The 122154-nt window shown below is 46.1% G+C and overlaps 2 protein-coding genes across 4 annotated transcripts; both read right to left on the bottom strand.

The window, feature by feature from the left end:
* Positions 1-2257: 2257 nt before the first annotated feature.
* On the bottom strand, positions 2258-20443 carry GRK2 (G protein-coupled receptor kinase 2). 2 transcript variants are annotated; one of them, XM_053662917.1, is made up of 21 exons: positions 20057-20443; positions 10745-10821; positions 8907-8980; positions 8671-8772; positions 8496-8570; positions 8302-8363; positions 7480-7531; positions 7181-7272; positions 6650-6749; positions 6478-6556; positions 6266-6396; positions 5961-6055; positions 5780-5887; positions 5519-5585; positions 5174-5274; positions 4655-4721; positions 4471-4566; positions 4098-4260; positions 3812-3951; positions 3604-3717; positions 2258-3504 (listed from the first exon to the last, which is right to left on the bottom strand). In XM_053662917.1, the coding sequence occupies exons 1-21, from the start codon at positions 20167-20169 to the stop codon at positions 3340-3342; spliced, it is 2073 nt and encodes a 690-aa protein (XP_053518892.1). In that variant the 5' UTR covers positions 20170-20443; the 3' UTR covers positions 2258-3339. The 2 variants fall into 2 exon arrangements, with proteins under 2 accessions (XP_053518892.1, XP_036991198.1); XM_037135303.2 differs by having other exon boundaries at positions 3812-3948; positions 20057-20441.
* An 8120-nt stretch (positions 20444-28563) lies between these two features.
* On the bottom strand, positions 28564-111158 carry KDM2A (lysine demethylase 2A). 2 transcript variants are annotated; one of them, XR_005081122.2, is made up of 22 exons: positions 110313-111158; positions 108978-109081; positions 68463-68601; positions 67759-67837; positions 67367-67413; positions 61127-61305; positions 59482-59588; positions 59014-59107; positions 57504-57657; positions 56548-56663; positions 54592-54718; positions 50874-51268; positions 41579-41662; positions 39984-40253; positions 39332-39463; positions 37855-37944; positions 35614-36326; positions 33533-33696; positions 32918-33076; positions 31755-31970; positions 29019-31333; positions 28564-28751 (listed from the first exon to the last, which is right to left on the bottom strand). XR_005081122.2 is itself a non-coding variant. In XM_037135304.2 (21 exons), exons 2-21 carry the CDS (start codon positions 109017-109019, stop codon positions 31152-31154), a joined length of 3489 nt encoding a protein of 1162 aa, XP_036991199.1. In that variant the 5' UTR covers positions 109020-109081; positions 110313-111158; the 3' UTR covers positions 28564-31151. The 2 variants fall into 2 exon arrangements, 1 of the variants encoding a protein (XP_036991199.1); XM_037135304.2 differs by having other exon boundaries at positions 28564-31333.
* Positions 111159-122154: the final 10996 nt, after the last annotated feature.

Genomic DNA, 122154 nt, shown 5'->3' with positions numbered 1-122154 from the left:
GGCCGAGTGCTGGCCCTGTTACCCACGCTTCAGCCAGGGGTCTGGTCCTGGTCTTGTTGGGTGATGAGGCAGGACCAGGGCTGACCAAGGCTGTCCCTCTGGTCTCAGTGTCCCTGTTGGTAAAATGATTGGACAGTTTGATCTAGGAAGTTTGAGCTCCTCTCTGGGCTGGGAGGCTGGTGGCCATTGTCACCCTGCCCTCTCACATGGCCAGGTGGCACCTGTGGGATTGGGGTCACTTTACCACCCCATCCTGTGGTGTTACAAGGTCACTTGGGTGACTAGGTAATGTCCTTGGGTCTAACAGCAGTGCAGAGGCCTCCGAATGCCCGGACCTGTAAGTCAGGCCCTGCTGGCTGTCGCTGCTGCGGCCCTCCTTGACCTCCACCCTTCTTAAAAGGGGCTGCCCTTTCCCCAAGCCCTCTCCACCCTCCCCACCTTATCAGGACTTTCTCAGGCCCAGCGCCTCTGACCTCTGCCATGGTGAACGCACCTCCCACTGACCCTTGGCTCCCAATTCCATTGTTCTCTCAACCCTTTTCCAGGGCCTCTCCTCTCCCTCCACCCCCAACCTCATCAAGCGTCTTCCTGGCTGAAGGCTTGTCTGTTCCCACCAGCACCCAGATGCCACCTTCACAACCGCATTTCAGCTCCCTCTGGGACACCTTGGTACCTGGTGTCCCATGCTATCACATCAGCAGGTCTGAAACCAGATCAGGCCACATTTGCCCTCTTTCCCTCAGATCAGTGGTGCCCCCCTCCTCCCGCTCTTATGACTCTAAAAGGTGCCATGGACCTCCCCAGGTGGCATCTTGGACTCCTCCCCCTCTCACCCCTAAGTCCCGCCCATTCCTGGTAGGCCCCCGCTCTTCCCATCAGGCCTCTTTGCACCTCTCTGGGTCCAGCAGCACCCACTGCCACAGTGACCTCTCTTCCCTGGACGGAAGCTGCCTCCCTCCGTGCATCCCGCACATGGTGACCGATGACTTGTTCTACATCCAGCTCCCATCACCCCAGCCCCTGTCCAGGGCCTGCAAGGACCTCCCTGAGCCTATCCAAGTTCAGACTCCACGTCCACTCCCTTCTTCGTTCAGTAGTCACAAATTGCTTGCTGGGCTCTGGGCCAGGTTGAGCCTAGCATTCAAGGCCTCCCAGGCCTGGCTCCTTCCTGCTGTGCTCCTGCCAGCCGGAAGCACTCCCAACTGCCTGGCCCTTCCCTGAATCCGAAACGTTCCCCCACCTCCCCACCCCAACGCTGGAAGCCCAGTTCAAAGGCCTTTACACCCTAACTGGTGTGGCTCAGTTGGTTGGGTGTGGTACCTTGAAGCAAAAAGGTCACTGGTTCGATTCCCAGTCAGGGCACATGCCTGGGTTGTGGGCCAGGTCCCTCGTTGGGGGCGTGTGAGAGGCAACTGATCAATGTCTCCCTCACACATTGATGTTTCTATCTCCCTCCCTTCTCCTCTAAAATAAAATTAAAAAAATCAAAAGAGCCTTTTCCCAGACTCCTTAGCCTCCACCCCTAGCAGCCACCTTCCTTCACCACCCACCACACTGTGCTATGGAGGTGGTTCCCTGGGCCCTGCCCAGCAGAGCCCTACATGGGGTGGGCAGCGACAGACCTCGCCCATGGGGGGCTGCAGGGCAGGGCTCAGAGAAAAGGAAGCTGCCCGGCGGCCTTGGCCGGTAGCCCAGTTGGTTAGAGTGCCATCCAGATTCTTCATGTTTGCAGGGGTTAATCCCATCGGGCACATCCAAGAATCAACCAATGGATGCATCAGTAAGAGGAACGGCAAACTGGTCTCTCTCAAACCAGTAACTTTAAAAAGAACAAGGAAGTTGACCAGAGTCCCTTGTAGATGAGAGGCCAGAGGGGAGGCCGCAGCCTAGGAAGGCTGGGGGCCCAGCGGCTCGCTGCAGCCCGAGGGCAGAGGCGCCCGTGTGTCCACGAGTGTCCTCAGCACCGTGCCTGGTGAGCTGGGGTGCTCGCTCAGACCAAACGCAGGGACGCCAAGCACCAGACTCAGGGACCTCCTTCTGCTTCACTGGGCAGTGGGCAGAAGGCCCCGTCTGCTTTTGCAGGGTGGGAGGAGGAGGGGGAGTGGGAGCCTCCGCCTCCACCCTGGAGAGGGCTGGCCCTGGGTGCCTGCTGTGACAGTGGGGGACCTGGCAGCAGCAAGACCCTCTCCCCTCAGGCCCCGCCCAGTGATGGCTGGAACGGCCACTGGGCACAAAAGAGTCTGACGCAGCCGAGGAATCAGGCACCATTTTTTTATAAAAACGCATAGTCTCATTTTTCCACTTTAAAATCACATTCAAAAATCGGCAAAGAAACGCCCCAGGGAGTGAGCGGATGTGGGGGGTGAGCCAACCCAGCCCCTGGGGGAGGAGGCGCGACACCACGGAGGGCAGGACGACTGGCACGAGGGGGCATGCGGCGGGCAAGGCGGGCCCTGTGGGCAGTGGCACCGACGGGACGTGGGGACCGGGGCTGGACAGCCCAGGGGACACACCGGCTGGCCTGCGGTGGCAAGGGCCGGCCCAACTGGCCCCTCTCGCTGTGCTGCCAGGCCACCGAGGCTGACCTCTGTGGTCCCGGTGGACAGGGCCTTGCCCAGTCTGGGGACAGAGGGGCCTCAGAGCCAGGCTAGGCCAGTGTGGCACAACCCGTAGTTGCCTTTCTACGGTTCCTGAGCCCGCGCGCTTGGGGCGAAGAGCGGGGCTGTGGTGACGGCAGGTGCTGCTGCCAACAGCACCCTCCTGGAGGAGCCCCAGCGTCCAGGGAAGGTGGGGACAAAGGCCGTCAGTGTCTCGGGGACTCTTCCCCAGTGAGGGTGCAGGGGTCCGAGTCACTGTGGCGGCCCCGGGGACAGGGAGACAATGGCTCCTCCTCCAACTGGCCAGAGGCAGGACTGTGCAGGGCTGTGTCCCTGTCACAGGAGGGGACAGGTGGGGAAAGTCAGGTAGTATTCCTGTGCTGCACCTCCCCGGGGGCGGGGACACCGAGCCGCCCAACTGTGCCACGGGTGCAGAGCACAGCCTGCAGGGCCTGCCGTGGCACTGTCCCCAGGAAGGGGCAGGGACTGCCCGGGGCTGCTGCCCTTCCCCCACAGGAAGACGCTGGGAGCGGGTACCCCCGAGGCATCAGGGCTGAGGGTGGCTGGAGAATGGCTGGGCTGGCAGCAGCAGGAGCCAGGGCAAGCGGGCCCCTCCCTGGGGGCTGGGGCCACAGGAAATCACAATAATTACAAAATAAAACCTTTTCCGCTTTGCGGGAAAACAAATAATAAAAATTCGACAAAATAAATTAGAGGTTTATAAAAGGCGGGCGGGTGGGGGTCAGAGGCCGTTGGCGCTGCCGCGCTGGACCAGCGGCACCTTGCTCAGCTCCACCACGGGCGAGCGGGCCTTGTTCTTCATCTTGGGCACGCGCTGCACCAGCTGCTGAGCCTCGCGGTAGGCGTCGCGCAGCTCCTTCTTCCACTGGACCAGCTCCGGGTCACTCTGCACGTGCCCAGGGGTCCGTCAGGCGGGGCTTGGGTGCCCCGAGGCCACCCTGTCCCCACGCCGCCCTGCCCACCAGCCCCCCACGCCCCCACTCACGTCGCACTGCAGGACGAACTGTTTGCCGCTGCGGATCTTGAGAAGGAGGCACTTCCGCTCCTTGATCTGCGTCTCCTCCACCGACTGGATCTCCTCCATGGTCAGCAGGCTCTGCTGCAGGGCGGGGAGGGGTGGGCAGGGGGCGTGAGGGTGCAGGACTAGCCCAGCCGGCCCCAGCCAGCCTGGGCCCCCTGGCCCGGATCCTTACCGGGGCCTCGCCCTCGCCCCGCCACTCCAGCCGGTTGGGGAACAGGTAGAAGTACCGCCGCTGCCACTGGGTCAGGAAGGGGTTGCCCATCTTTGACATGTAGCCGTGCATGATGCAGTCCTTGCCCAGGGCGTAGTCTGCTGAGAGAGGGAGAGTGAGAGAGGCCCCGCCCGGGTTGGAATCCCAGGTTGGCTGCTCCCTGGCTGTGACCTCAGCCAGGCTCCCGAAACCTGAGCCTGTTCCTCTAACATGGGCAGTGGGCACCCTGACAGCCACAAACCCTCACCTTCCTCGTGGCCCAGCTGCTTGTTTTTGGTTTTCTTGCGGGCCTCCAGCCGGTCTGTCTCAGCGTTGATGGTGTCGAAGACAGTCTCTGCCACCTCCTGCTGCCACCGCTCGGAGATGGTGAGGGGGAAGTTGCGGTACAGCTCCTGGTCACTGTCCAGTAACTGCATCGTGGGGATGGGGCAGGGACACTTATCACCACGGGCCCCAGGCAGGTCAATCTGGCCCACACCCAGGGATATTTGGGGACAAGGAGCCTGAGGCCCAGCAGCTGACAGGGCCGAAGGGTCTCACGAGGGCAGAGGAGGAAGGAGGACGCGCCGAGGCTGGGCTCAGGGCTCAGGGCTGAGGGGCAAGGGAGGCGAGGCCAGTACCTTGATCCCTTTTGTGTCCTCTTCATCGAAGGAGCCGATGTCGAAGGCGTCGGCAGCGTTTACCTCCCCACGCGGGGGGATCAGCGGGGGCGGGTACTGCAACAGCACAGGGCTGGGTGTCAGCATGGGCCGGACCGGGGCTCAGTGCCGCCCCCCCCCCTGCAGCCCTGGCCCCCACTGCTACCTTCTGCAAGAAGACCATCTGCCAGTCCAGGGAGCGGAAGAAGGGGCTCTCCTTCACCTCCTGGGCCCTGTGGGGAGACCCAGGTCATCCAGGCGGGGGCTGTGTCCGGGCGTGGGGCAGGTGGCCCCAGCTAACTCCTGGCTCAGCCACTTTCTGGCTGTGCGACCTTGGGCAAGTTCCTTAAACCTATGTCTGTTTCCTCATCTCTGGACGGGGGAGGATAGGAGTTCCTGCGCTGTGGGGCTGTTGCGAGTTTTAGTATCGTACATCTTGCAACATCGTGCCTGGCACTTAGTAAATGTTTAATAAACACGAAAAGCTGCTGTCATCACCATCATCGTCCCATCTTTGTTACAAGGGCCTCTCCGGAAACCAGTCTCCAGCTGGCTCCAGCAGTTGCACCCGAGGACACTGGACGTGGAGCTGGCTGTGCCCCGACCTGCGAGTTCCTCAAAGGCGCAGGCCCAGCAGCCCCTGCAGGGGCCTGGCTGGGCGGTGGCCCCAGTGCCCGGCACTCACCCTCGGCCCTGGCAGCCCAGTCTCCGGTGGACATCCCTCTGCAGGAGCCCCTCCAGCAAGGAGCGGAGTTCGGGGGAGAAGGAGTCCGGCAGCTCCACGGCCTGCGGGAAGGGGAGTGAGCCGCTAGCGGTAGGGGCCGAGGAAGAGCAGAGGGGAGGCAGGCCCAGTTTCCCAACTGCCGTCTGAGGCCATGTTCGCTTTGACACACAGGGAGGGGGAGCCTCCAGGGCAGGAGGCTGGAGTGAGAACGGGCAGCCTGAGGTCGCTGTTGGTGAGAACCAAGAGTCCACGACTCACACCCACAGGGACTCCACCCAGCTCGCCCGGCAGCTGCCCCACACTCACCATTGTCAACGTCATGCGGTCGATCTCATGCTTGTCTTTGGTCTTGTGCTGCCGGAACGGACTGTGCCTGGGCAAGAGAGGCCAAGGCTGAGGTCACAGGACAGGAATGGGGAAACTGAGGCAGATAGCATCAATGATCCTTGTCCAAAGCCGGGGATGGTGCCATTCCTAACGCCCAGGCAGCTGTGGGCTCCTCCCCCACAGCTGGGGGAGGAACTGCTCTGTCCGGTCCCACCCGCCCACTTGGGATGGCCTGCTCACCCCCGAAGCAGCTTGAAGAGCATGCAGCCCAGGGAGAACCAGTCGGCGCTGCTGTCGTAGGCCACACCCTTCTGCAGCACCTCAGGGGCCATGTACCCGTGGGTGCCTCTGTGGAGGCAAAGAGGCCGTGAGCAGGTGCGGCAGAGGGTGTGGGAGGGGCAGGCAGGGGCGGGGCACTCACACGCTGGCGTGGGGCTTCTTCTTGGAGAAGTCGCAGGCCAGGCCCAAGTCCGAGATGCGCACGTGGCCGTGCTCGTCCAGCAGGATGTTGGCGGGCTGTGGAGACACGCCAGTGAGCGGCCCCTGGCGGCCCGGGACCGTGCCCAGCAGGAAAGATGCTGGTGGGGTTGCTGCCTTCACTTTAGAGGGTGATGGCCCCAGGCCCCGGCCAGGTCTCTACCTCCTTCCCTCAATCACAGTTTGAATCTGGAAAACGGCTTGGTGGGTGGGAGGGCGCCCGGAGAGGAGGGCCGGGCCGAGGCTCACCTTCAGGTCCCTGTAGACCACAAAGCGGTTGTGCATGTGCTCCAGGCCCAGGATGATCTCCGCTGCGTAGAAGCGCATGTCGGCCTCGGAGAAGACCCCGTGCTGGGACAGGTGGTAGTGCAGGTCCCCACCTGCGGGAGGCAGCACTCAGCGCCCGCCCAGGGCCCTGCGGTGGGGCCCCCAGTGCGTCCGGGGCCGGAACGTACACTCACCGTTCATGAGATCTAGGATGAAGCTGAGCTTGTCCGGTGTGTGGAAGGCATAGGACATGCAGACGATGAACGGGCAGTCCTGGCAGGGGACAGGACCAGGGGACGTCAGCCCAGGCGCAGCCCCGGGTCCCAGAGCCAAAGGCTGCCCAGGTGGCCGGCCCGCCCAGCTCACCCCGGTGCTGACAAGGGACAGCATGATGCGCTCGTTCAGGGCCAGGGTCTCCCCCTGCTTCATCTTGATACGCTTCTTGTCCAGACACTTCATGGCGTACCTGGGGGACGGGGGTCAGGGGGTCAGGGAGTCAGTCCAGAGGTGCCCACAGTGCAGAGCCCAAGGCTGCTCTGGGGCCCAGGGCTGGGGGTGGAGCGAGTCCTCGGGGCTCCTTTGGGAAAGAGTGGACACCACGACAAGCTTATGACACACGGAGACAGAGAGAGGGCAGGAGAAAGTGCTGGCGGGCCGGGCGCTCCAGGCCCAGGGGTGAAGCAGCACAAGCGCACACGGGGGTGGGGGCGGTGGCACGGACGAACAGCGGGCACACATCCCCCTGCAGAGACCTGCCCACTCAGGACCCTGCCACCTGCGACCCGGGGCCCTGACGCCCCCAGAGCTCTCCCACGGGCACCAATGGCTTTGGGACACCCATAGGGGACCTCTCTTCCCTCTGGCATCCCACCCAATGGCGGCTAAATGGGTGCTCACATCTTGCCCGTGTCGGCCTTCCGGCACCCGTAGACCTCGCCGAAGCCCCCTCGGCCAATGATGCGGTGCACGCTGAAGTCGTTCATGGTCAGCTGCAGGGGCGGCAACGGCCGGGGTCACTGCAGGCTGCCTGGGCCCCTTACCCAGGGCCGCCCTCACCACATGCTTACCTGCCTTGAGCCACCCCCGTGGGGAACCTGGCCCTGACCCTACAGCCACCACCCCAGGGGGTTGAAGGGCAGATGCCCCAACCTGCCCAGCCCTAGGGCCTGGCTCCCACACCCACCCAGCCTACTCACATGGATGTTAAGTTCTACGTTCTTCCATTGGCAAAATCGTGTAAATTTATCACTGTAAGAGAAGAACCTGGCCTGAGACGAGTTTCAGAAAGTGGAATAATGCCAGGTGCGACCCGCCCCACTCTGATGCCATTCCCTGGGGTCCTGGGCCTCAGTGTCCTCTCTGGGACTGCCCAGGAACAGGGCCACCCTGAGCTGGGCCCCCATCCCAAGCGCTGGCCAAGCGGGGCTGCCCGCTCTGTGGCGGTTCCTGCTGTAATCAGGTAACCCGGAGAGAGGTCTTCCGACCCAACTCAGACTTCCTGCCAGGACGACACTGACGGTGCTCATCACACCCCTGCTTGCACACCTCCAGTGACGCAGCGCTCACTCCCTGTGAAGCCCCCACACCATGGCTGGGGAGCTGAGACCCTAAGAAAACTGTTCCTTACTGCAGGCTGAAATCTGCCTACAATCCCCACCCTGGACATAAGGGTGGGGGGCAGGGGGACAGCGTGTCCTTTGGTGTCTGCCCCTACCACCACCCGATGCTTCTTGGCCCAGAGAGGCCCAGCAGGGTGCCAGACAGTCCGTGGAAGGGAAGGGCTCTTGGATGGTCCCTTGGTCCCTGGAGAATCCCCTGGGACAGGCCTGGTGCCGAGACAGGAGGGGCAGGAGTGTAGAGCAGGTGACGACCTGGCCTAACCTCTCAGGAGTCCCTACACGGGGGTGCAGATGAGCCCAGGGCCCAGAGTGGGGTGGCTTCTCCCTCCACAGCACCCACAGCCCTTCTCACGGTGACCTCTTCCTCCCCCTGCTCTCTCCAGTGCACCCCACTCTCACCTCTCGATGAACTTCTGGAACACGTCCCCTCGGAGGTTCTGACAAATCTCTTCGATGTACGGCTGAGGGAGGGAGGGAGGGGGGAGGCAGAAGTTGGTGACTGGGCCCGAGGGGCAGCTCATCAGCTCCGTGGCCAGGGCCGATGGCCACCCAGGTTGGGCTGGGAGGCAGTGGGGAATGAGCTCAGCACACACCTGGAAGAGGTCCGGAGGCACCTGCCTCTTCACCAAGTGGCCCTGGACGTGCTCAATGGCACTTTTCGAGAAGGGCTGGAGAAGACAGAGGTGGCTGTGAACTCTCTACAGGGTCCTTTCATCCCTTCCCATCGCCCCGGTCACTCTGGGCCGGCACGCAGGCCCGGGCACTCACGTGCGAGCAGGCCAGCAGCTCCTTCATGATGTACGTGTCGAAGATCTCCCGGCTGCAGGCCAGGCGCTCCTCCTCCGTCTCTAGCTTCTCGTATCTCTTGATCTAGAGGATGAGTTCCCCGAGGGTGACCTTTGGCCCAGCGGAGCCTAGGGGCACCAACGCCAAGCACCCCATGGGTTCAACGAAAGCAGCCCCACCTCGTCCCCCCTCCGCGGGCAGAGCAGGGTCGGCCTCACCTCCTCATAGAACTCCACCAAGGGCTTGGCCTCCTCCAGGTGTTTCAGGCAGAAGTCTCGGAAGAGCAGGTACCCTGAAAACAAGCTCCGGGTCACACTGGCCACTCCGCCGCACAGGCTTCCCGTCCCCGGGGGCGGTGTGGGCTTGGTGCTCCCTGGGCAGGGCTGCACAAGGAGGGGGTGGAGGCGGTCTCTGGCCCAGGCCGGGGCTGGGTGAGACGGCGTGGAAGGCAGCCACCCACTAAAGATTCTTGGGTGTGGGGTCGGGGTGCCTGCACTTGTACTCCTCTCAGAATCTGCCTCCTCAGGCGGTGGCCGGAAAGTGGCAGGCACCGTGGTGAGGCCGAGGCTGGGGGTGGGCTCTGGCACCTGGAGCCCCTGCCCTCTCACTGCAGTCCAGGGCCTGCACCTCCTCCCAGAGGGTGATGCCCACACCGGGTAGGCCGTGCGGGAGCAGTGAGGCTCACCCAGGCCAGGCCGGAGCGGCGGCACAGGGGGACGAAGGCAGCTTCCGAGGGGCTGCCCCCTCTCCCTACACCTCACAGCCCCTTCCATCATCTGGCTGCTTTACACAGCAGCCCTGAGAAACAGGCGGATGGGGGGGGGGCTCCGACCCAGTTGGGGAAACTGAGGCTCAGGGAGGTGTGGCAGGCAGGCGTTACGTGGCAGCCATGAGAGCTTGGGGCTCATCGACCCTGGGCCAGGTCCTCGGAAGGGCAGGTTGGGGGGTGGGGCCTTGAAGGGCATGGGCCACGGGGGAGGGAAGAGGTGACACAGGCTGTGGCAGGGGCTCACAGAAGACCCCAGCTAGGCCAGGTCTCACCCGGCCCAGGAGCAGGGGCCTGAGGCCTGGCCTCAAGGCAGCGATGGAAGGCAAAGGAGAAGCAGGGCTGGTCCCACAGCCTCCAGCCCAACCTGAGTGACCAGCTAGCACGGGGCAGTTTTCTATGCCTCTTTGGGGGCACTGACCCCACAGCCTGGGCACCTCTGTCAGAGTGTGTGGCCGTCACTTCTGGTAGGGAGGCCTGGTGCTTCAGTATTATGTCTCTGAGTGACGGGGACAAGGGGCCTTCACTGGCACCATCTCTCCCAGCCTTCCCCTAGGCCCGGCGAGCAGGGCTCCTGAGTAGCAGGTCCCAGGTGAGGGCACCAGCAGGCTCAGAGAGGTTAAGCAATGTGCCCGAGCTCACACAACACAAGCAGGGGACCCATGAGGTGTGCTTCCTTACACACCGGCTCCCCAAGCCTGACCTCCAGGCCAGGCTGTGCCAGGCCAGGCTGCTCCCCTCCCAGAGCCGAGATCTGTTCTCCGGAAATCAGGTCAGAGAGCCAGAGCTATGTGTGCCTGCAGCCGGCTTCTCTGAGAGCTGCCCCGGCCGTGCCCTAGGCCAGGTCCCCACGCTAAGACGACAGGCCCTGGAGGACCAGAACCGAGACCCGGCCAGCCCGAGTAGGCTGCTCACACAGAGGGCCCACGGGCCGGGCGGCCGACCGCAGCGAGGCAGGAGCCACAGGAAGAGCCCCGCCCCTTCCTGTCAGCTCTACCAGCAGCCGGAGCAACCGTGCCTGCGCCAAGGGGAAGCTGCAACTCTCAAAAACAAAAACCCCAAAGGAGGAACTTCCCCCGTGGCCCTGGAAGACTGCTGGGCCCCCACCCCTTCACAGGGCTCCCTGGGCTGACAGCCAGGGGCTGAGTGGCACGGGGGGGGGGGGGACGGACACACACAGCCCTGCTGTCACCCAAGGGCTCACTGGTGGTCCTGCCCCAGGGGATGGGATGGGAGGGGGCAAACCCACACCCCCATCCTTGGGGCTGGCGAGGCCCTCACTGGACTCACCCAGCTTCTGGGAGAAGATCTTCTCAAAGGTCACCTCACCCCGGTCCTCCAAGTACTTCTGCATGACACTGCGGATGCTGAAAGACAGAGGGGCCGTGGTGATCTGCCGCCCCCCTGATGTCTGTCGGGCCTCCAGGCCCTACTTCCCTGGAAGGCTGTTGTCTTCTCTCCCTGAGTCCAGAGTGGAGGGCCCTGCTGGCGGGTGTCCCTGCTCCCTCCAGGAAAGCCACACCAGAGGGACCTGAGGAAGCCTCCGCTTGCCCCCTAAGGCTCTGTGCCTGAAAGCTAGGGTGGCCAGCGGGTGGCTGCTCAGAAGTGTGGTCCCAGCGCTGCCTCATGCTGGCTTTGGGGACTCGGCCAAACCTCAAAAGCCAGGCCTCCCCCACCAGCAGGTGATGGGTAACCAAAGCGCGGCCCATCCTGGCCATGCAAGGCATCCTGCTAGGCCACAAAACGGAGCCGCAATGAGAGGTGTATGCGTTACAATCTGGGCAGACCCTGAAAGCATTCTGCTGAGCAAGAAAGAGGCACCACGGGCCGAGTGGCATGTGATTTCATTTGTACGACGTGTCCAGAACAGGCACATGCAGAGAGCCTGGGGGCAGACTGGCAGGGGCCGGGGGCGGCAGAGGGGCTGCTAACAGGTGCGAGTCTTTCTGGGGAGACGGAAGTACCCTGGGATCACGAGGTGTGGTGAGCGCTACACAACACAGGGCGTGTACTAAAACCTACTTGACTTTAAATGGCAAATGTTATGGTACGCTGAACTATACCTCAACTTTTAAAAATAATTAAAGAAACAAAGCCAAGTCTCAGTTCCGAGGTCCCTCCACCTGCCCCGGGGCTCCAGTGGGGCGGCAGGGGCCCAGACCCACACTCCCGCCCACCTGTCTCACGGCCACCACTGAGCTGGGAAAGAGGCACAGGACCCTCTAGTTCATGACTCACACACGCCTTTCTGTCCCCTCCCCCTTCTCCTGGACCACTTGTGGTCCAGCCCTGCAGGCCTGCCTGTCCTGGTAGCCAGTGGCAGTCACATCCGGCCTTCACTAGTCCAGGACCCTGAGAAAGACTCCCAACTGCCTGCACTGAGGGCCACGCTGGGCAGTCACATCTGACACCACGCGAGGCTCACATGACCCTTAGGACACGTGGAGAACGAACGGTCCAGGCTCTGGGCCCTCCCCTCTCCACATCCCTCTCAGGGCTCAGCACAGGGCCCTGGCCACCGGGGCCTGCTGTCCAGCACCCACCAGAAGGCGAGGTGCCATGTACCCCGTCCCCCAGGCAGGTCCTCCCAGGGTACCAGTCCTGCTTGTGTGACATCGGCCAGACTGTGCCAAAGCCTGAGTGGGACCCAGTCAGTTGGAGGAGACATGGGAAGGGAAGAACGTTCCAGGCCGTCGGGGCAGACTCGGTGGAAAGGGCAGGACAAGCGCCGACAGGATGTCGGCAGGCGGTGCAGCCCGGGGCAGGTGGGCAGACTGAGGACGGAGAAGGGAAGGCCGGGCCAGGGACGAGCAAGCAGCTGTGGTGGGGCACACCGGGCAGAGAACAGCTGGGCAGGGAGCGGGCTGACTGGCTCCGCTGGATGTGCCCACTGCAGGAAGCGCCGGGACCGAAGACACTGGGCCAGGAAGGAGAGAAGAAATGGCAGCCGACAGAGGAAGGAAGGTGCACAAGGCCAGCTGGAAGGCGGCCGTGCGCCAGCAGAGCCTGCCCAGCCCCTGGGCCTGGGCTCGGAGGAAGAGGACTCAGCCTTTTTCCACTCAGCACTTTCCTTCTGAGATGGTCTGGCCCAGGCCCGGCCTCCCTGGGCCTTTGCTTGTGTTTGAGCTGTGCACAGAGAAGCCTCGTAAGAGAACACAGGGGCAGATAGAGCCCAGGAGGGAAGGCCCGATCCCACGTCCCAAGGTGCTGCATGGGCAGCGGGAGCTTGAACACTCTGCGGAATGAGGACAGAGCCCTGCCTGGGGACCAGAGGCCTCAGGCCACAGTCCTCGTGGGGCTCTAGGGCTCCCCGCTCTGGGAGGGCAGCTTGGAACCTCTGGTTCAGACACTGGGACAGCCTAGGGGCACAATGGGACCGAGCTCAGTGGGAAGGCCAGTCCGAGGCGGCAAAGGCTCACAGGGTGGCGAGACCAGGCAGCTGGGAGTCAGGGGCATGGGCCGAGGCACCCTGCAAAGGCCAAGTGCTTGGACTTCTCCCATGAGGGGACCGGGAAGGGGGGCGCCTGTTGGCCTTTGGCCCAGCCCTGGGCTCTCCGCGTCAGCCCTCATTCCTACGGAAGGGGAAGAGAAAAAGTAACCAGGGGAAAACACATCACAAGCTGTCCATCCTCCTTGGAGACACACCGTGGGACGGTGGTCTGGTGTGCTCAGGTGGAATGTCTGTCCAGACAGGAAATGCAGATGGCAGGCAGAGTGACTCCAGCCTGTCCGTGTGACCCCACCATGGCCCCTGCAATAGTCACTGGGAAGCCCTCCTGTGCCCCAACCCGCTTCCTGAGGACAGGCCAGACGGGCACCAGCTCCACGAAGGAGGCGCCACGGGAGAGCCCGCCCGGAGCCAGGGAGCCGTCCCGCCCGGGACACCGAGGTCCTCACACACCGAGGTCCCCACTTGAGCTCCCCTGGCAGCCAGCCCCCCGCCCCGCCTCTCCCCGCAGGAACCTGCATGGGAGGCCGCAGCATTCTTCCCAGCCACAGCACTTTACTTTCTTCCTTAAAAAGGAAAAGATGTTTTCTAAATAAAATACACATGCCCCCCCCCCACCAAACGCAAGGTCAGACTCGGACGGAAGGGAAGGCCCCCAAAGCGACAGCAGTGGAGTTCCCTGTCGGACCCCACAGGGCCTGGCAAGTGAGGAAAACATTGTGGGGGGTGGTCCCGCCAGGGCGGCAAGTGCAGGGGAGGCGGTGATGGCCTCCCCATGCTGGGTCGCCTTTGTCTCCAGCACCCGCTCCCTGATCCTGGCAGAGTCTGGGGTGGTGGGGGCCCGGAGCAGCATTCCTGAGCCCACCCGGGTCAGCAACCCCAAGACAGGAGCACGTGGCCCCCGGGCCAGCCCTGGGGTGCAAAGGCAGCCGCGTGCCTTGGGGCGGGCTTGGGGCTGCCTGTGCTCTCCCAGTGGTTGGTGGCCGACCGGCACCCAGGTCTGGTGCCAAAGGGCTCTTCCCTCATCCCTCCCCAGAGGCCAGGCAGGTCACCAACATTAAATGTCCAGTTTCCTCATTTGTAAAATGCGGATGTCAACAAAATGCTGAATTGTCCGGCCATTTAAAAAGCCCGAGAGGGCAGAGGCAGCACTCTCTGGAGATGGCGGCCCTGCGATGAGGGCCCACCTGCTGGGAGCCCACCGCCTGTGCTTCCTCCTAGACTCTGACCAGGGACCATAATAAATTGCTCTCATTTGCGTCTCTGTCCCACACCTGCCGTGCTCTCGGGGAGAGGGGCCTGTGGCCCGGTGGCTTCCTGACAGTGGGCTCTGGGCAGGGCCCGGCCCAGGAGCGCAGCCTGAGCCACGCACGTGGGCTGCTGCACGGCTCTGCTCACACCAGCCTCGCGTTCGTGCTGCCTCGCCCGGGGGCCCCAGTGGAGCCCAATACCTGCCCTGCCAAAGTACAGAGGGCCCCTCGGCAGGAGGCCCGCCCCACCGTGGCAGGGAGCTACCCGGCCGGCTGCCTGCCAGGGCCACCTGCGGCCAGGGCTGTTCACACCGGCTGCAGCTGCTCCGAGGCAGGCCCCGCCTGACACCGGGTGGGGGGGCATTTCCTCCGTCTCAGCCCAGAGTGAGGGTAGGGGTGATGGGTCGGCAGGCAGGGAGGGGGTGAGAACTTCCGGTACCTTCTGGAACCATGTGGTTCACAGGAAAAGCAAAAGCCCTTATTCGCAGTGCAGTGGCCTGGCAGGCTGCACTGGGCCTTGCAGGTGACTCCTGCACAGGGTCACAGATGGCAGCCTACGTGGACTGGGAGGGAGGGACGCAGGGTGGGTCAGAGGCAAACACACTCCTTCACACGGTGAGGAAATCAAGGGCCGAAGAGTCTGGCGGCTTGCCCAGAGTCCCACACCGCGTTAGTGGCCAGAACACGTCCAACCCTCCCTGAGAAAGGGCCTCCCCTTGACCTCGGTGGCAGAGCAGGGTGCAGGGTCTCAGGGGACCCTGGCCTGTGACCTGGCAGTGGCTGTGGGCAGCAGGTGGCATCTCTCCTGGGAGTCTGTAAGGCTGGGGGCAGCTCTGGCTGGCGCCTGGCGGGCCAGGTCCATGGTTCCTGTGCCCATGTAACAGGGACGACGGAGCCTTGAAGTCCCAGGACAGTGAAGCTGGTGTGGGGACCTGCCAGGGCAGCCACGTCGGAAGCGCCGCACTCCGGGAGGTAACGGCTACAAGCCAGCAGCGGGGAGTCTGAGGCACCCTCTGCGGTATTTCCAGGAAACGTGGCACCACCGTGGGAGTGGAAGGAGGAAGTCCCCTGGGGCTTATAAATATTTCTCAATGACTCTCCCTGGGGCCGTCAGTGCCCTCAGAGCTCGAGGACGGGGCACACACGCCAATCGGGAAAGACCAACTGAGATGGCCAGATGTGGGGCAGGCCCAGCCCGGGAGGGACAAGGACGCCCGGCGGGCACCTCGCACTCAGGCCCGGTGTGAGCATCCTGTCCTCGCCCGCCGGGTGCCCAGTGGCACCGGGCCACCGAGCGACTGGTGGGGTGTGCGGGAAGAGACACTGCGGCGGCCTTGTCACGTGCCACGGCCTCTACATGAATGTGACACTAACACCACACCCTGCACCTCACTCTGCTGGTGTCAGTGCACCAGTAACACACTTCCAGGGCTCCGTGGCTCCCGGGCTGCCCCTCCCCAAACCCAGGCTGGCCCCAGACTTGGAGAACTGCCCCTCGGGGAACAGCGCCGCCCACGTGCTGCCGCCACCAGGAAACCCACGCTGAAGCCAGGCCCCCCCGCCCTCGCAGACGCCGGAGAAAGGGCAATGCTATAGTTTTAGGAAAGCTGCTGCCCGACATCCGTTTTGGAGTCTCCTGTTTGAAACGGCTTAGCAATAACTTGAACGTAACTCCGTCTTCGTGATGAGCGCAGGATGTGGTCCCTCGGGGCTGTAGGAGAGTGGGAAGGGCCACAGGAAGAAAGGGCAGGCGTGACAGAGCTTGTGTGTTCCCCAAAGACGCCCTCGGGCCACAGCTGCTGTGTGGTCCCAGGTGGGAGCACCCCTTGGCCACATCATGGCAGCCGAACCCCCGAGGCCAGATGCTCGACCCCTCAACGAACCGACCTGGGCGCCTGCCCAGGGCAGGAGGGACCCCGCCAGCTGCAGAGTGTGCCTGCACGGACCTCACCAGCCATTCGCCAGTAGTGACTGACTGGGGGTTCATAGGATACGTTATTCCTGGGCTGACGGAGCCCAGACTCCCCCCACGGATTCCAGCCTGCCTGGGATGGTTGCGTTCCCGCAGTCCCTCGGTAAACGGGCAGATGAGCAACTTCACGGCAAAAACATTAACACCAGTGCTGGGGAGAGGGGGACAGATGGGAGAAGACAGCCCAAAGACCCACTGCTGGGGAACTCGGGGCTCTGAGGGCCCGCAGGGAGAGACTGCCAAGACGACGGTCTTGTTTTCAAGGGCAGGCGGAGGGAGGGTGCTGCCACTGGAGTGGAACGCTCTGGACTAGGAATAGAGGCTGCTGCTGAAGAAGCAGAGGGAGAGTTGGAGGAAACTTCCCCTGCACCCCTTCCCCTACCAGTCAAGGGCAGGAAGTCCTGGAGGCTAAGAGTTAACAGGAACGAAGAAGCAGCAGAGGAAGAGTGCGGTCCGGGAGACAGGGAAGCCAGAGGAGGGCAGGAGGAAGGAAATCCACGTGGGGGCGGACCAGGAAGCAGCCGAGAAAATGGGAGGCTGCAAGAGGCACCCGGCTTTGACAATCTGCTGCCGGGACTGCCACTGTCACTGGGGAGGGCAGGGGGACCTCCTGGGACCGCCCAAGCCGGGCTCCTCAGCCCAGAGCCCAGAGATTAATTACACAAGGCCTCCAAGGTCATATTAAGCAAACGACGATAATTACAGGACTGCTGCTGCTGAGAAGGGGAGAGTGAGCAGCTCCTCCGGGGAAAGGCGCAGACCGTGGACCCAGAGAGGCCATCAGTGAAGGCGCAGCTCCTCATTTCCCCGAGACGGAGCCAGGCAGGCTCAGCCAGGCTCAGCCAGGGAAAGGGACGTGCCTGGGTCCCACTGAGCTGGTATCGCAGCAGGATTAGAAGCCAAGTCTCCTGTCTTCCAGCTACACAACATTGCTTCCTTCCATGAGAAGGTAGAGAAATGGGTCAGTTTTCTCGAATTCTATAGGGTGACAGAGGGAAGGCCCCTGTGCCCAACAGCTCACGCTCCCCAGCTGTGACAAGTCAGAGCTGTGATGACAGAGCTGTGCACAGCCAAGCCACGACCCGGGCACCAGCCACCAAGAAGGATTACCTGCAGGTGGGAGGGACTCCAAATGGCGCCCCATCACGGACAAGCCACGGCCTTTCTCCTGGACGCGGCCCTTGTGTGTGAGGGGCGATGTGGCCCCAGGTGTGGAGCTGCCCCCTCTGGGCACTGGCTGTGCCGGGGGCAGGCCCCTGGACAAGCCCAGCTGACAGAGCTGGGCGCTGCCCCGCTGCTCCCAGGCCGCCTCCCCAGCCCCATGGCTCCCAGGAGAAGGGGTGCCAGCTGGCACATTCCAAAAAACGTGGGCAAGGGGAGAGCAGAGCTGTAGAGGGGTGTGTGGAGGAAAGAAACCACAGCAGGGAAGGGCACCCGGGAGTCCGGCAACCCAAGTCCAGGTTCCAGTCCCCCCTCCGCCACCCCCATTACCAAATCTCCTCTCTCAGCCTTAGTCGCTTCAACTATTAAATGGAAGACTATCACCTGCTGTGCCTGCTTCCCACAATCATGAAAAAGATAAATGGAGTAAAAAGCACTTGGCAAACTGGGAAGTGCCAGGCAACGATACAGTCATAATGACTCTCCAGGGCAGGAGGCATCCGACCCGCTGGGTGTGGGAAGCATAGAGCAAAGGCCGGCGTGTCCTCAGATGCAGGAGGCCTGGACTCCGGGGGCAGCTCAGGGATGCTGCTCGGAGCAGCTCTGGCCGTTCCTGGCCTCGGCCCACCAAAGGTCACCACCTGGAGCCTCCAGTCCATCTCGCAGAAGTGGGCCGTACACCCAGCACCATGCTGCCAGCGGGCGACCCTGTACAAGAACCCAAGCCCCCAGGCCCCCGGTCTCCTGCCTACAGCCCACCGCCACCCTGGTGTCAGACACGGCACAGTGCTGGCAGCTCTCACGCAACTGCTACAGGCAAGGCGTGGCCTTGCCAACTTCGCATGGTGGTTTTTGGATCAACTGAGATGACAGATGTCAAAATAAATAATAAATTATTATAATTTCCACCATCCTTCCTATCACCGCCATCACTGCCGCAGATGGTAAAGAGGACAGGGAAAGAGGAACATCTCGTTTCTCAGGGTGCTGACACCTGCAGAGCCAACCCAAGGTGGGGCCCCATCGGGAGCAATGCATTCTGGGGAGAGATTGCCCAAAGGCGGAGAGTTCCAGAAAAGGCCCCGCCTCACCCTTTGCAGAACTCTGACCTGCAGGAGGGTCTTGAGGTCTTGGCCAGCAAGGAGAACCGTTGCGGGCCCCAGAGGCCGACTCCCCCATTTCCTCCCAAGTGGCTTTGTCATTTCTGAACTCGTTTTTGTTCCAACTGTCACTGCTCCCTGGACAGCCCCCAGCTGACAGTCAGTCTGGTTCCTGTTTTGAGAAATCTGATTGCAAATGTCTAGAAAAAAAGAGCCCTAACGGCCTGTTCAGAAAGCAGACTGATTTTCCTCTCCCAGGCCCGGTGTCCAGTCAATCTGAAACCCAGTGAACAGGGCCCTGAGGAAGACATGGCGACCGGCGACGGCACAGCACCCCTCACAGCTCTGGGCCCTGCTTCAAAGTCTCAGGGCACTCGCTGCGCAGCCACGGCCTTATGCCTCACGTTCACATTTCACAGATGAGGAAATCGAGGCCCAGAAACAAGAAGGGACTTGCCCAAAGTCACATGATAAGACCATGACAGCTAGGACAGGCTCCTGGGCTGCCCAGAACCAGCATGCCAAGTCTCGGGCAGGTATGGGGAGTCCCTGGGACTGGCCTCCCCAGGTGACACGAGGAATTGCAGTGGGCACACAGCTCTCACAGATGCAGAACAGCCAGGCCCTGGGTCCGGCCACAGTGATGGAAGAAACGTGGAAGGAGAAGCCGGAAGCCCTGATCTGGTGGCCAGGCACCTCCCTGGATCACCTGTGACACTGGGCAGACCACTCACTTCTGGGGCTTCAGGTGCCCCACCTGTTCCGAGGGACCAAAAACCACACCCATCCTACCTGTCCATGGGTGGTCACGAGGCTCAAACACTGGGAAAATGCTCTAGAAGCCATAACATGCTGGACACGCCTCAGCTACCGTCTGTATCCCGTACACTCCCGCACTTACATCCTGCATGCAGTTTAAACTTTGATACCAGGTCTAATGACATCAGTTGTCTCACAGAGAGGTGGCAGCATGGTCCAGCTGCTGCAGGGGTGCTGCGATGTCCCCAGCAAGCAGCACCACAGGGCACCATATGCAGGGCCCACCAGAGGAGGAGAGGGGGCAGTGAGGGGCCTCCTCCACTGGGCTGGGGCACACACCACACCCTGCTCCTCACCACACCGACCTCCAAAGCCAGGGACCCATCAGAGGGTGGGGAAGACTTCTATGTCCCCCAAATCTCACACAAGTGTCCACCAGAAGGGGCTGAGAGTGGACGCAGAGGAACCCCGAGGGGAGATGGGCTGGGTGTAGGGGCAGCAAAATGATGGGCAATACTGTCAGGCCGGGGAGATGGTAGGAGGTGGAGGAGGGGGCTGTGGAAGGACCAAGGGCTGCCCGGAGGAGGATGGAGGGCGCGCGGGGCTACTTGGGGAGAAGGCAGAGACGAGGGCCAGGCGGAGTGCAAGAGGGCACTGGGAGGCCGAGCGGCGGGGCAGGGGGCACTGAGACGGTCGGGGAGCCGCTGGGGCTGGAAAGCCCTGGCGTTGGGGCGCTGGAGGTTCAGGTGCACGGGGCCTGGGTCGCGGGGGTCAGGGCAGGGTTGCTGGACCCGGAGCGGCGGCTGGGGCAGAAGGGGTCACGGGATAGCACCCGAGTGGACTGGGGTTGAGAGGTCTGGGCGCTGGGGCGCCCGCCGGGGCGCGGGGCCGAGGAGCCGGTGGCCACCTTACCTGGGCTCGGGCAGCAGGATCTTCTTGCTGGCGCGCGCGGCCGGCGTGGCCTTGCTCTTCTCCATGGCCATCAGGTAGCTCACGTCGGCCAGCACCGCCTCCAGGTCCGCCATCTTGGCGGCGGCGGCGGCCTCTCCCGCCGCTCAGCTCCGCTCCGCTCCGCTCGACTCGGCGCGCTCGGCCCGGCCCGGCCGCTCCGTCGGCCTCGGGCGCCGCCGCCCGCCCAGCCCCGCTCGGCGCCCGCGGCTCCACTCGCCGCGGCTCACAGGCGGCGCCGCCCCATGGCGCCGGCTCGGGCCCGGCCCCGGCTCGCTCCGCTCCCGCCGGGACTGCAGTCGGGCCGCCGCCGCCGCCGCCGTCGCCGCCCGCGCCCCGGAGCCGCAGCCGCCTCCGGCCCCGCCTGCCGCGCACAGCGCCAGCGAGCCCGCGAGGGGCCAGACGGGCGGGCGGCGGCGCCCCCTGGAGGCCGCGCGGGCTGCACCCAGCCTGACCCCCGGCGGCCACGCAGACCCTACGTCCGACCCGTCCCACCCCGGACCCCAACGCCAGGCGGGCGAGACCCACCACCCTTCCCCAGACCTGGGGCACAACAGAAGAAAACGCTGGACGCAGACCTTGAGCCCCCAGTCTGATCGCAATTCGGATTCCAGTCTCGACAATAGACCACGTCCCTCACCTGAGACTGGTACTTCAGAACATGATCCCAGGGACTTGGGTCTCTGGGACCCTGACTCCCTGATCTTGGACGCAATGCGCGACCTGACACCAGACCTGGGTAATATTGTGACCCCAGATTCCAAACAGGATCCGGGACCTAGACCTTGAACCCAGCCCCAGACCTCAGGCTCTGGGTCACAACCGTGGGTCCCCCAACTCCACAGCCATTCCCTGACACTGGCAGCAGACCCCAGATCCTCACTAGGATCCATTATCGAGATTTCTGACCGTGACCTCAAACACTGATCAGGGTCTCGATCTCATTCTGGCTACTGACCCTCCAACCTTGATTCCAACCCCAGACCCAGGCCACTGCCTCGACCCTAAACCCTGGACTTGGAGGAAGAGCTCAGACCTGGTCTTGGACCAGCAACACTAAATCGGGGTCCTAGACCCAACACTAAGAACCCAGCACCGGGACATCCAACCAGGACCCAGACTGAACTTAGAACCCTTAGCAGTTCACCATGAATCTGGAACCTGACCACTGTAGTAGGATTCCAGGATTACCCCATGCCCAGTCCCCAGAACTCCTGCTCAGGACCGAGGACACCATACCAACCCCTGCCCTCCCTGGACCAGTTTGTAGACCCAAGTCTCTGGCCCGCACTCCAAGCCAACCATGGATTCATGATGGAATCATCCTAGTTCCACAGCGTGGGGTCCAACCTCCCTCATTCTGGGAGGCACAGGGGTCCCATTCCTGCCTGGCAAGGGAAATTCACTGCTGGGAGCCAAGGGACTGCGAGGAATGATCCATGCATTTCAAAGTAGCACCTCCTTATCTCAACATGTCCCTCTCTAAAGCCTCTGCTTTTCAAGGTGACAAGGTCCTCTCCCAGTCCTAGGTCCAGTAACCAGGACCCTTTTGCAAAGCAGGGAGGCTGTCCCCGTGCCTGTGTCAGGCTGCCCTCTGAGATCAGCCTCAGCAGACCTTGGAACGAGAGCACATCAGAGCAGGGTCCCTTCTGCGTGGTTTGCACCATCATCCACTCAGATACCTGGGCCGGGACTCCAGGAGGCAGCCTTGGCTCCTCCTGCTTCCTCTGCCCTAATCTAGTTTACCACCACACCCCACTGTTTGGCCTCCTGAGAATCTTTTTGAAACTCCCTGCCTCTCAGGATCCCCCATGGCTGCTGCCCCGGTGTGGACCCTGACCAGAGGTGCATCTTCCAGATCTAGATTGGATGGCGTTACTGCCTGCCTAGCCCCCGGAAGCAGTACTCCAGGCCAGAGGGAGCTCCAGAACCCCAGTGACTTTGCCCAAAACAAATCAAGTGAACAAGTCCCCAAACCGGCAAGTCCAGGCCCTGGATGACTGTGCACCCAAGGTCCCTCCCCAGCCCGCCCACCAGTTCTTACCTCTGTGCCTTTGCTCTTCCTAGTGCCTGAAAGCCCTCTGTGCGTCCACATCCCTGGTGAACTACTGCCCATCCATGAAGAGCCACCTTCTCCAGGCAGCCTTCTCCAACCCCCCCGACCCATCACGTACATCTCTGGCTCTGCACTCACCACTTAGTCCCCTGATTTGAAAACGTCATCGATTACGAAGTACATCGTGTCACGTTTTTGACAGTGGGGGGCGGTGAAGCTTTATTAAATGTTTGCATCAATTGGAAAATGCATCCTGATGTTGGAAATGCTAATGTATGGAAAAAAGGTATTAGCCCTGGCCAGTTAGCGCCATTGGTTAGAGCATCGTCTCAATACGCCACGGTTGCAGGTTCAATCTCCGGACAGGGCTCTTGAAAGAACTAGCCAATGAATGCATAAAACAAGCAGAACAACAGATTGTTTCTCTCTGTCTCTAAAATCAATAAAGTAAGAATTTTTAAAAGAAAAAAATCTATACCATCTCCAGCTGTAACGGATGCTCCCGGTTTACTCTCTTGTTCACAGGGCCCACCGCACAACCTGACAGAGAAAGATCTAATCGACATTTGAGGGATGAGTGAGTGACTGGGTGCACGAGCCCCTCAGCCCACGGTGGCACATGGGGGCCGTGGCAGAACAGGCTCAGAGGCACACAGTGTGCAGCAGCAAGAGGCCTCAGAACTCCCTTCTGCCAACCCCTCCCCAGTTCTTGGGCACTCTGGCCTGGGTTTTCTGGAGCAGCCCCAATTTTAAATACTCTTCCTGATGAACTTGTCAGACCAGAGTCTCTGTGGGTTCTCAAGCGCTAGCCACCCTGCTCCAGGAGATGGCCCTCCCCTCCCCTCCCCCACCGCCCTGGAAAATCCCATCCACAGCCCAGTCTGCAGGCCCGCAGGCCTAAAACCAGGGTCTTATGAGAGAGACTGTCTCCACTGTGCCACTCATTGAGTCATTGGCCCTGGAAAGTGGCTCTGGAAGCCCTAGCTGGGAGGTTGGTGAGTCCTTAGGTTCCGGGAGGTAGTGCCAGTTTCTGGTGGGGGCGGGGAGTGTTTTGGGGTGGTGCTGCCCTCTGGTGGTTGAAGGAAAGTCGACTGTAACTTTGCCTTTTCCGGTTGGCTTCTGTCTTTCCTTCTCTCAATAAACTTTTGTCCAGTGCCCAGACTCTGCCAGCCTCGGGCTCAGACAGAGACGGTGGAAGAGGAGTGAAACCCCATCTTTGTCCAGCTGGCACACTCGCAGACACGTCATTACTTGGTACCTCCCCCGGATGACTAATAGGTATTGCCAACTTAAAGCGTCCCACACTGAGCTCGTGCTCCCACCACGCAGACCCTGCCCAACCTGCTGCTCTCCTGCCTCCCCACCTCCGTTACGGCTCCTCCATTCTCCAGAAACCTAAGAGTCATCCTCGATTCCCCTCCTCCCTCACCTATCACCCCCCATACACATGCTGTCATCTAGCCTGCCCTGTGAACTACATGGTGTGTCTGCTTCCAAAGCGTACCCTGGTCCTTCCCTTCTGCCCTGCTGAACTCCTTCCCAGCCGCACCTCCTCCCACTGGTGCTGCCGCCTGCACCGGGCTCATCGCAGGGCTCCCTGCCTCTCCTCTACTCCGAGTTTTCACGGTCCTAAATCAGACCCCACCTCCAATGACTGCCTCTGCATTGAAGATAAAACCCACCTCCTCTGCTGTGGTAAGACCTCACCATTTTGGCCCTCGTCCACCTTTCTAATTCAACTCCAACCTCCTTCCCCCTGCCCTTTAAATCTCCAGTCTCTCCGACAGGCCAAGTTTATTTCTACCCCAGGGGTCTTGACTCTATAATTTCCCTTGCCTGAAATGCCCTTCCCCGTGTTTTCTGGCAAGCAGAGAGTGCCCCCCCCCCATCTCCTGGGCTGAAAGGTCTCCGCTCAAGAGGCTCTCGCTTGGTACCTGTTTGTGGTGTTCACTGCTGCCTGCCTCACACCCATCATGGCTCCCGGCACAAAATCAGGGCCACAAAGAGAAACAGGCAGGATTCATTGGTGGTCCAGTCCAGTGGGGAAGACCCCTAAATGCATACCTACAATAAATCTGGCAAGAGCTATAATTCGAGGAGGTGGGATGATCCTGATGGTCATGGGAAGAGTTGAGGAGGACAAAGGAGGAATGGGGAAGGTCTTGAACTTGACATTGTGTACATGGATGTGTGAATGAGGTGCGGGTGAGAATTGGCATTTGCCAAGGCCTAGGAGTGCTCCTCCCCATTTCCATCCTGGGCTTTGAAGATCCAGGAGGATGAGCTTGAGAGCTTCCCCAGCTTCACTAGAGATGCTCAGGTTACTGAGACACTCCTGCCCAACGCGGAGAGCTGCCTCTCTGATGTCCAGGACCCAGGCAGTGCCAGGCTCCGCCCGGGAGGCTAGAAATTCATTTCATTCACTCACTCACTCACTCACTTATATGACAATGTTTGTTGAGCTTCTGCTACATGCCAGGGCTGGTGCTTGGCCTTGAGGATCCAACACAGGGAGCGAGACAGTGAACTTATGGGCAAACTCCACATAATAATAACACTGACATTTATTGGGTTCTCATTATGTGCAAGGCACTCTTCCTAGAGCTCTGATTATCTCATCTTATATTCAAAACATCCTTACGAGGCAGGTGACAAGTTACTATAAAAGCTAGGAGCCTCCTCAAATGGAGTCAGGGAAGTCTCTAGGAAGGGGCCTTCCCCCTCCCCCGCCCCAGCCAGATGGAAAGTACCGAAGCAGCTTTGTTAGGGGCAGGGAATAGCTTTCCCGGCCCTCGTTATGTCGGGTGCTCCCACATCTCCAGGACTTCCTCTCACACAGTCCCAGAACCTTCGAGGGGTGAACCACGGCCCACAAGCACTGCCCGTAACCATGGGCCAGGCTTCCCTCTGGCTTCGCCCAACCCGCTTCCAGGGAGCAGCTCCTCTTCCTGGAACACTCCAGAAGGTCACACAGTCCCCGCACTGCCCCGGGCTCCTCTCCTTTTCCGCTCCTATCCTTAGCCCGGACGTGGCTGCGACCTGTATCCCGCCCCTACTAGGCTGAGTCCCGGTCCCCAACCACGACCAGACCCCTCCCTTGGCTCCGCCCCACCCTGGCTCCACCCTGCCCCCGGGCCCGCCCCGCCCCCATCCGCCCCGCCCCTTGGCCCTTCCCACCCTGGCCTGGGATCCACCCCTGGACCTAGCTTCAGCTAGACTCGGGCCTCAGCAGCGCCCTGCCTCCGGCGGCCTCCCGGAACCGTTCTCAGCGCGCATGCGCACCGTCCCTGCAGGCCTGGAGCTGCAATCTGTGTTCACGTAGTTTCCTGCCCACACGTGGGTGTCCAGTGCGGAAGTTCCCTTCTGGGCCTGGGTACCTGGAAAGGTGGTGGTAGGACAGGTCTCCCCAGCTACAAAGTGCCAGACCTGCTCTGCTGCTGGCCACCCAGATGACACTTCACACAGAGTTGGCCTGGGAGGTCAGGGGAGAGCTGGGATTGTCCCTCTCCCAGGACTGTCCCCAAAGAAGCTGGCTGTATCGTTTGCAGGACCCACTGCAAATGAAATGCAAAGCGCCTTGCTTAAAAATTAAGAATTTCAAGATGGATGAAAGCAGAGCATTAAACCAAATGTACGGTCCTGTGTGACTAGTTGGGTCATTCACCCGTGAAGTCAGTCCTGCCTCCCCTTCCTGTATACCAACCTTTCATTATACTTGGTAAATTTCCTTATCCTCCCACTCCTGGGACAGATGCAGTGAGAAGTAGCTAAGGCCAGCCCCACCCTCAAGGGTTTCGAAGTGCCACGGGAGAGTGGTGTGGGCACACACCCAGCCTGGATGCTCAGGAGGGCAAGAGAGAGCTGGGACAAAGGCTTTTGCTCTGGAATCCCAAACCCAGTGTTCACTATGTCCACACTCTGCAACGGACGCTAGGACATCACTTCACCTCTCTGAGGCTTGAATGATGACACCTGGCCAGGGTGGGGTGTGAGTGTGAAATGCAATCACGTGTACAGAGAGGCTAGGAACAGTGCATAGGACTAACACTTGAGCCAGAGTCTTAAAGTTTTACAAGCTGAGACATTTTTGGGCAAATGGTCAGTGTCCATAACTCAGTTTCTCATCTTTAAAATGAGATAATAAAAGGCCCTGACTTGGTGTGGCTCAGGGGATTGAGTGCGGCCTGCGAACCAAAGGGCCACTGGTTTGATTTACGGTCAGGGCATGTGCCTGGGGTTTGGGCCAGGTCCCCAGTAGGGAATACTCAAGAGGCAGCCACACATTGGTGTTTCCCTCTCTTCCTCTTTCCCCTAAAATAAATAAAATCTTAAAAAAATAAAATGATAATAGTAGAGTTGGCGTGAGGATTACGTGTTACTACATGGAAGTGCTTATAACAGTGGGCAATGTGGAAGGCCCTTTGATGCCAGCTGTTTTTTCTGTTACTGCCTAGGAAAGGCACAGAATCTCCACATTAACCCCTTCTGGTTGAAGGGGAAATGGGAGGGGGTCCTGGAGAAAGAGGTGGTTGAAGGGAGGATAGATTTTGAGTTGTGATGAGGATGACACACCAGGCCCCAAACACAGCAAGTCTGAGGGCCACAGAGGTGCCAGTTCGGCTTCCTAGAAGCACCTACCATATGCCAACCATAGTGCTTCCTATTTCACAGGTCAGTGGCAGCATGAATCTATTCTGTTTAGGCATGGCCTTGGGGGGTTACTGAAAATTTCTGTGTGCCTTGGGAAAATTAATTTAAAGCTGAATCCACGTGAGATTGGAAACAGCGCTCCCACCCCCAAAGAAGCTGGGTGGGTAGGATTGGCACAAGAAAGGGGGTGTATGAAAGTGGAAAAGTGAATTTGGAGAATGTGACAACAGATCGGCTATATTGTTGAGGGATGGGGACACTCATCCTGGTTATTCACTATGTGCCCAGCTCTGTGTCAGCTGCCGGGGAGAACACGGTGAGCAACACAGACTGCTCTGTCCTCGGAGCTTCTGGCTAGCTGGAAGACTGGTTTATGGGAGTCCTGATAGTTTCATACTATCAGACATCCGATTTGGTCTTCAGGAGGGTGGGACAGGGCTTCCAGGAGAAGTAACATGTGAATGGAGGGAAGTTTAAACCAGCGGAGGGAAAGGCCCAGAGATGGTAGAATTGAGAAGTTAGCTATGGGTGGAGTAAAAAGGGCAAATGATGAGGAAGCTTGAGGACTTTATCCTGAGGCATATTTGATGGATTTTAAGCAGAGCAGTCAAATCAAATTTTTTAAGAGAAATATTCTGGCTGCCAACATGGATGATGGGGTTGGACTGGTGGGCTGGGAGGCCTCAGGGCTCTTGCTGTGGTCTAGGTTCTGGACAATGGTGGCTTCAGCTGGGGTGGCAGAGATGAGGGTATTGAGAAACAGATGGTTTCTAACATATTCAGGAGACAAAACTGACAGCCCACTGTCTAGAACCCTGTCCTTCACTGCAATGTACAGAACTGAACATGGTTCACAACGGTCAACTCAGGGAGTTGGTGGGCGGGAACCCCTGCTCCCCTGAAGGTGGTGGTGGAAAGCCCACTCAGGGCCTCCTGGATGGGATTTCAGCTCTCCTGAGAAGCCACCATCAGGGATGAGGCGGCAGTCTGCTGGCAGCATGTGGCACACTTGCCTAAAGGCTGGAAGCTTGTATCCAACAAGTAATGAGAAGCAGTAGATGGCGGCTGGCCTTGGCTAGCGGCTCTCCAGATGTGGCAAGATCAGAAATCACCATTTCCACAGTCCTCCTCCCCGACTCTACAAGGCCACTCCAAGCACTGCCTCGGGGCAAGGGTGTAGAGGTGATCAGGTATTCTCAAACTTACACTTTCACTTCCGTTAAACAGTCCGATGAAGTACAATGTGGTGATTTTAGAGGCTGCTTCTGCTCTGAGGGATGGATGAGGCAGGCAACCCCCGACCGGAGTCTTGCTGTCTGTCTCTCCCGTGTACGCACGCACACACATCAAGGCAGAAAAGGTTTTTGTTTGTTTGTTTGTTTTGTTTTGTTTTTAAAGTCTTTTATTAAAAACAAAAAACAAAACCCAAATCAAAATATTTCCCATTGGAAGCTATTTCTTTTTTTGCTTTTTAAAATTTTTATTACACAAATATCTCCCATCCCCATGTGTCAGAGGAACGATGTCTTTGCTCTTTCTAAAACCAATACTGGAGAATGTTTAGAAAACAAAAGTCCATCCAGCTTCCCTCCTTCCCTGGTCCCAAATAACCCAAATGTGTCAACTGAGATAGCATGACTTGTTCCCTTAATGCTTACATTTAATTTAAAATTTTTAGCACAACATTGGAGATTGACTCTAAATCAGCAACAAAAAATATATATTTACAATATTTCTCCGAAAAAACAAAAACACAACCAAACCCTTTAAACATAGTGACTTTAGGAGTTTTATTTATGGAGCAGTTATTTTTTTAATCACCAAGTGATTTTATATTATATATATATAAATTTTCTTCCTTTCCTTTGTGGTTTTTCGCCCCGGTGCTCGGACAGACGGAGGCAGGTGTGTGGTCCTGTGGTCGGAGGGCAGGCTCTTCTGGCAAGGCCGTATCTAAGAGCAGATTGCAGGAGAGGCGATGGAACTCCCGGGTTCCTCTGTCCCCAAACAGACATTTCTTTCCTCCATACGGACCATCCCTCACCTCTAAAAACCATTTCCCCTCACGGTCCCAGAGAAAAAGGAAAACCCGGCAAAGGCATAGGTCCATCTGCCACCACTCCTGGGTTCCCTTTTCTGCTGACCAATTTACGTGCACGGTAAAAATGCTTTTTCCAAACCAAAAACAAACAAAAATAAAAACCAAAACCCAAAACAAACCATCAGCTTGGAAATTTCTGCGGATGAAATGTCCCAAAGTCAGAGGCACTCTCCCGGCACAATCCCTGCTCTGAAGGGGTCTCTCCACCTCCCCTTTTATAAAAAGACAACACAACAAAACAATCTTTTTAGTATTTTCCACAGGAGCAACCAAAAAAAAAGGCAGGAAGCTTCCAATTATAGGTCATTAACAACATTAATAAGGTTTCTGCTCAATACCCAGGGTTCTTTACAGAGAAGTCCCCCTAACTGAGGCACTCTGGAATAAGTCACTGGCATTTCCTCCAAGTGTCAGCCCCAGGTTGCTGGGCCTGGAGACCAACAGAAGGGGCAGAGAGGGTCACGGGAGCAGACTGCTGCTTTTAAGGTGCAGCCAAGACAATCAGCAGATTGGAAGAAACAGACACAACGCCACCCCTTCCTACCAGAACCCAGTTTACTCTTCGGAGGCCAGTCAATGCCAGGGTCAAAGCTGGGCTAGGTGGCAAAGAGGGAGGTCCCCTCTGCCTCTATTGCTTTGGAAGTGGCAAGGGTGCAGTTGGCGTCTCTCCTCAAGGTGCCTGGGCCCCCCTTGCCCTCCCCTGTAGGGCTTCAGGAGAAGAGCCTGAGACTGGGCTGCAAGAAAGGGGCCAGGGAGGGACGGGGGTGGAGGACGAGGAGGCGGGCAAGGTTGTGCTATCACTGTCCTTCCAGAGGGAGAGCAGAGTGCAAATCCGCGTCTATCACTTATAAGCTCTTGCCACAGGCTGCTGCTACTGAGCATCTATCTCCTCACACATTTCAATATTGACCCAAGAGAAATTCCGACCTTTCTTTCTTTTCCTACTTTTTTTTTTTTAAAGTGCAAAAAGCTCTCTGCTGCCCTAGAGAGAGGATCTTTGGACAGGCCGTTCAATGCAAAGAAAAAGGGGGCAGCTGATGGGGCTTGACACAGGGGGGTAAAGTGGGTGACACCACACTCCCCTCCCTCCCTCCCCCCACACACACGCATAATACACTCAGCCACACACACAGAGGCACATGCACACCCCCTTGCACGGCTGCAGGCAGAGGGCAGGTGACTGGCTTCTAAGCAGGAACTCTCCCTCCCAGCAAAAGGTGCCAGATCAGTGAGCCACTGGGGCTAATCACAGGTCTGGGCTCTGGGGGCTACACTACACTGGAGGCCTGGTGCCTGCTGGGAGGCAGGTGGGGACTTGGCCCAGGTCTCTGCTCCCCCAGCCGGGGGAGAGAGGCTGCTCCCTCTGAGGACACTCATCCTGGGAAAGCCCTGTTCAGGCAGGAATAACGATGTGGAAAAGGGCAGTAGGAGGCTGAAGAGGAAATGGGAACAAGGAGATGGCGCCTGTCTCAGAATCTGCTTAGGAAGCGATAAAATGGGGGTGTCCCTGGGATACAGTTCCAGCTCCTCTGAAGAGCCTCAACTCCAATAAGTGCAACAAGGACCTCATAGAGACTAGTGGGAAAGTCTGGGGTGGGGTAGCCTCATTACGTGAATTACCACGGAACATGGGACAGGATCAAGCTAACAGGAGGACAGGGGAGAACACAGACACAAATGAGAGGTCTTAAGACACCTCAACAGCACCAGTGTGATCTGTATGGGTCTGGCATTCACGGGGCTGCTGCCCCTCCTGCGTAAGCTGGGAGAGTGTGACGGAGGAGAGACACGCACTGGACACCACAAGGAGAACTTGGCCAGAGACAGGGCCACTTTCTTCCCTGGGAGTTCGCTCAGAACCAGGCACTGCTGGGGACCATGGATGGGGAGCAGGGCCCCAGGGCCTAGCGCAGATGACAGGTGCACAGACGACCCAAACTCCGAGCCTGGCCTCCTGGCACGCAGGCGGGTGAGCGGGAGGGCGAGCAGGCACCTCGACAGCACACAGCCTATGCTTTCCCCTTGGATCAATTTGCTACTCCCTTTTCCTTAGGAGGGAGAGGAGCAGGCAGGTAAGCCTAGTGTCCACCATTCTCTCTGCCCCGCCTGTAGGGGAAGGGCTCGAGGGGCAGGAGAGCAGAGAGGGAGTGTGACGCTGGCCTCAGAGCCTGTGCAGGGTTGGGGAGAGAGGCTCTCCTGGCTGGGGAGTCAGGGGAAAATCAGTTTCCTGTTCAATCTGGGCCGGGTGTGTCTTAGCTGATCTTCTGTATCAGCTTCTCGTCAGACAGGCAGTAGAGACTGTTGATGGACAAGTCTGAGATGAAGTGCTCGCAGGCTTTACGAGTAATCTGCTTGCATCCTCGAAGGTCGATCAAGGTGACATTGGCAATGCGCCGTAGGTAGATCAGGGTCTGGTCTGTCAATTTATTGCAGCCTGTGGGGAAAGTAACCACGAGGAGAATGCTATGTACACACAGCCACAGATGTTGGCTCTCTGCTGCTCAATTCCCCAGCTCTTTCCCTTAAAATGCTAAACATTAGCCTTCTATGTCCCATAACTAGCTGGCTCAGAGACCAGAAGTGCCGTCAGCACTGTGGCTTCTGAAGGCCCCCGCCACCTCACTCCTTGCGCTGCAAGGCTGAACAAATTGAAGCTGGGTGGTAGCCATGCTCTTAGGCACCTGACAATCACTCCAGGCCTTGGCCCCCCACATTAGTTAGAAAATGAACAGAAATCCATCTCCTTGCCCAGATGTGAGGAAACGAGGTAACGCAATTCAGCCAGGCTCTGACAGGGGCTGGGACCTCCAGGAGACATGGGGCACTGTATGCCATGAAACGCTGCAGCAGCATACCTGCCATATTGAGCTCTGTGAGGGAGTAACGAGTGGAAGACCCGACAGCAGTGAGCAAATTGGAGGACTGATCTGTCAGGTGGCTGCAGTGACTGAGGTCGAGTCGAGACAGGAGGGGCATGTGGCGAATGATGAGGCGAAGCGTGGCATCTGTGATGTCAAGGCCTGCCAGCCGGAAGTCGGTCATGTTCCGGAGCTTACTGCGATTGTCCTGACCTGCACAAACAAGAAGCCAAAACTCTTCACTCCAGCCGGGCCAGGTAGCCCAGTTGGTCAGAGCACCGTTCCAATACGCCAAGGTTGCGGGTTTGATTCCCAGATCAGGAAACGTAATACAAGAATCAACCAATGATGCATAAATAAGTGGAACAGGAAGAACAACAAAAATCGATGTTTTGCACTGCTTGGTGTGGCTCAGTGGGTTGAATGCTGTCCTGTGAACTAAAGAGTCGCAGGTTGGATTCCTAGTCAGGCCACATGCCTTGGTTGCAGGCTAGGTCCCCACTAGGGGGTACACGAGAGGCAACCACCCATTGATGTTTCTCTCCCCCTCTTTCTCCCTCCCCTTCCCTCTCTAAAAATAAATAAATCTTTTTAAAAAACCTGATGTTTCTCTCAAAACAAACAACCCTCTTGACTCTATTCTAGCTCTAAAACTACAGGAAGCTTCCGCTACTCCCTGGCCAGACACCCTTGCAGGGGGTTAAGCATAACTGCCCACACCCAGCCCTGCTTTCAGAGTGAGCAATGTGTGGGGGCAGTTTCTAGGAAACCAGACACATTTTCTTTCCTCCCAGCTGTTAGATTATGCCTCACACAGCAAAAGGGTCTGTGAGGAATGCCCCTGCCTTTCCCACACTCCTACACTTTTCTACACCATGTTATGCAAACAGCTCTTAAGGTTCCACCTCAACCCGGAAGCTTTCCCACCCAGACTTCCTCAGGCTTCGTGCTCGCTGGATCCCATCCCACTGACCCACAAAATGGACTTACTCCTTTGTTTGTAGGGAGTTAGTTACCTGGTTGTAAATCATTAACCTATACTTGTACACAGTTCATCACGCTGTTCTCAATCTGCACAGTGTCATCTGTCAGACTACCTTAGCTTCTGAGGATGAAGTATGTGGAAAGGCAACCACAGAGAAATCAGGCACAGAGCATACCCGGTTTATCAGCCGGTGGAGTCAGCAAGTCCCGAATTTGAGGGTCCTTAATTCCTACTGCCCACCGAAGATCAAGGGTCCTGAGAAGGGGGCAGCTGGAGGTGCTAAGGGCAGAGACTGCAGACCAGGAACAGCCAGCTAGGAGGAGGTCTTTCAGTCCTGCAACACAAGGAAACAGACACGCAGTAATATATCCTGTCACCACATCTAAGGTAAATGGATTCCTAGTCTAATGGGAGAAGGGGACTGTATCCTCACTTTATGCTAGTAATTCAGCTCAAAGATTCCTATGAGCACCATCTTGTATTACATCTTTTAGCTTTGGTGGTAAAACCAACTTTGTTCCTAAGAGAGAAGCAAAGGTGACTTGGTCTTTCCAAGACCTTAAAATGTGGAAAGAACAGGACCTTACAAGAGGCTCATCAAAGCAACATCTTACTCAAATTCCCTCTTCAGTGGCAGCAGCCCGATTCCATTCTTTTTATTGTCTAGTACAGTGACTTGTCTGCCGGTCCAGAGTGGCCCCTTAGGGAATGGCAGTTAAAGTGCCCCTGGGTAAACCTCTTGCTAAGCCTGCTCCTGGGGACCCGGAAGGGCAGTGGCAGGGCTGCTCACCTGGCAGCCTATTGACGAGCCATGTCAGTTGTTTTTTGGAGATGTTGGTCCAACTGAGGTCGAGGCTAACTGGCTGCCTCTTGATGATGCCACTGAGAGCCTGGGGTACAATGGCCTTACACCTACTCAAGTCAATTTTTGTCCAAAGTCTCTTGTCGCAGCACCTGTGACAGAAGGAAGGAGAACTAGCTGTCAATAACCCGAAATCCCTTATTAGAGGAACTTCCATTATAGACTGCTGGGGCTTCTGGGAAAGCAGAGCATCTGGAGGGCCACTCTCCCTGGGTTCACCTGCAAGCTCAGAAGCTTATAAGGATCATGCCTGCTGTTTTTTCCCCACCTCTAAGAATAGGGCTGGTTCTCTATAGCAACCTTAGAGGTTACCTGGTGGATAACCTGACCAGTTCACCTTGATTTACTCTGGGTGGACTGAGAACATGGCACAACTGTTAGGGACACACAGGAAATAATAATACTGTAAGTTCTCATTTACATTAGAATGGTACGACTCTCACCAAAGAGCATATAAGGGAGCATTAAAAACTTTCTTGACTTCTTGCTACCTGAGGCTGGGCTTGCCTCCATTTTCTCCACTGTCAGTCACTCCCAGATGCCTGGAGATGCAGGTTGCTATCTGGCACACCCACAGTTCACCCTGCCTTAAACTCTGGAAGTCCACTACTGTATCAAGCAAAAAATAATCTTTATGACCAGGTCTGGAGAGTCCTTTGCCACCCTGGCAAAGGGGTTTCTACCTCAGTGCTATCTCTACATTTTCTAGCCAGTCCAGATCAGAACTGAAAGGGAGAGGCCTGGTTTTCCAATGCAATCTGCAAGTCCACAGACCACAAATAACGCTGCTACACACAGGCCTGTGTTTAGTATTTTACCGTGCCTGCTCTCAGGCCAGCCCAGGGCCTGGCTGGCAGAAGGGGAGAAGGCACATAATGGAAGTCTTATGTGGTTCAGCCTGGAAACCAAGGGACAGAGCCAGGCAGGCCCACTAGCCATACAAAGAGAAATATGAGAATTTGGTATAGATCACATATTAATTCAGATTTGGGAAATAAACTCATATTTATGAAGAAGGGGGTCTTCATTTAAAGACAGTAAAAATTTCACCAATGGCACATGAAATTTCTGTGACAGAAACATGCTGCTTACCATAAAGTAGTGTACCTCAGACTTTAACGTGTGCCAGGACCTCTGGAGAGTTCGTTAAGGACAGACTGCCTGGCCCTGCACCCCAGAGGTTCTGTCAGAAGCTCTGAGATGGGCCCTGAGACCCTGCATTTCTAACGAGGTCCCAGGTGATGTCACTGGTTTGGGCATCACCTCTGAGAACTACTATAAATAGGGTTTGACCCAAATATAAAGGAAGTGTCCTGAGGCCTGGGGGCTTGAGGAAAAAACAATGCCCCATGGGGATCTCTGCTCATCATCTCTAGGGATACTCCCCCTAGTCTCTCAGTGTTTAACCCGAGAAGAAACTATCGGTCTTATAAAGGACAACAAAGTCTCGGAAAGCTTCAAAACTGGACTCTGCTTGTGGAAGAAAGCAATTCTGGTCCAGGCTTGAGGAATGAGAATTAAAACTAGGAAATTATTAGCAACTTCAATTTTTTTGAAAAGCATGTCCATCTCTCTTGTTACATGAAGGGGTCACTGAGGCAGGTATTTAATGGACATCATCCATCTCCACCACCAGGAGAGTGACTGGTACAGAGTCACTTGTCGCTCAACAAGTGAATGACAAGTTCTGCATACTTGGGGGGAAACTCAGGACAGAAGTTTATGCACAAACTATACAAATCCATCCCCCAAATGAGTGTCCTATGTCTTGTAAAGAGAGATGGAAAAGTATGAAGCAGGGAGAGGAGGCAAAGGGTCTATTCCCCTTGCGACACTTGCAGACACAAGTGGCCACATCCTGAACAGGACCTCAGTCTGGGGAGCACACTCGGTTAATTCGACCCTTTAGGACCCAACAAGCCTCCAGATGCCAACACCCACATTTGTCTCATAAAAAACCTGCCACCTACTCCCGTACCCCTAGTCCTGATCCCTGTATCCCTGCTCACCATTTATACCACGTCTTGCACACTCGCATACATTCACAAAGTTCTCTGCGGCTGAGGTAGCGGAAGACAGACATCCAGACCTCCCGCTGCATCCAGCTTTCGTCTCCATCCTGAGCCCAACTGCCCCGGCCATTCAGCCTGGCTGCACCCCCCTCCTCTGCACTGTCATCTTCCTCCTCCTCCTCCTCCTCTTCCTCCTCCTCTCCCCCCAGCCCCTCCTCATCCCCACGCTGGGGGGTTCGGGCTGGGCAGTGCTGCACTAGCACTCGGGGGGAATGGCGAAGGTTGGCAGAGGAGGCCGTGATGGCCTGCAGCTTGGGCACAATGGATGTCCCGTGGAGCTCTTTGGTGGGCCTCTGCAGCGTGACAGTGAGGTACGATCCCCGGATCTTGGCTTTCTCAACTTCAGACAGCTCCTTTTTGCCGCTGGGATTGTTCTCCTTTTCCCGTACCATGGTGCGCTCTGTGGCCTGCAGCCGCAGCAACTGCCGCCGTTTGAAGCGCTCATCGCGGCTGGCACTGTGGTGGTCGCTGGGGCCAGCCCCAGGGGATGACCGAGTCACCATGCCCCGAGGGGAAACCGGGTCATGGATGAGCTGCAGCATGGAAGTGGGCGAGTGAGGCGGGGGTGTGAGGGGCTCGTCGCAGCTCCGCAGGGGCCGCAGGACTTTGGCTTGCACGGCTTCTTCATCGCTCTCTTCCATTTTCCGCTTCTGTAAAACAGGCCCCAAAAGCCACATCAGTGCCTCCCTGTTACTTGCAGGGGCCTACGGAGAAGACAGACTGCTTTTCTATGGAGAAAAGCACCAAGAGATGCTTCTGGGGAAAGAAAGATGCCAGGGGTGAAAGAAAAGAGGCCTCTGTGCACCGTTTGGACTAGGATGCAGAACCTGAGAGCAGTAAATGCGACAGACCTTCAGCTCCACCACCGTCTGAGCTCACCCCCTCCACTCACACCCCACCCCATCCCCAGGCAGCAGCGGCATGCACGAGGTAAAGCAGAGAATGGGAACCTCTGTGAGAAACTGCACTGTTCCCAGAAGAATCTGCTCAGGATGTGAAGGAGGGATGCAAGTTGGGTGAAGCCGACTTTCTACAAAGGACCACAACTGCATCCATGCCACTTGTGCTCTCCATCCAGTCTCTTGCCTGCTTCTGGATCCCACCTTGGCTACGTTGCAATGAAGCCTAACCAGTGTTCCACTAGGTATCATAGCAGTAGCTGATTTTCCTGAAGGAGGTGTTTTCTGTTCCTAAGCAATAACCCTGCTCCTTTTTCTCCTTACATTCTTAGTTCACTGTGCTTGGAAGCAAATGACCATCTTTTGAGTGCTGGCTTTTATAAAGGAGTAAAACTAAAATACAGCACCTGCCAATCCACCTGTTACAGCAGGGAAGCATGTGCCCACCACCATTAGTGAAGACAAATATAAAAAATCCGCTAATATAAGAACTTGCAATAATGAAAATTTTAGCATTAGTCAACTTCAGAAATCTTTGCCTGTGAGGATATTTAGATCAAAAACTCAACTAACTCACTTCTCAGGGGAAAAAAAAATAGGAGATAAGGATACCTTTCCCTACTCCTGCATAGTGTACCTGGAGACCACTGGGTCCTGGATGACTGACACTGGGCCAGCTGCCTCCTCTGTATGTGCCCTTAGTAGGTATTGTCTTGTTGGCCCAGTAACCAGAGTCTTTTTGGCCTCTGACATTATTGGCGACCATTGGACTAGCAACCACAGCTGCTCAGGGCCAAGGTCATGGGACTGGTCTTCCCTGGGGGAGGGGGCTGCCTCTGCAGGACACATTTGGGCCCAATGGGCTGCCTTTCTGTGAGGCACAAAGGTGGGAAAAACAAAATGAAACCTGCTCGACTGGAAACTCCAGCACACCACTGTTTTACCAGCTGCCTCGGATCACTCGCTCCCCTCAAGCTTAACTCCACCGGAACGATGCTGCTCACCTCATTTCCCTCCTCAAGCAGCCCAGTTATAGTTCCTCTTTTTCTAGGGCTTCAGGGTATATATGGACCCCAGCCATTCGCAGGCCCCAAGTGGAACAATGTTCCATAACACAAAAATGAAACATTAAAAACTCAAACAAAAAGAACCAAAGGAAAAAATATTTCCCTGGGTCAGAAAAACCGCATGAATGAAGTTGCAAAGGCAAACATACGGCCACTGCCTTAGCTTGATGCTTCCTTTTCTCCCAGTGCAAATCTGGATGCAGTCCCCTTACCTGGGCTTTCTCTGAGCTGTCCTCTTGGTAGCACTTGGGACACTCCCAGCAATTTGGCAATTCCTCGTTAAGCAACCCCTCTCCATCCATCTATAGGGAGACAGGGATATTAAAAATATGTCTCATTTTAATAAAAAAAAAAGAAAGAAAGCCTGTCTCTTAAGTCTCTTTATTAAGCAATAACTACCTCATGGTTGGGAAAACCCATTCCTAAATATAGTGATCTTATACAAGAGAAAGAATGAGAGTCATCTAGTCCCACTTTAGCATTTCAGCCACCAAGAAACTGGCTACCCTCACTCTTGGTTACTTAGCCAAAGTTAGGCTCCATGAGGAAATTCCTAAGAGTCTGGGGCCTCTTCTCCCAACACATATACTCCTGAAGGTCTCATGCCACTTTGCAAAAGGAACTGAACACACAGGAATGGTGCCAGACCTGACCCTGACTGTGGTAGAGACTTAAACAGCTTGGGTTCAGAGACTAGTCTCTGTGACTCAATGCTCTCAATGTAAAGTGGGGATAAATAACAATGTCCATCTTCTAGGGTTGTAGAGAAGATAAATGAATTATGTATTATGTAAAGTGTTTAGAAAAATGCCTGGTATATAGTAAATGCTTTGCATTAACCATTATCATTATCATGGGGATAATCCTATTTTAGATTCTAAGATGCATATTTTTCACATTTGAATGTTTCTGAAATTGGGCTACTTCTCATAATTAATAGTGACATAATCACTGTCACCCTGGTAGCAGTCATGACATAATTGACACCTCTGGGAAGACCAGAAAGTATTAGCACCAATGCCCTTCAGATTCAAAGAAATATAAAGAAATGGGGTGACCCAACTTCACAGGGGTGTTTAAATTAAACAAGAGAATGCAGGTAAAGCAGCAGCTCTCCACCTCAGCTGCAAATCAGAATGACTTGGGAAGTTTCTGAACACATCCCAGCACGGGGTTCAGGATGGAAGAGTTAACTTGGTCTCTGACGCTGAGGGATGAACTTTCTTCTCATTTTTTAAAGCTCCTCAGATGTGCCCTGAGCCTGATACAGACTGAGTGCTCACTAAATGTCACCAAATATTACTCCTTTATCTTTTAGTTACTAACACCCAGAGATACAATGAAGTATGCAGGAGAGATAAGTAAAGACATGAAACATTCCAAAAAAACAGATCTGGAAGTTTCATGATGGCCTGGAGACTCCAAACACATTCTCCAGATGCTGGAATGTAAGCTCCATGAGGGCACACACTTGGACTTTTTTGTACACCAGTCTATCCTCAAGGCAAAGCGCAGTGCCTGGCAGGTAGTACAGACATCTGGATCAAGGGCAGGTGTTAGATCGCCACAGCTGATGGCCCAACAGAACTGCTCCCAGACTCTTGTGACTCATGTCCCAGTCTCCTCTCCTCCGCTCAGTACCTTTAGACACTCTATCAGCTGAGACCTCAGGGGCCCCTTAGGCCTCACCTGGAGGCAGCCAGGATGAACAATCTCATTGCAGATACAGCATTCCATGAGTTTCTTCTCAAAGTCCTGTGTCTCCTCATTTTGATCCACTTCTCCGCAGAGGGAGCATGTGACTGAGTGAGGCAGTCTGGGCTACAAGGGGACAAAGACAGAAACTAAGAAAAGAGTAGACTTAGATGCTTATTGTTTCAGCTTCCCTTTAACTGAGATGGGCTATTTGGTTCCTATATTTATCCAGTAAACATATAAGGAGCATGGAGACCAGGCAAGGAAGTGGCTGAGGAAGAAACTGGGGAGAATCAACTAGCTAGAGACCAAGAGAGATCAGTTTATTTCTAGTCCGCCTGTCCTTGGTCTCGAGGTCCTTTCTTTCTAATCCACTTAAAGAGAAGACAAATGGCAGTGATTTGTCCTTCAAACGCTGGTCTCTCATTTGAAAACTGGGTAAGGCTGAAAGAGTGTATTAGCTAATTTTTAGTACTAGACGCATTCCTTCAGAACCCAGGGAGAAAAAGGATAAAACAAAGAAAGCCAAAAAGAGAATGTTTTTTTTCTTTTCCAACTCTGAAGTCTAACTGTGTACTATGTGTATTTCAGTCCCTCTTGGCACCATTACCCCTCCCCCAAATTCTTTACCCAGCAGATCACTCACTGCCAAGCATTGCCGGAGGACACAGGACTGCTTCATGCGACCGGGCCCCCCAAACTTCTTCATGTCCCTGCAGTAGTGGCAAACACCACACTCTCCTTGCACACAGGCTTTGCACTTTCGACATCGTACTCGTCTCCGCCTGGCTCCAGACACAATGGGGGAGGCAGCAGCTGGCCTCACAGGTGTTAACCGTGGAGCTGGTTTCATAGTGTGAGGCTTTGTGATGGGGATGGTAGGAACCCTCACCTTTGGCCGGGTAGGGAATTTAAGCTGGAAAGAGAAAGCAGTGAAGCCAAATATATCAGGTAGCTTTAAGGACTGGAGAAGGTAGAAGATTACAAGGCTTGGCCAAACTGTAGCTTGTGGGCAAACCTGCCTGCTGCCTCTTTTATTGTAAATAAGATTTACTGGAACACAACTATACTCATTTGCTTATGTATTGTCTATGGATGCTTTTATGTGCATTGGTAGAATCAAGAAGTTTTGACAGAGACTGTATGGTCTGCAAAACCTAAAAAATGTATTATCTTTATTGTATTTTTTATTGGCATATTCCCTTTACAGAAAAAGATTGCCAGTTCCTTTGGGCAATTCCTCCAGCCACATCCCTCTCATTCTGCTGAGCTTTCTAGGTCCCATAGTCATTCCTGGAGTCCTCCAACATTTCCCTACCCCGAATGCTGCCGCTCAGAGCATATTCCTAAAGAAGACAGTGAACTACTTGAGGGTGAGATAGGTCTTGTTCATTTCTGCATTACTACAAATCCAAGCATACAATCTGGTACAGAGCAGATACCCCAACAATCCAGAGATGACTAAATTGTTCTGAGGCAACCCCACGTGGCCGAGCAGACATCAGATGGAAAACCTGTGTCTAGGAAGGAGGAGACCATTCTTGAAGACGTCTTTCAGCCACACACACCTTTGCATTCTGCTTAAATACTCCTGAAATGCGATGGCCATACCATTTCAGCTGGGGAACACCAAAGAAAGCCCTAATTTATCTGCCAGACTCATGATCAGGATCAGAATGCTATCACTTACTTTTATTTAATAACTCTGACAAAGGAGAATTTGGGAAAAAATTATACAGGGCCTAAGTGAAGTCATAAAAATTCCTGACAATTTATTAGCTAAGGGATAATCCCTTTCTTTTCCTTTTAATTTGATACAGAAAAATCCAAATTAAGGAAAAACTTGAGAATGTGGTCTCCATCCGACACAGAAACACTCTGGCCTCTTAAATAGATATGAAATTATTTTAAGTGGCTTTAAATCATTCTGTGAAGATAACTGAGGCACTGGTCCAGAAGGATAGGAACGGAGCCATTCTGGTGGGAAAAGAATGCATACCTTGGCACCCAAACCTAGAGACAGGTCTCCTGGTTTGACAGTTCTCTCAAGAAAGTCACCTCTAAAGATAGCCAATTACCTAGGAGTCAGAACAGAACTGAAGGATGATTTTTCTGTCCATTTATATTAATGCACCAAAAGCTACCTGCTACTAGTTGTGCTTTTACTTCCTGAAATGCTAATGGGTCAGAGAGCAAAATGCTCTACACGACCTGAAATGAAGGTCCAGAAGAGATTCTTACCTTATCCCTTTTTGGCCACTGTACTATAGGGACTCCAGTGAGAGCTAACTTGGGATCGCTGTTGGCAAGCTCCTCTAGCAAAACCTAAGGGTAACACAGGAGAAAAGGGGGAGAATAAAGCAGGGCACAGTGAACAAAGAGCCAACCACTTCCAATGGCATCCAGACTTAGCCTTAGTCCCCACAAGCACCAAGGGGAAGGGCAGGGAAGCAGTGTCTGTATTTTTACTTCATACAGACTCACTGAAAAACAAGTAAATCAAAATGAAAGAGAAAACTCAAACTAGTACATAGTGCCAAGACTTAGAATTTACCTTTGCTCCCAACCCAGTACTTGTGAACGTGCTGTACTGTTGACACTTTAGCAGAAGCAACTAGCTACCATGGCGACAAGTGTTATTTGTCACACAGTTCTACGGAAGACAGTAAAACTTTACTTCACCCCTTCACTTTTCCATTCCAGTTAATGAATACTATCAGGTAGTAAGTACAGCCTTCATTTTACAGATGTCGGCAAAATGGCAAAAAAAAAAAACAAAAAAAAAACAGGCTAATACTAAATTAATAATATGAATATCAGAGTCTTAATGTCTGGTTCAACCCAGGGCTCTGTCCTTTTAAGGCCGATTATGAAAATCTCAATCTCAAATCTCTCTGTCACACACAAACACACACAGTCAGTCTTTTTTGCCTTTATTCCTATAAATAGGGCAGGAACAGTCTTAGGGGCAATAGTTCTCTCATAACTTTAATCAATCTAGTTTGAATGACTTAAGGAATAATACTACAGTATAAACTGCCACTTAAGTAAATCACATTGGCTGTCATTTTGAAACAAATCTTTCAAGTTTTAGACAGAAATTTCAGAATCTCAAACCCCAGCAGAATGAAATCCCTTTTCCTCTGGCCTTATGAGTCTTAAAGTAAATGACCTCAGCAAAAGAACACAAATTCAGGTGAGTATATGGTATTAACCATTTCAGAGAAAACCAAACTCTGACCCTGGACAGGTCAGCATGCTTGGGCCATCTCTGATACTCATTTTCACAGTCCTGTGGGCTTTGTGCCCAGAGACCAGGACTTTTTGAAGCATGAGGCATTTCCCCACCAAGCATTTTCTTTCTGAACCTAAAGATCACCCAGATCATTCAAATTCCAGAGCTGGGACTCAGAAAGACCCTTTAACTCATACTCATAAAGCTTCTCTATGAAGATCCATCCTCCTTTGCCAACCTTCCAGATGCCTCTCACCCTCCCCCCAAACTGATTTCATTTCCAGCCGTTTTATTTACTTTGAGTTGCTATGGCACCCTATTCTGGAGCCTCCGGTTAGCACCATACTGCCTGGTGGTAGGCAGGGTGCCGTGCCCCGTGGGACAAGGCTCTGCTATGGGCTCTAATCTCCCTAGGGTGAAAAATGCAGGTCCATTCAAAATGTGCGCTAGAGAGCGCACAGCTCCCCTCCCCCACTTCTCACTGCTGAGGAGTAGGACTCTGCCCATTTCCTCTCCCTGCGAGCACAGAGCTGTCCACAAACAGGGACTTTCCACTTTCGGCAAAACACACCGCACAGAAAGATTAGTGATTGTTTAAAAGTAGAAAAGGAGCCCAACTGTTCACCAAAAGCAGTCTAGTGCTACTGGCAAGCATTTTGTGGGGAACAGAGAAGGGTAGGTGGAGAAACTATTTCCCTGGGGCGGGCGGGGGGGGGGGGGCGGCAGTTGAGGGGCAGCTGTTCACACACACAGACACAGTTACTAGGGTCTGTGTGGGTGTAGAGGGAAATGCAGATTGCTTCCAAGCCTTATTTTGCTGGGGCCATACCACCAAGCACAGCCCAGCTTTCATCAAAAAGGACTGACTCCAGCTGAGGCCCTTCAAGAAACCAAATAAAGAAGCCACCAACCTTCACCAGAGGGGATTTGGGACAGGGAGCGGGGGCGGAGTGCGGAAAGGCTAACGCCTATCTAGAATCCTGGCTTTCGGGAGAACATTCAAACACAAGCCCACACCCCACATTGCACAGGAAGGGGAAGAGAACAGCGGGAGACTGAGCAGAGAAGGGGAAAGGATTCTCAAAAGCCAAGCAACCCAATTCAAAAGCACACCCCACCAAGCAAGAAACAAGTGCAATGACGGCTCCACTGGCACGAAGTAACCTAAGCATTCATTGTCCAGGACTCGCCCGGCAGGCAGTCCTGCCTCTCTGCCAGACAAAGTCCCCACAGTTACACACGCCCTGATCCAGGAAGGCTTTGCTATCCGCCCGCCTGACCTTGTGTTTCTTGTCCCTCTGGAGCTGCCGAGGCTTTTGGTTGAAGTTTCCCCAGCGTCTTTGTTTTGCTTTCTGTATTGGAAGTTGTGTTGAAGGAGTTAGGTTTTCTGCCTCTAGGAAAATCCGATCTACTTGAAAATTCTGAAATCTCCCATAGTACATAAGGCAGGGCAGTCCAGGCTACCCACAGGGAGCAGCATGCAGCGCTCGGAGCTCCTTCTTGAGACCTTCAGCTCAGCCGCGGCTTCCTCTGCCTGCGAACAATGCTGCTGCGTCACCCACATGCAGCTCCCAGAAATGCTTTGCAACGGAAGATGGCAGGGGGGGGGAAGCTGGGCTTGCCAGCAGAGGGCCCAGGCGGCTTGCAGCAGAGTCAGGAGGGGTGTGCTCTTCAAGCCTCTCTTCCTGGTCATTGGAGGAGAGCCTGCCCGAGGAGCTGGGGCGAGCCCCGCCTGCCAGCTCCCTCCCACCGCCCCTGCAATAGGAGAACCCGGGGTGGCCCGAGGGCGCTGCCGGCCGACTTCAGCAGGCGCCAGCCAGAGGGAGGGAAGGCTTTAACCCATTCGGCATCTGGTCTTGAGTTAGTCCTCTTACCAGCCCACACCCTTTCCCTGAGGGTCACCTCGTATTGTTAGTTAGCCAGCACTCTCCCTGACTGCACTCAGAGGACTCTCCCTGCTCTCTCAGGCACACAGTGAGTGGCCCAAAGTTTAGCTTCTGGGGAACAGGCAGGGGGAAGCTGAGTCCCTCTGGAGATACCTTTTCCCCCCACAGGTGACCAGACTTCAACTGCCCTCACTGCTACTTTCCCAGACCAGAATCTAGAACCAGCATACAGATTTCCAGAAAAACCTTCAGGAATGACACATTCCAACCAATACTGGGATACTTAAAACAATGTGTCTGTTTAACAGCAGTAACTTCTACAACAGATGCCTGCCTCCGGTTGGGAGTGGGAGCCACCATGTGAGACATGGGGGCAAAGGCAGCTCTTCTAGCAGTTCCTTCGTGACCACTTCAAACTAGCTGCTGAGGTGTGGCCTCAGATCAGGGCACTCTACTCTCCTGCCTGATTCTGATCCTCAGGGTATATTCCATGCTCTAGACGCCAGCTTTTCTGCACATTTCCTAGTCTAGTGGTTTGTCCTGACTGCCTCATTCTCATTTCCCTCTATGAAGCAGCCCTGCATCCTGGCAAACACCCTGATGCTCATTCTGACAGCCATTGGAGTGATGCTGTCCCCCACTCCCCTTGAACTACTCACTAATCTACAGAATCACTGATCTATATAGATGGGATGAAGCTCTGAACAAGTGTGCTCTCAGACAATAGGAGACCATATTTTTGGGTCCAGGTTTATGTAATTTTTAGATCGTCAGAAACGTAACTGGACCTTTTTTTGGAAATTACAGAAGCTGCTTTGAAATAAACATCTTAAGCCACTAAGAACCTAGCTCTCACCACTAGGAACATGCTTACTTATTTTATTTCCAGGACAGTTGTTTCACTGAGTTTCTGGCGCAGAGTCAGCAGCCCAATAACCTCCCTGGGGTCTGGGGTTTTGCTGTCAGGGGCTGCACATTTTCATTTTTATAGCAGTTGACCAAGAAAAGGGGTAGCTTTGTGCTTTTAGGTAGAGCTCTTCCTGGAAATATTTATATGGTCATTCTATCCTAAATCTCTCCTTTACACTTATTCTTAAGACTCAATCTATTACATGTGAAAAACTTTCCTTAACAGTGTGAGAGATCTTGGAAAATGCTGATTTCTTCAGTCTTAGTGCTTTCTAACCTAGAGGGATGATACAGTGAAAATACTTAAGAGAAACATGCTACTCTGAAACAAAATGTAAGTTCAAGTTGTAGCAAGTACAAATTCTAGAGGCCACCAGGAAAGACTAAAAACAGATAGGGCCCTAGGAAATATTGCAAGTTAGTTTCCAAATCTCAAATTAAACAAGGCCTATTTTTTCCCTCCTATTTATTCAGAATAAAAGATAGGCAACAAAGACCAGAGTTAGTAAAAACATGACATTATATAATATAGAAATATAATGAAGACATTTTAAAGAATTAAATCTATTTTAACCTAATCTATATGCCTTCTAGCTGAGTTAAATTATTTAAAATTTTCTACTCAGCTAGAATGTCAATTAGTACAAATATATTGTCAGTAAAAATTACAAATGTTTTTCCTTCCCTAATCTGGCTTAATGGATTAAGATCTAATTATACTGAGTTCTTTACCAATTATTCTCTTTATTAGTGTCAGAAAAAGAAAATTTCTCATCAGTGTTTCTGTATTTATTTGTAAGCATAACTCTGACTTGACTCCTATCATATTCCTGGGATGGAGTTTAAGGTAAATTTTTAAATCATGATTACAAAGTAAAATGTTAGAATCTTAGATTAGAGCAGCAGTAGCCTGTTGTACCACTAAGTACAGTTTTCAAATTTATAATTTGGGAGCTTTTACAATTTGTATAATGTTGTACTTATCAATCTGTATCATCTAACAGGAAAGTTTATCAGCTGGTGAAACAAGAAGACTGACACTGCCTTCCCCCAGGATCAACCCTCAGTGTGTGCTCAGTGCCCTCTGCCACCCACAGCATCTGTGAACCTGGACTGCGCTTACCTTCCTTAGCCCACTTCAACACCTGTTATGCCACTGGATATAAGCTCCCTGGGGACTTGGTCCCTGGCACGTTTGCATGTTTACCCCAACACTATGCCTGGTTCCTAGCACAAAGTAGGCAGGCATCATTCACAGTAGCAAAATAAATATATTTCAGAGATTTGTAGCATCTAATTTTTTGTAATAATGATACTGTTTGTTAAATACTTTACTGACATCATTAATTTTCATAACCGCACTGAGGTAGATCTGAGGAGAAGCTAGCTTGCCCCAAAGTCACATGGTTTCTAACCTTATCAAAATGTTTTAGAGCAAACAGGAAAATAGAAAAATATTCAACAACACTTAATTTTTCATTAAGGGAGTTAGGTACCCAAATATATTAATATATTAAAAACTTTTTTACATGTGTACATATAAAGAGTTTCTTTATTATCAGAACAAACACACACAACAATAAAGTCTGTTAAAAATTCAGTTTTCCAGCTGACTCCCAGCTCCTCGTGGTGCTCTCCCTCCAGCCCTCGCAACAATGCAAATACAGAGAGACTCCTTTTCTTACATTAATCGGATTGCGCTATACATACTGCTTCAGGTCCTGCCTCTGTATTCAACATCTATCAAGGACACAACTTCTCAATTTTAGAAATGTGAGAATATCTCACAGTAGGAGAGAACTCCATCCTATTTTTAGTCTACTTTTAGGATTCAAGTTTATCCACACTCCTCCTAACCGGGACTTTATACACAATGTTTACTTTCCCTTGAACTTTACCAGTTAGTCAACGTTTTTTAATGCTCTGTTTTTCATTTAATTCCCTTTCAACTCTGTATTCTATTATTTGCTCTTCAACACTGTACGACTTATAAGTTTTGAAATCTTCAAAGCCCTCTCACCATATCACTAAAATTGACTTTTCTTCCAGAGACTATGCTTATGACTGTCTCATCTCACCACTTTTCCTCTCATCTCTTCTGCTAGTTATTTGTGAAAGCCATATAGGCTGCAATAAGAAACAATGCTTTTCTCTGCAGGAAGGGTAAGTGAAGCCTGCTTTTGTCCTCCACTGCAGTGTAGCCTTCGGTGCTACGCTCAGTTCTCTAGCACTGCAGTCTCCACTTGTGCAGTGATTCGGCACCTGCAAAACCAATCCAACTCTTTTTTTCTTGTGTGTGAAGCTCAGATTTTCAAAGGATACAAGCTCTAAGCTCACTATTATTAGAAGCTCAGATTAAACATACCTAGTTGAAAGTAGGAATAAGTAATCCATTTAATCTTAAGTGAAACTACCTGCAGAACTGGGATCTAAATCTGCTGTCTCCTGTATCAGCTGCATTTCGACTATGGTATTGGTTCAACAAGAGAAGCTGTGAAATAGCCTCTGCAGGGAGAATTCAAACATTGCCAGCCTGAACAGTCATCCTATTGGCTGCCACTCACACTTTGGTCTATGTGCCACTCCATCTTAGCCAACACTGGCAGCCATGTTTTTCATGATTCCTGACAAAAACAAGGACACTCTTGTCAAGCATTTTTATAATGCTAACAGTCGCTTTAGATGTCTCTTCTTAAGTCATTCCTCTTCTAGTGGCCTCCTTGTACCTTAATATCTGACCCAAATCTTTCTACATTACCCCTACCACTTTGTCTCAAAATAATTTTTAAAGATTTATTTATTTATTCTTAAAGTAGGGTTCTTTAAATTTTTTTTATATATTTATTTTAGAGAGGGGAATGAGGGAGAAAGAGGGAGAGAAACATCAAACATTGATGTGCGGCTGAGCCTCCCATGTGCCCCTTGTTGGGGACCTGGCCCACAACCCAGCCAGCCATGTGCCCTGCCTGGGAATCGAACCGGTGACCCTTTGGTTCGCAGGCCAGCACTTAATCCACTGAGCCACACCAGCCAGGGCTTATTTTTAGAGAGAGAAGGGAGGGAGAAAGAGGGAAAGACATCAATTGGTTGGTTGTCTCACACGCTCCCCCAACTGGAGGCTCTGGCCCATAACTGAGGCATGTGCCTTGACTGGGAAATTGAACCAGTGACCTTTCAGTTCACAGGCCAGTGCTCAATCCATGGAGCCACACCAGGCTGGGGTAAAAAATTCTTCTTTAACTACTTTAGTTAAAAGAGTTTGTGTATTTTGATCACGACAGTTGACCTTGTATATATAATCAGTGGGTTACACTATGACTTTCTATGATTGGATTCAATGGAGTTGAATCCATCCACAGACGTCTCTTAGGTTCGAAAAGTTATTTTTCTTTTTTCATGAATTAGAAACATAGATACCCAGGCCAAAATAATATCAGTGAGATATAAATTCAGAAATCTTTCTTTTTAGGGTTTTTGTAACTTATTTAAAAAATTGATTTGAGAGAGAGAAGGGAGAAAGGGGAGAGAAACATCAATTTGTTGTTCCATTTATTTATGCATTTATTGGCTGTTTCTTTTATGTGCCTTGACCAAGGATCAGACCTGTAACCTTGGTGTATTAGGATAACACTCTACCAAATGAGCTCCTGGCCAGGGCCCTTAGGGTTCTTAAAGACAATTATACAAGTTAATGCAGTAAGTCCCCAAAGTCATAATTATATATTTCCCACATGTATCCATGATGGAATAGCTACATTAAAAAAAAAAAAAACCCAAACCAAACCAAAAAAAGCTTCTGTAGAAAGAAAGATACCACACTCAAATTCTCAGGAAAATACGGCATGTGTCCGTCCTATCATCGTGGTCAAACAAACAAACAAACAAACAAACACACCTAAGTGTCTTTTGCTTACTCAAGGATGGGAAGTAAATGTGGGATCTAGTTTGTGAGTCTGGGAAAATATGGCTGAGCTTGCTTCGCTGTGCATTAACCATTACAGAAACAGGGGTGTACCTACTAAATGGAACTTAGTCATTTTCTCCCCTACACAAGGTTAACAAGGATACCACTTGCCTCTTCTAGAACAAATCTTCTAAAACCAAACCATAAAACCAACTGTCCAGCTTCTGTCATTCCCCAGGTTAGACCTCTTTCAGCATCTAATTTTCACCTTTTCACTGATGAATAAACAGTAAGATATAATGAAAATGTCATCATAAAAAGAAGTTCAGGTCCTATTCCAGTTTCTGGAATTCTTTCTTGAGGTGGCTGTAGAAGGTAGGAAGCTAACCTCATTTGGTTAGTGGTGACCAAGGAAAAACTTGAATCAGGAAGTAGGGATGGAAAAAAATCTACTATGAGATATTTAGCCCATCTTTCTTAAAGTCACACAAAATTATTCCCTATATATTCTTCTGAGGATTAAAATAATCTATATGAGAGGTTTTAAAAGAACACTTATTACAAATTGTGAACCAGCTTTCTAATACACACCCATACCCTGCACCCAAGACACAGTTCCAGACACTGGTTTAAAAAGAAAATGGTTATTCTCAGCTTCATATTTTTTGGTGTTCCTATTAAAAGTTATATATGAAAAAAGACTTTAAAGAACTCCCTCCAGTTCAGAAGGCTCAAATCTGCATCCCTTAAAAATGAGTTCTTTTATTTGAGACCAATATATATAACAGGTGGGAAAGGCTTTGAAGATTACTAATACTGGGTAACCTCTTGAAAAAGAATAAAGATATAAAACATGAAGAAACCTGATATAGCAACAGGATGCATTATGTTTAAGTGATGCTTTTGTTAAATGTTGCCTTGATATATATGTCTTAATACTAGGTAAATTTGAAACTAAATATGCTAAACCTACTTAATATAACCGAACACAGAACAATTTCTTCTCTTCTGCTTGGGTTAAGACTGCTAGACATTGTTATTGGCCACTTTTGTTCTGAAATAGGCCTCTTTATCTGAGGGTAACGAGTTGAAAGCACTATTTTTTTAAAAAGATTTGTTTCTTCCTAGAGAGAGGGGGAGAGAAAAAGAGAGGAAGAGAAACATTGATGTGCATGAGATATGCTGATCTGTTGCCTCACACATCCCAACAGGGAACCTGGCCCACATCGGGAATCAAACCAGCAACCTTTCGATTTGCAGGCCAGCTCTCAATCCACTGAGCCATACCAGCCAGGGCTAAAGTACTATTTCTTAACACAAACACTTTCTCAGGCTGTCCTTTATTTTTAGGACCAGCTGGAAATTTGTGTTTTTAATACTAAATTTAACTCCTAAGTGAAGATACAGTGTTAATATTTTCATAACAAGGACTTAACCTTTTTCTAGGAATTGACCCACTATGCCACACAAACATATGCACGCACACATTAACTTCCCTCTGGTTAAACCAGAAATCATCCTAAAGTCCTGGGCTTTCTCGAATCCAGAAACTTACTGCCCTGGCCAGATCAGTAGCTATCATGCAATATAACCAATTCTTACCTTTACATCAGCAATGAGAGCATCTTCATCTTCTATCCCTGTAGGAACACATTTCTTGTGCAATGGGAGAGATTCCAACTTATCTACAAGGCAGCGAAGACCTTCGAGCTCAAAATGGGTCAGATGCACCTGCCTGTCCTTTCGGGGACTACATTGGGGATCCCACACTTGGCCATTGTGGGAGCCCCGGCTAGAGTCAGAAGATGAATCTCCAGACAAGCTTTTCTTCAGACTTGGAAGACTTCGGCAGGTTTTGCCCAGTCCATCATAATCCAGGTTCACCCCATTGGCTACAGGGCTAGTGAGGACTGAACGCCTACTGCTCAAGCGCCTGGGTTCTCGATCCGTTGCCTCCTCCTCCCCATTTCCAGACTCCAAACCATTTAACTCTAAATCTGCCAGTATGAAGAAAAAATGCAGTTAGAATGTGCCACTTGGTCATGTACTCAATGAGAAACAAGCAGAATGCTAGGGGTCTTCAGGTTATAAATGATGAAGTTGTAATGTTTTTAAAATGGTCTCTTATTCCAACACTAATATGTCCACCATTGAAACTCACAGCTATAGGTAAAACAGGATTCTGAGCTGGTAAAACAACTAAGATAATAGATTATCTGGATTTTCAAAAGATTGGGAAGGGCCCAGTTTTGTGTACTAGAAATAAGTTACTTATGAAAATGGCTATAAATTAGTTTCAAGTTCAAATTCAAATCTGGGGTTATGATTTTATTATCTTTGAAAAAGCAGACAGTATGAAGCACATATATATATGTAAAACATTTTATTTAGTTTTAGAGAGAGGAGATGGGCAGGAGAAAGAGTGGGAGAGAAACATTAATGTGTGGTTACCTCTCATGTGTCCCTTAATGGGGACCTGGCCTGCAACCCAGGCATGTGCCCTGACTGGGAATCGAACTGGCAACCCTTTGCTTCACAGACCCATGCTCAATCCACTGAGCTACACCAGCCAGGGCCGAGGCACATATATTTAAAAAGCAGTTTTGAAATTAAGAATTGAGCTACCATATGGTCCAGCAATCCATCTTCTGGATATCTACCTGAAAATTTTGAAAATATTTATTCATAAAGTTATATGTACCCCTATGTTCACTGCAGCATTATTATTAATGGTTGCCATGGTATGGAGACAACCTAAGTGGCCTTTGATGAATGATTAGATAAAGATATGTTATAGACAACAGAATACTACTCAGTCTTAAGGAAGGATAAAATACTGCCATCTGTGACAACATGAATGGACCATGAGACTACCAAGATAACGGAAGTCAGTCATAAAAGAAAAGGACAGGAACCGTATGATTTCACTCTTATGTGGGTTACCAAACTGAAAGCAATAAACAAAACACACAAATAAGCTCAGACACAGACAACAGTATGGTGGTTACCAGAGGGGGAGGGGGATGAGAGGAAGATGAAGAGAGTAAAGGTGGTCAAATATATGATAATGGAAGGAGACTAGACTTTGGATGGTGAGCAATATATAGATGATGTATTACAAATTGCATACTTGAAACTGAGATAATGTCATTAACCAATGCCATCCAATAAATTTAATTTAAAAAGTAAAAAAAAGTGGTTTTGGTCATAATATTAAGCTCTAGAACTGAAATCCTAGCAACACAGTCAACAAGCAAAACAAAATTAAAATTTTAATGAGACTTCCGCCAAGATGGAGGCATAGGTGGATGTGCTGTGCCTTCTCACACAACCAAGTTTAGAGACAACTTAATATTAGCAACAGAAAACACAGCCAGAACACAGAAAATTGAACTTTTCGGAAGTCTGTTAACAACAAATTCTTCAGCCTGACCGGTAAGGGGCGAAACCAGCGGCTGGTGGAGCGGGGTTGCACAGGAAAACTCGGTCAGACGGACTCAGGCGCGCGGAATCCAGGCGTGCGGAGTCCAGGCGCAGGGTTGGACCTAGTGAGCAACCGAGCGAGCGACCAAGCGAGCAACCGTGGGGGAGACAGCAGGGGATCAGGGCTGCGTGTTGACTGTGGTCGCGCATTTGTGCGTGGATAGACAAGCGAGGGAGTGGGCAATTGGACCAGAACCCAGCGGGTCCCCAAAAGCGAACTAAAAGGACAGCTAGATCAGGAGTGGAAACATAGAAATGAAGATCTCAAGGAGGGTTAGCAACAGGGGAGTGGGAGGAGGAGAAGGGGGGGGAGAAGGTACAGAAAATAAGTAGCATAGACAGTAGACAGAAAATAGATGGGGGGCCAAGAATAGCATGGGAAATATAGAATCTAAAGGACTTGAGACACATGGTCATAAACTAAAGGGGGGGTAATGGTGGGGATGGGGGGTAGGGTGGAGGGGAATGAAGGGGGGAATAGAACAACTGTAACAGCATAATCAATAAAAAAATTTAAAAAAATTTAAAAAAATTAAAAAAAATTTTAATGAAAGAAGAGTTTCATAATGTTCATTGGTCTTTTATTATAAAAGTAATACAGGTTTACTATTAATAATTAAGAAATACAGGAAGGTACCAAAGAAGTATTAAGAAATAAGCCATACTTTATCCCAACTTAAAAGTATGATGTGTTGAATATTTTCTTTCCATTTTTTTCTATGCATGTGTATGTCATTATGATTAGATCTATTTTAAAACAAAATTAGGGTCATGCTGTATACACAATTCTGTATCCTGTTTCACATACTGGGTGAACATTTTAAATTTTCAAATGAGGATTAGAAATGATTCTAAAGCAAAAAGCATCTTCCTTTGATCGAATGTTCCATGAGACATGTGACCACAGGACATCACAGTGCTCTTCTCTACTTTAAGGCATTGGAACGACATGAAATTGCCTAACCCAAACTATCCTTATGGTCAATAAAATATTTCTCTCTCTTTTTTTAAATTCATACTTTATTCAAATGCCCTTAGTTTTTATCTATTGTCATTTTCCTCCTATGGAATCACATCTAAGATATCACATTACACCTATTTGTCACTTAAAAAAAAAAAATTTATCTTTAGAGGGGAAGGGAAGGAGAGAGCGAGAGAAACATCAGTGTATGGTTGCCTTTCATGCGTTCCGTGCTGGGAATTAGCCTGCAGGGAACTGGCCTGCAACCCAGGAATGTGCCCTGACTGGGAATCGAACCACGATTGTCTGGTTCGCAGGCCCACGCTCAATCCACTGAGCTACACCAGCCAGGGTTAATATTTCTCTTTACAGAAGTTGGAGAAACAGAAGTTAAAAATATAGGTTTTTAGAGCCTTACCAACCTGGTTTAAAGTGCAGCATTCCAACTTAGTAATGTAAGATCATGGACAAGTTTTTTGTTTTTTAAGTTTCTTCAACCTTAATGCCCCCATTTGTAAAATGAAAGTAATACCTATTTGGCAAGTATGTAACTTAATGTATGTAAACTGCTTATTATAGTGCCTAGAATACAGTAAGAGTTATTATGATGATATATTCCTAGTTTTTATTATGTCAAAGACCATTCTTTATACAATGAAACATACTAGACAACTGATACTCTTTTGAGGAGTAAAGTACTAACTCACTCAGACAAAGAGGAAATCCAGATTATTTTATTTAGCTTAATAAATTTGGTACTTCCAGGTATAGATTGAGTAAAAAATAAAACTATTAAGCAACAGCCCACTGAATATTCTCAGCCTCACCCTCAGTCCCACAGGGTGTCTTGAAAGTTCATGTAGGCAGCACACTTACCCATGCTGAGGGACTCTTTCTGAAATTCCTTAGTTAGATGGGAGCGGTTGGTTATGCAGTACACGTAGCGCTCCAACACGTACCAGCACATCTCATAGTAGAATGGATAGCGAAACTTATTTGGAACCTACAGGAACAAAATAATGAGAAAAGTAAGCTGATAATTTTCAAAGAAAGAGGGTAAGACAACTGAATCATTGCAATAATTAACCTAGGAAAAACTCTCCATAGTTAACCTATAAACCTAGATTGGCTTTAGGAACAAAAATTTAAGAGGATCTGACAACCTAGGAAATACTGACCATGAACAACACTTCTAAAGATTCACCAATTGTTAGCATTTCCCCGAATTTGCTATTCTCTAGTCATATGTGCTGTTATTTGCTGAAATACTTGAGAGCAAGTTGTAAACATCACACACTCTAAAAACTCTGCACTCTAATTGCTGTTTAATATCAACACCATTTGTACTTTAACCCTATACAGATATAATTCAGCCCTTACCAGCTACAGCTTGCCAAAGAAGCCCTATTTAGCCCTAAGGTATGGGACAGAACAGTAAACAGCAGGTAATGGATTTGGTCAACTGTTTTTTGTAAGGTCTGTGAGCTGAGTGTTTCTTATAATTTTAAATGGTTAAAAACATGGTTTCTGACACAGGAAAAATTATATGAAACTCAAATTTCAGTGTCCATAAATAAAAGTTTATTTTATTTGAGCCACGCTCATTCGTTTAAGTATTTCATTCTACAAGGCAGCGTTAAATACTTGTAACAGATATGTATAGCTCACAAAGCCTAAAATATTTAGTACCTGGTCCTTTACAGAAAAGTTTGCCAAATCTTGCTTTAAGGTATCCACTGCATGTAATGAACTAACTTTTTTCCTAACACCTAGAATGGTGTACCATCCTAGTGAAAACAGAAAATAAGATACAAATCATTTCCTACAGTGCTTAATTCTCTCACAGAATTTCTCTCAGTTGAGAAAGGCACTTATTTATGTTAAAATACAATCGTTTGAGTGTTTGTAAAGAAAGATACATGAATTTAAACTCATAAATTTTGAGTTGATAAATCCTACTATGACAAATTACTCTAAGAGCATAATAATGAAAAACACAGCTCAAGAGATTATCAAATGTCCAGCTCTAGCCCTATAGAAATCCAAGATACAAAGAATCTCAAGGAATTGGGAGTCCTCAAAACCAACCATGCAGATCTTTTTTTCCCCCCCCAATCAGAGAGAGAGAGAGACAGAGACAGAGACAGAGACAGAGAGATAGACTGACAGATATAGAGATGTGAGACAGAAACATTGACTGGTTGCCTGACTAGGGATTGACCTATAACCTGGGTATGTGCCCTAATCAAGAATTGAACCTGCAACCATTCGGTCAACGAGATGACACTCCAACCAACTGAGCCAAATCAGCCAGGGTCAACCATGTAAATCTTGTTAAACTTTTCTCTCAGTGTTCCCAAAATGTGAACAGTGTATTTTACCCCCCCCGCCCCAAAAATGAAGGAGAAACATCAATGTATGGTTGCCTCTAGTGCATCCCCTGCACGGAACTGGCCTGCAGGGAACCTGCCTGCAACCCAGGCATGTGCCCTGACTGGGAATTGAACTGAGATCCTGGTTCACAGGCCCGTGCTAAAAATTTTTTTATTTATATTTAGAGAGAGGGGAAAGGCGGAAAAAAGAGAGAGAGAGAAACATCAATGTGTGAGAGAAACAGCTATGGGATGCCTCTCTAACGCCCCCAAATGGGGACTTAGCCTGCAACCCAAGCATGTGCCCTGACTGGGAATCAAGCAGGCAAGTTTTCAATCTGTGGAATGACCACAACTCACTGAACCACACCACAGCTGGGATAAGACAATGAATCTTTTATAACATCTATCTTAACTGGAATAAGCCTGTTCACATCAATTGTTATATAGATTTACTCACCCGTGTCCGATCTTCAATGTTGTATATTTTTAACTGCATGGGGATATTGAAGCTATGCAAAAAATTGCCTCCAAACACTAATGTGTCCGTAGGAGTATACACAGCATGAATCCATCCTAGAAAAAGGGTTTGAAGGGTAGTGGCTGTAAGCACACAATACGGCTCTCTCCGAGAACTAGTACAAGACTCCATCACATTTTTATTGACCCTGCCTATCAATGGTTGGTCAAGGTATTTAATCTCTTGCAGCCTCACAATCCTCTATAAAACCAGGACCAATTATACTTTATATGGTTGATGGTTTAAACATCAAATGAGAAAATGTATGTAAAGAGTTAGCATAACAAACTTTTAATAAATGCTGCTTCTATTTACTGGAGCACCTACTATGAACCAAACAGTAAAAGAGTTTACATGTGTTTACTCCTTACAAGAAAATAAGACGGGGATGTGGGATTTAAGTACTTGACCAAAGTGGTATCAGCAGTTAAATGCAGAGTCAGAATTCTAGAGTCTGTGACTCTAAAATCTGTGCTCTCTCTGAATGCAGGAACTAGTGACCTGATCAAAAGTATTACTGATTCCGCACTCTCTCTAGCCTTCAGAGCCACCCATTAGGGGAATAGGTAGGTCTTAACCAGGGTTGTCTGTCACCTACAGAAGACATAGCCCTAAAGATTCTGAATTTCTAGGGCTAATGGGGGCCTAAACACGTGGATCTGAAAAGCATCCAGTGGCAATTCTGATGATATATACTTTCAGTGGAAAATCACTGGCTTAAAAACAAACAAAAACAAAACAACTCAGTATCTACTCCATAATAACTGGAAAAGATACCTTCGTTTTCTGACTACCCCAGCATCATAATCATTTGTGGGAGTAATCCATCAATCCCCTTTTATTTAAGGAAAAAAATGGCTGGAGTAGATAATCCACTTTCTCCCATTTTTGTTTACCTGAGGGAATGACGAAGGTATAGCCCTGCTTGAGCTCAATGCGCTGGCAATCTGACACACGGTCGCCCAGAAAGATGTCTCCCTGTTTCCCTGACAGCAGCCAATTCTCGTACAGCTCCAGGTTGTGGGCTGTAGGGGGGATGAGCCAGAAGACCTGTGAGTTAAAAAACTTCAGTCTGTTAACAGCCATTGACATGACCCAGTCGCCCACCCTGAACTGATAAACAGGTACAAAGAGAACTGGGCATTCTGCTTATTACCTAGGCAGTCCCTTCTTCGCCCCTGGCTGTCCAGCCTCTATAGTACTATTAGTCAGGTACAAAACCTTCAAGAGACAGGCGTGGACCGCTTTGTTCCATGACCAAAAGGATAAATCTTAGGATACTACTTAAAAGGACTGAAAGTAAATAAAATGACTTTGGAGTTAGAGTTACAGTTGTTCTAGATTAGGACCTTACATTTTAAAAGCTTTAAAACTTTATGTGTTTTCATTTCAGTTTTACTTTTCTCTCACAAATGCATTTGCTTCTTTTTATTTATTTAAATTGATTATTTACCGATTTTAGTGAGAAACACCAATTTGATTTTCTGCTTATTTATGCATTCATTGGTTAATTCTTTTTTTTTTTTAATTTTACTTATTGAATTTTAGAGAGAGGGAAAGGGAGGAAGCGAGAGGAGAGAAACAGCATCATGTGAGAGATACACTGACTGGTTGCCTCTCTCACACACTCCCAAGGAGGGACCTGGCCTGCAACCCAGGCATGTGTCCTTACTCGGAGCTGAACCAGTGACTTTTTGTTTTGTGGGACAATGACCAACCTACTGAGCCACACCAGTCAGAACCATTGGTTGATTCCTACATGTGTCCTGACTGGAGATTGAACCTATAATCTCGGTATGTTGGGACAATGCTCCGACAAACTAAGATAGCTGGCCTGGCCAGGACCCTGCATTTACTCTTAAGTAAAGGGAAAAAGGGTAACAATAAGAGGATATAATATCATAAACCTCTGATAATAATTATAGACTTCCATTCTCACACAGCATTCAGAAATACTCCAACTAGCTGGAATACAGTTCTTTATGAATGAGGATAATCTTTTAAAATCTATATCTTCAGAAGCAAGGGTTTCCTTTGGCCACATTTCGGACCAATGCCTTCAAACAGGAGAGGGTAGCTTGAATCCCAATTTGTTGATTTCACTGTGAATCTACCCAAAATATGTGTTCCCTTGTACTATCTTATTACATTTCCACATAGAGATGTGATCTTATTCTGCTAAAACCGCTTCCTTGCCTTCATTTCGAGAACTCTGCTTTGGGAATCTACAAACAGGACTGCTGAGGTTTACTAAGCACTGTGCGAATATTGGCATGATCATAATGGCCTAGAGTAGAGACAATCTTCCAGTAGATTCATTTCCAGGGTATATTAAGCATTCATGAACTGAATGCAAAGTCACGTAACCATTGTCAGATTCTAATCCCATCACATCTACAACTGTACCTTTCCCCCTTGATGGATGTGATACCAAACAGAGGTACCACCAAAGTCGACATGGAAGTCAGTATAGCAGCCTCGAACACTCATTAGACAGTACCTGAGCCAAAAAAAAGGGGGGGGGGCAGCAATGTTAGTGAACTGATGAGAAAAAAAGGACCTGCCCCACCACAGTGCCACACCCCCCTTGGGTGCTCCCTCTATCTTCCACCTAACTTACCCCCACCTGGTGAGAGGAATGCAACTGCAAGTCATCACATGACCAGGATAAGTTTTTTTTCTAATCAGGTGATCATGGACTATGATACTCTCACATCCACTCTTCCCTTGGAACTGTAAAGGCTACTCTTAAAGAATTCATGTTGTTAATACTTAGGACACAGAGCAAGGTCCCAGAGGGAGGAACCAACCTTTCCTTGCTATCACTTTGGTTTCCCGTAACATACCAAAGAAAATGCAGGGTAACCTACTTACTTCTGCACTTTAGGGTACTGCATCTCCAAGATGGCATTTGTTGATTCAGTCTGACTTTCCTTCAAATGCCTTGGCCACATGTTGTCTACCCAGTCAATGAAATCCACCTTTAAAAAGAAAGAGGACATGTTTAGGTTTTAAAAGAAGGGTTGGGACCTTGATAAGGGGCTCACTCAATCTTTCTGGCCATCTTCTAAGTACCAAAAATATACTTATGCAATGTCTTTTGTTCTCTAGAAATTTTTCTATTTCTGAGCCCTTCCATAGATTTTACCCCTTCATTTAACGGTAGCATTTCTCTAATTTTCATAAAATTGTTTTTTATCAGCATTTTTAATCATTAAAATTGGGGACAAAATGAATAAATTAAGAATGTTACAAAGAAGGCTTCCTGTGTGAATAACACATTTCTAAGTTTTAAGAATGAAAAAGTATGATTTGGACCAAGGCTTAATTTTATAAGTATAATCATATTGCTTTTAACTGAAATTCTAAAAATAAAAATATTAAGGAACATGTTTATTAAAAATGTTATTGTAATTACTACATCTTTCTCATTGAATTCTGTATTTATTAAGTAGATCATGTTTGGCTAATAACAAGGCTAAGTTCTAACCACCTATACTTCCTACAAAAAGGACTTTTGTAATTCTAGGGGGGGAAATTTTCTTAATGAGAAATTCTGTAGTATTTAGTTATAGCATCTCCAATAACAAGAAGCAATGACAAAAAATTATACTATCTCGTAAGATAATAGTGAAATACTGAACATTTTCCCATTGGTCTATACATATCCATGTGTTAGTATACCAATGTAACTTACTAGTAACCTTAAGGTGTGTATACATATACATGTTCATAACAAAATTATAATAATTACCATATTTCAACTATTAAAGTCAAAGAGTATAATTAAGATAATTTAAATGGAGATGGATAAAACAGAGACCTTGACTTAAAAAATAATTAGTACATTCCAAATTCTGCTGTTCCAGATAGAATACTTGACAAAAGTGAGTTCTGAGTTAGGAATTAAATAAATAAACTTGGTCCAAACATGACTGAGGTATTTTTCAAAGTGAAGCCAATCTCCCTCAGGGAAACAGGTTTTCTCAATGCCCTGCACACAGCCACTACTTTCCCAAGAGATGGGCAAAATCAGCATCTACCTTCAGAAGACCTAAGGATCAAAAACTAACTTTCCATTAAGAATGGAGTGTCAATTTATTTCTACTAGTCATCTAGTAGAATCAACTCAAGAAATCATTTCATAAAACAAGCACCTGTCTCTAAACCAGTTTTCTCCCAAGCTTCTCAGCAAACCTACTGAACAGAAATTTATTAGGCAAACTTCCTATTGACAGTACTTTTAAGAGTGAATTTTATGATTCTTCTTCGTAATGTATGTGCAAAGGCCAATGTTCCTAAATGAAGTTACTGGTGAGGGAAACAAGAATGGCCCCTTCCTACATAAAATTAAATCATTTAAAAAAGTAATGAACCATCTAAGAATACAAGTCATTCTTATCAAATTGTCTTGGTCATCTTTATCTTCATCTTGGTATGTACAAAAAGTAATAAATTCTCCTGGTAAATAAACAACCCTCTTGATGTCAATGACAATAGGGGAAATGGTTAGACTAACCGTGGAGGGCCTCTGTACCATGTTCTCCAGCCTGGTGTGGCTAAACTCTAGGCTGATGACATTATACAGTTTTTCTCGCTCCTCCTCTGGGGTCTCATAGTAGCGTGTCCACTGAGCCATAGTCATTTCAATGCCTTTCTGTGTGTTCACATCCATGACATCCACCATGCGACGACTCCCTGCCAGGAAAAATGCATTCATTGATTGGCCATCTCTATGGAGCCACTGATATCCATAAATATACTAAGAATATAAAATACAAGTGGAACGCAACAAACTATCCTTTCCTATTTAGGGTATTCAATAATAGACACGGAGATAGTTGTGACCTGAGATGAATAATCAACAGAAAATCAAATCACAGAAAATGGAAAAGACAATGTGTAATATTAAATACAATAATCTCTCTGTGGCATGTTTATTATATGGTCAGATACTGAATTTATATTCAATATTTCACTCAAACCTAACAATTCTAAAAGCTAAGTAATGATCTCCATTTCATACAGGAGAAAACAGGTGACAGGTAACTTACAGGACAATACAGGACAAGAATGCAGGTAGCCCAATTCTAGAGTCAATGTGCTTATCCACTAAGCTACAACACTTTGATGCAGGTTTGAAACAACCCTATCTATTCCACGAATTGAATAAAGACCTACTATTTAGTGAGAACTAGATTGAATTTGAATCTGTCTACTTTTTTGTTTAAAAGGGTTATAACCAAACCTGTCAAGCATTTCTAATAAAAAACTCTTTTCATGCATTCCACAAATATTTACTAAGTGAAAAGGATACTATAATGTGTACAAAGATCTATCTATATCAGATTCTCAACCAACAATAACTACAACAAAAGGCAGAATGCTATAAGAGGTGGCATAATATAGTAAGGGGAGAAAACAATAGTTTTGCAGCCAAAAAGAACTAATTGTAAATCTCAGCTTTAATAACATTACCTTGCAAACTGTTGTGAGAATTTAGTTAAGTTAAAACTTTTAACCTAACATAGATGCTTAATTAAACAGTAGTTAAAAATAAAGAAAAATATATTAAAAGCCCTAGCTGATATGGCTCAGTAGATTTGAGTGCCAGCCTGTGAACTGAAAGACTGTTGGTTAGTCAGGGCACACCTGGACTGTGGGCCAGGTCTCCAGTTGGGGGCATGCAAGAGGCAACCAACTGATGTATCTCTCATACATCGGTGTTTCTCTTCCTCTCTTTCTCACTCCCTTTCCCTCCCCCTAAAAATAAATAAATAAAATGTTTTTTAAAAAGGCTTTAAAGAAAACAAAACCTAGACTGACTACAGAAGAGAGGGAAGAAGAGTCACTGAGTTTAGCCCTGAAGAATAAATAGAATCCCAGCAAGAAAGATTCAACAGAAAGAATTCCAAACAAAGACAACAGCTAAGAGAAAGAGAAGATACGGAAAGGCAGCACAGCTAAAAAGTTAAGAAAATGGCCCTGGATGGTGTGAGTCAGTTGGTTGGAGTGTTGTCCCGTAGACCAAATGGCCGCGGGTTCAATTCCCAGTCAGGGCACGTATCTAGGTTGCAGGTTCAATCCCTGGTTGCTGGTTGGGGTGGCAACAAGAAGGCAACCAATCCAAGTTTTCTCTCTCACACTGATGTTTCTCTTTCTCTTTCCCTCCCTTCCCCTTTATCTCTGAAAGTAATGAAAAAAAAAAAAAAGTCCTTGGGTGAGAATAATTAGTAATAAAATAAAATAGCTAAGAAAATGGTGTTCAAGGGAAGAGAAAATAAAAAGCTGCTGTTGGAATAATTAAAAATATTGTTGGCCCTGGCTGATGTGGCTCGGTGGAATCAGTGCCAGCCTGTAAACCAAAAGGTCACTGGTTTGATTCCTAGTCAAAGCACATGCCTGAGTGGTGGGCCAGGTCCCTAGTAGGAAGCATGTGAGAGGCAACCACACACTGATGTGTCTCTATGTTTCTCCCTCCCTTCCCCTCTCTCTAAAAATAAATAAATTTTTAAGAAAGAATACTGTTCAACTTGCAAGAAACTAATAAATACCTACTACATACCTGGCCTTGGCAGATAAAAAGTAGTGTTAGGACCTCATCCTCTTCCTTTAAGGAATTTACAGTCTGGTTAGAGATAAAAAGATAATAGGCAAGCAGACAAGAGACACTACTTCACACCCACTAAGATGGCAATAATGACGATGATAGTAATAGAAGGAAGAAGAAGAAGAGCTGGCCAGGGATGCAGAGAAACTGGAGCCCTCAGACTTTGCTAGTAGGAATGTAAAATGGTGCGGCTGCTACAAAAAATAGTTTGTGGTTCCTCAGTAAACAAATTAAACACAGAATGACCATATAATCCAGCAATTCTACTGCTAGGCATGTATTCAAAAGAATCAAACTCAAGTGTTCAAACAAAAACGTCTACATGAATATTCACAACAGCTCTAGTCACAATAGCCAAAAAGTGGAAATACATCAATCAATAGATGAATGGATTAACAAAATGTAGTATACACACGCAATGGAATATTACTCCACCATAAAAAGAAATTAAATACTGCTGCATGCTACAACACATATAAACCTCAAAAACATGCTAAGTGAAAGAAGCCAGACACAAAAGGCTACATATTTTGTGGTTCCGCTTATTTGAAATATCCAGAATAGGCAGATCCACAGAGACAGGAAGCAGATTTGTGGTTGCCAGGGTAGAGGGAAGGAGGGAAGGAGGATGACTACTTAATGGGTAAGGAATTCCCATTTGGGGTGATAAAGAAGTTCTAGAGCTATATATTAATAATGGTTACACATTATGAATATACTTAATGCAACTGAGTCATACTTCAAAATTATTACAATGGTGAATTTAATATTATCTGTATTTTACAATAAAAAATTAAAGTAAATGCTGTCCTTAAAGAAGGTAGATCAAGAATGCGACCAGAGCCCTGGCTGGTGTGGCTCAGTGGATTGAGTGCCTGGCTTGAAAACTGAATGGTCACTGCTTCAGTTCCTAATCAGGGCATGTGCCTGGGTTACAGGCCAGGTCTCCCCTCCATGCAGGGGTGCGCAAGAGGCAACTGATCAATGTAACTCTCACACATCCATATTTCTCTCCCTTTTTTTCTCCCTCCCTTCCTCTGTCTCTAAAAATAAATCTTAAAAAAAAAAAAAAGAATGCCACCAGAGCTCTTAAATAATGATATAGTTATAGCTAACATTTACTGAGCACGTACTATGTGCCAAGATGTTTTAAGCACTTCACACTTAAGTAACATGTCCAAGGTTACACAGCTAGTAATTAGTAGAACTGAAATTTAAACCTGGACAGTTTTGTTCAAGTTCATACTCTTAATCAATATATACCATCACAAAGTTTATATAATAGAACAGCTTTCTTCTTCTTCTTTTTAAAAGAAATTTTATTTACATATTTTTAGAGAGAGAAGAGTGAGGAAGAAACAGAGGGAGAGAAACATCAATATATGGTTGCCTCTAGTGTGCCCCCAACTGGAGACCTGGCTTGTAATCCAGGCCCACTACCCAGGCATGTGCCCTGACTGGGAATCAACCAGCAACCCTTCGATTTGCAGGCCGGTATTCAATCCACTGAGGCACACAAGGTGGGGCAGAATAGCTTTCTTCTTTCTGGGACTTGAACTGACACTGGAGGTGTAACATTCCACTTTAAGTATTATAGAGAAGAAGAATGAGTTAACCACAGTACATACAATGACAAAGGATTATCGTAACCACCAATAGTTTGCTCACTGCATTTTGACAATCATTAGCTATCCAAAAGGAAGAAAACCCCAACTATCTTCTTAAGAATTTGACTGCAAGTGGAAAACAAACAAGGGATGGGAATCAGGCATTGGCAGTTTTTCCACTTCACTTGTGTGTGAATTTTTATTTTTTTAAAAGATTATTTATTTATTTATCTTTAGAGGGGAAGGGGAGGAAAGAGGGAGAGAAATATCAATGTATGGTTACCTCTCCTGCGTCCCCTGCTGGCAACTGGCCTGCAACCCAGGCATGTGCCCTGACTGGGAATCAAACTGGGATCCTTAGGTTCACAGGCCTGCACTCAATCCACTGAGCTACACCAGCCAGGGCTGTGTGTGAATTTTTAAAAATATAAATGCAGGGATACAAATCATTCCTGCAGTTCAAATAGTTTCAGTAAACAAGCAGTTCAAATTTAAAGCAATTATAAATAAATCTATTCTTTCTTTCTGGACAATGCCAGCAGTTGAATTTTTAAAAAACAAGTAAATGTCTTACTGACAGCAACTCAATGGTGATGGTAGTGTTTTTATTGTGCAGTAGATTCCATCCACTCACTATACTTTTCTGGCCTACATGCAAGTGCATGTTCACCTGTCTTCTGTGCTGCTCTGTAAGTTTGCTATTAAAATACATTAAACTGTTTTTTTAAACTTCTATCATCTAAACTTCAAACAACCTGGACATAAGGTTAGTCATCAGTGGGAATGTCTGATGTCTGTTAGTTTCGCTATATTCACTGCTTCATTTTATTTTTAAAAATTTAAGATTTTCTTTATTTATCTTTAGAGGGGAAGGGAAGGAGAGAGGGAGAGAAACATCCATGTGTGGTTGCCTCTCATGTGTCCCCTGCTGGGAGGCCTACAACCCAGGCGTGTGCCCTGACTGGGAATGAACCATGGTTGTTTGCTTCGCAGGCCTGTGCTCAATCCACTGAGCTACACCAGCCAGGGCTCACTGCTTCATTTTAAATCACAGCAAAGATATCTGTGACCAGTCATAGGTCTATTTGGAAAATATACAGTTACTGAAGGCTTTCAAAGGTCATCAGCAGTAAATATATTATTAAAGAAATGAAAAAATGGTAAGAAATCCATAAGGAGACTTGTGATTGAGTAAGTCCTTATATTTGCGTAGCTCACAAATTTGGATAAGTCAATGGTGAGATCCAGAAGTTCATATTTTAAATAAATATTATAGGTGACTCTGACATAGGACATTTGTGGACCAGAAACCCCTAAGACAGAGAAAAGTTGTGGTGGTCTGTTAACTTAAAGATTCAGGGAATTATTGATCTTGGGGTCTACTAGGAAAAGAAGTCAAGTGATGGACTGATAAGTATTCCAATGGGTTTTTTTGAGGCCCTCTGGGAGAGCCCTACCTTGGGAACAGTAGAAAAAGCATTTTAATTACTCAACAGATTTACTGAGCACCTACTACACTTCAGAGAATGTACTAGGAAATATATAGTGACAGGCACATGGCTGAACTCTGATAGAGAAACAGTGAGGAAGTAAAAAACACAGGGAACGCAAGAATTTTTCTCTACCTGGGTTATCTATGACTTGCACCTCTTAGATAACAGTCTAAAAAGGGCCCTCAAGTGGCCAAGGGATAGTACTGCAATATTTAATTTCCAAAGCAAGAGACTGTAGTGGAGCTTCAGCACAGGAAATTGTAGTGGTAGGAGGAAAACATCAGAAAACTTTTGTTTCATGTTGGAAACATTTCTAAAAGATTGTAATCTACTTCACTGCCTCGTGTACAGGGCAGTGATCATCTCTGAATTCTTAAGGACCCTGGCATGTCTACCTTTACTAACCCCACGTAGTTTTATTTTTTACTAGATTGTTCTAATTTTTGCATTCTTTTCCTAATTTTGAATATAATAAAATATAAATCTAAAGATTAAAGACTCAAGTTAACCAGTCACTGATGAAGAGAAATTTTAATGTATCTACTTCTCAGTCTACAAAGTTTCAAACCTCAGCCAAGTTACCAAATGGAGCAGTGGAAAAAACTTCCTGGAAATTTCTCTACTGCTTTCAGGAAAAAAAAGAAAAGCAGAGATATGAATGAAGCTTCATCCTTGGCTCAGAGATATAAAATTTCACTTTCCTGGGCAGGGTGAAGAGCCACGGAAGGCAGGCTCTTTAGGGTGGGTGGGGGTGAGGATAGGCAGTGGTGCACAGAGATAACAATGGCAGGCAGGTAGGAAAGAAGCAGAGGTTCAGATGTTCTATGTCTAATGGGTGCTAAACAAAGCAACTTTGTAACTCCCTCTGAGAAAATTCCCAGCTCTGCTGAACAGTAGTTTCTAATTTAGAAACTACTTCAAGTACTATCTACTTCTACCAAATATATACTTTAATGTTTCTAAGCCTTCAAATCTCAAGAGAATTAAGACTTGAGTCCTAAATCTAAAATCTGTCTCAAAGACATAAAGGCCACAAGCTTAATACTTACCCACACACATTTTAACATCATTCACAGTGAAGTCTGGGTCTGGCATCCTATGAAACAAACACCAATAAACACAACTTAAATGGGAAGCACAACTTCTCTAGTCAATGAGCTTTTTCTTAAAGTACCAAGAATCAGTGAGACAAATATTCTTATTTGGGCTGAAAAAGTATTTTAAATATAAATGATTTTATTTTCTTCTTAGCTCATCTGTATTTTTCATTTACCTATAACAACCGTGAACTGTTTTTATAACAAAAGAAGAAATATTCACCCCTTTAAAACCAAACAGGAAAATTATTTCCAATTATCAACGACCAATATTGCATTGTCTGCAATTCTAGGTATAACGTGGTCATTTCACAACCTTATCTAATTAGGCCAAGAACACTTACTTTATTCCAAGTCCATCGGAGTTCTTGAAAATCAGAGGGTCTCTTAAGCCACCTCGCTGAATATACTCTACATTAAAATCTGCCACCACAGGAAAACATTGTTAGAAAGGTGAGAGGTACAGCTGAAAAAAAGTAACTGAGAAGCAGGGTTCGGGGCTTTGCTAAGTCTGTATTTCCACAGTTAATTAGTATTTCAACCAATAGAGGGTATTACTATTACTGAGTCAACTCTTAAATCCTAGACAGAAATTATCATCACCCTGTCTCTTAATAGCCAAAAAATTTATCTCTGCCCACAACAATACATATTATGACATCCTTGTCAGTTTGCCAAGGAACAAAGTTGCATGGTACACACAGAATCACACACTTCAGTTTTGGTGCATGTGTAAAAGGGGTTTTATTATACTATTCATAATTAAACCCAAACCAAGGAAGAGAGAGAAAGAAGGAACGGGCCTAAAAGGGAAAATTCCAACAGTATTCCTGCCCTACTGCTTGCTTCTTCTAATACAGCAGAGAATTACTCATGGGGCAGGGGAAACTGAGGGTATCGGTGTGTGCATGCCACTGTGTAGTAAGAGAAAAAAAGATAAATAGCATCAACAGGCAATATCCTGGCTGCACAGATGCTGAGACACCGTTCCCAGAGTGTAAATGTCCTACACTAAGGGACTATACATCTGAATCAAAATTATACTGACCTTTTCCCTCCATAAAAGTAACAAAATTTGCATTATATTTGTTGGTGTGAAGTTTCTCTTCCAAGTCAAAAGTTCTTTTCCCTTCAATTTCATCATCTGAAATGCCGTCATCTTCATAGCGTCGTCGCATGGTACCACGCTGGACAGAGAGGGACATCAAGCATGAAATCATGTACTTTTTCATACCAATCCAAATGTGGGCATAGTTTCCCCTACCTATATGTTTAAAGTACTCTTTCAATTTCAGTTGCTATATCATGCCTCAATATTCCTTAAGATCTTTCTCCTAACTAAAGGCCAGCGAGTATTCTCAGAAAATGTATATAATAAAACAAAGTTTTAATTAGTCTGCTTGTGATTTGTTCACTATGTTAACTCTTAGCCTAGAGACATAAATTTACAATAAAAATCTGACCTAAAAGAGTCTAGTAAACATTTTATTTGGCTCTGACCGACCTGGCTCAGTTGGTTAGGTGTCAGTCACCCCACAAAGTGAAAGGTCGCTGGTTCGATTCCCAGTCAGGGCACATGCCTGAGTTGAACCTGGTTCTCCCAATGGGGCACAGACGGGGGGGGGGGGGGTGTGAGAAGCAACTGATTGATGTTTCACCCCCTCTTTTAGCTCCTTCACTTCCCTTCTCTCTAAAATAAACAAGTAAGCCTTGGCTCGTGTGGCTCAGTGAACTGAGTTCCAGCCTGCAAACCAAGGGGTTGCCGGTTCAATTCCTAGCCAGGGCACATGCCCGGGCTGCAGGCCAGGTCCCCAGCTGGAGGCGTGCTAGAGGTAACCATACATCAATGTTTCTGTCCCTTTCTTTCCCCGCCCCCCCATAAACAAACAAACAAACAAACAAATAAATAAATACCTTAAAAATAAAATCTTTAAAAAATTAAATAAAATCTTTTAAAAAATTTAAAATTTGTATATGATTGCTTATCAGAGTGGGGACAAATTATCTTTATAGACATTTTAGGGCAGAATACAAATTTTTTTCCACTGGGGAAAGCTGTATCTAGATTATCTTTCTAAAAAACCCCTCAAGAATAGACTAAAACATTAATGAAGCAAAAACACTTTAACATCAGATAAAGGAATAAAGTTAATCTGAACAAAAGCATTCCCAACAGTAACTACCAATATTTAGCTTTAAGGATAATGTCTTCCCAAAGAAAATATACAAATGGCCAATGAGCACAGGAAAATGCTCAGTATCATTAGTCATTAGGGGAAATGCAAATTTAAAGCCACAATGAGATACCACTTCATATGCACTAGGATGGCTATTATCAAAAAGATGGACAATAAAAAGTGTTGGCAAGAATGCAGAGAAATGAAACCCTTATTTATTGATGATGGGAAGTAAAATGGTCCAGCCACTTCAGAAAATAATCTGGCAGTTCCAGCAATTCCACTTTGATGTATATATCCAAAAAAGTTAAACAAAATCCAAACAAAAACTTGTACACAGATGTTCACGGCAGCAATTACAACAGCCAAAAGGTAGACACAAGCCAAATGTCAATCAATGATGAACAGGATAACAAAATGTGCACATATATATAATGGAATGTTATTCAGCCATAAAAAGAAATGAAGTACCAATAAGTGCTACAACATAGAAGAATCTTGAAAACACTATGCTATGCTAAGTGAAAGATGCCAAACACCCAAGACCACACATAATGTATGATTTTATTTACATGAAATATCCAGAATAGACAAATCCATAGAAATAGAGGGGAAATTAGTTACTTACTAGGGGCTGGGGAGAGGAATAAGAAGCGACCATTAAGATTTTCTTCTTAATGATATATTATAAAATTGTACACTTGAAAACTATATGATTTTATTAACTGGTGTTACCCCAATAAACAAAACTTAAAACTTAAAGAGTAAAAGAAAAAAGGTTTTCTTCTTGACAGTTTATTTAAGTCAAAGGGAATAATGATGCTCTGCAATTTTAGTTTACATTTCTCTGTCATTTTGCCATCAAGAAATACATCTTCCTTTGGTAGTAGACTCTATTATAATTGTTGCTTGCATATCAATACTTAATATTCTGTGTGGTTTTCACAGATAAAACACATCTATAATTACATAAGTAGAACAGCTAAGTTAGTTTTTACATGAACCATTCTAAGAACTTCTAAAACCTTTTGATTAACTTTCACTGTAAAAATATCTAATTATTGTCTTAAGGACAGTCTTCTTATGTTCTTTGTATTATAGTTACATATCATATGGTAATCAATCATATTTCACTTAAAATGAAGTTTTCTAAGTAAAATGCAGATTCATTATATTTTCCTTTATTTTCTGTTTCTTTTTACAACTCTTTGCTTTTCCTTCCTGAAACTACCTGAAATTTTGTGGTAAACTACATTTTGGATCAGAGTTTGTTAGATGACTTTCTTATTTATAGAGTAACACCACTAGAAAAGGATAATGCAAGACTGGATACAAACGGTTACCAGTTATTACACAGAATCTTCTGGCATTCTCTTTTTTTAAACACATATAAGAAAAAAAAATGTCAGGAAGGCTATTTTCTCAAACGGTTTTTATGGAATATACCTAAAGAGTAAAAGAGCAGATAAAGAGTCAGGAAATCCAGAATTTTAAGCAGAGAATATTCACTGATGCCAGCAACCAGCTGCCTCTCTTAGATATTTGGGTAAGTGAAATAGAGAGGGTGAGAAAGAGAGAAATCATCTTTTAAAGGCCAGTTCAGATAAAACCAGACTTATCCTATAGAAAAATGGCTAAGCTATCCAAGGCTAACATATACTCTCTGATGGATATAATGTGACCAATAACATGTTTATTATAACAAATAACAATGAAAAGTGCTTATGAAGTATTAAGTTTAAAATCAGCACATGTAATTATGCCTCTAATACTGCACCATTGTTTTAAAAACAGCATGCATAGCTCATGCATTAGCTACAGGTAATGTGTCTTCGGGTTCCCCATACTATCTTTTTTCCAATATCTAACTTTGCTTTAATCTTACTTTAAAAGTAATGTGATACAGACTTCCGGTCAAGATGAAGGTGTAGGTAAACATGGCATACCTCCTCATATAGCCACAGCAAAAATTACAACTACAAACCAGAATCATCAGAAAGTTGACCTTTAGTGAGGTCAATTTGCAGAAAGTATGTAAGTCCGACAATCAAGGAATTAAGGAAGTCATAGTCATTCAGACAGACAGGAGGGAACGGGCAGTCCCACATCCATGAGTGGTGGTTAAAAACTGGAGGGACAGATACCTCTGGAGAAAGCCCCACACCAGACCACCTGACCCTGGGTTCCAGTGCCAGGAAAGTAAGTCCCCATAACTTCTGGCTGTAAAAACCAGTGTGATTGGGACAATAGAAGAGACTGTGGGATTCTCAGGCATCTCCTCTTAAAGGGTCCACAATGGACTTAGGTCTTATTCAGACTCACTCCCTCTGGGCTCCAGCACCACGAATGGCACCAGTGGAATATAGGGAGAAACAAGTGTCTGGCATCAGGGTGAGTGCCAGGGGACAGCCTCCTCCCAGAAAAGTCTGGAGGCCAGGCGGTGGCCACTGTCCCTTTCTAGAGCCCTCTCCCACTCAGAACCACATATCTGAGACTCCATCAACCTGGTTCACACGGGTTGCCCCACCCTGGTGATTACCTAAGGCCCTGCCCCATCCAAGTTACAGGTGTACTTTTCTACAATAGGCCACGTTACTAAGACAGGGAGTTTCGTCCTAGATTAAGGGTTTGGTCCATGGTCCAGGCATGGAACTGATCAATGTTTCTCTCACATTGTTTCTCTCCCAATCTCTCTTCCTCTCTTTCCTTCTCTGTGGAATCAATAAGCATGTCCTGGGGTGGTGGGGACAAAAAAAATAGAATTGCCATATATGCAATAATTCCACTTCTGGGTATACACCCAAAAGAACTGAAAGTGCAACTTAAACTTTTATATCAGCATTATTTATAAACTCAAAAGGCAGAAAGTCCCAAATGTCTACTGACTGATAAATGGATAAACATAATACATACACACACAGAAATAATATTCACCCATAAAAAGGAACAGAGTCTGATATTTAATGCACCATGGATGAACCTTGAAGACATTATGCTAGGTGAAAGAGGCCATAAACACACTATATGATTCTACTTACATGAGTTACCTACAACAGGCAAATTCATAGAGACACTAAGTAGATTAGAGGTTACCGGGGGTGGGGGGAAGAAAGAACAGGAAGTTACTGCTTTATGGTTACAGAATTTCCACTTGGGATAATAAAAGAGTTTTGCAAACAGTGGTAATGCATGCACATTATAAGTATAATTAATGCCACTAAATTGTGCACTTAAAAATAGAAAATTTACCCTGGCTGGTGTGGCTCAGTGGATTGAGTACCAACCTACAAACCAAAGGGTTGCCAGTTCGATTCCAATCAGGACACATGCCTGATTATGGGCTGCATCCCTGGTGGGGGGCACACAAGAGGCAACCACACATTGATGTTTCTCTTTTTCTCTCCCTCCCTTCCTCTCTCTTTAAAAATAAATACATAAAATCTTTTTTAATGGAAAATTTATGTTATATATTTTTACCACAATTTAAAACCAATAAATTATACCCAAAATCATAGTTTGAGAACTACTTTAATTAGCATTTTATATTATATAAAAGTTTCTCTTGCCTGAGATAATCACCCTCTAAGAAACAGGAAATACTATTTTACAAATAAAGAAAAAGATAGGTAAAAGTAACCTAAGTTAACCCTTTGTAACAGAAAAAAAAAAGAGGGACTAAAAAGCAAACAAACATGGAAGCAAAAGTGCCTACAGGGTGAACTTATCTAGCATCAATTCTACTGTTACTACTTTGCTGAGTGACCTTAGGCAGTTAAGTAAATCATCCAACCTGTCTAGACCCTAATCTTCCCTTGGAGATAAATAATTTAAGGTCTGCTTGTGTTCTAATAAGCCTTCTATAATCTGATTCCAAGTAAAATCTCAGTCTTTCTCCCATTTACATTATACCATGTTGAAATTTTGCTACATACCAGTTCCCCAGGTCAGTTTGTCCTTATTCAAAGATTACCTAATACCAAACCCAGTCCTCCCTGTCCTGAGCAGGGACTCTTGAGAAAGATTTGGTGGTGGGCTCAAAGGGTGGTCCAACTAAAAACTTCCACATCTTCTTCCTATACTTCCTGGTGCCCCCATATTAAACAAACCTCTGTGTATCTAGGCCAATCAGATATTAGAAGCAGTTTTCTGGAGAGTGCAGGCAATTTCTATTTTCCAAGGGACACAAAGGAGTCAGAGAATGAAGTATTCATATAAAGTATGAAAAGGCTGTTGTTATTTTTATTAATGACACCCAGAAGGGCTACTACTCCAAAGGTGATGTATGTATGATGCCAGGGCAAAATAACAGTACTAATAGCAGCTAACATTTAATCCCTTACCATGTGCCACGTACTGTAATAACCACTCTCCATGTATTAAATCCAACATCCCTATATGATTATTATTCTCTTTACTTTAGAAACAAGGAAAAGAAAAGACACAACTAACTTGTCCAACCAGAAAGCTAGTAATTCAAACAGCAGGGACTTGAACCCAGGTACTGTGATTCTACAGTCATGGTCTTAACCACTGCTCTATTGGACAGAAATCCTTCTAGGATGAAACTTCAGCTGCCCAGTAGATTGAGACAGATGGAAGCAATTATCAAAGGAAGAAGACTCCAGACAGCTGAAATGGCTCTAGCAGAGAGGAGGTGAAGTGGCGGCACCTGCTGGCAACAAAGGAGACTGTCTATTAATCAGAAAACCATGCTTGGTAGATAAGGATTAGCAAAGACTCTTCCTCAGGTGGGAAATTTCTGATGTTTGTTAAGGACATTATATTTCTAGTTGTGCCACTGTTTATTTAACATGCCATCACTCCTGACTTCTAATTCTAACTTTTACTTGACAAATTGTTCATTTAGCTATTCTGGCTGAAATAAAAATATGGCTATTCCTAACGAAAGACTATTTTGAACTTAATATATTTATTGTGTATACTGTTAAAATTCGTTCTCATTCTCTACATTTGTAATCAAACTGACATTTATTATAAACTTTCTATAAAGATGAAATTGCCAGTATTTTTTACCAACATTAATCTTTTCATCTCTGCTTTTCTCTAGAATTCTGCACTATCTTGTTCTACTACATGAGAAAAGATTTAAATTACAAAACCTCTTTGCTGTAACTGGTATAAGAAGCAAAGTAGCAACTATATTTTCAGGTCTCACATCATGAGAAAAAAACATTTGGGGGCATGTTTTTAATAAATGTATAAAGCTATACAAATTAAATCTGAATCTTTGCAACATATACCAAATCCCAATTGTAGGGCCTTAATATGCATTTATACACACTTTAAAAAACCAACAGCTCTGGCTGTCTTGGCTCAGCGGTTGAGTGCTGGCTGCAAATCAAAGGGCTGCCAGTTCGATTCCCAGTCAGGGCACATGCCTGGGTTGTGGGCCAGGTCCCCAATAGGGGGAGAATGAGAGTGAACAACACACTGATGTTTCTCTCTCTCTCTTTTTCCCTCCCTTCTCCTCTCTCTAAAAATAAATAAATAAAACCTAAAAAAAAAAAAAACAAAACAAGCTCAGGCTTTTATCCTGTCCCTTTCACAATCACATGAACACATACATATACTCCCCAAAATCAACTGAATTTTAAAGTGTCGTTCTCACTTTCTTTCCATGTTTTTGAAAACCTGACATTACCACAAGGTCAACACACACACACATACACACACACACACATTGCTGTCTACCACCCCTACCCACCATGTGTGTACTATAAAAAGTATTATTTGAACACTTATTCATAAAACAAGGACAACTTCCAGTCAAGATGGCAACATAGATAAACATGGCTCACCTCCTTGTACAACCACATCAAAATTACAACTACATCACAGAACAACCATTACTCAGAACTGTCAGAAACGGAGTTGAATAGAAGTCTGACAACTACAGAATTAAAGAAACCACATCCATCCAGATTGGTAGGAGGGGCGGAGACATGGAATGAGCTGATCACACATCCACATGTGATGAATAAAAATTCAGAAGGAATATCTCAGGAGCAAGGAATCCCAGGCCCACACCAGGCCCTCCACCCAAGGGTTTCAGTGACAGGAAGATAAATCCTCACAACTTCTGGCTGCAAAACCCAGCAGGGATTGAGTTGGTGAGAGGAACTTCTGGAGTCCCAAGCAGTTCCTCTTAAAAGAACCTACACATGGACTCACTCGGACTCACTCACTCTGAGCCCCAACACGACAGCAGCAGCTTGAAAGGCACCAGTGGCATACAGGAAGGAACTGAAGTGTCTGGCATCAAGGCGAGAACTGGGGGACAGCTTTCTCCCAGACAGAAAGGCTGGCAGAGGCCACTGTCCCTTTTCTTAACCCCTTCCCCTACTGAGCCACAGAGCTGGCAGGCAAGTGCCACATCTGAAACTCCATCAGACTGGATAACATTGTCTGTCCCACCCTAGGGACCACCTGAGGCTCTGACCCACACAACTTACAGCTATCAAAAGTGGCTTTTCCATATGAACAGCTGGTTTTGGCTCATGCTTCACAACTTCCTAAATCCTATTAAACGAGCAACAGTCGGCCTCGATGCCAGTCTAGATTCACAGCCTGACTTAGCTTGGGAATCTCCAAGCCCAGCACAAGTAGCAGCCACGTTAGATCCCTTTATAGCTCAGGCAGGGTGACCCCAGGCAAAACAGAGGTTGGAGCTGACCTTGGTCTGCACCAACCAGGAACCTCCAGGGCCTGCCCACCCAGTGGACAACTACAGACCACACTGGAGCACCACCACCCTGCCCCTACACAGCTGATCCTTCACAGAGGGCAGAGGTTGATGGTCAGTGGTCACAGATGATCCTTTTAGCTGCCTGGCCTGGGTTAATTCCTCCCATCAACCTGCCAATAGCAACCAAGGCTCAACAACAAGAGGAGGGTGTACTCAACCCACACAATGGGCTTGAGTACCTAGCTTGTAGGGTACCACTGGACCCTGCAGGACACCTACTACATTAGACCATGCTACCAAGATAGGCAGTCACAGCAGCTCTACCTAATACATAGAAAACAAACACAGGGAGGCTGCCAGAATGAGGAGAGAAAGAAACATGGCTCAAATGGAAGAATAAATCCAAATCCCTGAAAAAGAACTAAATGAAATGGAAATGAGCAATTTATCAGATGCAGAGTTCAAAACATTGGTTAGAATAATGCTCAAGGAACTTAGTGAAGGCTTCAACAGCCTAAACAAGATCCAGTCAGAAATGAAGGATGCACTAAGCGAAATAAAGAACAATTTACAGGGAATCAACATTGCAATGGATAAAGCTGAGAATCAGTCAATGATTTGGAACATAAGGAATCAAAAAACAACCAAACAGAACAGGAAGAAGGAAGAATTTTAAAAAATGGAGATAGTGTAAAGGGTTTCTGGGATAAATTCAAATGTACCAACAGGGATGCCAGAAGGAGAAGAGAAAGAGCAAGAAATTGAAAACTTATTTGAAAAAATAATAAAACAAAACTTCCCTAATTTGGAGAAGGAAACAGACACACAAGTCCAGGAACCAGAGAGAGACCCAAACAAGATGGATGCAAAGAGGCCCACCCCAAAATACATCATAATTAAAAAGCCAAAGGTTAAAGATAAAGAGAGAATCTTTAAAGCAACAAGAAAAAAGAAGTTAGTTACCTACAGGGGAGTTCCCATAAGACTGTCAGCTGGTTTCTCAAAAGAAACTTTGCAGGCTAGAAGAGACTAACCAGAAATATTCAAAGTCATGAAAACCAGAGACCTACAGCCAGGATTGCTCCACCCAGCAAAGTATCATTCAGAATCGAAGGGCAGATAAAAAGTTTCCCAGACCCCCCCCAAAAAAAAACCCCACCTAAGGGAGTTCATCATCACCAAGCCATTATTATACAAAAAGTTAAAGAGACTTATTTAAGAAAAAAAGATCAAAACTATTAACAATAAAATGGCAAAAAACATGTATCTATCAACAGTTGAATCTAAAAACCAAAGTAAGCAAACAAGAACACAGACAGACTCATGGATATGGAGAACATTTTGATGGGAGAGGGGTGAAGGGAAATGAGTGAAAAGGTGAGGGGATTCAGAAATACAAATAGGTAGTTAGGGAATAGCCATGGGAATGTGCAGTATAGGGTATGGAGTAGCCAAAGAACTTGTATACACAACCCATGTACATGAACAATGGTATGGGGGCTGCCTAGGAGGGCTGAGTGGAGGGGTGCAAAGGCAGAAAATCTGGGACAACTATAATAGCATAATCAATAAAATGTAATTTAAAAAACAAACAAACAAACATGGACATGGAATAATAGCCAGATGCTCTGCAAATCAAGATAAAAGGGCACCATCCTTGTCCAGGAGAAAATCTCTGGCCACTAGGGGGAGACAGACCTGTAAATAAATTATAGTATTACTATTTCAATGTGACATGAATTAAGACAGGTTGGGACAAATCTCACAGAAGTCCATGAGGAAGAACAATTAACACAGAGGAATTGGCAAAAGCTACACAGAAGTAGTGACAGGAGGAAATGTTTATTCATTCAGCACTGAACACCTAAGAAAGTTCCAAAGACTATGGATAAAGACTATGTTGTTCTTATACAACAGTGTCCTCTTCAAACATTTTTGAGCATCCCCTTCACCTTACTGGATTTCTCAGTATCTCCTTATAAATCAGACAGACAGACAGACAGACATGTGAGAGAGAAACATCAATTGGTTGCCTCCTGTACGTGCTCTGAACCAAGGATCAAACCCACAATCTTTTGGTGCACAGGATGATGCTCCAACCAAGTGAGCTGGGCCAAAGTTTTTATCTTTTGATCTACGTTAACACTGATTGCCCCTAAAATAAGAGTCCTGAGCACAAAGATAAATGGAAGAACACATGGTTATTTTTAATATAACTGCTTTAATACATTACAAAGAATGTGTACTTATCAATTGACATGACCGAAAGAGCTTTCATTTCTTTAGCAGATCATAGTAATCCCAACAAGACTAAGAAATCCATAAAAAGGAAGAATCACACAGGGGTATTCAACCCATAGCCTGTGGGCTGCATGCTGCCCAACACAAAATTATAAATTTACTTAAAACTGTTTTTTTTTGCTCGTCAGTTTTCATTAGTGTTTGTTATATTTAATGTGTGGCCCTAGAGACACCAAAAGGTTGGACACCCTTGAGAGAATTTGGCAGGATTATTCACACCTAAGTCTGTTTTGATTAAAAAAAAAAAGACATCTAAGAATGCAGCAAGTTCAAAAAAGGATATACAATACAAAGTAAACTTTCCCCTAAAAGTTCCCTCAGTACAATAAAATACCTACTATATACAGAATGATCCTAAAACTCCCGAGTAAGGATACATGTACCCCGGCCACAAATATGCCCCTCACGAAACCAACTGAATGAGAAATGAGTTAAAGCACAGGGTCTCTTTTCCAACACTGCCTTCTTTTCAACATACCACTTGGTATAATCAACTGGTCAGTGTGCTTGCTGCATATTTAACCATGAGAGCACCAAAATTCTGCAAAGAAAAAAAAATGTGGCCACAAGTAGCAAAAGTACTCTCTGAAATTCATGATGAAGATAAGCATCTCAACACCACCTAAAAATCTGAAGTTAGATGTTATACCAAAAGCACATTTTTGTTCTCCCAAGGTTTTTACTAGAAATATACAAATACTCTTCTACTTGGATACTGGCAAAAACAGTCTCAGCAACATTACATTTTCTATCAACATGCAAATGTTCAATCAGTTTACCCTCCAAAAGTAGCCCATTTGAACCATCAGAGAAACTGGAAATAAGCAAGTGATAACATTTGTCAATGTCCAAGTCACCCTGGGGTTGTATGTTTTGAGTAACTGTGAAATAAAGATGTATAATTTCTCAGTCTACTTTCTGTCCCACTCTTTCAAGTCATTACCACCTTTTTTGTAGCTCCAGAATGATTTTTAAACCTAATGTTCTTACTAAGACATTTTTCAGAAGTAGTGAAATCATAACCCAAAAGGAATATAAAATATTTGCTTTTTCTAATTATTTACTTCCTATAGCATAAAAGAAGGGAATTTTTAAGACTTAATCACTTAGGAAATAATATTTGGATTCAGAAATACTCAGTTTCTCTCTCAACTCAATCCATTTCTTAACTTTATTTTCATTACCCAATGACTATCCACTGAGATTCAAATACTCCCCAAATACTTGTTTTCTGCCTGATTTGTTTCTATAGCAACAGACACAGAACACAGACACAAAGATAATGCCTAGTTTTTTCACCATCTTCTGTAACTGATGTTAACAGTGCAAGTCATTCTATTTTAGTTCCTAGAAGGTAAAGAGTAGTATGTTTGTTAAGCAAGAACAATTTATAGAAAAAGAAAAAACTAATTTATCTTAAATCTAAAGGGGAAGAGAGTAACTTTTCTGCCAATCACTGAGAAAGGTTTGTGAACCCTAAAGACAGTTTGTTCTGAAAAACACTCAGCAAATGATATAAACCATAAAATATGTCCACCGTGCTGTTTACTTAAGTCTTGGGTGAGTTAGGGAGACAGCAAGCAGTCACTCTAAGCCAGAAGATATTATATAAATGCACCTATTCTTTCCTCCATAATGACATCTGTTATTAAATGCATTGATTCAGAGACAAGTGTCAATCTCTTAATTAACTATGACCTCTTTTTCAAACCTGAGATATAGAGGAGTCATGAAAGTTCTTCTCCAGGAACATAAGCTCTAGAAGGAATTGGCAAAAGATCAAGAGCTGGTATTTTATTTTATTTTTAAACAGTTTTTTTTAAAGATTTTATTTTATTTTTATTTTTAGAGAGAGGAGAAGGGAGGAAGAGGGAGAGAAACATCAATTAGTTGCCTCCTGCACACCTCCAACCAGGCATCTGGACTGTAACTTAGGCACATGCCCTGACCGGGAACTGAACCGGCAACCTTTCACTCTGTGGGATGATGCTCAACCCACTGAGCCATGCCAGTCAGGGCCAAGAGCTGGTATTTTATACTGTCCCCCACAGACACATATATTCCTCCCTTCTTCACTTCCATGACTACATTATAACTCTAGTAAGACCTCTTTTCTTCTAAGCTTTCAGTCACCCATCTGTGCCAAGTTAAAGCAAACAAAACTATACCTTCACTTCTGAATTTACTAGGAAGGTTAGTTTAAGAGTGGTAAACTGACCCACCACATTAAAAAGTCCAATAGCAAAATGAATACTTAATTAAGCATTTATACTCAAGTTACTGGGGAAACCAATAATGCAAGTTAATGATCACATCTTTGCTAAATTTCTCCAGACTTAAGTTTCACATTTAAACTATTACCAATCACCTACAACCAAGTTAAAATTTTTAGAAGATTCACCTTCAGGTATGACCCTCAGCATTTATTATTTGTTATCTTCAGCAAAACTATATAAAGAGAACAAAGAAGTTCCGAGTCAGAAGTGGAGGTAGACCTGGGTCTAGGTACTGCCACTTTGAGCTTCACATTCCTTGGGCTTCCATTTTCTTGTGTGAAAATGTCAAGAATTTTACCGAATGCAAAGGATTGTTGTAAGGTTTAAGAACGAACATAGCCATGGCTCAGTGGACTGAGCATGAGCCTACGAACAGAAAGGTCACTGGTTCGATTCCCAACCAGGGCACATGCCTGGGTTGCAGGCCAGGTCTCTGGTTGGGAGCAAATGAGAGGCAACCAGTTGTCTCTCTCTCCCACACTGATGTTTCTCTTTTTTCCTCTCTCTCTCCCCTTCCCTTCTCTCCAAAAGTAAATAAATAAAATCTTAAAAAAATATATGTACAAATACTCTGCAAACTGTGAAGGGCCCTATACATAAAAAGGGAGGCTATACAGAATAATGGCAGTGTCTGGACCAGGTTTCCAGGGTTCAAATCCTGGTTCATCCTTTCACGATATGTGGGCTAATGAATTATTGATTATAATAAAAGCCACCGCACAGAACTATATGAGGATTAAATGAGATAAAGATGTAAAGTAACCAGCACATGCTCAAAACTGTTAGCAATTATGGTTTTGAGCATGAACCAATATCAGACTAGGAAACCAACTATATTTCCCAAAAAGAATAGTCTATGTGGCCAGAGAGATGTCATACTTTACATGCCTCATCTCAAATAGCATTAAACATCAGGTAAGATTTTCTCCTTCTTTATCATCCCATGCGGTAAGCTTCTAGTAAGTTTTCCAAGTCCATCCCTTTCAGAATTTCTTTTATGAATTCACCCTATCTAAATCTCCTTATACCAAATATCTAGTTCTAGGGATGAAATCCAATAACTGTATCTTCTCTACCATTACACTGCCAGCAATTTGATATGAAGGGGTCATTTCTAGAAGGTGTTATTGGGAGAAGCCCCTGCTTTAAGTGGTAGAGTCAGTTCTACTGTTGTTCATTCTGGGTAGAGGGAGCTTAAGGGGACAGTCATATGTGAATGGAGGAAGTGTATATATAACCCAGGAGAGTGGCAACGTGCTTACACAAAAACAAGTTTCTGGGCATCAAGACAGACTAACCCTGGCTGAGTGGCTCAGTTTGTTGAAGTATCGTCCTATACACCGAAAAGTTGGTTCGATCCCCAGTCAGGGCATATATGAAAGGCAACTTACCGATGTTTTTTTATCATACCAATGTTGCTTCCCACCCCCGCCCTCCCCTGCTCTAAAAAATCAATGAACTTGTCCTTGAAAAACAAAAACAAAACCCAGACTATAGTAGAAGGCTGAAGACAGACCTAAAGAGAGAAGAATGACCAACAAAAGTAGGAGGTTTAGACACAGTTCAATTCCTGACTTAAAAAATATTCACACCAGCTTGCCTGTGTTGCTCTAACTTCTCAGAAATAATCAGTACATACATTTACAGACAATAAGAATTAAAAGTCCTGATATGAATTATTTGGCATCTATTGCTACAATTCTCTTGTATTGCCAAGGATGTAATGAGAGAAACCCTGGTGAAGAATATGCCAATTATGTCATAATTTCACACTGTCAGGAGAAACAGGATTAACTAAAGAAACTGAAGTGATTTAATAAGTTATAATTCATCCTTCGATATACTTCTCAGAAAGCCTATTCAGCAGGAAAGAAAATTCTTAGGGGAGACAGAGTAAAGAATCGGAACAGGGACCTAAAAAGCTCTTTCCCGCCATTACCCTCATGGGGGTTACAAGCTTGTGTGCCCCATGCCTTTGTACCAGGATTTACATGTCTTGAGTGCTTCTTACAGGCTGAGTACTGTCCAGACATAACAGAAAGAAATAGAAGCAAGATGCTATTTTCAAGAAATAAGAAAAGTTTAAGAAAAGTTTAGAAAAGTTTAGAGGCGCAGACAAGAGCAGAATGAGAACAAGAACTTAGAACAGGTTCACACAATCCAGTTTCACACAGGTGAATACTGATACGAAATGCTATAGCTAAATATCAATGTGACTAAATAGTTCTACATCTTCTATTATAATAGCTAACATATGAGTGCTTCTTATGTGCTAAGCACTTTCAAGCCTACTTTTCTAGCTCATTTAATCCTCCAACAACCCTATGAAGAGAGTAAATGTCTATATGAGTTATGAAGAAAGCAAGAATGAAAAAGGTTGGGTAACTTGAGCCAGGATTACTGAAGTGGCCAAGCTGGGTCTCAATTCCAGATCCAACTGTTATAAAATAGAGCCTACATTCTAGTCAAACTCACAGAAGGAGAAAATTTAAATGGTGGTTACCAGGGACTGAGGGAGGGAAAAGGGGAGTTGCTGTGTGAGGTATACAAAGTTTCAGTCATACAAGATGAGAAAGTTCTAGAGATCTGCTTATAGTTAATACTATATATTTTAAAATGTTATGGTTATAGATCTCATTATATATGTGTATATATAAGCACAAAATAGTGTGACACCCTCCCTATAAAAACAAACAAAATAAGTCTACATTCTCAACCCTTACACCAAAAGTTCTCAGATTTTTTGGTCTTAGGAATCACTTGACACTCAAAAAATTACTGAGGACCCCAAACAACTTTTATATATGTTGTATATACACTGCAAGTTAAAACTGAGGAACTTTTTCTAACAAGCAATTGCAAAACAAGACAACAACTGTACAGCAGGTCTTTTGAATACCATTGTTTCATTATAATGTTGATGGGTAATAAAAAATCATCTCAGCCAAGATGTGTGAAGTCTGCTCATTCTCCTCACGTTTGGGTGGGTTTTCTCCACGTACTCCGGTTTCCTCCTGCACACTAAAGATGTGTGCACTGGAGTGTCCACATGGTCTCAGTGTGCATGAGTGTGTCCTGTGATGGAAGGGTGTCCTGCCCAGTTGATTCCTGCCTTGTACCCTGAGCTGCTAGATAGGCTCTGAACTGGAATATGTAGGTTGGAAAATAATTATCTTATTTGTTTTTGTTATTCTTTCTTAATTGTGTATAGTTCACATTTATTTCAATGTTTTATATTAGAAGTGTTTTCAGTCTTTAGACGTTTCATAGTTTTTTTGTGACTAGAAATATGTTGTAGGAACTTAACTTGTTTTTTTCAACTAGTCTATGAAGTAACTGGTTTGTACATTGTTTCATTTAGCTGCAGTTTCCTAAAACATATCCATGACGTTAAACGAAGACCTACTACTGTACTAGTATTTCCACATAGGCTCAAGGAAAACTTCAGGATTTCTAAGTAAAAATTCACTGGACCACAATGAAGTTACAGTGGTTACAGAGGTATAATCAAAAGCAGCTAATAGTATGAGCACAACATGAGTACTGAAAACTGAATTGATCTCTGAAAAGAACTCATTTATATTCTACTACTTTAGGAAATTCTAGCAAACACAAGAATACACAAATATGCATTTCACTGGCTCTGACAGCAATGTCATCACACATCATATAGTTCTGGAAAATCTCCACTTATTACAGAATGAGAGAGAAAAAGGTGAATAATATCTCAATATCACTATGAAAAGAATTTTGACTACATAGTCCCACTGAAGAATCCTGGGTATATACCATATTTTGAGAACCACTGTTATATACCAATATTTAAACCACAGGGCACAAAAATCAATTTAGGTCATATATACATTTTTTAAAAATAAAATAACAGACTAGAATGAAATGGAAAACACAGTATGGATAAGTATCATTTCCTAAGAGTTTTATTACAGTTATGTATATCCATGTGTATGATAGCACTAGGTCAGGACACAAAACGTATTTCTATTGGCAGGTCAGCCCCAAACTGTGAAAAACACTGTCTACAACATACTAATTTCCTATTCTACTGCCAAAGCGAAGGCACATATGTAGAATGAAAACTAAGAATCTGTGATAAACTGGATATTCTCTAACATGAAGGCAATTAAAGGTTCAAATGGATAAAACTATAAATTGAAGAAAGCCATAGTTTGCCTTGCCACGATATTGTATGGTGGCTACAGTCATCACCATGACACTTTTTCTACCATCTCCTCTACTATAGTCAGTTCAGGCAAAAAAAGAAGGCAAAAGAGGTTATCCAGGCTCCATCAGTTACAAATAAAGGTGTTCTTTCCTTCCCTCTAAACAGAGTTCCTACTTTCAATCATAAGGTTTACTTCCTAAATGAAGGGCTTGCCCTTTGTAGCAAACCGGTCAACAATCACTTTGCTGCTGACATGGTTATTGCTCTCATCCTGAATTTCAGAATTCTTGGGTCAAAACAGCAGCATTCAAACAATGGTTCTAAATGCAGAACTCTCTCTGTATCCTGGCAAAGCTAGACCTGTACCTGGCGAACTGCAACAAATGGAAAAAGCACAGTGAAAGGCAGAGCCGGTCTGCACTAACAGCTGAAGCTCCACCCACAGCCTGGGTGCAATCTAGAACACCCAGAGATCTTGACAATGGTTTGTTTCCGAGAGGCTACAAAGGCAAACTAGAACAGAGGCATGGGTGAAATATAACATCACTGCCTCTTCCTCTCTACCAGAACTGACCTACAGAACTTTATTTCAGGAAGAGTTTCTCTCAGCCCAAACAGACCAAGAAGAAGCCTGATGAAAGTTATCAAAGGGCTAAGTTCAGTGATGGGTCATAATGGCATATACTTTTTATAAAGTGTGGTAACATACATAACATGTGATTTGTTCTGTAGTTTTAACCATTTTAAGTGTACAGTCCAGTGGCATTAAGTACATTCAATGCAACCATCACCAATATCCGTTTTTTCCAGAACTTTTATATCATCCCATGATGAAACACTGTAATCACTGGCATATACTTTTTCAATAATCCTATTTTTCTGATGTCAACATATCTTAAGCTTCAAATGCATCCCCCCCATAAGGACAGAACAAATCCCATTACTGTCTTCAAACTGATAGGGAAAAAGGCAAGTTCCCTGACAGTAGTAAGCTTTTTACTGTTGTCTCCCCAGTACCTTAAATACATATTGCTAAGTGAAGGAAGCTAGCCTGCAAAAGTTACACACTGTGTTTGGATTAAAACTATATGACATTCTAGGCAAGGCAAAACTGCAGAGACAGCAAAAACATCAGCAGCTGCTGGTGTGCAGAGGGGATAGAAAAAAATAAGTAAGTGGAGTACAAGTGTTTAGGGAGGTGAAATGAAGTAAAAGGTCTTATCTTATTCAGTATGGTATTATAATGGTAAATACATGACATTATGCATTTGTCAAAACCCACAGAACTATAAACACAAATACCCTGATGTAAACTATAGGCTTTGGGTGATAACATTGTGTCATGTTGGTTCATCAATTATAACAAATTTACCACACTAATGAAAGATGTTAATAATAGGGGAAACTGGAGGGGTGGGCAGAGAAAGGGTATGAGGAAACTCTGTACTTTCTGATTTAATTTTTCTGCAAATCTAAAGCTGCTTTAAAAATGACGTCTAGCAGTTAACATCAATGTGTGATTGCCTCTTGTGTGCCCCACACTGGGGACCTGGGCTGCAACCCAGGCATGTGTCCTGACTGGGAATCAAACCGGCAACCTTTTGCTTCGCAGGCTGCCAGAGCCACACCAGCCAGGGCAGCAAAGCTATTATTTTTTTAAAATAAAAGCTCAATGGTGCCTTTATACTTTTTCTTTTAAGATCACCTATTCTCAAATGCCATATGATCTCATTAGATTTCATATGAAATCTAATGAACAAAATAAACTAACAAAACAGAACCAGAGGCAATAGCCATATGGGCGAGGGGGTAGAGGTGGACACAAGTGGTGAAAATGGAAGACATCCGTTAATAGTGTCAACAGTTTTTTAAAAAAGAAAAAGAAAGAAAAAAAGGATGAGGTAGTGGCTGGTCATGTGGGTGCTACCCATCATTCAAGGACATTGGATTACATCTCTACCACAAAAGGAATATACAGAAATGGACTACAGCGGTCAGACTGTTTATGAAGATCATGTGTTCCATATATTATATACGGACTAAAGTGGGGATGTCAAACTCATTTTCACCAGGGGCCATGTCAGCCCCATGGTTGCCTTCAAAGGGCCAAATATAATTTCAACTCCTTAACAATTAAGGAGTAATTAGGTTTATACTATAGTCCTAAAATTATTTTGGCTCTTTGAAGGCAACTGTGAGGCTGATATAGCTCCCGATGAAAACAAATTTGACACCCCTGGACTAGAGAAATGCATTATTTGCAAATAAAAATAAAATATGAACAGTAATTGACCCCCCCATTATCCTTTTTTTCTAGTCAAAAATACATTTAATTAAAAAAATTTGGTAATGAATTTTCAAAGGTAAACTTATAATCTGAGCAAGGACAATAGATAATTATTATGAAAAGCTGTTGGGGAAATCTCAAAGTACCATTCCACAAATTACTTTATGATTACAAAAATAAAAAAGGAAAGTATTTTTACAGGAAAGATCTTACAGTCATGCACGGTCAGATCTAACATCACCAAGAGTAAGACAACCTGACAATGTCTCTTAGTATGATTCGATAAATATGCATAGCTATTAAATCTGAATCTAGTCACCCAAAGTTTCATAAACTTAAATATATCAAAAATATTCTTTTCTCATGTTTGAATTTTTGTTTAGCCACTATCAAAAGGCCTCTAGGAAGACCCCCAACAACTACCATGAACTATGGAGCAGTAGAGTAAGGATGTGTTTGTCTACTGACAGCCGTAAGCGTGAATTCCGGATCAGCTACTTACCAGGCTTATATAAACCACAGGCTTCCGTTTCCTCACCTATAAAATGAGGTTGTATAAAATACCACCAACCTCAGAGTTGTTATAAGGATGAAATGATATCTACTGTATGTAAAATACCTAAAACACTGCCTGGCATATTAGAGCTCTTCATGTTGGTTGCGCTATCATACCACATATTTGTTCTCTATAATGTGTCATGGCTAACAAAGGGCTTTTATATACATTAAGTATCTCATCCTCTGACCCTCCCTGTAAATCACAGCTACAAGTCAGTAAAAATACAATGACATTAATCCCCTACAAGGAATTAATCTTCTAATACTATAAAATCAAAGCATTTGTGCTCATTCGTATACTCTCTCTATACTGGTACTTGTTTTGCATGGTCCTGATATGTACACATTTGAGCTACCACAGTGTAGTTAAACATCAATCCACTAACAACAGAGTTCAAATTTCACTTACCACTGTATATGAACTGTGAGTAGTCACACAAACTACAAACTTCACTGCTATTTTTTCAGTATACAAATCATGCTGTAAATAACAGGTGTGCTTCATGATCAGTGACCACTCATATTACTTCTTTCAAAGTCTGTTTGTGATGAGTTATTGGGCATGTTATTCAGTTCACACACAAAGAGCAAGGCAGAGTTGTGTTGCCTACTAGTCTCCCAGTGATAAACCATATTACATTTTATAAAAGTGAATAATCAAAAGAGGAAACTAACCTACAAAGATGAAAATGAAGCAAAAAAATTAGAAGTGATAATGCTGGAAATGAAATTTGAATAGAAAATAAAAGGAGTTGCATGCATCAGAGGAACTTAGTGCAGACAAGCCTATCAAATGTAAATAAGGAAAGTGATTATGATGAAAAGGATAACTATATCCCAGAGGAAGTGATACCAGAAAAAAAAATTAAAGGAACTCTCAAAGATATTTCATGACATTAAAAGTGCAAAGGATAAAATGCTAGAAGCCAAGGTACTCAAAAGACATTTGCTCTATATTTTAAGTTATACAACAAGAAATTGGCAGTGTCATGACTGATGTGGCTCAGTGGGTTGGGTGTCATCCTGCAAACCAAATGGTTGCTGGTTCGATTCCCAGTCAGGGCACATGCCTGGGTGATGGATGTTTCTCTCCTTCTCTTTCTCCCTCCGTCCCCTCTCTCTAAAAATAAATAAATAAAATCTTTAAAAACAAAACAAGAAGCAGGCAAGAACTTTTGACACTATCCTTGATAAGTTTTTAACAAAGAAATAAAACTGATGTTCAAAGTTTCTAATACTTTAAACTTTAGTACACCAAATATTAGTTTTACTATTTTTCACTTCCTCATACATTTATAACCAACAATAAAATAGGCTTTAATATTCTGACAAATATTTTATTTTAAAGGTCACATAATTTTTTCCTTTGACCACCATGAGTGGTTTCAGTGTGCAGTCCCCTTCAGTCCCACACTACCATGCTCACTGAGACCGCCTCTACGTCTACATGCGGATATACACCAGGGTGTGTGTGTGTTTTTTTTCTCCACTCACTCCACACCATTTGAGAGCAAACTGCATATACGATGGCCCTTTACTTCTAAATACTTAACTGTGTATTTCTTAAAAATAAGGATTTTTAAAACTATTTCTTTATCTATTTATCTATCTTTAGAGGGGAAGGAGAGAAGGAGAGAAACATCGATGTATGGTTGCCTTTCATGCATCCCCTGCTGGGAACTGGCCTGCAACCCAGGGATGTGCCCTGACTGGGAATCGAACAGCGATTCTCTGGTTCCCAGGCCTGTGCTTAATCCACTGAGCTACACCAGCCAGAGAAAGATAAGGATTTTATCTTAACCTAACTGTAGAAGAATTGTCAACTTCAGTAAATTCTGTAAGTTTTTTTTTTAAGAATCTATTCTTTATGAAAGATGAAATCAAAGCCTGCTGCTCAAAGTCCAAGACAGGGCCCATGAAATTTATAAATTAGATTTTCAGATACCTTTCAGGCAATTATGTAGTTTAACTTTGAAGTTTAAGACACCATCAACAGTAAAAGTAAATGGATAAAGAAAACTACTGTAGTCAAATATTCAATTCAATAGTACATAATGCTTTCTAAATATGTAGGGAATATAAAATAAACTTTTATGATTCCCCACTTTAAAATATGTTACAATCCTTTTAGGAATTCAACGATCACAAATGGAACTTCACGATACTACACAAAAATGATAAACACATCACACTCAAAACTAATATAAAGCCCTGGCTGGTGTGGCTCAGTGGATTGAGCGCAGCCTGGGAACCAAAGGGTCACCAGATCGATTCCCAATCCGGGCACATTGCCTGGGTTGCAGGCCAGGGCCCCAGTACGGAGTGTGTAGGAGGCAACCACACACTGATGCTTCTCTCCCTCTCTTTCCCTTTCCCTTCCTTCTCAAAATAAATAAATGAAATCTTTTGAACAACTAATAGAAAACAATGCCATGTCATTGAAAAAATATAAAAAGAAGGTTTGCAGTAAGTAAGTACACCAAAGGATTTAAGAACACAGCACAAAATCAATCTGTCACAAACAGATAGGAGGAAAGTTATATTCCATTGAACTCATTTTATTTTTTAGCACCTACCATGTGCCAGACACTTAATATTCTGGTAAAAAGGACTGTCATAGTTCTTGCCCTAAGAATCTAGAGAGAGTAAGTGGAAAGACAATCAGGGTGGTATGTGCTATGAGAGAAAAAAATCTAATGTTAAAGGAATGGGGAAGAGAGGCCCCATATCTAGTAGAAAAGGAAGATGTCAGAACTTCCCCGAAGGATATAACATCTATTCTAAAACCTGAAGAATAAATATAATTAAAAAGAAGAGGGAAAGTGTTCAATTCAGAAACACCTGCTGCATATACAAAGGTCCCAAAGTGAAAAAGAGCGCAGGACTTTAAGAGAAAGCTGAATACAGTATCATTTTCAAGTAATGGGAAAGAGAAAGGGAGAACACAATGTAATGGAAAGAAATTCAACCTGAAGTTAAGAGACCTGGTTTTCAGGTTTCGTTGTACCACTTATTGGCTATTATATGTTTAAGACAAGTCATTTTATGTCTCTGGGTCTCTATTTCCTAATGAGCAAAATGGGGACACTACCACATTCCCCATCAAAAGGTTGTCCCAGGAATCCAATTTCAAAAAGCATGTAACAAACATTAAAAAAAATTTTTTTAAATTCCGCTTACCAAAATATACCATTAAAAAAAATAAAGTGACAAGTCACAGATGGGGAAAAGTATTTGCAGCCCATATATCTAACAAAGAACTTGTGTCCAAATATATAAAGAACTACAAACCAACAATTAAAAGATGAACAAACCAATAAAAAAGAAGTAAAAAGCTTCAACAAACACTTCATCAAAGAGGATATACAAATGGCCAATAAGAAATGAAAGGGTGTTCTACATCACTTGTCATCAGAGAAATACAAATGAAAATCATGAGATACTACTTCACACACACTAAAATGGCCAATCTCAAAAATTAAATGTGTGTAGAGACATGTAATAAGAACGGCTCTCACAAACCGCTGGTAAGACTACAAAATAGAGCACTTTAAGTAGTTTGGCAATTTCTTACATCATATATACATTTATCACGGGACCCAGCAATTATACCTTTGTACTTTCTCAAGGGAAATAAAAACATGTCCATATCAAGACTTATATATGAATATTTACCAGTATTATAACAACCTAAATGTCCATCAAGAGAATAAATTGTGATGAACATAAACAAAGGAATATATTCAGCAATAAAAAAGAGCAAACTATGAAACACATGGACAAATCTCAAAAACATAACGTTAATTAAGTCAAAGAAGTCTCTCATGGAAGAGCACAGAGTGCATGCTATTACACACAACACCCCCCACACAGGTAAACTTATCTACGGTGAAAGAAACCAGGTACAAAGATGGAGGGGAGATACTGACTGCAAAGGAAATTTCCAAGGAGAAGAAAATGTTCTCTGTATCTTGACTTGAATAGTGATTATACTGTCAAAACTCCTCAAATACAATACTTGTGCATTTTATGGCATGTTACATATATTTCAATTTTTAAAAAAACTGACATCATAGGTATGCAATTAGCAAAATCTATGAAGTGAGAAATTCTATGGGATAAGTGACCAGATTTTCCACAAGAAAACAAAAATATGGGGAGAAGTGATCTACAGATTAAGAGAGACACCAAATAAATGTTAACTAGACACAATTATGTGCATGAACCTTATTTTACTCATGATTCAAACCAATCAACCATTTAAAAAAAAGTCAGCTCTGGCTGGTGTAGCTCAGTGGATTGAGTGCAGGCTGCGAACCAAAGGGTCACTGGTTCGATTCCCAGTCAGGGCACATGCCTGGGTTGCAGGCCAAGTCCCCCAGTGGGGGCCACATGAGCGGCAACCACACATTGATGTTCCTCTCCTTCTCTTTCTCTCTCTCTAAAAATAAATAAATAAAATATTTTTAAAAATCAGACAATCAGAAAAACTTGAACAATGAAGATATTAAGAAAGTGTTGTTTTACTGTGATACTAGTAATGTGGTTGTGCTTTTAAAAAGTCTTTGTAAATTACACAGTAACATGAATAAATCTCACAATTTTAGATAAAGCAACACACTGTATTATTCGATTTTTTTAAAAGTTCAAAATCGAGTAAAACTAAATTGTATTGCTAGACGTCTCCACTGGGGAAGAAAAATGAACTGGTGATTGGAAGAATGGGAAAATGTCTGAGGTGGTAGCAATTCCAAATCTTGACTGAGTGATAGTTACAAGGGTATTCACTTTGTGATTACTTTTTTAAAGATTTTATTTATTTATGTTTAGAGGGGAAGGGAAAGACAGAGAGAGAGAGGGAGAGGGAGACAGAGGGAGAGAAATACTAATGTATGGTTGCCTCTCATGTGTCCCCTGCTGGGAATTGGCCTGCAACCCAGGCATGTGCCCTGACTGGGAATCGAACGGCGGTTGTTTGGTTCGCAGGCCTGCACTGAATCCACTGAGCTACACCAGCCAGGGCCACTTAGTGATGTTTGACATTATTTCCCATATCATACTTCACAAAAAGTAAGTTTTACTAAAAACCGATCTATACGTAACTGAAGTATATACAGATAAAATATATAAAGCCAACTGAAATTTAATTCAAAATAACTGAAAGTGGGGGACACATACGATAGAAGAGTTCCATGTATTGATGATTGTTGCAGCAGCTGGTTATGGATATATGGGAGTTCACTACACTATTATTTACTTTGCATATGTTTAAATTTTTCCATAGGTAGTTTTTAAATGTTTGTAACCTTAATTACTGCACTCCTAGGAATAAGAATATACTCAAATACAGAAACACACATAACTAAGCTCACTGTTTTTTACTTCCTCACTCTCTAAGAACAGTGCAAAACTGTCCTTAGGTGAGGATTTAAAAATAATAATAAAACAAACAAATAGCTGTGGCTGGTGTAGCTCAGTGGACTGAGTGTGGGCTTGTGAACCAAAGGGTTGCCAGTTTGATTCCCAGTCAGGGCACATGCCTGGGTTGTGGGTCAGGTCTCCAGGACGGTATACATGAGAGGCAACCACACACTGATGCTTCTCTCCCTCTCTTTCTCCTTCCCTTCCCCTCTCTCTAAAATAAATAAATAAAATATTTTTTAAAAAACCAAACAAATTTTGTTTTTTTTTAAACCAACTGAGCTACACTGGCCAGGGGAAGTTTTAAAAATAATTTTAAGATATGAAGTATACAGTAGTTAACTCCACTTTTTTTTAATAAACAGAAAAACTACTAAAACAATTCCAATGTTTCTCAAACTTTACCTATTAGAATCACTTGGTAGGGTTTTGAAACACAGGTTGCTGGGTCCCATTCCCAGAGTTTCTGATTCAGTAAGTTTTGGGTAGAACCCGAGAATCTTCATTTCTTGATCCACTGAGCTATACCAGCCAGGGCAGGAATCCTCATTTCTAACGAGTTCCCAGATATGGTCAGGGTCACACTTTGAAAACTACTGATTTAAACTGTTACACTCAGAAGGAACTTACAGATGAATAAAGCTTAGATAACTAATAGGCTTCCTGATTACCAATCTAAGGTTCTTTCCATTGTTAGGATTCAGTTATTATGTTATATATTTTTATGTATTTTTAAGGGTGCACAATATATTTTTGTTAAATTCCATAGACATTTCTGGGCACTTGAATAAGACATCATCCTTGCCTTAAAGAAGTCCACTCTAGCCAGGTGAAAAGAGAGTCATGGTCAAATAATTAGAATACAAAGTGACTGGTTCCACAAAAGAAATGCATTTAAAATGCCTTGGATATATACCTGAGAACTCAAGAGTACAGCATCTGGGGGCCTTGGAGGATAATTATTAAGCGCTTACCAAGAAGACAGAATGCGGTGGGATGGAGAGCACTTTAGATAAGCACATTCACAGAAAAAAAAGTCATCAAGCACCTACCGTGGACCAGGCATTATATCAAACATGGAATAAAATGGTGAGAAAAGGCATTGTAGCACCTTTAATGATATTTATACTCTAAAAAGAGAATCAGGTAATCAAATAATAATCCAAGTAAATACAGAGCAGCCACTCTGATAAGTGCTATGTATAAAAGGTATTCTACTCTATGAGAATTTAGTCAAAGAAATGCTTCTGAGAAAAGGGTCTGAGCTAAGGTATAAAAATGACACCTTAGCACTCTACACACCATGTTCAAACCTTTGCAGATAAAAGGAGTGTTTCTAGATACCATTAATGTTAAGTAGATATTTTTATCTCCTTTAAAGTTCAAAGAAGAAATCTTGGTAGGCTAGTACTGGACTCTACAAGACCAAAGAACTGTCAGTTAACTTCTCACAATGCCCACCACTGACTATGAATACATATGCCCACAAGCCAAGGAACCCATTTTCCAATAACAAGGAACAGGAAAACCAAACTAATTCTGAAAGCAGTACAGGTTGGCAGTTTAAGAGCAAGGGTAACTGGATGGTCTTGAGGACCATGAGGAGCCTGTTTCTCCTTTGTCTTGTGACCAGAATAAGTGGGACAATCAGATACAGCAGTCTTGGTCCTTAGCTCCCTGGCTCCCCTTCTCTGACCACTACCATCCTGATAACTGCCAGCACTTCACCACAGAACGTTTATTACATTTGCTTTGTCTTCATGATGAAGTTAACCAACCAGTAACATTAATCTCAACGATATACATCGTACTGTGCTATGTGTGTGCCCGAGAAGTCATCATTTTTCCCCAAGGAGCATATAATCTGACGTAATTAAACTTTCTATCTTGTGTCCATTTAAATATCATAGGAGGTAGGGTGAAAAAATTATGAGGATTCAGGAAAGAAGTTTCTTTCAGTATGTGAGATTCGGAAAACAATACTGCAAATAGCCTTTAGAGGATGAAAAACAGGGCAGGGACGGAGAGACAGGATATCACAAGTGTGTGTGGAAAAAATAAACACATAGCTTAATTTGGCTGGAACATACATTAGTTAAGAGTAGATAATAAGTCCTGACCGGTGTGGCTCAGTTTGTTGGGCATTATCCTGTAGAAGCCAATTCCCAGTCAGGGCACATGTCTTGGTCCCTGCACAGGGAGCATATGAGAGGCAACAGATTGAAATTTCTCTCTTCTCCCTCCCTCCCCCTCTCTGCAAACAAACAAACAAACAAACAAACAAACAAATCCTTTAGAAAACAAAAGAGTAGACAATAAAACTGTAACAGTCAACTGAAGCCTGAATATCAGACTAAGGAGTTTGTGCCTACAATTACAGTAGCAAAAACTTAAAGTTAACTAAGCACTTATAAACGATTACCAAAACATAAGTTTGATTCTCACATGAAAAATGAAAGTTCATCAAGGTTAAGTAACTTGCCCAAGATTACACAGAATATAAGCTAAAATTCAAAGCCATATCTCATGAACTAAAATCCAATGTCCATCCCACACCACCAGTGACTTAAAAAAGGGAGAATGTCACAAAGATAGGAACAACCTAATCGGAACCTTGGTATGACAAAATAAGAAATAATGCAAAAGATACCCAGGGGGAAAAAAATCTAAGAAGGCTACTACAATATTCCAGACTGAGTCAGAAACAGGAGTGGTAATGGGAACTATAAGGAATTGAGTATGGAAATCCAGCAGGTCTTAGCAACTATATGGTGGATAACAAGGGAAGAATACAAATACCACACTAAAACTCCCACTTAAGGTCACCAACAACCTCTATGTTGCCAAATTCATGGCAATCTTGGTCTTCAATATACTCAGCCTCTGTGCAACATCAACCTCAGCTGAACACTCTCTCCTCTCACTGTCAGTATCAGGTGATGTTTAAGAATAGAAACTGGAGCCAGAAAAACCTGGGTTCAAAAACCAACTTCTGCAGTTACTGTTAGTCTTGAACAAATTATATTTAGAGTCCCTTCTTCTGTCATTTTTCCTAACCTATAAAATAGAACTGACAACCCTAATTGATGTGGCTCACTTGGTTGGGCATCGTCCTACAAACCAGAAAGGTCCCTGGTTTGACTCCAGAGCAGGACACATACATGCCTGGGTTGCAGGCCCAATCCCCGGTTAGGGCACATCCAAGAGGCAACCAATCGATGTTTCTCTCTTTTCTCCCTCCCTTCTCCCCTCTCTAAAAGAGTAAGACTACACTAATGCTTAGAACAGTGCCTGATAAATGGTAAGTACAACAGACCCTTGGCTTCCAAGACACAACTACCTTGATTTTCCTCATCCCTCTCTGGCCCCTCCTTCTGTCTCTCTCAGTAGGTCACACTAAGTCTAGCCAACTTCTATTACCATACACACAGGCCAAGGAGACCTAGCTGTATACCAGTAAGTCTTTCCTTAGGCCCAGAAGCACAGTTACCTACTCAACAGTTCTACAGGCACCTCACATTCAACCCGTCCACATTTACTCAAAACTGACCTTATGTTACTTCCCTCAAACTCCAAACCTGCTCTTCATTCACTCAGTGTGCACTATCTCAACAAAAGGACTGTACCACAAGCCACCCACCCACATGAGAAAAATTTGGAAGTCATGCTTATATGTACTTCTTTAACCTCACCCTCCACACATCCAATGAACCATAATCTTATGATTCTACTTCCTAAATTATTTCTCAAAACCTCTAATTCTGTCAGCACTCTCAACCATACCACTATCATATCTTACCTGAACCTCTGCAATAGCCTCCTAACTGGTCTCACCAAATCCAGTCTTGCTTTCTCCCTGACCCTTTCTCTCCGCCACAGCCTGTAGATATTAGTCCAAGCACTTTACCCCTCTGCTATACTTCTGCCTTCCTGTTGTCTTCAGGATAAAGCCCTATTTGAACTGACCCCTAACAATCTTGTCAAGACTTTACCTCTCCTCTCTTCTCTCCAGTTACAGTGGACTTTTTGATATTGTTTGGTCGGTAGGTTCTTCAAACATGTCAGATTCCTTCCAACCTCAGAGTTTTTGCATATGCTAGTCATTTTTCTTTTATAGCTGGTTACCTCTGACTCTGCAGGTCTCAGCTTTAAAGGCTTTTTCAGGAAAAATGTTCTCTATTGCCATCTCCCACTCCTGTTAGATTAGGTCACTCTATTATACACTCTCTTATTGCATCCTGTATTTTTACCTTTGTAGACTTTTGTGCAACTACTGGGTTGGCCAAAAGATCCATTACATTTTCCCATAAAACAAAACACATTTTTCATTTTCACCAATAACTTTATTAATTTGAGTATTTTGAATATGTCAGCTATCTTCCACTACTGGTTGCTAGTGGGTAGAGGCCAGGGGTGCTGCCAAATGTCTTCCAATGCATAAGATAGCCCCACAGCAAAGCATTATTTGGCCAAAGTTTCGATAGTACCAAGAAACTTTGCAAACAACTTTTGACATGTTCAATCAGTCACAGCACCTTCTCCTTACACAACACAAATCTTTTTTTGCATTTCAGTTGAATTTTAACCTTTCTGGAATTAATAAAGCATAACAAACCAAAAATGTTGCTTATCTTCTTCCATCTTTAATATTAAAATGGAAGCACAAAAATTCACCAACTTTTTTTTCAAATATTTTATTTATTTATCTTTAGAGGGTAAGGAAAGGAGAGAGGCAGAGAAATATCAATGTATGGTTGCCTCCCACATGTCCCCTGCTGGGAACTGGCCTGCAACCCAGGCATGTGCCCTGACTGGGAATTGAACCATGATACTCTGGGTCACAGGCCCACGCTCAAACCACTAAGCTACACCAGCCAGGGCAAAAATTCGGCAATTTTGATTAAGATTTTTTAAATGCAGCCCTGTCTGGTATGGCTCAGTGGACTGAGTGCCAGCATGCAAACCAAAGGGTCACCGGTTCTACTGGTTCAACTCCCAGTCAGGGCACATGCCTGGGTTGCAGGCCAGGTCCCCAGTAGGGGGTGTGTGAGGAGCAACACACATTGATGTTTCTCTCACTCTCTTTTTCCCTCCCTTCCCCTCACTCTAAAAATAAATAAAATCTTTAAAAAACTTTTTTTAAAAAGATTTTTTAAATGCACACTAATACAATAGCTGTTACTATACAATCTAACAAAAGTGTTTCAAATGAAGTCAAAGACAACTAAGCACTACCAGAGCCATCATACGGAAAAAATGTAATGGACTTTTTGGTCAACCCAGTGTAAGTTATATTACTTTCTAGTGTAAGTATTTATTTGATGTCTGACTTCCCTACTGGAGTGTAAGCTTCATGACAGAGAGACCATGCCTGTCTTACATATCATTGTATCCCAAGAGCCTTGCATGGTGTCTAACACATGGTTAAGAGCTTGCAATATTTTCTCATCCCTACCATAGAACTTTGCATTAACTGGTCCCTCTACCTGAAACTCTGTTGACCCACATTTTGTGAAGTCCTTGAACTTCACAAAACTAGTTCCTCATTTCTAAAATCTCAATTACAAAATGCCATCTACAAAAGAAGCCTTTACTGATCATCCAATCTCAAGAAATTATTCTCACCATACAACAGTTTTTATCACCCTGTTAATTTCTTCAAAGCATTCAGCACATCTGAAACCAGTTACACAGTACCCAGGCAAAGTGCCAGGCACAGAATAAGCACTCAACAAATATTTAAGTGAATGAATCTTCTGAGTAAGAAAAGATGACATGAAGAATACCCCAACTCATCAGTAAAACATTTACAAAATGTGCTCCAACAAAGTCAAGTAAGTGACAGCACAGCTTAGTAGGCTTGAAAGCCACACAGCCTACTTTGAATCCCAGCTCTTTACCTTCTTAACTGGATAACCTTGGACAAGTTGCTTAACTGCACTATGCCTGTTTCCAAACCAGTAAAATGGGAATTAAAGTCAACCTCAAAGGGTTGTTGAGAATTAAATTAGTCAATATATGTAAAGTGCCGGTACCAAGCACACTACACTCAGTGTGTACCATTATCCATCAGATTGAACTTTTCCTCTCAATATTTCAAATACACAGGCTGACTTTTCCTTTATTTTATCCACCCCAAAAGGGTCACCATTATTTTTGTACACTACGAAATTCCAAGGGCACCTTCCACTTAGATTAAGATATGTGAAGGACATCTTCTGGAATTGTGCTACATGGTAGCACTATCCCCGAGTTCCAGTAACTCCTTGTGATGATCAAAAGATTAAAATGATCAAAAGACACACGAAACAGGAAAAGTGCTCTGGAGACTTAAGTATAAAATGGCCCTGGCCAGCATGGCTCAATTGGTTGGGTATAGTCTCACAAAGCAAAAGATCTCTGGTTCAATTCCTGGTCAAGGCACATGCCTCAGTTGTGGGTTCGGTCCCTGGCTGGGGTGCATGAGAGGCAACTGATGGATGTTTCTTTCTCACATCAATGTTTCCCTTCCCCCCTCTCTAAATAAATAAACAAACAGCCATAAAATTTTTAAATGCTAACAAAGTACTACAAAATTCACTGTATTTAACGAATCTACATTCTCTTGAGCTTTTAAGAAATAAAAATGGGTTGGCCAGATTACTACTCTGTGACCCAGGGTCATAAAGAGATGGAATAATAGTCAGACTACCTTAAATTCACACTGAGGGTACATGCCTGGGTTGTGGGCCAGGTCCCAGTTGGGTGTGTACAAAAGGCAACCAGTCAATGTTTCTCTCACACATCGACCTTTCCCTCTCTTCCTCCCTCCCCTCTCTCTACCCCCAGCTCATAAGGTCATTTCTCAGGAATGACCATGGAGTATTGAGCTGCAGGGCAATTAATAACATTTCAATATTTGCTCATATCGACACTGCAATTTTATCTTTTTTTTATTCTTCAAAGAGAGTATCAAAAGGAAATGTCTAGTTGTAATTTAATTATTGCTCTCAAGACAGTGAATGCTTACTCTGGTTATCCAAATAAGTTTGATGTCAGGGTAAGTTAAAAGGAGTAATAAATTTGCAGCTGGGTTGAGGATTTGCCATTACCATGAAGTTAATTTTATGGAAATTCAACGAATAAAAATGCTTCATGCTTACTTTTGGCAAAGCGCTGAGAAACATAATCTGGGAGTGCTTTCAAGATGTTTTGTGACAAACTTAAAATTCTAAGATGGCCCCGACTGGTGTGGCTCAGTGGTTGCGCACTGGACCGTAAACTGAAAAGTCGCTGGTTCCATTCCCAGTCAGGGTATGGGCCCGGGTTGCAGGCCAGGTCCCCGGATGCAGAAGGCAGCCTATCGATGTTTCTCGCCCTTTATCCTCTTCCCTTCCCCTCTAAAAACATAAATAAATAAAATCTTTTTTAAAAAATTCTAAGATGAGCCCTGGCTGGTATAGCTCAGTGGACTGAGTGTGGGCCTGCGAACCAGACAATGGCAGTTCAATTCCCAGTCAGGGCACATACCTAGGTTGCAGGCCAATTCCCAGCAGCGGACGAAAGAAAGGCAACCATACACTGATGTTTCTCTCCCTCTCTCCTTCCCTTCCCCTCTAAAGATAAATTAAAAAATCTTTAAAAAAATAAAAAATAAAAAATTCTAAGATGAATAGCAACTAATCAGGATGGAAACACAGATAGAACTATCAACTGGTTTTATGGTTTTAATCTTACAGTACTGACATTTTGAGCTGGATATTTCATTGTCATGGGGAGCTCAGTAGCATCCCTGAACTCTACTCACTAAAATACCAGTAGTACCCCCCAAATCTGATGATCACAAATGTCTCCAGCTCAGGCTGGTATGGGTCAGTGGACTGAGCTTTGGCTTATAAACTAGAAGGTCACTGGTTCAATTCCCGGTCCAGATGGGTACATGCCTGGGTTGTGGGCCAGGTCCCCAGTTGGGTGTGTGCAGAAGGCAACCAGTCAATGTTTCTCTCACACATTGATCTTCCCTCTCTTTCTCCCTCCCCTCTCTCTAAAAAATGAATTAAATATATTTTTAAAATGTCTCCAGATATTGCCAAACTCTCCTGACTAGAGAAAAATGACACCCAGTTGAGGATCCCTGCTTTAAACAAAGCTGTTCCAACTGTCTAAAATACTCACCTATGTCTCTCCCCTCCCTTTCAAAAAAATCCCTTCCTGGTAACTGAGATTTAATCTCATAGAGTGCTCTTCAATTCTTCAATTGTATTTGCCTTCAAAATCCTCAGAAATCAATGATTATAATACCCCCAATGACAGGTCAGTTCTCTTGTTCAAAAATCAGTTGGTAGAATTGACACTAGTACTCAGCATCAAATACTCTTTTCCCTCCTAACACACTGCTATCCATTGGTCACCAAGTTTCAGCAGTCCTTCACCACCAACATGTCTTCTTTTACCCCTTACCTTCTTCCATTTCTACTTATACCCCAGACAGTGGTTCTCAAATTTTTGCATGTACCAGAATCACCTGGGTAACATTTTGCCAACCCCTAACCCCAGAGTTTCTAATTTAGGAAGTATGGGGTAGGGCCCAAAATGTGCATTACTAACATGTTCCCAGATACCCAGATAGTGCGTATACTGCTGATGAGAGGACCACACTTCAAGAACCACTCCCCTCAAGTTCAGGTACCTTTCACTTAAGAGGTAACTTATTTCTATTCTTCTGGACACCTCCCTGACCTAAAACTACAAAAATATTACTGCCAAAACTTTGATCAAATTACTGTTCTATTAAAAATAAACCACAATCTATGGTTCTCTATTTTCCATACTTGACTTTTGTAATTGTTTAAAATGTGTGCCCAACAATTACCAATAGTGCCTCCCTCCCAAAACAAATTTTCTGCTTTAATCCTACTCATCTAATGGATTCTTCAGAACAGACCTTATAGGCTTCCCATTCCATTGTACAGCTTATGCTGTCTTTACCTCCTATGAGGCCACCCTCTTCCCTCCTCCTCTCTACCTACCTGAAGGAGACCTTCACCACTGTATTTGCCAAAACCACGTTTGGTCACTATCTGCTGCCTTTTATCTTTATGGTTTAAGTTTTTACCAAGTACTCACAGATAGAGAAAACCCCCAAGAACCTAAAATTTAAAACAGAAAACAATGATATGAGTGACATGCATAAATAAAAGGCTTGACATATACACAAACTACACAAATACTGGTGTTTTAATAGATTAAATGCAATAAATTCAAAGTTCACAAAAAGAAAGGATGTGCTAATTTTTTAAAAAATACGATTAAACACTAGCTGTCAGGTATTTGTATCTATCTCATTTAGGATGTTAAGCAGGCATCTGTTAGGGAAGAAAATTGTAAAGTAGTCTCAGAAAAAGAGAAAGTACTTAGTCTACAACTTCCTACAACAGAAGTGGATATCACTTATGGTGTATGAAATGCACCATAAGAGAGATGGTATGGTGTGAGAGAAGCATGGGGTTCAAGGTCTGGTTCTACTCCTGACCAACTGTGATCCTGGGCAAGTCAAGCAAGCCACTCCTCCCCGCCCCCTACACACACACAAGCGTCCATTTCCATAATAAAGAAAATTAAGGCTTAAAATTATACAGTCTACTTTACAGGGTTGCTTTGAGAGTTAAATAAGGTAATAATGTACATGAAAGAACCTAACCTAGTACTTGGCATGTGATAAATGTTTATTGAATTTGAATTTTGTTAATGTGAAAGCACAATGCAAAAATATACTATACTTCAAAAATAAAATGAAGTTAATTAATTAAACCTATTTAAGGATATCCATTTCCCAAGGAGAAAAAGTTAAGAGGATATAAAATAGAGAATTTTAAGTCCCTCTGCATGGTGTACAGTAAATGTATCAATTCCCCAACTTTATGGCCAAAACTAACATTTGAGAGTAATACAAATACCCTCACTTACAACTACACAATTTTAAGGTTGCCTAAAAGTCAGTGAAAACCTTGACGTAGAGGGTTTAGGACAGGATTAGAGGTTGGAGAACTTACAGTAAATTCAGATTTAACTTTTAAAGTTTAACTAGCCATTTTCTTATGTGTTTTAATGGTCCAGACATTATAAATATGTTTGTCTCAATATGTACTAAGCATAAGTTTTTATTGTTACAGCTTAGACCTTCTGGTTCTTATGTACACTGCAAGATTGAATACTCAGACATTTTGCTCATCCTTGTGCATCAAACTCTCCTCAATTCTAGTGGCCAATCCCTAAGCACTGCAGAAAATTGGTAGTACATCATCAAAGTATCTATCAAAGCTCCCAACAGCATAAATAAATACTTGTTCAGCACTTTCTATATTGTAAAGTGAGTACCTTCTTTTTTAAGACTACTTATTGAACACTTTCTATGTGTCAGGCACTGTTCAAAGCATCCAGTATATACCATAAACAAAGTCCCAACTCTCAAGGAGCTTACCCTAATGGAGAGATATGCAAAAACAAACAAATTTAAGTACAGCAGGTAGTGATTAGTGCTCAGCAAACTAAAACAAGCGAAAATTATAGAGCTTAAATATAGTCCTTGCTCTGGGTCCCCAAAACACAGCTTACTGTGGAAGACTAACACATAAGAATAATTAGTTTCCTTATTATCTGCAGTTAGAATCACCCAAAAGTGGTCAAGAAGTTTTTCCTATATCATCAGGAAAGAGGCTAATGCACTCAGAATAATGTACCTACACAAACTGAAGTTTAAGACTAATAATTATAAATAGGCAAATTCAACATTTTAGACCACCTATAATTTTTTTCTAGTTGTTAACAATATGACACTTTCATGCTAGGGAAAAAGGGCTTAAAATGAGGATTTTATTTTGCCTAGTCCATTCCTGGTCAAAAGATGTTAGAGTGGGACACTTGGCCAGATAGCAACATTGGTTAGAGCCTATTCCCCTATACAAGGCTGCAGGTTTGATCTCCAAGTCAGGGTACATACAAGAATCAACCAATGAATGCATAAATAAGTGGAACAACAAATTCATGTTTCTCTTTCTCCCCCTTTTCTCTAAAATCAATACTTTTTTTTTTTTAAAGACCTTAGAGTGGGGTCATTCTACGTGTGACTGTTTGTAAATAAAAGGGATAATCTGGTAATTGCTGACTATGGGGAGACAATTTCAGAGATAACCCAAAAGAAGATCATCATGGCTTCGGTACCCCCAGTTTCTTTCTTTTTTTTTAATCCTTACTGAAGGATATGCTTATTGATTTTAGACAGAGGGATGGGGGGGGAGAGAAATATCTATCTATATGAGAGAGAAACACTGATGGGTTGCCTCCCACACATGCAAGAAACCACCTAGACACATGGCCAACCAAGAATTGGACCTGCAACCTTTTGGTGCATGGGAGGACGATCCAACTAAGTCAATCAAGCCAACCAAGTCACCTGGCCAGAGCAATGCCTTCAATTTCTTGCAAAGATAATGATTTAACTCTTTCAGAGAAAATCGTATGTAAGGCACATTAACAGGAGCGAACATTTGATGGCGCAATAACATCCTTAGAAGATCTGTTAATCTCATCATCAAAACTGACAAGCAAAATGTATTCTCAAGTAAATCAACATCTCCCCCTTCAAATAACACCATAAGTGAATTCAAGAGGGGAAAAAAAAAATTTGGGTTACATAACTTCTTTTACCCCAAAGTATATTGCCTTCACTTTCTTTGACATTGATTTAGGTGTTCATTTGTTTCTACAATAGCCTTTGGCAGAGGCTAGAGAAATTTACTATACAGGCTGAGGGCAGATATTATTGTATAATTCAGTATAACAAAGGTCATCTTTTCCAATAAAAATGGGGGGAAAAAACCCCAAAACCTAAGTTAAAAATGAAGGTCATCAAACTACATAGCACAAAGATCTTCAGCATTTACTTTAAAAACACATTATCTTTCCCTTGATTTTCTATACTACACAGAGTACTCAGAACTGGTGTGGTTTCAAAAACCTAAAAGATCAATTATAATTGCTAAGGATTGAACTAACATTTTATTTAGTTTTGGAAACGATTTTATTTATTTATCTTTAGAGTGAGAAGGAAGGAGGGAGAAAGAGGGAGAGAAACATTGATGTCAGAAACATCAATCAGTTGCCTCTCTTAAGCACCCCAACTGGGAACCAAACACTCAATGAACCCACAACCTGGGCATGTGCCAGGAGCCAAACTGGCGACATTTCGCTTTGTGGGATGATGCCCAACCAACTGAACTACAGCGGTCAGGTCCAACTAAGATTTTAGATGAAAAAACTAAGTTATTAGGCTGAACATTCCCCATAAATAAATACTTAAATGGAGAGTAACAAACATCCAAAACTACTCTAACACTTTGGCTTCTGAAACCAAATGAAGAAAACAAAAGTTCCATCTTTAATACCTCTCAATGTTTCAATAAGGTCCTACACCCAAATTTATTAAAATGCAGAAACAGCCCTGGCTGATGTGGCTCATTGGGTTGAACACCAGCCTTCAAACTGAAAAGGTTGCGGGTACAATTCCTGGTCAGGGCACATGCCTGGGTTGTGGGCCAAGTCCCCAGTTGGTGGCATGCACATGGCAACTAATTGATGTTTCTCTCATACATCAATGTTTCTTTCCTTCTCTTTTACCCTCCCTTCCCTTCTCTCTGAAAAATAAATAAAGTCTTTTAGACAGACACAAAAATAAATCATCTTTACTTCAAAACAACCAAATACCCACCCATCACCAAACTTGAAGCTTCTGTTCTCCCCAGGTATATCAATTTGACTTGGAGATCTATCTGGCTTTGTTCTAGGAATCCCTACACTAAAACTACTGATCTTTTCATTAAAAAGAAATATGTATCTATGCTTTGTTTTAAAAAAGCCCAACTGTGTTTACCCTCTGTCATTTCCTACACTACAAAGTTTTCTGGTTCCAGAAAACAGAATTTATGCCCCAAATCTTCACCTCATCACACACATCACCTTCAAAGGGACAATTCTCTTCCAAATATAATAGGTAAATAATAGCTTGGTTTAAAAAAAGCCAATTTTTAAAACTAGCTATTTGATTTTTTTAAAATGACATCATAAAGATTATATAAACATCAAAATTTATTTTATTAAATTCAGTCTGTGTACTTAAAATAGCTGTGTCAGTTAAAAGCATTAAAAAAATCTATTCCATCATAGATAGTGTTCTTATTAATAAGAATACAGTTTTGTTTTTTTTTTAAGATAGGTAAAGGGTGCCCTGGCTGGTGTAGCTTAGTGGATTGAGCGCGGACCTGGGAACTAAGGGACTGAGGTTCAATTCCCAGTCAGGGCACATGCCTGAATGGCAGGCCAGTTCCCGGTAGGGGATGCATGAGGGGCAACCATACATTGAATTTCTCTCCCTCTCTCCTTCCCTTCCCCTCTGAAGATAAATAAATAAAATCTAAAAAAAAAAAAAAAGATAGGTAAAGGGTTCCGACTACAAGGAAGTAATTTTTGTTCTGAAATGAGGTTGGACTTAAGACTTTTAATAGTACTATTTTTCTATCTCTGGTGGCTATTTTGAAGGTATGTAACAGAAGGATGAACATTTAGATTCTATTCCCCAAAATAACATGAAGTAACAGTCAATACTACTATGGTCAATGTAACACGTGATTTAATTCAATTTGACAAATATATACTGTATGAGACACGTAAACTTTAATCAATAAGCCAAATTAGTAAACCTGTCGTTTTTGTCTTTCAAACTTTATGTTCCATGGTCAATTATTGCAAAACAAACCTAAGATCTACACTTTGACCTATTTTAAATATAGACATAGTGCTAGAAAAATATATATATACTACTATAAAGATTAGCCTTTATGCTTTTATATTAGACTTGAAATTCTTCAAATACGATCGAACTTAATCAGTAGAGAATTCTGTAACAGGAGCACTCACCAAAGAGATATTAGAAGTCTGGTAGACAAATTGCCACACAAATAAGCCATCAATGTACTTTAACATCAAACATTATGTTATGGAAGGAACTTATACTTCAGATACAATTTTGTCATGTAATCTTAGAAAGGAAAACAGATGTCAGTCTCCCTGAACTTCAAAAATTATTACCCAAAATTCTAAGAAATATCCCCCCAAATATCTGGCATTCCTTCTTTCATAACATGGTAAAGCAGCATATGAACCAAGAGAAAAAAATAGATAAGGAAAGGGTTATTAATGTGTTCGACAGGTAGCAATCACTGTAATTAACAACAACAACAACAACAAAATCTTACCAGGGCAAAAATCAGATTCCTTTTATCTCCCTACCACCACCCTTGTTGAAACTTATGCTTGATGAAGGTTCTTCCTTTGAAAGACTGGATCCCAAATCCTTCAGATATTTATGTAAAGGTCAACAATTCTACAAGCTTGTCATAACTACCCCCTTTCTTTTTTCTCAAATAAGGTTTAATTCAAGAAAAATGGAAACAAAAATAAGTTCTAAATATACAAAATTCCACTATTGCTATAGTTTATTCCCAAAAGTTAGAGATAGAGATAAGGAATTATAATCTCAACACATGGATTGGGAGACAAGCAGCAAATCTCTGAAATAAGGCTTGCCAAAGCACATGCCCGCTGAACATACTTGCCAATACACTCCACACCTTTTTAACAGTCACATCAAGAAGAAAAAAAGTAGCCCTTTCTCAAACAGAGCAGAGATCATCAGAAAATGGATTAAAGAATTACTTTCTTTCCTCCAAACTACTTAAGTCTAAAACACGGAACCAAGTAAAACCACCACCATAAATTCCTTTAGTGATCTTCTAATCTGGGTCTCTTAGTTCATCAAATTTCACATAATAAAACATACAACTCTGCGGCTTTCCTCACACCCCACTATACAAACACGAACTGAAATTTCTGAAATAAATATATGGTAAGAATATTAATAAAACTCTTTGACTAGAGAAACAAAATCAAATTCTTAAAACTCCAACAGGGAAACCTTGAGAGGAAAGCAGGGCCTAAAGGAGCAAGTATTCATATGCACATAACAAGCTAATTCCCTCCAAATCATTACTAAGTAAAAATTTCTTTCAACAAGATATCATACATCCCTTCCAAAATAAAAAATACAGGACTTCATCAGCATCCATTATTCTACTTTTTCTCAATCAACACCCCCTCCCAAACCCTCCAAACCTATCGGTGTTAATTTGTTTAAAAAAAAAAAAAAAAAGACTCCATAGTTCTACTCCCCAGCTCAAGGCCACAAATCCTGGCCCACCATAATCTTACAAAAATTGTACCAAATTATCCTTCCTCAAACAGTTTCGCCTCTGAAATTTACATTCTCATCTAACTTAATTCAAATTAATTTAATGTCAGTATTGCAAAATTAGGAATCCTTGTCACTTTATAATCCACAAAATCCTCTGATTTACAATGGTTTCTTTAGAAGTTAGAAGCTAACATAACTCCATTTCCAAACAGGACGAATATTAAGCCTGTAATTACTTGGATAGGATATACCTTCTCTCCTCTGATGCACAGAAAAACCATCTGAAAAGTTGTAATCACAGTATATTCACAAATGGAAACATTATAGTTATTCTGCTTCAAACTGAAAAAAAAAAAAGACAAAATACTAACCAATCTCTGGCTGTAACGAATCCTTTCTTCTTCGGGTTCCATCTCTCACTCTTCTGTTGAAATTACAGTAAAGAAACCACTCCAGGGCTGCCTTCCTCTTCCTCCTTAGGAACCAGATTGATTGCAACATTAAAGAACGATGATATGAGCAGAGATGAGAACTCAAACTCAAGCTTTCTTTTCATCGAAACAAGTGTTTAAAATATGTGTAAGTTAAAGGTGCTCTGAGAAATCTGGTTCCTCTGCATCAGTTGGGACCTCTCTGCGCTTAGGCAAGTGGTTCCATGTCACGACCAACATTAATCACATTACAACAGTCTGAGGCCTAGGCCAAAGGAGATGCTGGTTTCAGTTCCCTGTGGTTGGGCCACACCACTTGTTTCTTCCCACAGGATACAATTAGCAAGGCTCCCCTTCACGGTAGCATTAGCAAAATAAATAAAATAAATAAATACATACATAAATAAAGTTGGGGTGGCGGCAGGACTTTTATCTCTGGAGAGCTGACCAGGTGAAGCAGACCCTGAACTAATCCTAATCCTAACCATATTAGTTCTCTCACTAGTTATCAGAAACTAAAGGAAAAATGGCAGACTAACCATATAAAAAGAGGAAAATAAATTAGACTTAGAAGAAAGACTTCTAAACAATTTCCCTTACCTCTCCACAAGGCGACGATTGCCGCCTTCCTTCCTAGACTCCCCGGACCTTTTCATTCCCACCCAACCTTCCTCCTCAACCCAAGATGTGTACAACTCTAAAACAAATTCAAGAGAGTTGCAAATCAGGGACAAAAATTCCATCAGATCCTTCTGAATAAAGTATAAAATAAACAGTTCTACCCATACATATAACTAAAATGCATCTTTTCAAAAAATTAACGACAGGTATGCGCTACCGTCATACACAACACCAAGAAAGGTGTTGTTTGCCCCCTAAATATTCTTATAGATAATGGCTTCCATAGGGAATGCAGATTTGTTTTCCCTTTTCTAACACTACAGCCACGTTAATAGCATCCTTTCAAAATTGCTACGAGACCAGAGGACCCGATGACACAGTTTGCGAGAACAGTTCGCAGCAGAACCCTCCTGGAGGAAGCCCGTGCCCCAAGTCGGGAGAGAAACCCCCTGAGTGAGGACCGCCCGGGCTTGAGAGCAGCCAGGGCCGGAGGGGAAAAAACGGCAAATCGCGCCGGGCTCCCCCTGGGAAAGGCGTTTCAATGGTTCGCCCATCGGAAAAAGAAATAGAAACTTTACATTAAGTCTTTAGATAACACAGAGAACCAAACTTCCAAGGGGGGTGGGGGGGGTAGGGTAGAGGGGGAAATCTCACCGGGGATTTTGCTCGTGAGTTCTTGTCCAAGTGAGAAGTAAAAGATTCCAAAAACTGAGAGGAAAAATTAAATCCCAAACGTCGTCTTCGTTTTTTTCCGTGGATCAATCCAGTATCCACAGAGGGTCAGAGCGACCCGGAAAACAGAGGAAACAGTTGCTGAATCAAGCCTCCTCTCCTGGCTTTGGAGACCGGGCGTCGGAGGCGTCAGGAGAGGAGAGCGCGACCCCTCGGCGCCGAGCCCGGGGCGCCCCCGCCTCCCCCGGGCCAGCGGTCAGCAGCCCGAGCCCGAGCCCCAGGCCAGCCCCGGCCGCGCAGAGCGCCCTCCTCGCTGTGCCCTCGGCCAGCAGCCGCCCGGCCGCCTCCGGAGCCCGGGAGCCGCGGCCGATCAGCTGAGACCGGCCGGCCCGAGGCTCCCCGCGCCGCCCCGGCCCCCCGGAACGCGGGCCCCGGCCCGGGGGGGCGGAGAGGGCGGGAGCGGCGCGCCGGGCTGGGGGCCCGGGCTCCCCTCGAGTCTCCCCCTCAGACCGGGATCCGCGCTGTGGGACAAGACCCCGGCTACTCCCCAGTCGCAGAGGAGGGATTGGGGAGGATGGGCCCCCTGGCGTTGTCCCTCCTCCCGGAGCGCCCCCTGCCCAGAATAGACAGAGCGGCGACAGGCCCAGCCGCAGGGAAGGTGCTCTGCGAGCCGCAGCCGCCGCTGCCGCCGCCGCTGCCGGGGAGGGGTGTTGTTTCCCTCACACAGGAGGAGCCGCTGAAGCAGCCGCCGCCATTTTGAACCCGTCAGACTCTCACATACACACAGCTCCTCCGCGGCACACTGCGCAGGCGCCGCCTCCCCACCCCTCCCCCGACTCGCCTCTCCACCCCCCACTCCCCTTCAAGCCTCCCTACGCTTCTTACCGCTCTCCCGGGCGCACGTGAACGCGCACGCGTCACTCAACGCGGACACTCCGCTGGCGCGCGCACGCGCGGATGCGTCGGCCTCCAAACGCCCGCGCCCGGCGACGCCGACGCGGCTCCCCGCTTCAGGCCGCCGGCCCTCCCGCAGGCCCACCGCCCCCACTCCCCGCCGGCCTCTTTCCAGAGCTCAGGCCCGGCCCGCTGCTCGCGCCTGCGCGCAAGCCATGGTTCCTCCTCCGCGCGCGCTCTGCCCCCCCCCACGCCCTCGTTCGAACACACATACACACACATTTCGCCTCTGTGACCCCGCCCCTCGCCGGCCAGCTGTGGTGGCGGCCCTCCCCCACCTCTCCGGGGAGGGTGGTGACCCCGGACCCCCCCACAAAGCACAACTAGCCCCCAACAGTGGGGAGAAGCGCCTAGTACCCCTGCAACCGTCCTCTGCCCCAGTCAGCCCTCCACAGTCACACGACCTCAGGGCCCGGAGGCCTGGGCCAGGGCAGCCGTTGCCCGCCTCAAAGCGGGATCTCCCTGGGTCAGGCCTCGGTGCCCGGCCGACCCGATCTGGGCGCCCCGCTCAGGCCTGCCCAGAGCGAGGGGGCGCGGGGAAGGGGTGCCTTCCCGCCTGCTGCCCTCACCCTGCGCCCGCCAGTGGGCCGAGGCCGGCCTGCCCGCCATCCCCGGGCAGGCCCGGCGCCCCCGCCGCGGGGCCCGACCGCCCTAGGCTCAGGGGGCTTCTCGTGCAGCGGCCTGGCCCCGCCTCACCCACTCCTCGCCGCTCCGAAGGGGCAGGAAACGGGAGTAGCATGTCTCTCCTGGTTTCGGCTCCCCGGGGGGAGGGCTCCAGGCGCTTGACTTGGGCGTCCACAGGTACCAGGCGCAGGAGTGGTCTCCGCGACGGCCTGGGGGCGGCGGCAGCCCGCGCGCCCACCGCGGGCCCGAGGCGCCCGGGTACGTGGCCCTGGAAGCCCCCGCTTCTCGGCCACGCTCAGGTTTCCGCAGCGCCGGTGCCCCCGGCGGCCTGGGTGGGACGTGACCCCGCCCCCGGCGAGTCGGGGCGCCCCCCACGGAGGGGTGCGCGGGCCGCCTCAGTCCCGGGTCAGCCTTGCTGCCCCGGGTAGGGCCAAGACGGGCGCGGGAGGCCGGGCCGGGAAGATGTCTCCTCTCGGTGCGCGCAGCTTCGCGCGAGGGTCAGCGACGGGGCAGCGGCCGCCCGAGGCGCGCCGGCCCTGCCCACGAACGGGCTCCCGCGGCTCGACAGCTGCCCGACGGGCTATCAGGCAGGGGACGTCGACGGAGCCGGGCCAGAGGTATCTGAGCAACGCCATGCGAGCAGCCCGACAGCGATCAGGGCATTCCCCCAGCCAATCTCGTGCTTTGGGGCCCGTTTCAATTATAAATCCCATCAAGGACCGTGGCTTGGGCGTTACGCATCCGGGGCCGCACTGCTGGCGTGACTTACACTCTTGCTGAGAGGTGTCACACAAATGTTTTCCTCCCTGCCTTGGTTTCCCACTCTTTCACCCTTGATTCCTGGGACGCAGGGATGGAGGAGAGAGGAAGGGCATGGTGTGAATCACACCATGAACAACCCCGTGAACAACCTTCACCTTTTTCAGGAAGACTTTTTGGGGAAGTCAATGGAAATAATGATACCTTCTATTTCTATCAAGGTTTGAACGCTGGCGCTATGTGAACCCAAGGTATTTATTACTACCACTAGCTTTTTCTACATGCAAACTCAGGGAGTTTTACAGACTTTCTTTCACACGGTCCTTAGGAGGCGTTGTGGCTTCCTGGCTCAAGTGCCAGAAAAATTATGTATATCTTAAAGACAGACACTTAAAATCTAGAAAGGATCAACAGCTTGCACAGAGCTGTTGTGCTTACCTTAACAGAGAGAAGTCCAGCGCTGTGCAAGAACCGACTGCAACATCTCACAAACAACAAGTATTTGTTAATATGGTGTCAGCCTCTTGCGTGCTAGTCAGACTAGGAAATGTTCTTTATTCTGATACCAGTTTTGTTTAGACTTCTTCGATTTTCAGAACACTGATACCAAGAAGATCTTTACCAAAACTTTTATCTAGTCTAAAGCCTTTTAAGCCTTTCACACCGGCACGCCCAGATGTGATCCCATAGGCATCTGGCTCTCTGTAGGTATAGAAAAAGGAAGAAGCTTGTTTGTTTTATCTTTAAATAGGCAAGACTTTTGCCACTATCAGATGAGGTAAGAGTTGGGCCTCATTGGTATTTGCAAAATAAATGACTTTCTTTTCTTTCCACTCACTTCTATAACCCACTGGATACTTAGGGGCAAAGAGAGAGAGAAGGAGGACTCTAGCAGTAGCTCACTTTGGCTTTGCCCTTTATCTTAAGGTCCAGAGCCCCTTAACTGAGTTGCTCAGTTCACTGAGGCACTTGCAGCAAACAAGTGCCTTCTACAGATTTAACTCAGGTGCATATGGTGGGAGGAACCCTAAGAAGGCACCAAGAATAGTAATAGTAATAATAATAGTAATACCTATTTTGGGCAAGACTGCAAGTAAAGGTTTGTCAGGTTGCAACCAGCTCTTTTCTAGTTGAAAACCATTTGGTAACTAGTCTCCATTGGGAGAAATGATGCTTAAACAGACACACATAATGGCTTCTCCACAGGCAGGCTTTGTTAATATTCCAAGGCACACGTGCAGGGCCAGATAAGAGAGAAACAAATGGCTAGTGATTCTGCCACAATTACAGTGGCTGTGGTTTGCAAGGGCACATCACAGGGTTTTGCCCTAAGAAGGCATTTTCAAGGACCATAGAGCTTGGGAGAGTCCCCAAGAAGGCCACTGGAATTATGAATGATGTGGCTTCAACTGTGATGGCAGGGAGACGGGGAAATTGGCAGATGGGAATAACTAAAGAAAAACTCCTGGTAGAATCACTGGGGAGCCGATCCCTGGCTGGAATCAGCTGGTGCTTTCATATTAACAAATCTCTGCCTTCTTGAGCAGAACTAAGACCCAACAAACGCTGTGAGTCAATACCAGATCACCCACTTCTTTTAAAAGACTAGTGCGTGAAGAGAGAACTCTGTAGTCTGGTCAACTAAGTTAAAGTATTTCTGATCTCTCTCCACTCGTGAAATGTTAACAGGGAAGTAGGTACGTCCTGAACAGTGGAGGTCTGAACCCAAATAGAGAAGTTGGTCTTGAAGATTCCCTGGTAGGTAGCAAATCAATAAGTAGTTAAAAATCTCTGGAATTAGAGACTGAAAGTCTACTGGCTACTAGCTAATCAGTCCTAATGAACTTCTCATAGCCTTGTTTTTTTCATCTATTAAGTTGGAAAAATATCTAACTCTCAAGATGAAATAAATAATGTCTTGAAGTTCAGTTCTGGCATATTTACTGCTTTGGAAAGTTTTGACTAAAGATGCTGCAATATCTAAGCAAATTTACAGAGTGTAAGTCATGACTTACTTATTATAGCTTCTCCTCTTTCCTAGTTCGGAGCCTCTCTCTCCTCCCACACCCATTGTGTCTCCAATCTGCATTTTTCTCTCTTCCCTGACACTGTCTCTCATCACCCCCCACCTCCTGAGGTCTCTTTATTTCCACCCTTCTCTCAGTCACTCTACTGCTCCCACGGGCTGTGTCCATTCCCCTTTCTCAGCCTGCCGTTGTCATGTGCTCTTGCTGTTGGCAGAATAGACCTCGCTCACCCACTTCGCTCTACCCGTCTGTTTGGTGCGCTCCCAGTTTTGTTACTTAATCATTTCATAGACATCACCCTGCACTTCCATCCATTAGACTATAAGTTCCTTGAAGTCCACATTTGTATCCCTCAAAAGACCTTCCAAAATCAATACCACATATTTACTGTGTCAATCATAGGGGGTATAAAAACTAGGTGTTGGATGATTCTGTTTTAAGGGTTAAAATTTTTTGAGCCTGGAAGGAAAATCTGAATTTATCAGGAGAAAAAAAAGGAAGCCAGAAATGCCCTACACAATCCCATATTATTGGACATGGATGGCACATGAAATACTTGTAAGTCTCGTGGAACGTGGTTGACCCTTTCCTTGGGACAAAGGGACCACCGCCCTACGGGGCCTAGTGCCTCCTTGCTGCCATTTCCCCCCAGGCATATGGCTTGGCTTTGTGCAGACCCACCTATCCTGAGTCATAGGGTTGACTCAGCTGTTGGGGCAGCGGCAGCAGCATCTGGGATCCAGCTGCTCTTTTAGCAACCTTAGCTTCACCTTGGGGCAGGGCCACCCTCAGTTTTACTTCTAAAGGGAGGGCCCTCTTGCCCTTCATAAGGGTGGGTCTCACTACACCTGTGCTTGGTAGGGGAAAGTTTCTTGGCACCCTAGGGTTTCAAAATCTGTTTGCAGCCTCGTGTTTGCTGGCTCAGCTGATGATAATCCGCTGGTGCCCAGCCATATCCACTAAGGGCCAGTTGCCTAAATGCTTAAACTTGTTCCTGGATCTTCCTGGATCCTCCCAGAGAGTCTTATCTTTTTATTTATGTATTTATTTATTTAATCAATCTTCACCAGAGGATATGCTTTTATTGATTTGAGAGAAAGAGAGAGACAGAGGGAGAGAGAAAGATCAATCAGTTGCCCCCCTCCAGCCTATGAAACCCGTATGAAACCCAAAAGAGGATAGAATGCCACTCAACTATGTGCCCTGACCAGGGGTTGAACCCATAACCTTTTGGTGTACAAAACAATGCTCCAACCAACTGAGCTACCAGGCCAGGGCCCAGAGGGTCTTATCTTCACTACCTTATGGGTGTCCACTGCTTTTTGTCAGCTTCAGCTAAGCTAACACTGGCACTCCTCTGGCTACTTTGTCAGCGGTTCTTACCAGCTGTGTGTTGCCAGCCCAGTCCTTTAAGGTATCAGGAACTCCATTCCTTCCTTAATAAAACACAGATAGTGACCCCCGCCAGATTTCTTCTAAGGTTATTGTGGAGCCAATTGGACTGAAGGACATACATGTCCCATGGAAGATGGAAGACAACATATTTAGAAAGTACTTGTGGTTCTCTTATTTCTCTTTATTTTTTTTACTTACCTACATGAAGGATTTGTTTCAGTTACTGAGCGAGCATCTTGTGCCCAATACTAAACTAAGTGCTTGGATGGAGAAAGTTGATTTGAAAATTTAGGGAGCTTGCCTTTTACTCTTGAGGACTTCATGTCACGGAGGAGATACCATGAAGATGTGACCGACTTCGAGAACATCATAATTAGAGTGAATCGCTGGAACACAGTGTAGACAATTAAGACTGGGTATAGAATGGTACTTGGAGTAGGCCCCAAGGGGCAGAAAGTTTTGTTCCTTTGTTCATGTTCATTGCTGCACTTCCTGTGCCTAAAACAGTGCCAGGCATGGTGGGCACTCATTCTTCATATTTACTGAGTCAATGAATAAAGTAAAGCAATGATGCTTCTGAGTGACAGAGGAGTGTGAAGGCTTGGCGGGGGAGGGGGTTGAATCCTTGCAGAGAAGTTTGATTTTGATCGAGAAAGAGTGGCACATGCGTCCTGAGGCAGGAGGTGATGTAATAGCTATTATTCCAGGTGACTTGTTCCTGCAGCTGTCACTTCAGCTGGAACAGAGGTGTAAGAAAGGAAAGCCCCTACTCCTGCAAAGGAGCCAGGGGATAAGTATGCAAGTCTCAGGCCAAGTTCTTCACTCTCTTTTCATCCCAGCCTCTCTTCGTCTAGTCTCTCTGCTCCACTCGTCTCTGCTGTCTCCCAATTTCAGGCGTCATCTTCAGAGTCCATGTCAGAGCACAGCTTTCGACATTGTCAACTTAATATCTCCAGTCAATCGCTTTTCACAATGCCTCTTTAATTATACTGTTCATTATATTTGGAGTGTGTAATTTTAAAATGACAGTCTTTATTTTTCAAAGATGCTTGCTAAATATTTAAAGTCTGAAATGTATTCAGTCTTCTTCTTTTTTTTTTTTTTTTGGCTAAATCTATTTTGCACCCTCTGGGGAACCACAAGAAAATATTGACTGTGTTTAAGGTGAGATTTCCATGTTATATTTTTTGCAGTTATACTTGATTTGCCACAGATTGGAGTTCGTGGTTTTGATTGTTTTTTAAAGGGGTCATTTTTTTAAAGATCGTATTTATTTATTTTTAGAGACAGGGGGAAGGGAGGGAGAAAAAGAAGGAGAGAAACATCAATGTGTGGTTGCCTCTCATGTGGCCCCCACTGGGGACCTGACCCACAACCCAGGCATGTGCCCTGACTAGGAATCAAACCCGTGACCTTTCGATTCACAGACCACACTCATCTCTTCATTCTTTAATGTGCTTCTGATTAAAACTTCCTCTCACCATCTCACGTCTAATTGGATCTCTATATAACCGTTATCCTTATCAACTACAAAATGCATGCCAATTTCTATCTGCAGGGTCCTCAGAACTTAAGAAGTATAGGACTTGGACCCTGCCCTCAAGTAGCTAACAATTAAAAAAAAAATAGACTACTTCAAAAATGCCATCTTGTGCTCTGGCTGGATTGCTCAGTGGGTTAGAGCATTGGTCCCGATACGCCAAGGTTGCAGCTTCAATCCCCAGTCGGGGCACATACAAGAATCAACCAGTGGATGCATAAATAAGTGGAACAACAAATCCATGTCTCTCTCTCTCTTTCTTTCTCTCTCTCTCACCCCCCTTCCTCTCTCTCTCTCTAAAATCAATCAATAATTTTTTTTAAATGCCGACATGCTTACACAGACAATATGGCAGAGCTGGAGCAGAAAAATGAAGGTGGCTCCTGCCTGGCTTCAGGGGCCACAGCGACACCGCTCTCTCCCCAAGACTTCCCAAGGTCTGGGCGCTGCACCGACTTCTTCCTCCCATTCTGTGAGGTGCTCATTGACGAAGGGGGTGTTAGGGTTGAATCACAGGATCTTAGAGCTGGCGTGGAGCTTGCAGGTCATTTAATCCCACCAGATCGTCTTAACAACTGGCGCTCTGAGGCCTGAAGATGGTAAGCAGCTTGGCCAAGGTCATGCAGCTAGTTTAGTAATGAAATTGAAACCATAACCCTCAAATGAATGGCATTTTTAAACCTGTTTGTTTATGTGTCCCTTCCCCAGAAACAGCACCTGCCTGTTCAGGGCCCTGTGCTTGGCACCGGCTTGCAACATGAGTGTGCATTAGACTACATTTTGGGGGTGTCAGGTGACCACATGAACTAGCCTCTAAACTGAGACCCCTTGAAACAGTGACAGAGTCTAACAACTACAAGTGCATCAGGTATAAACCAGGACAAGTATGTATACCAAATATATATACCTGGTCTGTACAGGGTACTTACTGTGAGGGCACAAAGGTGGGAGGGGCCGATTCTGCTGTGGGGGAGGGCTTTCTCCCCCTCACCCAAGGATGTTTTTTCATTGCTTTTGGAGAGAGGGAGAGACAGACAAATATTGATATAACAGAAAAACATCAATCAGTTGTCTTGCATAGGCTCCCAGATCAGGGATGGAACCTGCAACCCAGGCATATGCCCTGACCGTTCATTGAACCCACAACTCTTCGATGTACAGGACCAAACTGAGCCAACCAACCAAGCCACACCCAGCCAGGGCATTGCTGGGGTTTTGATATTCATCAAGAAGACAACAGGAGAAGGGCACTTCCCATTCTTGGCATGCTCTGGACACAGCGGGACAGCCAACAAGAGATGAGGCTGCAGAGAGGGACTCCTGTCCTCAAGGACCTCTCCCACACTCTTCGGCACATGGACAGGGCTTTGTCCTTTGTAGGGGGCGGGTATTTCGTTGTCCAGACAGCAAGTATTGCCTACTGGTTACCAGCACTGGTGTAGGCCTGGGGTACAGGCAGGTTCCTGCGTGGACATGGTGTCGTGGTCTGGTGGGGACCCTGGAGGTACACTGTGTGTCCCCAAACCAGGTGCACCACACAGTGAACATGTCACCTTGTTCAAGCCACAGAGCTCCCTGGATTTTGTTTTTTTCAGTTGTATATGGGACTCTGAGCCCCTCCTTATAGGTCATTGTCACATGTGAGTTAACTTTCACAGTGCTAGAACACTGCCAGGCACATAGAAAGTCTTATAAGCAAGTTTGTGAAATAAAACTGAGCTCATCGTTAGTTGGGACAACCATGGCATATTATTTGTTAGGTAAATTCTGTGAAGAAAATTGGAAGGCTTCTCTGAGGAGGGAACACTGGATTTGAGATTGTATGATAAAAAAAGAACCTTCCAGGGAGAGGGGACAGCTTAAACAGAGGCTCCCAGTGGGAAAAGGTTACCTGTGTATTTGAAACACAGCAGGTCAGAGTGGCCAAGATGGAGAGTGGCGTGAGGTGAAGCCACAGAGTGGCCAGGCTGGGTCATGCGGAACTTACTAGGAGCTGAGATGGGAACACCCCCCCCCCCCCCCCCCCCCCCCGTGCCTGAATGCTGGTGAAGACAGGAAGGCGTTCTGTTAGTCCCCAGGAAGAAGAGTGAGGACATGGCCTTGGGCAGTAGAACGCCAGTGGAAGGGAGAGGTGAGAGGTAAAGAATGACTTCACAGGGTCTGGTCACACCTGAGATGTGTGGGGAGGTGAGGATGGGGGAGGAGTCACAGGCAGCTGCTGCTTTTCTGCCTTGGCCTAATTTGCTGTTCCAGCCTCTGAAGTGGGGAATCCAGGAGGAGCAGGGGGCGGGGACCAAGAGAATGGGGTCAAGTAGGCCCTCACTGAGGCCGAGGGGCTCTGTAAGAAGAGCTGTGTGCACCCAGTCTGGAGATGCAAGAATCAGCAGCACCAGGTTAAGACTGTGGGAGAAACACGATGCCCCTGGAAAGTATGGAAAGTAGGCCGGAATCCAGGGACAGGCCTGCAGCGAGGAGGACGGTGTCCAGCCCGTCGCTGGTGCTCAGTTGCTGCTTGCAGAATGAATGGATGCAGGACGAGTTCAGCAGAGGAAGAGAGAAGCCCATGAAAACAGCTGAGAAGGAAAGAAAAAGCAGAGAGGTAAGAGAGAGGGAAAAAAAATGAAACCTGCTTGGAGAGTGTCAAGCAGGAGGGAGGGGCCAAGGGGTCAGGTGAAGCCAGAGGCCACCCTTGGATGCGAAACCATTATGACATCACTGTCAACCTTTGTTGGGGCTGGGGGCGTTGCAGTGCAATGAGCCAAGAAGGAAGAGGAAGTAAGTGAAGTTGGCGAGGACCCTGTGAAGAGAAGATCAGAGAAAAGACAGGAGGGGGTGCTAATCAGAAAGTACGAGCTTGCATGTCCTGCAGGAAGGTGTCAGTAGAGAAAGGGGGCTTGAAAATGGAGCCTGGAAAGAAGGGGTCAGTGTGGGACAGCCCACAAGATCAGCTCCAGCTGAGGCCTGATACCTCTTCCTCTAAACCTGGAGAGAGGGGGTGGGGGCAGGAGGATGAGGGAGTTTATGGTCAAAAAGCTCTGGGGGGAAAAAGAAATAAGTAAACATAAATATGTAATTTTTATATGTACATTTATATATAAATGTATTTATGTATAATATATAAATTCTATCAAATTTATATATAGAAAACCCCTGCATTAGTCACGGGGATGGCGAAGGCAGGGTAGTTGAGGCTTTGAATTCAACCCCTTTGTGACAGAAGTCACGTCTACGGCTCTTAACTTCCTTGGAAGGAGAAGTGGGTGGATTTGGGAAGCAGGGCAAGCAATGGCCCCCTTCCAGTGACCACTAGTCATGCCAGAGGTCAGTGAGGACCCAGGCAGATGCCCTATACAGGAAGGAGAGCTTAGAGTCCAAAGTGGGCAGCGCCGGCCGCAACTGGCAGGTAAACAGGAATTTCCACCTCCCTCACACTCAGCCTCTGCCTGCCTCTCCCACTCACCCTCCCACTCACCACTGCCCTTGGGCTTTCTGCAAAGCCCAGCCCTCAACCCTCAGCTCTCCTCTCCCTTGAAGTCCTCATTTACTCTAACTTCAGATATCGTCTCTGTGGGGGCGACTCCCACTCTACTTCAGCCCTGACCTTCCCGAACCACCTGGCCGGCAACTTGGACATTGGACTTTCCCTCCGGTCTCTGCTGTGAGGAAGCAGGTTCCCCCGGGATCCTCCCCTCCAAACGGGCTCAGGTTCCACTCCCTCCCCCCTTCCCCTCTCTGCCCACGAACAGGTGCCAGGCCTGCCCGCTGCCCCTGTGACTCCCAGCACTGTGAACCACTACCAGTTGGGTATGTCCTGCGTGGCCCCTTGCGTTTTAAGGCTTGTTCTCCCTCTAGTGAGGGAAGCCCCCTGAAGACTGGGGGCTTGTTTCCTCCACTGTGTCTGGAAGCAGGCCTGGAAAACAGCCATGTCCTTCCTCACCAAAGGCTCGAAGGCTCTTGAGGGTAACGGGAGTAGGCCGCCACATGGTGTAGTGGCCGAGGGCACTCGGAGACTAGGGGGCTTGCGGGGGAAGAGGTGGAATTTGTAAAGTAGTGTAACTGTCCCAGGAGGACACCGCAGGCACACGAAGTATTTGCATCTCAGCAGAGATTCAAAGGGGATGAAATGATGGAAAAAGACATTGTGTCAGTTTGCCAGGAAGGCCCAGCCAGTAAGCGAGGAGGAGTCAGCTGGACAAGGCCAAGAGTCTGGGGGGAACAAGTTGGGGCAAGATTAGCCCAGGATGGGAAGAGGTTGGTCACTGACAGCCGAGAGAGGCTCTAGAAAGGGCAGTGTCGTGCTCCAGGCCGGAGATGGGAAAAGCAGCCTTGGCACCCGCACCGAGCACCTGGGCAGCAATGGCTGGAGGCTGGAGGCTGGAGGCTGGGTGCCTGGTGCGGGGGAGTCGTGGGCAGGGTGATGGAGACCGGACTGAGACGGGCTGGGGCTGCGGTGTTTGGTAGAGGGCGTGGCATGACTAAGCTTTGCCCTGTGAGTGGGGAAGAAGGAATGAAGATAGGCTGATGG

This window comes from Artibeus jamaicensis, unplaced genomic scaffold (assembly GCF_021234435.1).
Source record: "Artibeus jamaicensis isolate MK-2021 breed Jamaican fruit bat unplaced genomic scaffold, CSHL_Jam_final contig_3109, whole genome shotgun sequence".
In the NCBI taxonomy this organism is placed as follows: domain Eukaryota; kingdom Metazoa; phylum Chordata; class Mammalia; order Chiroptera; family Phyllostomidae; genus Artibeus; species Artibeus jamaicensis.
This window is presented reverse-complemented; position numbering and strand designations above follow the sequence as displayed.

Coding starts and splice junctions, on each gene's coding strand:
- KDM2A (XM_037135304.2), bottom strand. CDS start 109,019: ATGGAACCCGAAGAAGAAAGGATTCGTTACAGCCAGAGATTG. Junction 31,971..32,917: donor TCCACCGGCTGATAAACCGG/GTATGCTCTGTG, acceptor TTGTTTGTGCAG/GTCAGGACAATCGCAGTAAG. Junction 31,334..31,754: donor CACAGAGCTCAATATGGCAG/GTATGCTGCTGC, acceptor CTTTCCCCACAG/GCTGCAATAAATTGACAGAC.
- GRK2 (XM_053662917.1), bottom strand. CDS start 20,169: ATGGCGGACCTGGAGGCGGTGCTGGCCGACGTGAGCTACCTGATGGCC. Junction 10,822..20,056: donor ATCCTGCTGCCCGAGCCCAG/GTAAGGTGGCCA, acceptor TCTGTCTTTCAG/CATCCGCAGTGTCATGCAGA. Junction 4,567..4,654: donor AGATGGTCTTCTTGCAGAAG/GTAGCAGTGGGG, acceptor GTGCTGTTGCAG/TACCCGCCCCCGCTGATCCC.